The 144,179-nt window shown below is 44.0% G+C and overlaps 1 protein-coding gene across 1 annotated transcript; it reads left to right on the plus strand.

Moving 5' to 3' along the window:
* The first annotated feature begins 10,725 nt into the window (after nt 1–10,725).
* Nucleotides 10,726–111,907, plus strand: ELL (elongation factor for RNA polymerase II). The gene is made up of 12 exons (XM_040417637.1): nt 10,726–10,907; nt 48,697–48,744; nt 52,450–52,571; nt 63,948–64,111; nt 71,047–71,300; nt 90,011–90,135; nt 92,899–92,995; nt 102,355–102,817; nt 105,781–105,847; nt 105,937–106,108; nt 106,450–106,494; nt 111,381–111,907. The coding sequence occupies exons 1-12, from the start codon at nt 10,779–10,781 to the stop codon at nt 111,495–111,497; spliced, it is 1,803 nt and encodes a 600-aa protein (XP_040273571.1). The 5' UTR covers nt 10,726–10,778; the 3' UTR covers nt 111,498–111,907.
* The last annotated feature ends 32,272 nt before the right edge of the window (nt 111,908–144,179 follow it).

Consider the following 144,179-nt stretch of genomic DNA (forward strand, 5'->3'; position numbering starts at 1 on the left):
AAAAAAAACGACATCCATATATAAATTTTTCTCTAAATTTATTGTTCTACATGTCTTTGATTAAAAAAAAATGTTTGGGTAAAAAAAAAAATTGGTTTGGGTAAAAGTTATAGCGTTTACAAACTATGGTACAAAAATGTGAATTTCCGCTTTTTGAAGCAGCACTGACTATCTGAGCACCTGTCATGTTTCCTGAGGTTCTACAATGGCCAGACAGTACAAACACCCCACAAATGACCCCATTTCGGAAAGTAGACACCCTAAGGTATTCGCTAATGGGCATAGTGAGTTCATAGAACTTTTAATTTTTTTTTTCAGTCACAAGTTAGCGGAAATTGATATATATATTTTTTTCTTTCAAAGTCTCATATTCCACTAACTTGTGACAAAAAATGAAATCACTATGCCCATCACAAAATACCTTGGGGTGTCTTCTTTCCAAAATGGGGTCACTTGTGGGGTAGTTATACTGCCCTGGCATTCTAGGGGCCCTAATGTGTGGTAAGTAGTTTGAAATCAAAATGTGTGTAAAAAATGACCTGTGAAATCCTAAAGGTGCTCTTTGGAATTTGGGCCCCTTTGCCCACCTAGGCTGCAAAAAAGTGTCACACATCTGGTATCGCCGTACTCAGGAGAAGTTGGGAAATGTGTTTTGGGGTGTCATTTTACATATACCCATGCTGGTTGAGAGAAATATCTCGGTCAAATGCCAACTTTGTATTAAAAAATGTGAAAAGTTGCCGAGATATTTATCTCACCCAGCATGGGTATATGTAAAATGACACCCCAAAACACATTGCCCAACTTCTTGCCCAACTTCTCCTGAGTACGGCGATACCGGATGTGTGACACTTTTTTGCAGCCTAGATGTGCAAAGGGGCCCAAATTCCTTTTATGAGGGCATTTTTAGACATTTGGATCCCAGACTTCTTCTCACGCTTTAGGGCCCCTAAAATGCCAGGGCAGTATAAATACCCCACATGTGACCCCATTTTGGAAAGAAGACACCCCAAGGTATTCAATGAGGGGCATGGCGAGTTCATAGAATTTATTTTTTTTTGGCACAAGTTAGCGGAAATTGATTTTCTTTTGTTTTTTCTCACAAAGTCTCCCTTTCCGCTAACTTGGGACAAAAATGTCAATCTTTCATGGACTCAATATGCCCCTCAGCGAATACCTTGGGGTGTCTACTTTCCGAAATGGGGTCACATGTGGGGTATTTATACTGCCCTGGCTTTTTAGGGGTGTTAAAGCAGCCCTAAATTAGGGCATTTTAGATACACTCTGGTGTTCCAGATCATTGTACCCCCCAGGGGTTAATATCCACGCGTGGCTGAGAGACTGAACACTGACACAGAAGTTGGTCAAAGCAATCTCTAACTTTTATTACATGGGGTAAGCGTATATACATCTTCAGAAGAGGGCAGTCCTCTCTGAGGCTTAAACATTGTTTCATTGGTCAAAAAGGAAAAAGAGATAAGAGAGAGGAGATAATACACCTGCATCTGCGCAGTAGGTACCACTTTGGAATGTGAACTAATGTAAACATCTCATTACCATCGCCATTTTGTAATGGCTTCTATTCTAACAATAATACTGCATACGTCATATGTGACACTTCAAAGAGGTGCTTCTCTATAGGCAGTGAATAATATATCATCAAGTCATATGATTGGTCTATGCATCTCCACCACACTCTATGGGACACCTGTATAAAGATGAGAAATCAGACACTTCTTACAGCACAGCACTTTGCCCCCCTCTCTCTCCTCTCCAGCCTTGAAACAAAGAGAGGGGTGGGGGGGGAGGCACTTGGAAAAGAAAAAGTTAACTCATTACAGTCCTAGATATACAAAATATAGAATAAAATTCACACATCTTTAACAGTCCCCCCTTGAATTTCATTCTCTCCCTAAACCTAAACATCTGTCCCAATGCTCCGCCTCCTCTTCACCAGCTTCCACGACAAGCCATACCTAGCGAACAGCCTCCCGTGACACTGGACTTGAGCACGGGGAAGTCAGATGATCTTTCCCTAACTGGCGTTTACATGATATGGGGGGACTGGAGGTCATCAATGCTTCTGATTTTCTGGATCGATGTTTTCATACAATTTTTCCATATTCTTTTGAGTCATGATCAACAGTCACACAAGGGAAAACCAGTCTCAACACTTCCTTGAAATCAATCCAATTTTCCTTTTCTTTGAGCTTCACTGTGCTTGTGGTCAACAACTGTCACGACCGCTATCCCAGCAGCAGTCGTGTCGCACCAGACGGAGGGGAAGGGGGACCCTTATCTACGGATGGGAAATAGAATGGCCACCCCTGACTAACCCTAAGCTGGCACCTGTCTGCCCTGATACCCTAGACGGGGTGTGAACCCGTGCGGCGAGCAGGATGCCTAAACCCTCAGTCGCCCTAACAAGACTGGACTGGGGAAAGGCCGATGGGAGCGCTAGTCACCATCACTCACGTCTAGGAAAACAACAGGGGAAGACAGCAACAAACAAACAATCAACAGCAGAGATAGACTTATCCAGTCACGAGCAGAGAAGGCGATCCCAAACACGACAGTCCACGCCGGACAAGAGCTTCACAGCAACACCATCAAACGATCTCCTTCCAAGGTCAGAGTAGCACTGGAAGTAAGGACTATATCTGGCAATGACTGCAAGTGAAAGTGAAACTAATATAGTAGCTGGGAGTGGCAGACAGGACTCACCTGAGGAGGATGCCTACAAACTCCCAGTCAGGACAAAAAGGTTCACAAGGCAAAACCCAGATGACATACCCTGAACCACGGAGCAAACTCACAAGCTATCGCGAGTAGCAAGTCGCTGCGACCTTCTCCTCCCAGACCTGTCTGGATCAGTCACAGTCATGACAACAACACTCGGAATGGACCATCAAACCAGGGTTTTAGGACTTTCCTAACGTGTCTTTTATTACCACCCAATCTCCAGACACAAGTGGGTGGGTTCCTGGTACTTTATCAAAACCTGGAAGTGAGCAAAAACTCGAAAATGTACTTTAGTCAAATGCTTGTACAAACTGATCACATAATCTGTCAGACAACCATGTTGCATCTGGAGCTGCTGTGGGAAATAAAATCCTATCCTAGGGCCTGACCCAAAAAGGACCTTATAGGGACAAAGGCCTGTCTCACGGTTAGGCGTATACCTTACTAAAAGAGGGCTACCAGCAGGTACTCTAAGGCTTTTGAATCTTTAACTTAGTGTCCCGTTCAGTTCCTTTCCCCTACTCTACTGCTGCTTTGTGGATGGTACGAAGCATGTAAGGCCTGTCCTACACCCAAAACCTTCATCATCTCCTGCATCACTTCACCTGTGAAGTGAACACCTGTGTCACTTTCAATGATCTAAGGTACCCCATACCTGCACACAACTTCGGCCATAATCTTCATTACTTCTTTGGGTACGGTTTTGGCCATCCTGAAAACAAGTCACATATCAATACATACTCATACATGCCCACCTTGTGTATTTGAAGGTAGTCTGCAAACGTTGAAACAGATACAAAAAGCAAGACGTGTTTCTTGGGTACCTTAACCACCTTGCCCACGTTGTTGTGGGCACAACCGTTTATCCTTGAGTATGTCTGACTGTTACAGTGCTGAACCCTGGGGCGTACCATATGCTACGTACTAAATCACACATAGCAGTTTTTGTCTGGTGCATCACTCCATGGGTTGCCTGTGCCATCGTGGAGTAGAGGGACCTGGGAAGGCAAAGTTTCCCTTCTTATTTGTAGTCCCCCCTTTTCCATCCACCAGTCCCTTTCCTCCTTCCCCATCTGGTTCTGTAAGGTCTTAAGAACTTTCGGGAGACAGGAGGAGTTATTTCAGGGACCTGAACTGTGGCCACTTAAGACAGGGGTCTGCTTAGGTAATTTGGCAGCCATTTTTGCCGCCTGATCTGCCGTGGCTTTCCCCTTTGCCTCCTCTGCATCTGTTTACAGTGGCCTTTCGTTGCTATCATCACCTCTCATGTTAGTGACAAGAGGGCTTCCATCAGAGACCTCACTGCTTCCCCATTTTCGATGGGTTTACCTGAAGCGATCAAGGAGTCTCTGGCTTTCCATGTGGGCCCATAGTCATGGGCTATCCCAAAAGCACACCTGGAATCAGTGTAAATGTTGGCTGTTTTTCCATCTGCAAGCCATCTTCAGAGTCTTTTAGCTCCACTTCTTGAGCAGACATGTGTGGTAGTTCACGTTTAATCACCACTGCCCAACCTGTGTAGTACCTGCCATCCTGGCCATACCTCGATCCATCCACAAAGAGCACATGATCTAGATTACCTAATGGCTGATTTACCAAATCCCACTACCTCTTGTGACATCATCTGCAAACAGTCAGGAGCCTCTTCCTTTGAATCTGGAAGAAAAGTTTAAAGTGCGGTGCCCTAACTCTTCCCTCCCCCCTTGGTCCAGAGGCAACAGGGTGGCTGGGTCCAAAGTATTACACCTTTGGAGAGCAACATTGTCAGGCAACAAAATGGAACACTGCATTCTCAAATAACGGGCAACAAAACAATCATTTGGATTGTACGTTCATGAGGATAGATGTAATATCACCATCACTTTGTGGTTCAGAACTATCTCAGAGCTTTCATCAAGCATAGCTAGTACAACTACTACAGCTCTGATGCAGAAAGGGGCACCTCTGGCCACGGATGAAGTCTGACTGAATAATATGCTACGGGGCGTTATAGCTGGCCATGCAGTTGGGTGAGGACAGCTGAGTCATGGCCACTCACTTCATAACAATACAATCTAAATGTAATAATCTGATAGGCCCAGTGTGGGGGAACACAAAATTGCCAGTTCTAGGCATAAAAAGCATCTACCACCTCATCTGTGAGGCGGTAGGGACTAAAGGACAAATCAATCACAGTGGAGTGAGCAGGGGTAATGGGAACCTGAGCCAACAAGGTGTGTGTATTGGGCACGATGTGGGTGTTAGAAACTGTGGCCTCATTAACGGCATGTAGGTCATGTACCATCCAATGGTGAGTGGTTTTGCTTTTCTCAGCTTCTGGGAGTACTGATACAAACATGGACCAGGGAATTTTATCACTAATGGCCAACAAACAAAGTTCCTGGTCGTTGAGGGCACCTGTAAGCTTCACAGTGCCGTCCTCCTGATGTGAGATACCAGAATGTACTTTTGCAAGCAAATCTGCACCCAGGAGGCAACAAGGGGCGTTACCACTGACCAGCAAACGGGCAAGCGCATCTTGGTTAGGGGCAAATCTCATATGGATGGTTTCTGTTGAAAAGGGAGCGTACTACTTTCCCATCCACTTCTACCCAAAGACTGGTGTGCTTGGAGAGTAAATCAGGGGAGGCCATGTTTGCTGTGCACAACTGTCTTGGCTGCTCCAGTATCAATCAAAAACGGGACTACTTCTTTATCACCCAGAGTAAGGGATATCATTGGGCCAGACTGAATCTGCTAAAAATGTTTAAAAGTAGAGCCGATACTGGATTTCCTGTTTCCTAATCTTGATCTAACTCCCCACCCTCCCTGTCTTTGTGTTCTCCTTATGACAACAAAACATGGGTTTCTGTGGGGACGGACAGTGATCCGGGCATGGTCAACATAGAATACAATCCTTTCGTGTGGTGTGGACGAGGAGTACCACACACAGCACAACATTCTCTCTTCTGGGATCTGGGTCCCACAGACTCTGCAGGCCCATCACAGGGTGGCAGACTTACTTTTTCCTCACTTCAATGAGGCGTTTGACATCAGGGCTGTAGCAATGCCAAAGGAACACTACCTATGGTTGGCACCACTGAACCACCCAATGCCGCTTGATGTTACTCTGCATTTTGGCTTACAGAAGTATCCAACTATCGCGGAATTAATAGACTGGAAAACAAAACAGGACTTCTCATCTTCCATGGGAGTGTCTTATAACTAGGGGATGGGCACAAGGGCTGTCGTTGTCTGTAACGTCCACCCCTATCCTCCTCCCTCCGCTCTGAGTCATCTAAGTCCACCCCTTTTAGTCGGCCGCTGTGGTCCTCCTTCTGTCCGTCAGTAGTGTCCCAGCTGTCCATAAGAACAGAGCTCTGATGTTTAGCACAACACTTAACATGTAACACGTAACTTCAAACATTGACACAAACAGATCTGACAATACAGACATGAACACACAAAGGGCCCATAAAGAACTTTTCATTGACTTCGATATAAAAAAATGTACAGCTTGATCAATGCTGTTGGCACCAATAAAAACCCCAAAAACTTCCAAGAAAAAAATAAAATAAAATCCTCAATGCGCATATTATTTAAAAAACAAATACCGTACTCCATAGGCATTCGTATACATTTTCATTAACAGCTCATAATCAGTCTTCACACATATTCGCCTCAATTACAACTCAAAGCCACACCCATTCACATTCCACTGAATCATTTATGTCTTCCAACCCACAATGTTTCATCCCAAAACTTGCAGCACAGACAAACACAGCTTTCCTGGAAACAGACAGCCACACCACACCCAGAATTGCTGATGGTCTGTCGCTGTAAGACAATATACATGTTATAATCATACAGTCATTTTGTTAAAAGCCGGATTCCCACAGTACACTGCTTGGGAAAGAAGAAAGAAGATTATTGAACAATTCTTTGTCTTCTATAATAATATTACACATATAACATCACTTACTCTGCACGATTCCCTGCCCCCATTTTTCCCTCCCCTCATTTTCCTGCTCTTCTTATCTCAGGAATGTTTCTGTGTGAAGGCGGGAGGAAAGTGAATCTCTCTATTTCACAGTTCCATTAACTGACCATCTTTTTGTCCCTCCAGTTGCCGTAAATCGACTTGCCACTCGGTGCCATGCCTGTGCTGCACCTAATAATCATTCAGCTTTCCCCGACACTGCTCTGTTTTCTCACTCGTTAAAACTCCCCCTTTAACATCACCAGAGTTCTGATGCCCTCAATCTGTAAGCTCTAACTTCACAGTTTCTTACAGATTTTCATCCCTGTTGCCAGCCGGGCGACCTTCTGTCCGGGGCCACCCTTTCTCTAACATTCTTTGTCACATTTTAACTTTCAATTCTCCATATCACATCCTATAATCTCCCTTAACTTCTTATCATTCTTCACATGTTGACTTCCTTCTTCTCTCGCTACAATCTGAGGAGCAGTATATTCTCTGGACTGCCCTCTTAACAACAGTATTTCAAACTGACACACACACAAAACAGAGGAGTGATCAGCACCTTTAGCCCTTTCTTCCGCAGACAAAGGATTCACCCTCCCCACTGGTTTGCTCAAATCTGACTATCACGTCTGACTAGTCAGCTGGGACTCCCCGCACATCTTCAGGCGGCTCCGTCGCGTCTTCCTGGGATCAGGTCAGGTGGAGAATATCTCCGCAGTCTTCCCTTTCGGGTCATACGGCTCCACGCGTCTCCCTGAGGTCAGGTCAGGTGGAGAATATCTCTGCAGTCTTCCCTTAAGTCAAGGGTCATACAGCTCCACGCGTCTCCCTGCCAGGTCAGCCGGAGTTTACTTGGTCCCACACCTCGGCGCTACAGCGCCCCCTTCCAAACCAGGAGGTTACTGTCCCCTCCCTTTGTCTGTGGTTTTACCGTCTGTGCTCAACTCACTCCTCACATAAATCAGACACACACAAAACATATACACACCAGAGTGATCTATGATTTCAGACTATGGTTCTATGGACCCCAGGCTTTCAGCATTACAGCCGACTACTATACTTACATGGGTACCACCTCACAGCAGACTAAGCCAACATGAAGTGACGAACTAAATGGCAGAAAGGCAGGTAAGAGTATTCTTACCGTTCTATGAAAGCCGGCCATCTCCTCTCTGCCGTTCGTCAAGTCCTGGGGCCTCTTGTGTGTCGGCTGTCGATGCTACCTTCGCCTTGGGGCCCCACGTTGGGGGCCATTTGTTAAAGCAGCCCTAAATTAGGGCATTTTAGATACACTCTGGTGTTCCAGATCATTGTACCCCCCCAGGGGTTAATATCCACGCGTGGCTGAGAGACTGAACACTGACACAGAAGTTGGTCAAAGCAATCTCTAACTTTTATTACATGGGGTAAGCGTATATACATCTTCAGAAGAGGGCAGTCCTCTCTGAGGCTTAAACATTGTTTCATTGGTCAAAAAGGAAAAAGAGATGAGAGAGGAGATAATACACCTGCATCTGCGCAGTAGGTACCACTTTGGAATGTGAACTAATGTAAACATCTCGTTACCATCGCCATTTTGTAATGGCTTCTATTCTAACAATAATACTGCATACGTCATATGTGACACTTCAAAGAGGTGCTTCTCTATAGGCAGTGAATAATATATCAAGTCATATGATTGGTCTATGCATCTCCACCATCTATGGGACACCTGTATAAAGATGAGAAATCAGACACTTCTTACAGCACAGCACTTTGCCCCCCTCTCTCTCCTCTCCAGCCTTGAAACAAAGAGAGGGGTGGGGGGGAGGCACTTGGAAAAGAAAAAGTTAACTTATTACAGTCCTAGATATACAAAATATAGAATAAAATTCACACATCTTTAACAGGGGCCCTAAAGCGTATGAAGAAGTCTGGAATATAAATGTCTAAAAATTTTTACGCATTTGGATTCCGTGAGGGGTATGGTGAGTTCATGTGAGATTTTATTTTTTGACACAAGTTAGTAGAATATGAGACTTTGTAATAAAAAAAAAAACAAAAAACAAAAAAAACAATTTCCGCTAACTTGGGCCAAAAAAATGTCTGAATGGAGCCTTACAGGGGGGTGATCAATGACAGGGGGGTGATCAGGGAGTCTATATGGGGTGATCACCCCCCTGTCATTGATCACCCCCCTGTAAGGCTCCATTCAGACGTCCATATGTGTTTTGCGGATCCGATCCATGTATCCGTGGATCTGATCCATGTATCCGTGGATCTGTAAAAAACATACGGACGTCTGAATGGAGCCTTACAGGGGGGTGATCAGGGAGTCTATATGGGGTGATCACCCCCCTGTAAGGCTCCAGTCAGACGTCTGTATGTGTTTTGCGTATCCGATCCATGGATCCGTAAAAAACATACGGACGTCTGAATGGAGCCTTACAGGGGGGTGATCAATGACAGGGGGGTGATCAATGACAGGGGGGTGATCAATGACAGGGGGGTGATCAGGGAGTGTATATGGGGTGATCACCCCCGTCATTGATCACCCCCCTGTAAGGCTCCATTCAGACGTCCGTATGTGTTTTGCGGATCCGATCCATGTATCCGTGGATCCGTAAAAAACATACGGACGTCTGAATGGAGCCTTACAAGGGGGTGATCAATGACAGGGGGGTGATCAGGGGTAATCAGGGGGTTAATAAGTGACAGGGGGGGTGTAGTGTAGTGGTGTTTGGTGCTACTTATTACTGAGCTGCCTGTGTCCTCTGGTGGTCGATCCAAGCAAAAGGGACCACCAGAGGACCAGGTATATTAGACGCTGTTATCAAAACAGCGTCTAATATACCTGTTGGGGGTTAAAAAAATCGTATCTCCAGCCTGCCAGCGAACGATCGCCTCTGGCAGGCTGGAGATCCACTCGCTTACCTTCCGATCCTGTGAACGCGCGAGCCTGTGTGCGCGCGTTCACAGGAAATCTCGCGTCTCGCGAGAGGACGCGTATATGCGTCCAGGAGGAATGAATCGACCGCCTCCAGGACGCGTCCCTGCGTTCGGCGGTCCGGAAGCGGTTACGGCAGGCATCCTCAAACTGCGGCCCTCCAGCTATTGTAAAACTACAACTCCAACAATGCCCTTCTGTAGGCTGATACCTGTAGGCTGTTCGGGCATGCTGGGAGTTGTAGTTTTCAAACAGTTGGAGGGCCGCAGTTTGAGGATGCCTGCCTTAAGGGCAGGCATCCTCACATGGGCGGATCCCGTACGGGTAATCCGCAGCGTGAAAGAGAACGGGGCTTGGCACTCTTTCACGCAACCGATTACCCGCACGGCATTTGCCCGTGTGAAAGAGCCCTAAGGGTACTTTCACACTAGCGTTTTTCTTTTCCGGTATTGAGTTCCGTCCTAGGGGCTCAACACCGGAAAAAACTGATCAGTTTTATCCTAATGTATTCTGAATGGAGAGCAATCCGTTCAGGATGCATCAGTTCAGTCCCTCTTACGTTTTTTGGCTGGAGAAAATACCACAGCATGCTGTAGTTCTCTCTCCGGCCAAAAATCCTGAACTCTTGCCGGAAAGCTGGATCTGGCATTAGTTTCCATTGAAATGTATTAATGCCGGATCCGGTACTAAGTGTTCTGGCAAAACGGATTCGGTTTTGCATGCGCAGACCTTTAAAAAAAATGAGAGAAAAAATAAATACTGGATCCGTTTTTCTGGGTGAGAACCGGAAAGACGGATCCGGTATTGCAATGCATTTGCGAGACGGATCCGCATCCGTTTCCGGCGACGGAACTGCCTGCTGCAAGTGTGAAAGTACCCTAAGGGTGGACATATGGGAATATAGAACATATTAGAAGCTACACTACTGACGTCCTGTTCAAGCTCATGAAACTCATTCTATACGCCTCTACAATTGCAGGCCTGAGAGAAGCAGCACCATCAGCACCACCTTTATCCTCAATGTACGCCATTTGAATCTCGGCTTCCCCCCGTCGTGGTCATGTGATCGCGGCCACGTGACTCGTGACGTCAGGTCCTTCTAGGGGATGGGAGCGAGCCGCTACCGTGGGGAATGGTGTTGTTAAGATGGCGGCGCTGCAGGAGGAACGGAGTTACGGGCTGTCCTGCGGGAGGGTCGGAGGAAGGGTGTCCGTCTTCCACGTGAAGCTCACCGACAGCGCCCTACGGGCCTTTGAAAGCTACCAGAAGAGCCAGGTACACGGGCAGGACTGGGGTGACCTCTTGTTGGGGTGCCTGTGACACTCTGCTCATGTTTGGGACGGTTGGGGGTGACTGACATGTGCCCAGGGTTCACCCGGCTCAACTTCAGGCAGAGAGCTGGTTGGTGAGTCCCTGGCAAGTGCCTGCAGGAGTTGGGTGACCTCCTTATAAGGAGGCGCCGTCATCTCCCCTTCCAGCCTCCCTCAGAGGGATGCACCCCAATGTGGTGGCCACTTTCCCCTCACTTCAACTTTTCATCAGCTCAGGTAGGTTGTCACGTGCCCTTGCCCCCCTATATAGTGGCAGTGCCAGCCAGGTGCTGCTATGGTGTGCCCCAGACCTGGCCAACTTGTTTGTCACTTTTGTGGTGCAGGGCCATAGTGCGGGCTGGCTCTGTAGTTGGCCCTCGTTAACCCCTTGTGCTGATTGTTGGCTTTTAGTCCGGCTTTTTCTTCTTGTGGCTTTGTAGAGGGCTGAGAGATGAGGGTGGCCTGTGACTCATTAGCTAGTGGCAGATACGGGGTGTGATATGGGCCCGTGGCTTTTGTTTTTCACTTGGGCCTGCTACGTCCTTCCTGTATTGAGGTGTAGGAGACCACCCTGTACCATCATAGGCTTAGGGGTTAATTCCTGCTCCTGGCATTGTGTAGTAGTGGGTCATAATAACACTTTATGCAATTTACCTTTTTAGTTTTTGAAGTTCTTTCCAGGTGACTAAGAGCAGCAGGCAGCGTCTCTAATAATTTGGCGTCGTGCTTATTAATAGGCCGAAAACGTCTGTTGTTGGGGAAAAGGCGGAAAAGCAATAAAACAAGAAGCATTACTTATAAATCACCCGCCGCTACTCCTGACTGTAGTGATGATGTGACGGATTGGCCGCAGCTGCCACCTTGGCATTCGGACATGCCGTTGCTGCAGCCACATAAGGACCGGTAGGGAGCAGTGGCGCTGGATTTAACAGGCAAGTAACGCAGCTCTTGATTTCTTGGGTTTCCTCCCTTTGCTGCATTTTTTTTCTGAACTTGGAAAAGCCCTTTAACTAGGACCTGTCACCTCTCCTGACAGGTCTTTTTGGTAACTACTGGCACTCTTATTTCACACCGGGAAATAATTCCTGTACATCACTTTTCACTGAAGTAATGCAGTCCAGGAGGGTAATAGACCCGCTGCATTACATATAGTCTGGACTAAATCCTAATCCTGCTGGCACGTCTGTGCCGTTATCTGCTGGAGAAGGAATCGGGGCACGGCTCTTATATTTGAACCAAGCACAGGTGCGTTTGTTTGCAGTCCTACCTAGCCTTAAACAGCAGAGCAGCTTGTAGTGAATAAAGGCTGGAGGCCCTGTTGAGAGTGGAGTCTGTGTTGTCTTCCAATCTCAAGGACTATTGGTATGTGAAGTAACTCACACCCCATCAGGGCAACCCAACATATAGCATCGACACAGGGTTGAGTATTATTGTAGACGCTCACTGGTCCATTCTTCAGTCCGATCCAGATATCGGGTCATCTATATCTGACCGTCCATCTGTCACGTATCGATGTGCTTCTAATCTACGTGATCGATTGGTGCACAGCCTCTACACACGTCCCACATCTGGTACATGGTTAAAAAATGCAGCTAAAGGTATATTATATGCAAGCACATCATGAAAGGAGATTTCTTCTCCAGTTTTTCGACTGGTGATAGATATAATATCCGTTCCTTCATTAGATGTACCTCAGTGGGCTTGGTCTACCTGATTCCCTGTAAGTGCGGCCTACAGTATGTAGGCAAGACCAAACGTGAGCTCAGGAGGAGAATAGGCGAACATCTATCTGATATCCGCAATCCACAGGACCCAACTGTGTCACGTCATGTACGTGAGGTACATGACGGCGATCCCGATGTTCTGCGGATACAAGGGATTGTTCTGATTAACAGATCCATACGCGGCGGAGACATTGACACACTGTTACTCCATAAAGAAGCAATGTGGATCTTTAAGTTGCAAACTATTCGTCCAAGAGGCTTGAATGAAGCTATTTCATATGCTTGCTTCATCTAATCCAACTGAGTGCAAAACATAAGTGAGATGTCTTCCACTACTACTAAGTGCATGTACATACAGTAATATGATGTCCTCCCCGATGTCTCCACCACCTCTCTGTGAGTGGCATCTGATCGCAGAGAGCAGGCATGGAGTTTGATATGCAGTGAGGCCTGGTGACACATTGTTTTAGGTCTAGTCTGGTTTCTTTTCAACTTATGGTTCGAGATGTGATGCAGATGCATTCTGAATTGTTACCTTTAAGGGTTTCCCATTATACCCACATAGGTACGAGGCGAATTGAAGACATATTCGCCGCAGTGTTCGGTTCCCCCAATACAGTAGTGCACTCTGCGCAATCGTGAGGCGGTGGATGCATTCACCAGGGTACTGGGCGGGTCAAGGGGTGGATGTCATATGACGCGCCAAGCTCTGATTCGCGGTAGTACCGGCACACACCTCCCCCTAGGCGGGGCTTGTCTGATATCCTTTCGGCGCTTATGCGCCCGCGTACGGCCGTCATAGCGCCGGAGCCTTGACACGCAAAAGTGTGGGGCACTTTTCCTCTACAGGCTTACCTCTATTTTGAGACTTTCGCTCCTGATGACACGGGGCAGATGATGTCACGTAGAAACGCGTTGAGCCAGTGATCTCTATCCAGGACACGGCTCTGTAGGCAGGGTGCATACTAAATGTCAGGCAGCGCACCAGCTGACCTGGTAGTGTGAATGCGGTCCGATACCTAGGGGTCGGCGATATGGCCTAAAATCTATATTGCGATATGATTTTAAGCATGTGCAATATATCACGATATATTGTTTTCTATATTTGGGGGGGGGGGGGGGGGGGTGTTTAAACTTTTTTTTTTTTTTTTTTTACTTTTTATTTAACCACTTCCCATCTGGGCCCTTTGCCCCCTTCCTGACCAGGCCAAATTTTGCAAAACTGACATATCTCACTTTATGTGGTAATAACTTTGGAACACCTTTATTTATCCAAGTCATTCAGAGATTGTTTTCTCGTGACACATTGTACTTCATGATAGTCATAAATTTGAGTCAAAATATTTCACCTTTATTTATGAAAAAATCACAAATTTACCCAAAAATTTGAAAAATTCGCAATTTTCTAAATTTCAATTTCTCTGCTTTTAAAACAGAAAGTGATACCTCATAAAATATTTATTATTTAACATTCCCCATATGTCTACTTTATGTTGGCATCATTTTGGAAATGTCATTTTATTTTTTTAGGACGTTAGAAGGCTTAGAAGTTTAGAAGCAATTCTTCAAATTTTTAAGAAAATTGCCAAAACCCACTTTATAAGGACCAGTTCAGGTATGAAGTCACTTTGTGGGGCCTACATAGTGGATACCCCCATAAATGACCCCATTGTAGAAACTACACCCCTCAAGGTATTCAAAACCGATTTTACAAACTTTGTTAACCCTTTAGGCGTTCCACAAGAATTAAAGGAAAATGGAGATCAAATTTTTAAATTTCACTTTTTTGGCAGATTTTCCATTTTAATCAATTTTTTTCTTTAACACATCGATGGTTAACAGCCAAACAAAACTCAATATTTATTACCCAGATTCTGCGGTTTACAGAAACACCCCACATGTGGTCGTAAACTGCTGTATGGGCACACGGCAGGGCACAGAAGAAAAGGAACTCCACATGGTTTTTAGATGCCATGTCCCATTTGAAGCCCCCTGATGCACCCTTACAGTAGAAACTCCCAAGAAGTGACCCCATTTTGGAAACTAGGGGATAAGGTGCCAGTTTTATTAGTACTATTTTTGGGTACATATGATTTTTTTGATCATTCATTATAACACTTTATGGGGCAAGGTGACCAAAAAATTGGTTGTTTTAGCACAGTTTCTATTTATTTATTTTTACAGCGTTCACCTGAGGGGTTCAGTCAAGTGACATTTTTATAGAGCAGATTGTTACGGACGTGGCGATACCTAATATGTATACTTTTTCTCATTTATGAAAGTTTTACACAATAATAGCATTTTTGAAACCAAAAAATTATGTTTTAATGTGTCCATGTTCTGAGAGCTATAGTTTTTTTATTTTTTGAGAGATTTTCTTATGTAGGGGCTCATTTTTTGCGGGATGAGGTGACGGTTTTATTGGTACTATTTTGTGGGACATACGCGTTTTTGATCACTTGGTGTTGCACCTTTTGTGATGCAAGGTGACAAAAATTGCTTGTTTTGACTTTTTTTTTTTTTTTTTTTTTTTTTTACGGTGTTCACCCGAGGGGTTAGGTCATGTGATATTTTTATAGAGCTGGTTTTTACGGACGCGGCAATACTAAATATGTCTTTTATTTTATTTTTTCTATTTTTAATTTTTTTTATTCCTTACTTGGGATTTTTTATTTTTTTTTTACATGTGAAACTTTTTTTTATTTTCTTTTTTCAACCCTTTTTTTTATTTTTATTTTATTTTACACTTTTCGTCCCCCATAAGGTCATACAAGACCTCTGGGGGACATTTACTTCACTTTTTATTTTTTTTTACACTGTTGATTTCTCCTGTAACTGGGGCTGACATAGTAGCCCCAGTTACAGGACAAATGCACCCCTAGAGAGGCTGTACAGCAGCAATCCAGCGCTGTACAGCCTCAGAGCAGGGCTGATCGAGGTCTCTGAGAGACCTCACACAGCCCCTGCACTCTCCGGTCCCGGCGGTCACATGACCGCCGGGCCGAAACAGGAAGCCCACAGCGCTTCCTGCTCTGCAGACACAGCGCTGTGTCTGCAGCGATCGTGAAGGCAGGGACACCTGGGCACTGTCCCTGCCTTGTCTTAGGGTTGCCCTGCTGTCACTGACAGCGGGCAACCCGATCAGCAGCTGCACGATTAGCGTGCAGCTGCTATTTCTGACAGGACGTTTTAAAACGTGCTGTCAGAAATAGACGTCCACCCATATGACGTTTATATCCTATGGGCGGACGTGAGGCGGTTAATAACTATTAGCCTCCTTAAGGGCTAGAACCCTTGTCATATTCACCCTAACAGAGCTCTATTAGGGTGAATAGGACTTTACACTCTCCCTGCTGCCCTGTGCTTTGTGGACCCAACAGCAGGGAGCTGACCATGGCAGCCAGCCTCTGATCCGCCCCCCCCCAGCTTCTCCCTCTTATCAGCCCCCTCTGGTAACTCAAACCCACCCCCCCTCCCTCCCCAGTATTAATCATTGGTGGCAGTGGCCACAGGGTCCCCCCCCCCCCCCCCCCCCATCATTGGTGGCAGTGGGCAGTTCCGATCGGAGCCCCAGCATTACACTGCTGGGACTCCGATCGGAACTGCCCACTGCCACCCATGATGGGGGGGGGGGAGGAGGGGGACCCTGTGGGTTATGGCCGGCTCATTCATTGGTTGCGCAGTGGCCACAGTCCCTCCCCTTCTCCTCCTACTCTGTTCTTATTGGTGGTTAGCGGCAGCCGCACACAGTGGGGAGGGAGGGACTCCCTCCTTCTCCACTGTGCAAGCTCAGGAGAACATGGTGCGCGCCGAGAGCACGATCATATCGCGGTCTGGTGATATGCACAAATTTATATTGCATATCGCCTATATCGCCCATCCCTACCTAGACCCAGTGTGTTTCCGCATGAATGGGTAGGCAGAATAGGCAGCTAAGTGAGTGTCTACAACAACACTCAACCCTGTGTCGATGCTATATGTTGGGTTGCCCTGATAGGGTGTGTGAGTTACTTCACATACCAATAGTCCTTGAGATTGGAAGACAACACAGACTCCACTCTCAACAGGGCCTCCAGCCTTTATTCACTACAAGCTGCTCTGCTGTTTAAGGCTAGGTAGGACTGCAAACAAACGCACTTGTGCTTGGTTCAAAAATAAGAGCCGTGCCCCGATTCCTTCTCCAGCAGATAACGGCACAGACGTGCCAGCAGGATTAGGATTTAGTCCAGACTATATGTAATGCAGCGGGTCTATTACCCTCCTGGACTGCATTACTTCAGTGAAAAGTGATGTACAGGAATTTCCCGTTTTTTAATGAGACATTAATAAATTATTGTTTTCTTTTTAAATATGTTCTTCAGGCGGTGTGAAATAAGAATAGGTAGTGAACGTACTATTTAGTATCCTGACCGTGTGAGATACTACTGGCACTCCCCAAGTTAAACTAGTTCTAGAGCATCTATTCTAATGACTGCATGTTGTGTCCCTCCACAGTCGGACATTATCCAATCAGAACTGCTAATGTTACTGCGCCCCCCCTTCCCAAACTGGTAACACCCATCTAGATCTTTTTTGCAAACTTCTGGTAATTCATTCAGATCCTCATACTAGGGCTGGGTGCTCATGGGGAAAAAAATTATCTTCATGGACGATTATCAGTTATAATGTCAAATTTTTTGTTTCTTAATAAATTAACTAAATTTAGTCCATGTCCCACGGGGTCTTTAGAAGCTGGATCGTGTTCTCCCAGGTTTCGGTTTCTATTCTGGATTGGGTACATTAGGTTTACACAGGAGTCGGATATCCTGACATGGCTGGGCAGGTGCCACTAACTTTCCATTCTAGGTGTTATGGAGTTCACCAGAATCTCAGAGGTTAACAGCCATAGTTTAGGGAGAGCTGTCACCCCCCATTTCAGTAGAGCAGCCGCTCAACACTCATCCCTCCACAGCCCCAACCATTAAATTGTAATCGGCAAAGTCAGGCCCCATAAGCTGCACATAGAACGAGGGGTGGCATTGGGTTAGGGGACATCTCTGCTGGGTAACCCCATAGGCCCTCCAATAACTTAAGGGTATGGTCGTCCTGCCAGTAGTAGTGGGGGGGGGGAGGAGTCTGGGCCGGTGGCTGTGAAGTGTTAGGACAGCAGAGAATAGGAGAAAATACAAGGTAGTGATTGGCACTGCCAGTGTGTTAGTCACCAGACTGCCATTGTAAATACCCAGCTGCATTACAGGGATGTCAGTGGACCCAGTGACACACTACAACACATTCAGCTGATGACCAGGACTGATGCAAGGCACCTCTGCCCACAGATCAAGCCTTGGTATGGCTGGCATTACTTATAGCACACTTCACGTCTCCTCCTGATCCCCTGTGGGCAGGGGTAAGGGAGAAGCTGTCCCCTACTTCTCAGAAGAGGAAGTGCCCGGGGCAGGTCATCTGACTGTGCCCACCATCTATGCATCACCCTCACTTGTCAGCAGCACTGGGGTACACTGATACCAGGGGAAGCAGCAGCAAGACACACTGGGAGCTTCCTCCAACCCCTAGGCGCCCCATGCTTCTTCCCAGAGGTCGCACTACATTTTTCCAGAAGAGAAAAAATACTCCTCTGACCATTTTTGAGGAGCATTTTTACCCGTGGAGGAGTATGAAATTTGCAGTAATTCAGATACATAAAAAATAGGCCTATACTTGTTCACATCTGCGTTGGAGGCTGCGTTTGGAGCCTCTGTTGAAGATTCTGTAAAAAAAGGCCAGACAAAAAACCTTGTATGAAGGACTTTTTTTGTCTGGTAAAAATAGAACGGAAACTGAACGGACTCCATCATAGTCGGCAGAGTCTGTTCAGTTAGGCCAGGTTCACATCACGTTTTTGTCATACATTTAATGTACACACAAAACTTATATATGTTACCATGGTGGATCTTCCCTGTACTTAACCACTTGGCTATAATAGCCTGCCCACGTACATCACACGCTGCGCTACGTACATCACATGCCTGTGATGTATGTAGCGCCGCGTGTGATGTATACATGCCTGTGATGTATGTAGCGCCGCGTGTGATGTATACACGCCTGTGATGTATGTAGCGCCGCGTGTGATGTATACACGCCTGTGATGTATGTAGCGCTGCGTGTGATGTATACACGCCTGTGATGTATGTAGCGCCGCGTGTGATGTATACACGCCTGTGATGTATGTAGCGCCGCGTGTGATGTATACACACTGCATTACATACATTACACCCTGCACTGTCACCTTCTTCTGCAGGTCCATCTTGATGTTTGGGCTGTAGGCTTCAGCTCCTCCGCTGCCATTCTTCTCGGGTCCTTGCGCGCGCGGCGCTCCTTGCTTCAGCCACCTCCAGGAGCTGGCCCTTCTCCTTCCAGCTTCCCCTGCTGTAGGGCGCTGTATCGCTCCGGTGCCCACCCAAACTAACAAATGGCAAAGCTCCTTGCTGTCCGGAGCTTAGCTATTGGTTATTACAGGCAGCATCGCTGCGCTGCCTGTGCCGTTCACAGCGCGCCCTGCACTGATGAAAAGCAGGGAAAAGTCTAAGGCATATTGGTACGCCTTAGACTTTTTCCAGGGAGTAAAATGGCCTGAACAGACGTCTGACGCTTATTAGGGATCGACCGATTATCGGTTTTACCGATATTATCGGCCGATATTCAGTATTTTGACCGTTATCAGTATCGGCATCTATTTTGCCGATATACCGATAACATATGGGGAACAAGGATCGCGCTGCTGTCAGCGTTCTCCGTGTTCCCTCAGCAGCACAGGGGAGAAGGAAGCAGTGTCTCCCTCCCTCTGTGCTGCTGCTGCCGCCAATGAGAGGAGGGAGGACAAGAGAAGGGGCGGGGCTGTGGCCACTGCGCCACCAATGAAGATGCCTCTCTCATTCATTCATATACAGGAGGCGGGAGCTGGCTGCAGAATCACATAGCCGGCTCCCGACCTCTGAGCAATATGCGATCTGCGGTAGTTAACCCCTCAGGTGCCGCGGATCGCAGCTACCGCTCATAGAGGTCGGGAGCCGGCTATGTGATTCTGCAGCCAGCTCCCGCCTCCTGTATATGAATGAATGAGAGAATTCTCTTCATTGGTGGCGCAGTGCGCCCCCCACCCCAGTATTAAAAACATTGGTGGTGCAGTGCGCCCCCCCAGTTTTAATTATTGGTGGCAGTGGCCACAGGATCCCCTCTCCCCTGCTCCTCCGATCGGAGCCCCAGCAGTGTAAGCCTGGAGCTCCGATCGGTTACCATGGCAGCCAGGATGCTATTGAAGCTCTGGCTGCCATGATAAGCTCCCTGCTGCTGTGTGCACAAAGCACAGAGCAGCAGGGACAGTGTGAGCTCCTATTCACCCTGATAGAGATCTATCAGGGTGAATAGGACAAGGGTTCTAGTCCCTAAGGGGGCTAAAAGTTAGTAAAAAAAAAAAAAAAAAAAACACCAAAATATTAAGTATAAATGAAAAATAAAGATTTACAAAAAAATACACGTTGAAAATAAACATTATTTTTTCCCCTCCCCCACGACAGCACCTTAGAGAGATGGCTCCGCCCCAGGACAGGAAACCTGCAGCATAAAAAGGTGGAGCCGCTCTCCCACCTCAGTGAGGTTTCCTGTCCTGGTACGGGAGCCTGCAGTTGTCGTCCTGACCTGGAAGTCCCGGTAGATGCCGGAGGGTTGGAGGCGGCTTGTTTACCTGTCCGATCATCCCCACAGGCGTCGGGGGCAGGATACCGGTGAGAAGATCCCGGGTCACAAGGGCAGAAGGTGCTGGTCCCTCAGACGAGGAGGACCGCACCAACGGATCTAGGGTGGCCAGAAGGCCCCAGTATTGCTGCAAACCAGCCAGGACGCCACCGGATGTAGACGCTGGTGGGTGGCGTCTGGACAGGAAGTGCCATGCGTTCCACGGCCGTGCGCTTCCGGTCAGGTGACCGGAAGTTCGGCTGCCCGGCAGTTTTAAAACCAACTACATACAGGTATGAGGGTGCTGGAGTTATTGGACGCCGTTGTCTGTTTTCGGTGTGCCTGAAGTGGACCAAGTTCCTGGGCTATCTTGGCGTGGAGAGGTTTGCAGTAACTATGTATCTCTCAGGTGAGAGGAATTCTTGGTGGCAGTAGATAACCTGGGCAATATTTTTGCAGGTTACCTTTTCATTATAGATGAAGAAGGGAGATCTGAATGTGCAGATATTGAAATCTTGCCGCCGGTATTGTGAGTCCTATTCTCGCTCCTTTCAGGGTCTAGGCTGTTACTTAGATTGGGTATATTCCATTTTTCTTAGACGGTGCCTAAGAAGGTGGCGACAAAGAAAAAGAACAAGGAATGCCCTATCTGCAAGTGCTCGCTGTCTTCTACTTATGCTAAGAAGCTCTGTCAGCAGTGCATTGAGAAGACAGTGGCCGAGGAGACTCCGAGTCTTCTAAAAGACATTAAGTCTATTATGTCCGAAGTCAAAAATTCCTTGAAAGCCGGTAGGAAGAGAAGAAGAGAAGTGAGACAGGAGTCCGACGTGGAATCGGAAGATAGTGGCTCTCTCTCCGGGGATGAGGACTCTAATGATTCCTTCTCTTCGGAGGATGACACCAAAGAAGGAAAGTTCCTTTTTCCGGCAGAAGATACGGACAAATTGTTAAAGGTTATCCGATCTACCCTGGAATTGGAAGATACCAGAGAAAATAGATCTGTAGAGGATGTTGTCTTTGGGGGACTTAGGGAAAAGAAGCGTAGGTGTTTCCCTGTCCATAAATCGGTCTCAGCTGTGATAGAAAAAGAATGGAAAAAACCGGATAAAAAAACGTTTATTTCTAAAAACTTTAAGCGGAAGTACCCCTTTGAGGAAGAGGCATCTACATCTTGGGACAGGGCCCCGAAGCTGGATGTAGCTATTTCCAAGATTTCTAAAAAATCCTCTCTGCCCTTTGAGGACATGGGTTTCTTGAGGGATCCCTTAGATAAAAGAATAGATTCTGCCCTTAAGAATTCATGGGAATCTTCTGCGGCGGCTTTCAGGCCTAGTATAGCCGCCACAGTGGTTGTGAGATCTATGTCACTGTGGTTGGATAGGCTACAGGGGCAGATTAGGGATAAATGCCCTAGAGAGCAATTGTTGGCATCTATGCCCACTTTCCAGAAGGCCGCGGACTTTATTGCAGATGCCGCAGTGGACTCGGTGAGGCTGGAAGCGAGAGCCGCATCCCTTTCCAATTCCGCGCGACGTGCTTTGTGGCTTAAGAATTGGAAAGGGGGGGATATGCCGTCCAAGCTGAGATTGTGTAGCATTCCCTGTGATGGCCAGTTCCTTTTTGGGTCTGAACTTGACTCCTTACTCGAAAAAGCGGCAGATAGAAAGAAAAAGTTTCCCCAAGAATCTTTCACTCAATTTAAGCAATATAGACGGCCCTTTCGGAACCCGAGTGGATTTCAGAATAAAAAGCAGACGGGGGACAGAGAGCAGGGAGCAAGGCCTAGATCAGGAAGTAAGGGCTTTTTGTTTAGATCAGCCGCAGCTCGTGGGGGAAAACAAGGAAAGCAATGACGCCATGATCCCAGTAGGAGGAAGATTAAGATTCTTTCTTCCTGCTTGGGAAAAGATGGCGGGCAGATGGTTGATAGGTCTTCTGCGGGAAGGTCTAAGGTTAGAATTTTTGAGATACCCCGCGGAAAAATTTGTGATTTCAAAGTTTTCTATCATTATGCTGCAAGAAATAAAAAAACTAATAAACAAAAAAGTGTTACTTCCTGTCCCAGAGTCAGAGATAGGGAGAGGTTTTTATTCCACCCTGTTTCTAGTGAAGAAACCAGATGGGTCATACCGGACTATAATAAACCTCAAATACCTGAACAAATTCCTGAAAGCCAGGAAATTCAAGATGGAAACCATCAGGTCAGCAATATTTCTTTTATCTCCGGGTTGTCATATGGCGGTTCTGGATTTAAAAGATGCGTACCATCATATTCCGATTCATCCAGATCACCAGAGATTCCTCCGGGTGGCTGTAAGAACCGAGACTGGGCTTCTTCATTACCAGTTCCAGGCACTCCCCTTTGGCCTTTCCATGGCACCTCGAATCTTTACGAAGGTAGTGGCGCAGATGGCCTCCTTCATCAGGAAGGAGAACATCACATTTCTGCCTTACTTGGACGACTTTCTGGTGGTGGCCCAAACTCAAGCGGAGTGTGTCAGGGCTCTGAATCGGGTGATGGAGGTACTTCAGTCCCTGGGGTGGCTTTTGAATACCCAGAAGTCCAGGATGGAGCCATCATCAAGCCAGGTTTTCTTGGGTCTGGTTTTAAATTCCAGGCTGGAGAAAACTTTCCTCACAGAGGAGAAGGTAGCCAGGATTCAGGGAGTAGTTCGGCGGGTTCAGTCAGGAGGAACCCTGTCTATAAGGAAAGCTATGTCCCTGTTAGGAGTCTTAACATCCTGCATGCCAGCAGTCCAGTGGGCGCAGCGACACTCTCGCCAGTTACAGGGAGAGATTTTGGCTGCCGCAAGGCGAGCAGGGACGTCTCTGGAGTCAGTTATAAGTTTGTCCGACGTAACTCTTTCATCCCTAAATTGGTGGAAAGAAGAAGAGAATCTGACTCAGGGACTTCCCTGGTCCTTTCCGGAACCGGTAGTTGTGACTATGGACGCCAGCCCCTGGGGATGGGGGGCTCACGTGGAGGATCAGATCTTTCAGGGAGAGTGGTCCCAGGGTCAGAAGCTGTTCTCGTCAAATCGAAAGGAGCTGAGAGCTGTTTTGTTGGCCTTGAGGGCAGTTCTTCCTATGATACAGAACAGACATGTGAGGGTGATGTCCGACAATCGGACAGTGGTCTCATATCTCAATCGTCAGGGAGGAACCAGGTCAGATTCCTTACAGAAGGAGACAAGATGGATTTTCGAGGAAATAGAGGAGAAAGTGCTTCATCTCTCGGCCATTCATATTCGAGGGGTCGAGAATTTTCAGGCAGACTTCCTGAGTCGCCACAGGCTACGTCAGGGGGAGTGGTCACTAAGTCCAAAGATATTCTCCCAGATAGTAGATTTATGGGGTCTGCCTTCGGTAGACATGTTTGCCACAAGGGAGAACAGAAAGGTGCCGGAGTTCTTCTCCCTCAGTCCAAAAGAGTGCCCATCTGGGGTGGACGCCTTCCTCCAGAGATGGGACTTCCCGCTAGGTTATGCCTTTCCCCCGCTACAAATGATTCCGTTAGTGATAAGGAAGATCAGATACGAAAGGGCGAGAGTGATTCTGATAGCTCCCTTCTGGCCGAAAAGGGCGTGGTTTTCCCTGTTGAGGGCCATGTCGGTTTCGGATCCATGGATCCTGCCGGGAATTCCGGACCTATTGTCACAGGGTCCAGTATTCCACCCGGAGGTAGAGTCTCTGCATCTTTCGGCGTGGAATTTGAGAGGTCATTTTTAGCCAGTCAGGGATTCTCTAGGGAGGTCATTTCCACTCTGATGAAAAGTAGAAAGGAGGTGACGAATATTATTTATGCACGGGTATGGAGGAAGTTCCTATCCTTTATAGGCACAGAAAGTGTTTCCTGGCCATTAGAGTTTTCAGTGGTTCAGGTGTTGGATTTTCTACAGAGGGGATTGTCCCTAGGGTTGGCAAAAAGTACATTAAAAGTGCAGGTGTCAGCTTTGTCGGTCTTAGGGAGAAGGAGTTTAGCCATGGACCCTTGGATTGTTAGGTTTTTTAAGGCAGTAGATAGGATTACGCCAGTAGCAGGCCCTAGATTTCCTCCTTGGGACCTTAACTTGGTGTTAAATGCCCTAACTAAACATCCCTTTGAACCTCTAGTCTCTTGCTCAATTAAAGTGCTTTCCCTTAAACTAGTTTTGCTGGTAGCCTTAACGTCAGCCAGAAGGGTTGGGGAGATTCAGGCCCTCTCCATTAACCCCCCTTTCATGTCCATCAGAGAAGACAGGGTAGTTCTCAGACCAGATCCCGCCTTTATGCCGAAGGTTCCTTCTAGGACTAATAGGGCTCAGGAGGTAGCTCTTCCAGCTTTCTTTTCAGAACCAAAAGATGACAGAGAGAAGGAGATGCATTCCCTCGATGTCAGGAGGTGTATTTTGCAGTACCTGGAGGTGACTAAGGACTGGAGGAAGTCTTCTGCCTTATTTGTTCTGTTCGGCGGGGCTAGGAAAGGTAATACTGCCTCTAAGGCCTTATTCACACGTCCGTTGTTTCTTTCCTGATCTGTTCCGTTTTTTGCTGAACAGATCTGGACCAGATCTGGACCCATTCATTTTCAATGGCTCCTGAAAAAAAACGGACAGCTCAATGTCTGATTTTTTTTCAGGACCCATTGAAAATGAATGGGTCCAGATCTGGTCCAGATCTGTTCAGCAAAAAACGGAACAGATCAGGAAAGAAACAACGGACGTGTGAATGGACCCTCAGGCATCTATTGCCCGCTGGATCAGAGAAGCTATATCCTTGGCGTATTCAGTATCCGGTGTGTCTCCCCCTATTTCTGTGAGGGCTCACTCCACGAGGGCGGTGTCCACTGCTTGGGCTGAGAGGGCCAGCGTATCCATTGAACAGATCTGTCGGGCTGCCACCTGGTCTTCTCCGTCCACTTTCTATAAACACTATAGGCTTCAACTTGACTCTATTTCTGACCTTCTCTTTGGTACAAAAGTCTTGAGTACGGTTTCCCACCCTGAGGCTGATCTCTGAAATCTCTCTCTAAGGTGCTGTCGTGGGGGAGGGGAAAAATGATGATTACACTTACCGGTAATCGGATTTTCCTGACCCCACGACAGCACCTCTTTATTCCCTCCCTGTTGGTGTAAGTCTGTGTGTTCACGGGTGTTGAAAAAAAAAAAAAAAAAAAAAAAAAGAATGTTAAACTGAACTAACGTAAGGGGGAGTCCCTCTCATGCTCTGGAAACTCACTGAGGTGGGAGAGCGGCTCCACCTTTTTATGCTGCAGGTTTCCTGTCCTGGGGCGGAGCCATCTCTCTAAGGTGCTGTCGTGGGGTCAGGAAAATCCGATTACCGGTAAGTGTAATCATCATTTTCAGCAGATTTGTGTAGGAATTTTTATTTTTTTTTTAAAAATGAAAATTCCCAGAATATCGGTATAAATTATCGGCTATCGGCCTGAAAATTCACAAATTATCGGTATCGGCCCTAAAAAATCTATCGGTCGATCCCTAACGCTTATACAGGTGTTATTGCGACCTCTGCCGCATCCCAGCTCCTTATGACTGCAGCCACCGCTCGGGTCATCACACCTTGGACACTAGGAACTTGGCTCTCACCCGCTTTGTGCCAGGTCAATTCAGTCTGTGCCATTAATCCTGAACGGCATGGACTTTATACAGGTTGCGCTGATACTGCGCGGAAGAAGAAAAAAAATTGCTCTGACTTTATATGGGAAAATTAATCAAATTTAATTTGATTTATTGCCCATCCCTCCTCCTAGCAGGAATAAGAGGAATGGCACAATATAGTCATAAGAATAGATGCTCCAGAGTTATTACATACCCACATATGCATTTTAGTAACTTATCTTTATTTGAAATGTCACTAATTTCCCTCTCTTCTGGCATCGTTTTCATGAGGCCAGATGTCCAGTAGTTCTGTCGCTCTAGTGATAGACAAAAAGTAATTCTAATGCGGCGGACTGAAGGGGGAGTGGCTTAGACACTAACTGGACCTGAGCCAACCCTTATGTTCACCTAATTAGATGACCTCTTGAAAAGAGGGAAAGCAATATATTTCAAATTAAGGTATATTACATAAAATGTACCGTATGTGGGTAAAGGGATGCATTTGGCTTTTTTTTTTTTTTTTTTTTTTTTTGTCACTGGAATAACCCTTTAAAAAAACAAAGCCATACTGACCACAATGATCCCTCACCACTCCCATTCCGATGCTGCTATATCCAGCAGCGGCCGGGGGTCAGTGAAAGCTTTTTCTTTTCTTTTTAACCCAGTGTGAGCCATATAGAAAAATAACTTCTGCAGGACAATCCCTTTAAGTGTACCTGCACAAAGATGCAGGCTTGGAAAAAGAAATTCCACATGGATTCTAGTGCGGATTTCTGTGTGTTTCCGCACAAAATGCACACTAAAATCCTTACGTTGCAAAGGTTACAGTCTGCATGAAAGATGCCACGTCCAATTGACAGGCTGCAGATTAAATCGACACGGCAAATAAGAAAAAAACCAGGGTGTGCGTGCGATTTGTGTAATCTCCTTCACTTTGTTGGGACTGTATTACACTGCAGTTTTTCCATTCCCATTCACTTCAGTGGGGCCGCAAAAGATGCGGACAGCATCTCCGTGTGCTGTCCGCATCCATTGCTCTGTTCCGTGGTCCGCAAAAAAAATATAACCTGTCCTATTCTTGTTCGTTTTGTGGACAAGAATAGGCAGTTATATCTATGGCTGTCTATGCCCTTCCGCAAATTGCGGAATGCACACGGACGCCATCTGTGTTTTGCGGACTGCAAAACACACAACAGGTGTGTGCATGAAGCCTAAGGGTCTTGCAGTGCAGAATTTTAAATCCAAAATATGGCAATTTATGCTGGTAGGTTTCCATCACAGATTTCACCCTTTGCTATGCATAAGGTGAAATCTGAAGCAAAATTATTGGCAGCAGAAAACGCAACACGTGTTGCTGTGCCCATAAGAGCCCCTGTCAGCTGTTCTAGTACATAATTGTGTTCCTCATAATATAATGGTTTTGTTGTGCGGTTTCTGTTATTCCTCCTAGAAATTTATTTATATAATAACAACTAGGTTTTACCAGTCGAAGGTTTGCCACTGTACTCTCACATTGTCCAGTCAGGACTGACAGCATCAGAACGTATAGAGACACACTCCTTTGACAAAGCGTAACACCCATTCACTAAAGTCTGTTTTAGCCATATTCCTTGTTTCAGCAGCACAGATATATGCATTTCTCACAGAAGCAGGGGGTGTCTCCCTTCTGCCAGCACTGTATGCAGCGACCTCTCTTCCCTTACTTCCCACTATGTTTGTTTTTATTCCAGGGAGCTCAGAAAGCTGATAAGAGGGATAAATCACACTACAGGAAGGCAGGAGGCTCCTATAATCTTCAAAAGCTGTGTAGAAGCAGTTCTCAGCTACCTTTGTTGACACCACACACACACACACACACACACACACACACACACACACACTTCCTTTCAGCCATCTTCTGAGTCTCTGTTATCAGGGATGGATCTTGCCTGACAACAAGCAGCGAGACCCTAGTGGCCATAACATAAAAAAAAAAAATCATATTTAACCCTTTCCTGACCTAATAGTATATCACATGCTGGGTATTTAACCCCTTAAGGACCCATGTACGTCATATCTGGCCGGGACTTGTACATCATGCTGATCGGGCAGGTGCAGGAGCTGCGCCCCCGTAATCAGCTGCAGGGTACCGGCAGTCACTGATAGCCGGACCCCTGCTGTATGCACCAGCATCAGTGAAAACACAGATGCCGGCGCATTAACCCTTGATGCGCTGACCGCGGCACGTGCGAAGTCTGTAGAGGGAGGGAGCTGCCATCAAATCCCCGCGCTGCTGTGACGAGGACCCGATGGCAGGGAAGGCAGCCTGATGCTTTCCTTAGGCATTGTGGCTGCCTTCTGGATCTCACAGGCAGGAAGCTGTAAGTTGAAGTCCAGGAGCGGGACTAAAAAAAAAAAAAATTGTCCTTTTTCCCAAAATAAAGTAAAAAAAAAAATATTAGGTATCGACCGGCTCTATAAAAATATCACAACCTAACCCCTCAGGTGAACACCGTCAAAAAAATACAAACTGCAAAATAAACTTTTTTTTTGTCACCTTACATCACTAAAAGTGCAACACCAAGCGATCAAAAAGGCATATGCCCCCCAAAATAGTACCAATCTAAACGACACCTCATCCCGCAAAAATGAGCCCCTACATAGGACATCACCCAAAAAATAAAAAATAAACTATGGCTCTCAGACTATGGAGACACTAAAACATGATTTATTTATTTTTGTTTCAAAAAATGCTTTTATTGTGTTAAATGTAAAAAAAAAATAAAAAAAAAAAATTGACATATTGGGTATCACTGCGTCCGTCCGTAACAACCTCCTCTATAAAAATATCACATGAACTAACCCCTCAGGTGAGAACCCTAAATTTTTTTATAAAGTGTCAAAAAAGCCATATTTTGTCACCTTAATCACATAAAGTGATCAAAAAGTCATATGCACCCCAAAATAGTACCAATCAAACCGTCATCTGGCTTTCAGAATATGGAGACACAAAATCTTTATTTATTTTTTTAAATTCTTTATTATGTAAAACTGAAACAAACAACCAAAAAAAGTATACATATTTGATATTGTCGCATCCATAACAACCTGCTCTGTGAAAATACCACATGATCTAACCTGTCAGATGAACGTTGTAATTAAAAAAAAATAAACTGTGCCAAAACCAGCAATTTTTTGCCTCACAAAAAGTGTAATATAGAGCAACCAAAAATCATATGTACCCTAAAATATTACCAAAAAAATTGCCACCTTATCCCGTAGTTTCCAAAATGGGGTCCTTTTTTTTTTAAGTTTCTACTCTAGGGGTGCATCAGGGGGTTTTCAAATGTGACATGGCAACTTAAAATGGCGTTCCTTTCCTTCTGCACCCTGCCGTGTGCCCATACAGTAGTTTACGACCACATATGGGGTGTTTCTGTAAACTACAGAATCGGGGTAGTAAATATTGAGTTTTGTTTGGCTGTTAACCTTTTGCTTTGTTACTAGAAAAAATTGATTAAACTGCAAAATCTGCCAAAAAAATGGAGGGTTTATGGGTGGTTTCTATTATGTAAGGGTACTTTCACACTACCATTTTTCTTTTTCGGTATTGAGTTCCGTCCTAGGGGCTCAATACCGGAAAAAACTGATCAGTTTTAGCCTAATGCCTAATGTAGAGCAATCCATTCAGGATGCATCAGTTCAGTCCCTCTTACGTTTTTTGGACGGAGAAAATACCACAGCATGCTGCAGTTTTCTCTCCGGCCAAAAATTCTGAACACTTGCTGGAATGCCGACCCCGGCATTAATTTCCCTATTAACGAATCCGTTCTTCCGCTCCGCGCATATGGTTTTTTATAAGGCAGATTTTGCTGGACTGGTATTTTGACACCATGTCCCATTTGAAGCCCCCTGATGCACCCCTAGAGTAGAAACTCCAAAAAACTGACCCCATTTTAGAAACCACACCCCTCAAGGTATACAAAACCTATTTTACAAACTTTAACCGTTTTTATTTTATTTATGTAAGTTTTACACAATTTTTAATTCATTTTTGAAAAAAAAATCATCATATTTTAGTGTCTCCATAGTCTGAGAGCCATAGTTTTTTCAGTTTTTGGGCGATAATCTTGGGTAGGGTATGATTTTTGCGGGATGAGATGACTGTTTGGCACTATTTTGGGGTGCGTATGACTTTTTGATTGCTTGCTATTACACTTTTTTTTTTTTTTTTTACGGTATTCATCTGAGGGGTTAGGTAATGTGAGATTTTTATAGAGCAGATTATTACGGACGCGGCGATACCTAATATGTGTAGTGCATTTTATTTTTTAATTAGTGATAAATGTATTTATTTTTACTTAGACCCACTTGGTTCTTGAAGATCCAGTGCGTCTGATGTCTGTATAATACAGTACACTCTATAGTGTACTGTATTTTCACTTTACACTTAGTCTGATCAGACTTCTGCCTTTAGCAGAGCAGCGGGTGATGGGGAGGGAGGGGGGCCACCTCCCTCTTTGATCCTGTCAAGAATCGGGGGCTGAAATGGTTCAGCAGCCCCCGATGGGAGAGGGAGGGAGCTCCCTCTGTTTTAACCTCTGCCATACAGCGGTCCCTACGGACCGCGGCATGGAAGGGGTTAAACGGCTGGCATCTGTGAGCAGATGTCAGCCGTTTCAAGCAGTGTGTCAGCAATGTGCTGACACTCTGCTAACCGCTCGGCCATCCTAAGAGAGGGGGATGGCGGATGATCATGTCATGTGTCCCCAAGAGGTTAAACCTGTGAAAAAAATAAATACCGGATCTGTTTTTCCGGATGACACTGGAGAGACTGATCCGGTATTTTAATGCATTTGTCTGACAGATGCCATCCGTTTGCCTGCCGGAATCCTCTACCGCAAGTGTGAAAGTACCCTAAGCCCCTCAAAGTGACTTCAGACCTGAACTGGTCATTAAAAAGGTGGGTTTTGGAAATTTTCAGAAAAATGTCAAAATTTGCTTCTAAACTTCTAAGGCCCCTTTAAGACGAGCGAGTTTTCCGCGCGGGTGCAATGCGTGATGCGAACGCATAGCACCTGCACTGAATCTGGACCTGATCATTTCAATAGGTCTGTGTACATGAGCGTTGTTTTTCACGCATCACTTCATGCAGCTCTGGCGCTATAGGAGTGAATAGGGCTGCGTGAAAAATGCGGATATGATTTGTTTTTCATGGATGGTTGCTAAGGCTACTTTCACACTAGCGTTCAGAGCGGATCCGTCTGGTGAGAGGAGCGGAGGCTGAACGCTACCAGACTGATGCATTCTGAGCGGATCCGCATCCACTCAGAATGCATTAGGGCTGTACGGATGCGTTCGGGGCCGCTTGTGAGAGCCTTCAAACGGAGCTCACCAGCGGAGCCCCGAACGCTAGTGTGAAAGTAGCCTACCTACAAGATGTTGTTTGTATACCTTCAGTTTTTTTATCACACGCGTGCAAAACGGATTAAATCGCATTGCACCTGCGCAATAAAAACTGAATGCGATTGCAGACAAAACTGAATAAACTTGCTTGTGAAATAGCGCATTTTTCACTGAACGCATCCGGACCTAATCCGCTCATGCTCGTCTGCAAGGGACCTAAACCTTCTAACGTCCCAAAAAAGAAAATGTAATTCACAAAATGAGCCAAACATGAAGTAGACATATGGGGAATGTAAAGTAATAACTATTATATGAGGCATCACTATCTGTTTTAGAAGCAGAGAAATAGAAATTTAGGAGATTGCGAATTTTTAAAAAAATTTTGGTAAATTTGGTAGTTTTTTTATAAATAAAAATGAAATATTTTGACTCAAATTTACCAGTGTCATGAAATACAATATGTGACGAGAAATCTGTCTCAGAATGGCCTGGATAAGTAAAGTTATCACCACATAAAGTGACACATGTCAGATTAGCAAAAAATGGCAGGGTCCTTAAGGTGAATAATGGCAGGGTCCTTAAGGGGTTAAATGGGTAATCTGATAGTTTGTGCATTCACAAAAATTGTCGTTTGCCAACAGCAGATTGTGCTGTGTAATCATGATCTGCTGCCGACAAAGACGAGTCAGTATGGGGACGAGCGATGGCATTAGTGGTCGCTACTCACCATACTCTGGAGGAGATCGCTGCATGTAATAGCAGCTCTCTCCTCCACCAGTGATCAGAAGATTGACAGGAAGGAACGCTTCCTTCCCGATAATCTGCTGCTCTGTCGTCCTGTGTAAAAGGTCCTTAAAGGGTTGTCTCATCTCAGACAATGGGGCATATCGTTTTTTCGCTGACCGCTGGAAGCATGCACTGCTGCAGACCAAACATGCCTGTAGAGGTATAGCTGTCCGTTAAAAAAACCACAGCATCCATTTCTGGCCTGTGTTTCATTGATCCCTTGCTTAGGATAATGTTTCTTGGTTTTTTTTAAGTTGCTGTTTTGACGTTTTTTGCTGACCTAAAAAATGGATCAACCGTGAACGGTGAAAAGACACATAGATGCATCCTGCGTGACCCTTAGTGGATGCAGAACTGTGATGGAAAACGGTGCAAGTAGTTGCGTCTGCAAATCGGACACGAAAGTGTGAAATAAGCCTTTACCCAAGTACTGTGTGAGATCTATCATGGTGTGAACAGGGCCTTTCCAGTGTTCTTTATCAATCCATACACGTGCCTGACGCAGTGCAGTATATTGCTACATGTAGATCTCATGTATGCAGTGTAGGGCTGATGGCTGACTGTGCTCCTAGAAATGTTAGAATAAATGCTGCTGTCTTTTTCGTTTGGTTTTCTTCGCAGGTATCAGAGCTGAGCCAGAGTATTCTGGATTTTACACGTGTCTTTATATAGATTTGTTGTATGGCTGCATTTAAAAGGGTTTTCCTAGATTTTAATACTGATGGCCTATCCTCAGGACAGGTCATCAATATCCGATCTGCAGGGGTACCATCAGGGTGGATAAAAATCAATGATTTTTTTGAAATAAAACAAAAAAAATCAGATTTTTTTTTTTATTTAAATCGGATTTTTTTTTAATATAAAATGCTTTTTGAGGAAAATATATTACCATCCAAAGGTTATTCCATCATGAAATAAAGATTAGTGTTTTAATTATGTAGAATAAAGCTGTACGTGGACTCCCATATTGTTGAATGGATTAGGCAGTGGCTGAGGACAGGCAACAGAGGGTTGTAGTCAATGGAGTATATTCAGACCATGGTCTTGTTACCAGTGGGGTACCTCAGGGATCTGTTCTGGGACCCATATTGTTTAATATCTTTATCAGTGAAATTGCAGAAGGCCTCCATGGTAAGGTGTGTCTTTTTGCTGAGGACACAAAGATTTGTAAGGCTGGGTTCACACGAGCGTGTCCGGATTAGTTCCGGATGCGTCCCGGTGTGTTGCAGCAAACCCGCGCGAGTAGGAATGCAATTGCAGTCAGTTTTGACTGCGATTGCGTTCCGATGTTCAGTTTTTATCGTGCGTGTGCAATGTGTTTTGCACGCGCGTGATAAAAAAACCGACTGTGGTACCCAGACCCGAACTTCTTCACAGAAGTTCAGGTTTGGGTTCGGTGTTGTGTAGATGTTATTATTTTCCCTTATAACATGGTTATAAGAACAAACGGAGAAGGTGAGTTAATTTTTTTTATTTTTTTTATCCCTCAACTGATCACTTACTATGCATTCTGTTCTCAGAATGCTATTATTTTCCCTTATAACCATGTTATAAGGGAAAACAATACAGTGAATAGACTGTCACCTAGCAACCATGCGTGAAAATCGCACAGCATCCGCACTTGCTTGCGGATGCTTGCGATTTTCACGCAACCCCATTCACTTCTATGGGGCCTGCGTTGCGTGAAAAACGCAGAATATAGAGCATGCTGCGATTTTCACGCAACGCACAAGTGACGCGTGAAAATCACCGCTCATCTGAACAGCCCCATAGAAATGAATAGGTCAGGATTCAGTGCGGGTGCAATGCGTTCACCTACCGCATTGCACCTGCGCGGAATACTCGCCCATGTGAACGCAGCCTAACAGGGTTGATGTTCCTGGAGGAATACACCAAATGGAAAAGGATTTAGGAAAACTAGAGGAATGGTCAAAAATCTCTGGCAACTAAAATTTAATGTTGATAAGTGCAAGATAATGCACCTGGGGCGTAAAAACCCAAGAGCAGAATATAAAATCGGTGATACAGTCCTAACCTCAGTATCTGAAGAAAGGGATTTAGGGGTCATAATTTCAGAAGACTTAAAGGTAGGCAGACAATGTCATAGAGCAGCAGGAAATGCTAGCAGAATGCTTGGGTGTATAGGGAGAGGCATTAACAGTAGAGTAAGACCTCATTTGGAGTATTGTGCTCAGTACTGGAGACCATATCTCCAGAAGGATATTGATACTTTGGAGAGAGTTCAGAGAAGAGCTACTAAACTAGTAAATGGATTGCAGGATAAAACTTACCAGGAAAGATTAAAGGACCTTAACATGTATAGCTTGGAAGAAAGACGAGACAGAGGGGATATGTATACTTTTAAATACATAAAGGGAATCAACAAGGTAAAAGAGGAGAGAATATTTAAAAGAAAAACTGCTACAAGAGGACATGGTTTTAAATTAGAGGGGCAAAGGTTTAAAAGTAATATCGGGAAGTATTACTTTACTGAGAGAGTAGGGGATGCATGGAATAGCCTTCCTGCAGAAGTGGTAGCTGCAAATACAGTGAAGGAGTTTAAGCATGCATGGGATAGGCATAAGGCCATCCTTCATATAAGATAGGGCCAGGGGCTATTCATAGTATTCAGTATATTGGGCAGACTAGATGGGCTGAATGGTTCTTATCTGCCGGCATATTCTATGTTTCTATATGTGTAATTTTTTTTGGTAAATAAATTCCATGAATCCATTCACAATGTCATGCTCCTCCAGAGGTTTTTGTAAGATTATTGGGCAGTTTCTCTGCCTACAAGATATTATCACAGATGCTTGGTTTACTTTTGCAGTTCTCAAAACTGAATTTGACTCAGCAGAGATCACATGCCTCTTCTTCACAGCAAAAATGTTATAACATGAACAGAGTTGAGAAAAATACCTTAATCCTAACTTCTACAAACCTATGAATACAGAATCAACCTAATCAAACGAATATGAAAAGTTGTTTAAATCTTCATCTACTTGCATATTATAAGTTAAACCAGCAAGAATTAGTCTTTATGTAGAAAACTATGATTTAAATCAAGCCTTACTGACTAGTGATTTAAATCATTTTGATTTAAATCAAATCCACCCTGGGTGCCATACTTGGAACCTCGTTGATCCGCTGTTTAAGTAGGCACTGGAGCTCCTGTGAGCACCGCTGCCTTCTCGCATCTTACCAAGCACAGCGCCGTACCTTGTAAATGTTGTTTTTGACAGGAATTTTTTGTTTCCAATTTTCAATGCAAGATTTGGTAAATTAGATAATGTCAATAAAAAATACAACATTGTCCCACAAAAAACAAGCCATCGTACATCTATGTGAATGAAAAAGTGCGAAGTCCTGGCTCTTGGAAGGCAGGGAGGAAAAACAATGGCGGCCCCCATATGTAAACTACATGAATGATGGGGTACTGCAGTGAGTCACATTAGTGCTGCATTTACATGCAGTGATCGAGCGCACAGTTGTCGTGAAGAAGGCAGTCCATCCTGACAACTGCTCGCTAGTGGAGGTGACCCCTACATTTTACATGTAAGAGGACGAGTCATGGCTGCTGCTATCCATGTTGTAAGGCGCAGTTCCCCAGCCAGATGGCACAATACACATATTGCAGTGAATTGATCAAATGATCCAAAGTAGCCGAAAGAGGGCTTAAAAAAAAAAAAAAAAGCATTTAACTTACTCTTCAGACATTTAACCCCCTATTTCACCTTAAGGACTTGGCCATTTTTTGCAAATCTGACCAGTGTCACTTTAAGTGCTGATCACTTTAAAACGCTTTTACTTACCCAGGCCATTCTGAGATTGTTTTTTCGTCACATATTGTACTTCATGACACTGCTAAAATTGGGTCAAAAAAGTAAATTTTTTTCCATAAAAAAATACAAAATTTACCAAAAATTTGGAAACATTTGCAAATTTCTAAGTTTCAGTTTCTCTACTTCTGTAATACATAGTAATACCCCCAAAAATTGTGATGACTTTACATTCCCCATATGTCTACTTCATGTTTGTATCATTTTGGGAATGATATTTTATTTTTTGGGGATGTTACATAGCTTAGAAGTTTAGAAGCAAATTTTGGAATTTTTCAGAAATTTTCCAAATCCCTCTTTTTATGGACCAGTACAGGTTTGAAGTCACTTTGTGAGGCTTACATAATAGAAACCATCCAAAAATGACCCCATTTTAGAAACTACACCCCTCCAAGGTATTCAAAACTGATTTTACGAACTTTGTTAACCTTTTAGGTCTTCCACAAGCGTTCATGGCAAATGGACATAAAATGTAAGAATTTAATTTTTTGGGAAAATTTTCTAATATAATTTTTTTCCAGGAACAAAGCAAGGGTTAACTGCCAAACAAATCTCAATATGGGTTGCCCTGATTCTGTAGTTTGCAGAAACACCCCATATGTGGTCCTAAACTACTGTTTGGCCAAACGGGAGCACATAGAAGGAGGGAACGCCATATGGGTTTTGGAAGGCTGGTTTTGTTTATACCATGTCCCATTTCAAGCCCCCCGTTGCAACCCTAGAATAGAAATTCCAAAAAAGTGACTCCGTCTAAGAAAGTACACCCCTCAAGGTATTCAAAACTGGGTTAATGGAGAAACCATTTTGGAATTTCTATTTTTTGGAAAATTTTCCATTTTAACCCTTACTTTATTACTGGATAAAATGGGTTAACAGCCAAACAAAACTCAATATGGGTTGCCCTGATTCTGTAGTTTGCAGAAACACCCTATATGTGGTCGTAAACTACTATTTGGCTAAACGACAGGACATAGAAGAAGGGGAACGCCATATGGTTTTTGGAAGGCAGATTTTGCTGGACTGGTTTATTTATACCATGTACCCTTTCAAGCCCCCTGATGCACCCCTAGAGTAGAAACTCCATAAAAGTGACCCCATCTAGGAAACTACAGGATAAGGTGGTTGTTGTTTTGGGACTATTTTAGGGTAAATATGATTTTTGGTTGCTCTATATTACACTTTTTTGAGGCAAGGTAACAAAAAATTTAAATTCTAAAATTGTTTCTACATTCTCTATTTAGTTTTGTGGAACACCTAAAGGGTTAACAAAGTTTGTAAAGTAACTTTTGAATACCTTGAGGGGTGTAGTTTCTTAGATGGGGTCATTTTTTTGGAGTTTCTAGTCTAGGCTACATCAGGAGGGGCTTCTAATGGGACATGGTGTAAATAAACCGGTCCATCAAAATCTGCCGTCCAGAAACCATATGGAGTTCCCTTCGTTCTATGCCCTGCCGCGTGGCTATATAGCCATTTTAGGACCACATGTGTGGTGTTTCTGCAAACTACAAAATCAGGGCAATAAATATTTAGTTTTGTTTGGCTGTTAACCCTTGCTTTATTACCGGAAAAAAATGATTCAAATGGAAATTTTGCCAAAAAATTGGTGTTTTGGCACCGTTTTTATTTTATATTTTTGACGCTGTTCATCCAAGGGGTTTGGTCAAATGTTATTTTTATAGGGCAGATTCTTACGGACGCGGCGATACCTAATATGTCTACATTTTAAAATTTTGATTTTACACTTATCATTTTAGGAACCAAAAAAAATGATTTTAGTATGGCCATAGCCTGGGAGCTACAGGTTTTTTTTTTTTTTTTGTTGGGCGACTATCTAATGTAGGGGCTCATTTTTTGCGGGATGAGATGGCGGTTTTATTGCCACTAATTGGGGGTGCATATGACATTTTGATCGCTCGCTATTACACTTTGTGATGTTAGGTGATTTTTTTTTTTTTTTAAACGCTGTTCATCCAGGGGGGTGGGTTACATGTTATTTTTATAGAGAAGATTTTTACGGACGCGGCGATGCCCAATATGTATGGCTCTCAGACTTTGGAGACACTAAGCAGGCATCCTCAAACTGCGGCCCTCCAGATGTTGTAAAACTACAATTCCCACCATGTAATAAGAGAAAATAATACTGTGAATAGACTTTCATCTTAGCAACCATGCGTGAAAATCGCACCGCATCCGCACTTGCTTGCGGATGCTTGCGATTTTCACGCAGCCCCATTCACTTCTATGGGGCCTGCTTTGCGTGAAAACACACAATATAGAGCATGCTGCGATTTTCGCGCAATGCACAAGTGATGAGCGGTGATTTTCACGCATGTGCACAGCCCCATAGAAATGAATGGGTCCGGATTCAGTGCAGGTGCAATGCGTTCACCTCACGCATTGCACCCGCGCAGAAATCTCGCCCGTGTTAACCCAGCCTTAAAGGGATTTTATCACTTCAGTGAATGGCATTTATCATGTAGAGAAAGTTAATACAAGGCACTTAGTAATATATTGTTATCCATATTGCTTCTTTTGCTGTTTGTTTCCATGGTTACGACCACCCTGCAATGCATTAATGGTGGTCGTGCTTGCACACTATAGGGAAAAGCATCAGCCTCTCTGCTGTGGGAGCACACATAGGCTGGTGCTATTTCCTATAGTGTGCAAGATCGGCCACTGCTGATGGATTGCAGGGTGGTCGTAGCTGTGGAAACGAGCCGGTCTTTGAACTTGCCGATGAAAAATGGCTGTAGCGGGATGCTAGGACTGAGACTGGGAAATGATTCCATCTAGGCAAAATAAATCCTGTAGTTTCCCATGATGCCCCATGTGCTCAGTCTACATGCTGCTGCTGGAGGGTATGGTGGGTCATGGAAAGTTTAGTTGGGTAACAGACTAGAAATATACTTCACAGGGGTGTTTGTCATCTTCCTTGTCATTGTGCACTTTTCCTGCATCCTCAGTAAAAAAAAAGAATATTTTTTTATTTAACACATTTTTCATTCTGTCAGTCTAGGAATTGAGCCAAAACCCCAAGCTCTGTTAGATTATGGCATGACTCAGACATGTTATTGTAAATCCAATTGCTGGAAATTGGGGGATGGGCTTTCCAACCTATGTCTGTCTCTGTAAAGTTCCGTCTACCATCTCTGTATGTTGAGATTTTCTTCGTACCATTTTCTTAAGAAGCTACTTAAAGGGAGTCCATTCTAGCCATTAGTGTACGGCCACACGTGGCAAATAAGTAGCAGCAAATTAGATGAAAAAATAAAAAATCCAGAGTAAATTGACATGCAGTGCAGATCTTCAAGGGTTTTCCAGTGTAGATGTTAACATGTACAGAAGTGTAATTCTTAAGTTTAACGTGTTATGTGGGCTGTATCTGGAGATAGGAACTTTGTTCACATGACTCTGTCCAGAGGTCGCAATAACGCCTGTACAAGCGTCTAATACTTGTTCAGGCGATTTTACTCTCTGGAAAAAGTCTAAGGCGTACCTATACGCCTTAGACTTTTCTCCCACATTAATCAGCGCAGTGAGCGCTGTCAACGGCACAAGCAGTGCAGCGATGCTGCCTGTGCCTGAAATGACTAATAACAAAGCTCCTTACAGCAAGGAGTATTGTTATGGTTGGGTATTGTGTCGCCAGAGCGATTATAGGTCGGGTCAGGCAGGGGAAGCTGGCGGAGGGGCCGGCTCCCAGGGGTGGCTGTAGTAAGGAGAGCAGGGCGCACTGCCCAAAGACCCTGGCAAACATGACAGGGCTGCTGGAAAGCTAAGGAGCTGTGGACTCATGTGACTGGTCTGAGAGGAGAGCTGCCCCTGTGACCCAGAAGGCAGTGTTGTGGCAGTGAAAAGCCCTCCCTGTCAGTCTTCAAGTAAGTGATTTCCCCCTCCCCCAATCATGGTTCCGTCCAGTTTCTCAGTTCTCTGTCACCCCACGGGGAAGAAGCTGAACAGACAATGCTGACTATGATGGTATCTGTTCAGTTTCCGTTCGGGATTCTGTCTTTTTACCAGACAAAAAAGTGCTGCATATAAGGCTTTTTTGCCAACAGAATTTGCAACAGAGGCTCCAAACGCAGCCTCCAACACCGATGTGAGCACGTGTAGGCCTATGTATTATGTATTTTAATTACCATAACTTTTGTACTCGTCCTCGGGTAAAAGTACTCCTCAAAAATAGTCAGGAGTATTTTTACTCTTCTGTAAAAAATGTAGTGCAACCTCTGACTCCGTCCATTGAAGAAGATGAAGCGGGTGCCAACGTCATGTCCACTTCTCTTCTCCTTTCTTCCAGTCCAGAGGGTGTCACCACTGTAGGTGGTCAGTAGGGGTATGGCACATGTGCTCTTTACATAGGGTTCATAGCCATGACTGGCAGAAGAATTCTGGCATCACCTACTGACCACCCATGGTGGTAACACACCCTGGGGCAGAAGAGAGAAGGGGAAGTCACATTGGTGGAAGCCTTGTCTTGTTTACTGGATCTCCAAACACAGACCACACAGGTAAGTAGAGTATATGAGAAATGACACTTCTATACATATTAAAATTATTAACCTATTCTTATATTAGACTGGAAAATCCATCTGCAGCATGTTGTTATCCGCAGTACAATCGGCGTCGTGTAGCCGTACCCCAACTTCCACACTACAGCTTAGAAAACACAACAAAATGCTGCTCATGGGTGCTACATTGTGGATGATCACATTCCTCCTAGTGCCTTGAGGTGGACATGGCTCCTATTAGATTACACTCTTCCTTTAGTTTAGTGAGGACTCTGCATGGACGTAATGACCCCCTCTATGGCCGGTCTTAGCTGGTGGGCTCTGATTAGAAATCTGCTCTTGTGTGACTGCTCAATGTATTTTTCCCATAGTTTTACATAGGATTTATTTAGCTGTCGCTCTGGTGAGAACCTGCAGACTGGAATTTAGCTTCCTGTCGTGTGGTGTAGACAGTCCGTCTTAGGCCATGTCTCAGACAATGACAGCATTTTCTAGACAACCAAAGCTTCCATTAGACGATTTTGCGGCAGCATTTTAGATGGGCTTTATTTTTTATTTCCGCTGGACTGCATATTCTCTATCTGATACTTATGACTCTTTGACATTTGACGTCGCTGCAGACAACATGAGCCTAAGGTTTCCACATTTGCAGGTGGATAAAGTTTGGCATCTGCAAGTGTGAGGCTAGTAATGAGACAGGCATGTATTGGGCATCTCTTGTGGGTTATGGGTTTTATTTTGTCTTGTATACAGTGTTCCCTCTAAGCCTTTGCAGTTTGAGTGGAGCAGTTAGGTAGCTGGGCGATACGTTGTGAACGGTGGGCAATCTGTTTGAGGGTGCCTTCACATGTGGCAATCATCATTTAAAGGGCTATTCGCATCTCTCACTTTTCTATGGATATGCTATAAAAGTCCAATACATTTGGGCTCTACCTCGAGAACAGAGCTTATTGCAGTTTATGGAGCGCTGGCTTCACTTGCATGGCTCTCTCCAAGTAAACTTCTATGGGACCGTAGGACCTGCATCTACTGGACTCCTGTAAATATGCTATAAATGTTTTACCACAGATAAGTCTTAACTCTCTTAGTACAGATAATGTAGTAGATGTCACCTGCAGTCCTATGTAACACCGCCGATAACACAGTAAGACCTCTGAGTGCAGATATTGGAATAGATGATCATACAAAAAAGCCGAAGGAGAGATATTTATTAACACTAAGCCATATCTCTAAAGCCTGTATTAGACAGGCCATTGTCAGGGAGGGGAGTGTTCCTTCCCGGCAATTGTCTGCTCGTCAGCGAAAGAGACCTCTCCAATTACATGCAGCAATCTCCTTCTCAGTATAGGGAGGAGTGATCCTTATGCCAGCGCTCGTCCCCATACTGAATAATTTTTTGCCAACAGCAGACCGCGATTAGTCACTAGGATCTGCCGCCGGCAAATAATTATTTTTCAATCCATTGAAAGATTGGGATTGCCCAATGAATAAGCATTTGCTTGTTTATTGCGTAATCAGTGGCATAATTACACTGCCAGATCATCGCTCGTTGGTGATGATCTGGCAGACTATCTGCCGCCCAGTCTAATACACCCTTAAAGGGGTTGGCTACTTTTTTGTTAATGTTCACCAATTTATTTGTGAGATTACTACCGTATTTTTTGCCCTATAAGACGCACCGGCCCATAAGACACACCTAGGTTTTTGAGGAGGAAAATAAGAAGAAGAATTTTTTTTTTTTTTAACCAAAAGGTGTGCTTTTGGTGGGTTTTGAACGAATGGTGGTCTGTGCGTGACACTACTATGGGGGATCTGTGGGTGGCACTGTTATGGGGGGTGGGGATCTGTGGGTGGCACTGTTATGCGGGGTGGGGATCTGTGGGGGGCACTGTTATGCGGGGTGGGGATCTGTGGGGGGCACTGTTATGCGGGGTGGGGATTTGTGGGGGGCACTGTTATGGCGGGGGGGTGATTTGTGGATGGCACTGTTATAGCGGGGGGGTGATTTGTGGATGGCACTGTTATGGGGGGGGGTGATTTGTGGATGGCACTGTTATGGGAGGGGGTGATTTGTGGATGGCACCGTTATGGGGGGGGGGGTGATTTGTGGATGGCACCGTTATGGGGGGGGGGGGTGATTTGTGGATGGCACCGTTATGGGGGGGGGGGGGGTTTGTGGATGGCACCGTTATGGGGGGGGGGGGTGATTTGTGGATGGCACCGTTATGGGGGGGGGGTGATTTGTGGATGGCACCGTTATGGGGGGGGGGGGTGATTTGTGGATGGCACTGTTATGGGGGGGGGGGGTGATTTGTGGATGGCACTGCTATATATGTCACCCACAGATTCCCCCCCCCCCCCCAACCCCATAACAGTGGCATCCACAGATGCCCTAATATATGGGAGCTAAACCTGTGGGAGGGGCCGGTGCGGTCACTGTACTCCGGCCCCACCGCTCACTCACTGCTTTATTGCCTAAAAATGTTATAATAGCTTTCATTGAAGTTCCGCTCTGCCTGCTACAGGACATTTAGTAAGTAGTACAGATGGGGCTGGGGATCGGAACTTCATCGCAGACTGTTATGTAAAATGGCAGCATTCGCCCCATAAGACGCAGGGGCATTTTTCCCCCACTTTTTTGGGGGGAGGGGGGGTGCGTCTTATGGGGCGAAAAATACGATATATGGCACTTACTAATGTTGCCTTTGTTGACATTCTTCACCATTTTCTGTATCTCATAAGATATGCCTCCTTGTTTACAAAGTATTTTCTGCTGTCCACACAAAGGTCCTGTCCATAAAATGGCCACTGATGGAGGGTCATGTGACCAGGTAAATCACCTCCATGTGTGACTCCTCCATTCAAACACATTACACCTACACTAAACTTCCAACAAAACTTCAAATGGCAGGTGCAGTCTTTTTTTTGTATGTAGGAGATATCACATGGAGGTGATTTGCCTGGTCACATGACCTTCCATCAGCAGCCGTTTAATAGACATGACGGGACAATGAAGGGACATCATCATGTCTGCTGCGCTGAGCACAGGGATTGGGAAATCCTCATCATTCCCCAGCCGTGGTGCCCTGAAGGCATGATTAGAGTGCCAACAGTTGACGCTATGAACACTAGTCCGAGGTTGGCGGTGAGGGGGGGCATTGTAGAAGCTGTACAGCCAAGCGGCTCAGAGGGAGCACTGCTTGTAGGCCTGGCTTCCAGAAGCAGTTCCTGATACCTCTTCCTTTCTTCTAATGTCCATGATTTTATATATGTTCAGTGAGCAGATGGTCTACCGGCCAGTAATAAAGTATTCATGATGAGTATTTTTAGCACTGAACTATGTAGATGATTACTGCAAGCTTCTTTGCAGTTTATTCCTATTGTTTCAGGATCTGATGTTGTACTTTGGCAGAGGTGAAGACCATACTTGGGTCGCCATACAGGGCCCATTTTGCATCCCTCTAGGATAGGTGATAAGGACCGAAGTCCCTGTGGCAAAAAAAAAAAGATAATGTGGTGTTCTGCTGGGAATCCAGCATCAAGTGTTCAATTAACCTATAGTGCCACCTCATTTCTCTATAGTACATCTCCATGCCTACTTTTATTAAAAATTCCCAGCTGCACAAGATTTCTGCTCTTGTCCTTGATCCTGATCTGGCATGCACTTGGCGGCATCACTGACATATAAACGATGAGTAATTCTTTACAACCAGCAGAGCAAAATAACGAGCCTGATGGGAGTCCTCCTTCTGATGTCAGACACTTACATCACTAGACTGGAAGGTGAGGAATGCAGGAAGGGTTTCTGTCAATCTGTCACCATACAGTTCCATTGTAGAAAAAAAAAAAAAAGTATACATGAATGTGTTTTGTTTTTTTTTACCGGTCACTGCAGGATACAAAAATGTGTATCCCTTTTTATTGCAATATATCTCTTAAAGTGGCTCTGTCTCCAGGAGAAACCCTAATGAACCAGATCTACTTCCCGTTAGGGCTCATCATGCTGATTAAAACAATACCTTTCTTTTGTCTGTATGCTAAATAACTGCAGAGAGAGCTGCATTTTAATTCATATGCAAATAAGAAGTTCAAGCACGAGAAGGTGGGGCTGAGTCATTTGAGCACTGCTTTATAACACCCCCTGTACTCTGCACACACCCCCTCCCCTTGATTGACAGGGCAAGACATGATGAGGGCAGAGCTGTGTGCTAGCATGTACTTATCATATACACTATAGCTTCACTACACTGAGATCTACTCAGAAAGCTAATATACGTATTACTGCTTTATTCACAGGCATAATATATGATTGGAACAATACCAGTAATATGTGTTGGCTTATAAGCATAGAAAAAAAATGCAATGGTAAATGTATGGTTTTGCATGTAGAGATCCCAGGTTTGAATCCTGGGATAGGTTTCCAGGTTTTTTCTTCAGATATATTGTTTTCTTCCACATTTAACCCATAATAAGTCTATTAGGGTAATTTATAAAGCTGAAATAAGCCTATGTTAGGAGTATTTCAGGCGCAACGCCAGGCTTAAAGTGGACGGGGAAGGGGACGGCCCAATAGGCCCATCTCATTTACTATTTTCTGTGCCTGTTTCAGGCGTAGAAAAAGGTCTAAATGTAAGATTTCTAGGAAGGACCGTCTACGCCTCTTCATAACTTTGGCAATCCACCGCTAGCTTAGGGCTTTATTAAGACTGGCAAAACTATACACTTATCACCACTTTATAGCATTACTACACAGAGATGCCCTTTTTTTTTTCTATGCTTATAAGCTAACACATATTACTGGTGTCTTTATAACCATATGTTGTGAATAAAGCAGTAATATGTATATTAGCTTTCTGAGCATATCTCAATGAGGTGAAGCTATAGTACATAGTGTATATGATATGTAGATGCTAGGACACGGCTCTGCCCTCAGCATGCTGATGTCTAGCCCTGTCAATCAAGGGGAGGGGGGAGTGTGCAGAGCACAGGGAATGTTACATAGCAGTGCTCAAAGGATTCAGCCCTTCCTCCTGTTGCTCCAACTTATCATTTGCATATTAATAAAAATGCTGAAGTCTCTGCAGCTTTTTAGCATACAGACAAAAGAAAGGTATAGTTTTAATCAGCATGATGAGCCCTACCAGGCTGTATGTCTGGTTTATTCCTACTGACAGAGCCCTTAGTTTTAATGCACTTGTAAGGCAAAGTTGTGCAGACTTTCTTTTAACACGTTTGAGAAACGTCTCTGGATTTTATTGGGAGCAGCGCTGGAACAAAATTGTCTTTTTAAGTGCTTGCAGAAATCCATATGATTACCACCAAAATTACCATATGACAGTCCTAGCATGTTAGTTTACCCCAATGGTAACTGCACGCTGGTGAGATTTTACCACTGCAAATCTAGAGTATTTTACTGCAATAATGTGGATTTCATCCCTTTTACATTGAAAAGTGCGAAATCCATGAAGGTCACATTTTTTTAAATCTCCTCTATGTGCCTGGTTCTGTATATGGTTCTGTGAATGTAAAGTTGGGGATCCACAAAACACTGATACCGGCAGCTAGTGTTCCTCGATTGCAGGCAAGAATAGGACCTGCTGTATATTTATGCGGGACCGCGTAATGGAACTACGGATGCGGACAGCACACTGTGTGCTGTCCGCATCCATTGCCGCCCATAGAAATTAATGGGTGTGAATGGACCCTTATGGTGTGGATTTTCTGTGCCCATAATTTGAAGTGTGCATTTACCCTAAGGCCCCTTTCACACGAGCGAGTGCAATGCATAACGTGAACGCATAGCACCCACACTGAATTCTGAACCATTCATTTCAGTGGGTCTGTGTACATAAGTGAATTTAATTTTATTTTTAAAAAATTTCACACATCAGTTCTGCATTGCGTGAAAATTGCAGCATGTTCTATATTCAGTGTTTTTCACGCAGCTCTGGCCCCATAAAAGTGAATGGGGCTTCAGTGAAAAACGCAAGCATCCGCAAGCAAGTGTGAATGCAATGCGTTTTTCACTGATGGTTGGTAGGGGATGTTTGTAAACCTTCAGTTTTTTTATCACTAGCGTGAAAAACGCATCAAAACGCATTGCACCCGGCAGAAACAAGTGAACAACTGAACGGAATCGCAGACAAAACTGACTGAACTTGCTTCCAAAATGGTGCGAATTTCACTGAACGCATCCGGAGCCAATCCGTCACGCTCGTGTGAAAGAGGCTTAAACGTTCCATATCCTAGGTAGTTGTGGTTTAACGTGTGAGTTTCAGACAAATCTTTACCACTAGTGAGCAGAATTATCTTGGTTTGCCCCTTTTAGGCTTCCTTCACACTCGCGTTTTGTGCGGATCCATCGTGAATGGATCCGTTCAGATAATACAACAGTCTGCATCCGCTCAGAACGGATCCGTTTGTATTATCTTTAACATAGCCAAGACGGATCCGTCTTGAACACCATTGAAAGTCAAAGGAGGTCCGATCAGTTTCCTATTGTGTCGGTGAAAACGGATCAGTCCCCTTTGACTTACATTATGTGTCAGGACGGATCCGTTTAGCTCAGTTTCATCAGACGGACGCCAAAACGCGTCTCCAGAGCGGAACAGAGACTGAACTGATGCATTCTGAGCGGATCCTTTTCCATTCAGAATGCATTAGAATGCAAACTGGTCTATTTTGGACCGCTTGTGAGAGCCCTGAACGGATCTCGCAAACGGAAAGCCAAAACGTCAGTGTGAAAGTAGCCTTAGTTTGTGTGATGGAGATCCAAATGCCTCCATTCCAGTTTGAGTTGTACGTTCTCATTTCATTCATGAGGTTTATCACGCCTCAACTTGGCACTTACACAGGAGCCACGGTGTGTCATGTTTCTCTCTAGAATGTTTTTCACTTCCTCAAACATGCAATTCTGATGCCGATTACCTCCCACCTCTCAGGGTTTTCGCTAAATCTTTCTAGGGCTTTACTGGGGAAATCTCAACAGGTGGCTTTTGAAGCAGATGGCTCTTGCAGTGCTCTCTGGGGAACCCTCAATATTGTCCGCCAGCTTATACTAATATGGAGGTCAGGCACTATGGGAAAATTAGATGTATCATACTTGCATTTTGTCTCCTTTTTTTTCCCCTCTAAGCTTATAATGTTTGTGCAGTGCCTTCATCTTCTGTAGATAGTCCTGATAAGGGTACTTTCACACTAGCGGTTTTCTTTTATGGTATAGAGTTCCATCCTAGGGGCTCTATACCGGAAAAGAACTGATCAGGCATATCCCCATGCATTCTGAATGGAGAGCATTCCGTTCAGGATGCATCAGGGTGTCTTCAGTTCAATCTTTTTGACTGTTCAGGACGAAGATAATGCCGCAGCATGCTATGGTTTTATCTCCGGCCAAAAATCCGGAACACTTGCAGGAATGTATTAGTGCTGGATCGGCATTCAAAATACCACAATGCCGGATTCGTCCTTTCAGTCTGCGCATGCGCAGCCCGGTACAAATGTGAAAAAAATAATCCGTTTTTCCAGATGACACCGGAAAGACAGATCCGTCTTATAAATGCATTGAAATGCCGCATCAGGATCCCCATCAGTCTTACAAATGCCATCACTGGGCTCGGCTCATGCCCAGTGACACTTTTGAGGCTGTTGCCCTCAGGAGCTTTATGATCGCGCAGGCAGTTGGCGGTACTGCGCCTGTGTGAGATTTCCATCAGCCAAAAGGAAGAAGCCTAGGGGAGTAGCTGGAATGTATTAGATGATGTAACAGAGGGGGGCGGCGCTGTTCACCTCGGCTGTGGGAGGATATTTCTGGATGAGGAGGTGTGCTTGGGGTGGAAATTAAGGTGGGAAGGACCGCCCCTCTGTCTTCTGTTTACATTAAGTTGGGAGACAGATGAGCCCTAGCAACGGTCTTTTAAGGGAGCAGTGGAAAGGGACAGGGGACATCAATGAAAGCTGTTATAAGGTAATTCTAGATCTTTTGGCAATCATTGACAGTTTAACTCAGGTATACATGCCTAGCTCTAATAAACTGTCAAAAAAAAAAATATGACAGTTATCCTTTAAGTGCAGCTTTGGCCAGACAAAAAGCCATGCATGCAGCACCGTTCCTCTGCCAGATCAGGTAAATGCGGATGTGAATCAGCCCTAACATGTACTTCATTGGTTGGTTTCCTGTAATAACTCTTTACCTTTCCCTTTCAGGACTCCAAAAGTTTAAAGCCATCTATTCGATTTCAAGGTAGCAAAGGGGTAAGAGTCATTTCTTTTTTCCGTGATAACCCTTTAGTGTAAATTATATTATGGATAACATTGGGTTATGAATATATATAAGCTGATTGTCTTGTGAATCCGTTGTGAGACCATTTGTCCTCTACTGATATGTCAGGTTTTCATGGACACCTTCCAGCCCCAAATTGGCTCTATCTGAACCATTTGAGGAGCAGGCCTGGATGTGGATCCACCCAAGGTCTCCATGACCACACAGAGCCTGATAATATTTTTAGCAGTAGTGCAGCTCCAGATTTTGAGTCGGTTATCACCAAAGTCTTGGTAACTTCGGCCATCGATTGACAGTAGTGTGGGTGTGAATAATAATTCTAGGATTGTATATAGATATTTTTAAGTTTACTCTAGTGATCATAACCATCTTCCAGTACTTATAGTTGATGCTTTCAAAGGAATTTGATTTGCATAACTAAAAAGAACGAAACCAGCAAGTGGTCCTCTTGATTTTAATCATGCTGCTGCTGGTGTTTCCCTTTTCATATTATGTGAATCATACGCAGTACCAGTCCTCTACTACTGTTCAGGTAGATAAGGTGTTTTAGTGCCATAACAAGATATTAAATTATAGTAAATGGGCTTTTAAATCTTTATGTTCACATTATAGCGGATATCTTGGGCCTAGCAGGCCCCACAAGCACACCTTATTACACACAACGAGAGAGTTTCACACGAGAGAGTCCATTGCTGGAATCGCGCTTAGTCTGTGAGCGAGATCCTCCATTCTGGACTTGCTGACCGGCAGTATCATGATTTATAATGCTGTGTGCCTCTGCTCGACTTTTACAGAATCATACTGTCAGCTTTGTCAGTATTATTCTGTAGAAGGAAGGTCAAGCCGGTTCTCACATGGTGTGGTTCCTGCAATGGACTCGCTCTTGTAAAACAGCCCTAAGAGAGAGTTTATAATATACTTGCCTTCAGTGTGGCCAGTCATGTGACGCTACTCTTCTTCTGCAAATCTTTATTTACCAGGTTTCTGGCCTGGATTATGGATGTGACATCGCTACCTCTGTGGACAGGGCCCAGGCATGTTCCCCTCCCTGGCACTTGCACAAGTGAGGTGGATTCAGGAGAACTGCATGTGCACCAAGGAGAGGAATAGCTTTCTCTGTCCAGGGTAAAAGTGATGTCCTCTCCATAACCCAGGCCGGAAACCTTGTGAAGGACGGGATATCTGTGGAAGCAGAATTTTCATAAGGGGAGCATCATGTGAATGAATTCCTGAGCAGCCAATCCATGGAACTTGGGGACAGTAAGTATTTTACAATATTTCTTGTATTGGTGAGTTATGATGGCTTGTTTTGTCCAGTGAGCAATCATTAGGAGAAATTAAATGGCCGCCATCCTATTAGTGCACACAAAACCTGTACTAATCACACAGGAGCACACTTTACTTCACATCACTGAGCTAAAGAGCTGCCTCATCCTCCTCTCCTACTTATCAGGGATTATGATATGGAATACAGCTGATAAGATCTTCAACTGAATCTCTGGGAATGGAGTTCATGGGGAGACATGAAGTACAGAGAGGACGGACAAGACAGACTGTGGTAATGGAGACTGCGTACAAGTGCTGCTGCTCATTAGCCTCCTCCCACTCTTTTCTCTGTATTTCATGTCTCCTCATGAACTCCTTCAGCTGAATCTCTGTAGGAATGTCATATTAAACTGTATTTAGATTCATAATCCCTGAGAAGAAGAGAGGAGTCCCGACTGCAGTCATTTTATGGGAGATTCATTGTATTCCTTCGGAGCCCTGCCACCTTCAGGCCTCCAAAGGAAGCATTGCTGCGTCAGCCTGGGCTTCTTTATCGGGACCCAGCTTACCAGATTCAAGGGAATGGCTTTCCCAATAGCTGTGCAGTGAAGCCATTCAGGCCCCAGGAGTGCCGTGCTCCTGGAGGAAAGACTCCTCAGATCACATGGTCTCAACTGATCTAGGCATCTGAGGTTTGAAATGGCAGAAACCCAGCGGCTATGGCACTCGCAGGCACGTGCCATTTTCAAAGAACGACGGTGATCTTGAAGGGGTTAAACGAAAAAGAATAACACTGAATGCCTTAGCAAGTTTTAGTTAAGCCTTTGCCTTCAATAGGGATAACCCACAGTATGCAAAATTGCAGCTTGTAGACAATATTAGAAGGGGACTGTGGATGACTTGACATGAGTGTGTAATACATGGTCTCCCACTCATTTCTTTGGGCACCGGTTTATCATTTTATTGGTATGTTTGTTTTATATTTTATAAAAATGGTGCATTGGGAAAGCTGGGAATAATCTTGATACAAATGAATCTACAGGGTGAGTCAAAAGTCTCAGAACACCTGTTCATTTCAGAAACGAAAGCGAAAATGAAATATCTGAATACCCCAGCAAGTAATGGGTGATGGGGCCTATCTTTTAGGCTGTTTCTGGAAAATGGCTGCCATCTTGAAAACCGCCTTATGGGGTCAAGGGAAAAATTGTAGCATATCAAAGCAGACCAGAATTTTCTATTAAATCGATTGCCACAATCAGATTTGCAATATTTGCAACTCTTGTGGTATAAAAGTTATCAACAAAGAAAGTTGAAATCTTCAACGTTCTGTGTTCGGCACCAAGGACAACACATTGAACACATCAAATAGCTGTGTTGTTGTTTAACACCTTCTGTGTTGATGAAAAAATGAATCCAGCCAGCAAAGGAGGCAATATGGACAATAACAATACATTAGTCAGTACCTTATATTAGCTTTCTCTACATGATAAATTCCATTTGCTGAAGTGAGACAACCCTTTTAACAGAAGGCAGCATCAGACACGTGTATTACAAATGGCTCATGGTTCTAGCAAGTAAAGGAGGGCAGACATTGTACTAGTTTGAAACTGATGCCATTGATGCAAAAGAAAGGGGCTATCCCATGTAAACTATTACTATGCAGTAAAAAGAGCATTTCAAATGAAGTATTATTGTGTCCTGGCAGGATGTTTACATGCAGAACTTCCTGTTTTCCTCAGCTTCCTGTTGGGTTGAGCATGCTTTGCTCTATAATGTTTCACAGGGCTTTTTCCATCGGCCTTTTCTCTCTACAGTAATCGTGCTCCCCTCTCCATGTTAGCCATGCGGAGCAAGCGCTCTGAAACATTAAAAAGCAAAGCATGCTGGGTTTGGTTAGAAAACCAAGCAGTAAGCTGATGAAAACAGGAAGTTGCCTGTAAATCCTGGTAGGCCACAGAGATGCTGAGAAAAGGGGATGGAATGTGCTGTCATGACTAATCATTATAAGGGGTAACTATGTCATTTTGGGGTAAAGACATTTTTTTTCATGAAACTGGACAGTTCCTTTAAAGGGGTTGTTTAAAATGGCCACCATCAACTTGTCTTATGAATGTGAGCAGGACTAGTTGCCTCCACTACACACGCTCTGGCACTTAAATATACTACACATTGGTGAGTGTTCTTGTCGGCTCCTCAGCCATGATGGCAGATCATAGGCAGGATCACATCATTACCATCTATTGTAGAGCAGTGTAGTGAGGTCCCACCTCCACACCTACCCTACACAGCTCTGCAAGTGCAGGCGACTAGTCCAACTTACAATTATAGGACAGGTTGCTGGCAGTCATTTTAAATCCTTCCTGGATCACCCCTTTTAATGTCAAATTCTGAAACATTTGCTTCCTTCACAGCAAATTGCCATCCCGCGACCAGACTGCCCTACGGAAGTGCGAACTTTCACGTTCTATCTATCAAACGTTGGCAGGGATAGTCCTCAAGGGAGCTTTGATTGCATCCAACAGTATGTTCAGAGGTGAGCTTTTCCCACTCTGTAACAATTTTAATGGCATATTTGTGTGTTGTCATCATCATTGGCCATCTTCTCTAAGGCAGCTCCGATAACAGGAAATACCTCATTATCTTCTTTTTTCAATATCTTAGATTGTTCTGGTTTATAATATACATAAAAAGCCAGAAGAGGACTGAGTAGTCATCAATAGTTCAATATAAACCTAAAAAGTCGTTACACAAACAACAATTGAATGCCCAGTATGTAAAAGTATATTTTATTTCATAATAGTAAGTAATACATAATAATAAAAATATAACAAATAACAAAAGAAATAATGAATTATAGAGAGTCAGTGGAAAAACTCCGGATGCCGCAGTCCCCCGGGCCTGTGTCTCTATAGCCCACGAAGCTGAGGCGAAACGCGCGTCGGGGTCCTTTGCCTGTCCTGTGCCTGCTGTCTCTGCCCTCCACCATGTCTCAGGGTATGTTGTGATCTGTGTTTTTTCATCTTACACTTCAGGTTGAGTCCCTCTGCTTACAGCTTTTTAGTTGATCCTATTCATGGGGTCTCTTTTACTTGCAGTACCCTACATGGGCAATTTATGATATATTTATATATTTTTTGCCCATGTCTACATTTGTGACATATTAGGATCCATACGTCTCAGGCCACACATTTTGGTGATGGTTACAGACTAGATGACCGTACTGGATGTATATTTCTATTCCCTACTTTTCTGTCCCATCACCACATTGTGTATCCAATACATGCCCTACATGTGATCCATCTTGTGGTGGGCTATAGAGACACAGGCCCGGGGGACTGCGGCATCCGGAGTTTTTCCACTGACTCTCTATAATTCATTATTTCTTTTGTTATTTGTTATATTTTTATTATTATGTATTACTTACTATTATGAAATAAAATATACTTTTACATACTGGGCATTCAATTGTTGTTTGTGTAACGACTTTTTAGGTTTATATAGTTGGTTTTTTGTTTGCCCTTGACTATGTACATATAGATGAGGCCTTCTTCTTGTTTGGTTCTATATCAATAGTTCAATGTCTAATCCATGGCACATGTGAGGTTAGTATTTAAAGGTGGTTGATTTTATTCATATTCTGGTATAGATAGTATGATAATGCTCAGATTTGTATGGCATATTAATAAAAAATATCTGTAAAAGATACCGTATGTTTTGGTCCACAAAGCCCTTTCATAGCAGGTGTGCCAACCTGGAGTTATCCAGAATGGCTCCACATAATTTACACACATTACACATTTTCTGCTGAACGTCCTTTTGGACTGAAAGATTTGGTATCTGTTACATTTTTCTTTCATATTATGCCATACTATACAGGCCTTATCTGGATAGTATCTATATATAAATCTTGCCACCTCTGAATACTAACCTCGTGTGTGCCGTGGATTCTAGCTACTGAGCTATGTAAAACAAAACAAATATAAATGCATTAAAGGAATGCTGTGGGCAAACGTTATGGCCTGTTACATCAATGCTGCAGACTTGGCGCTGTGAATTTACCAATCTGCAGCATTTTACACTACCAGCCAAGTGGGATTTTAAAGGGATGCTTCAGTCAGTAGACTCATTGGGGGAGACTTATCATTTAGTTAGAAAAGTTGTGTTAAAAAGTTGCAAACTGCATGTTCGTAACTTTTTTAAATGTCACTTTAAAAAAAAAAAAGCCACAAGTGAAGGTATTTACGATGCCCTCGCCACTTTTCCAAAAAGGGGAGTGGAAAGGGTGGTAAGGAGCATGGCAAGCAGCCGCAACAATTTATCTTCATTTACACCAGTTTTCTGGAGCAAACGAAGGCAGAAATCTACAGCAGCTCAGAGCTTCCAGAGATGTCTGTTTAGGCACATGGACTGCTGGAGGAAGCGTCTAATTTATGACAAGACCTTCACCAGCAGCGAAGGGGGTATCAAGAACGGCTCAGAAAGCGCGGGGCTTGATAAATCTTCTCAGCTGTTTTTAGTCTCTGCAGTACTAAGCCATTGAAAATGAAATACAATCTGTAGCAGTCAGCAAAAAGATTATTAAACTCTTATAGAGCTAGGTATCCCATTTACTGCTGCTGTGAGGGAAAGATTTAGGTGGTCATTTATCAAATTGATGTAAAGGAAAACTGGTTATTTGCCCATCCTAACCAATCAGTTTCCACCTTTTAATTTTTCAGGGCTCCTTTGGAAAATGAAAGGTGGTTACTGATTGGTTGCACTGGGCAACTAAGCCAGTTTTCCTTTACACCGGTTTGATAAATTTCCCCGGTTATCTCCTAGCATAATTGTAGATTAAATTGGGATGACCATATGGCAGCTGTATTGTTCCTCTGATAGGCCTACATAAAGATGCCTACAAGGAGCATTGCATTTTATCAGTGTAATGTGAGTCTGTAAATGAGTTGCTCATCCCCTTCCCTCTCTGCTCACCCATGAAATGGTCTGAGAAGGTCAAACGAGGGTGTTTGTTGTGCTAAAGTCCAAATAAACGATTTTAAAATTATTGAATTGCATTTTTGGTCACCTGTCTCTCACCAAAAATTAAATAAAAAGCAATCAAAAAGTCATACATACCCCAAAAATGGTACCAATGAAATCTGTCTTAATAAAGTTATGGGTGTCAGAATATGGAGAATTATTATTATTTTATTTTTTAAGTAGCAAAACCTTGTAAGGACTATATAAATTTGGTATCGCTGTAAAAGGGCTGCCCCACAGAATAAGGTCATCATGTCATTTTTAGTACATAATGAACACCATAAAAACAAAACATGTCGAAATTTTAGTTTTTTAGTTTCTCCCCACTAAGATTTTATTTTTTCCCCCTGTTTTTTCAATGCAAGATATGGTAAATAAAAGCATTCCATTAAAAGCATACAATTTACAACATTCAAAGTACTACAAAAATAAGTGGTCTATGTGAATGGAAAAGTAAACACACCAGGCAGCATTTACCCAGGAATGTTGCAGGAACTTACTGGGGTGTGGGGGACAAGTAAGAACCAAACTAGTGCCATCCAGGAAGAATTAAAAGTTGACCATTAGTATTTAAACTGTACATTGATATATAACTTAATATTAAAGGGGTTATCCAGGCTCCTTTGGATAAGTCATCAGAAACTTCGACTTTTTAAGTCATTTTTACGCTGCCCTTGTCAAGCTGGAAAAGGGTCGGGGTTTGGGCAAGGGCAACAGCGCCACACGTTCATCATTATTTATGCCGGGAACTGGCGTAAATAATGACTGAAATGTATGCCAACTACAAGCTGGCGCACAGACTGCGGAAGAAGTCATTTAATTTATGACACTGTCTGCACCTCATCGTAAATTACCGTATTTTTCGCCCTATCAGACGAACCTACGTAAGACATTAGAGTAAAGAGTAGAGTAAGACATTAGGAAAAAAAATTAATTTCATTACACCTCAGGTCAGACCACCAATCAGATCCCCAATGTTAATCAGACCTCAGCTGACAGCCCTAGTTAGAACCCCAATGTTTATAAGACCCCAATAAGACCTCAGATCAGAGCGCTCAGCCATATGTGTGATCAGCCTCAGATAACAAAATAAATAAACCACTTTTCTCGCACATATTCATTGGGGGACACAGAGACCATGGGTATAGCTATGTCCTCTAGGAGGCGTTGACACTAGTAAAATCTGTTAACTCCTCCCCTGGCAGCTATACCCCCTCCAGCCTGGAGAGAGAGCTTCAGTTTTTTCTAGTGTCAATAGGAGGCAAGACCTCCCTGCTCTGCAGGGATCTCCTGAAGATTTTTATTTTAGTTTATTTTTTTCCTTCTTTTCAGATGGGAAACAGTGGACACCTCGCCTCCCTGTTCTCCCGGGGTCGAATTGCGCCAGTGCCGGTCACCCGCACTGCTGCCTCCCCCACAGAAGACAAGGTGGACCAGGGCAGCCTCGCTCCCCTGCATCCTGCCAGCCAAGGGGTCACCCATCCAAGCCCCCCTTTCCAGCGTCCTGCCACTACGGTGCCAGTAGCTGAAGGGGCGACCCTGCTGGACCAGAGGAGGGGTGAAGATGGCGGCAGGAAAGAAGAGAGGTGAGTACACGGGACTAGGTGAGTATTTAACCCTCTGGGTTGGTCCCCCCTCTCTCTTGGTGTCATAGTCCGCGACCAGAAAGGGCTTCGGCATAGCCCAGCACCCCTGAAACATTCCCCTCCGGCATGGCCGTTTGGTTGATTGAGAGGGACATAGGGGGTTAATAGGTGCGGTATGCGTACTGGTGCCAAAATTTGGTGGACTTGTATCTCCCTAGTATGTATTCATTGCTTACTCACAGGGAGCGGAGCAAGGAGCGGCACATATTCCGCTCATCTACATGGAGGCATTTATCTTTCTCCACCCCTTCGGGAGCCCGCCGCTCCTGAGGGGGTTAACCACATGCGTTCGGCCGGCACCGCTTCGGTGCTCCGGCCGCGATTTTTTTGCCGCCATGCTCAGAGAATATGGCGGCCAGCAGGGGGGCCGTTCACACATGCGGAGGAGCCCCCCCCCCCCCCCCCCCTTCCTTCCCACATTTACTCCCTTTGGAGCGGACGCTGTCGCGCCGCTCCGGGAAGGGGTTAACCGCCTCAAAAAATACTGCCTCTTGTCACTGAGGCCGGTTTCCTAGTTTTATTTAAAAAATAAATAATAATAAAGGATATGTCCGTCCATACGGGTCCCCCTCCTCAGCCACACTCGCATAGTTCCTCATACCGGCTCCAGGCCGTTTGGTTGATGATTCTCCGCCTGGGCAATCCAGTGACTGTACGCTGCAGGCTCCCAACCCGTTCTCCGGGGCTCTTTTGGTTGATGATTCTTCACCTGCACAATCCAGTGACGGACCGCGGCAGGATCCCAATCTGTCCTACGGGGCCGTTTGGTTGATAAATTCTCCACCTGCGCCATACAGTGACGGACCAATCCGTCCAAACGTCCTCCGGGGCCGTCTTTGGTTGATGATCTCCACTTGCACTATCCATTGCGGGATTACTGCAAGATCCCAATCCGTCCTCCGGGGCCATTTGGTTGATGGTTCTCCACCTGCACAATCCAGTGACGGACGACCGCAGGATCCAAATCTGCCCTCCGGGGCCGTTGGTTGATTATTCTTTACCTGCACAACTCAGTGAAGGTTCTCTGCAGGATTCCAATCTGTCCTACGGGGCTGTTTGGTTGATCATTCTCCACCTGCGCAACTCAGTGAAGGAGCCACTGCAGGATCCCAATCTGTCCTACGGGGCCGTTTGGTTGGTAAATTCTCCCAACTGCGCCATACAGTGGAGGGACTCTGGGCTTCCCAATCCACCCTCTTGGTTGTTGGTTAATAATTCTCCACCTGCGCAATCCAGTGGAGTCCGCTAGAATCTCCCACCCACCCTCCGGGGTTCTTTGGTTGATAATGCACCGCCTTCGCAACCCGGTGGAGAGACTTCTGGGAGTTTCTGTTCCACTCTCAGGTGGTTTGGTTGATAAGTCCCTGCCTGCACAGTCCACAACTGCCAGGGACGAGATTCTGAAGGGTAGGTCTACGCGCAGGCGAACCGCAGCAGGACTATTTTTCCCCTCGAATATTTCCGCTCTCCTACTCTTTCTCCCTAAAAATCATGCTCAGACACACCCTCCCTCACTGGGGTGGGGTCGTCCAGAAAGAGAGGAGAATCTCTGACTCGGATCCTGATATGAGTCTGAAGCAATCTCATTGATTGCGTCTAGGTTGCCAGCAGTACTGTCGTATGCATTACCCACTTCCTTTGGTGGTGTAACCGCACCACTACAAGATACAGTGCCTGCCTTATACATTGTCCCCTGCCATAGGTGGACTAAGTACAATGACTTGGGGTTCGGGACCCGCCATATGCAGATCCATCGGTGGCGTGATGACATTGTCGCTGGTTACATTCTGTGCTGTATGCATTTCCCCCTTAGGTGCACTATCGCACTACACGGGGTACAGGACTCGCCATATCCGCTAGTTCGCTGTGGGCATTCGCCCCCCTACTTAGGTGGGGTATTCTCCCTACCACTGACCAGTATTTGCCGTATGCTCATAGGTAGCCGATTACTCTACCATTGAATACGGTTCCGACTGTCTGCTATCCTTCCATAGGAGGAGTGTTGCACATCACCGTGCTGCTGTCGCATTTCCCCCTACCGCTAGTGATCCACTAGCGGGGAGTAGCTAGACATCTTCTGCGGAACTACGGCTCTAGGTGCCTTCGCTTATTTCCAAGAGGGCGTGGCTACAGTTTGTTCTCGCAGGCCCCGGACACTCTTGCCCTAGTGTTTTATATGGGTGCCACCAGTGGATACGGTGACTATTCATCGTTGCATCCTTTTGGTGCTGGTTTCGCACCACTCTGTCTTCCAGGGGGTTCCTAGCATCACTTGTGGGTCTTACAGACCCCCATCTCCATGGGCCTCTGTTGCTCCGGTCGGTCCTGATATTGTCCGCGTCATACGTAGTACATACTCCGTTGTACTTACCGAGTGAGTACATTCCAGCGGGTCGGCTCTTTTCGCTGACTCCGTATGCTCTATCCACAACTCCCCATTCTCGGGGGAAGTGGTTATGCTGGCGACTTGGATTTAGCTCCTACAGCCTGTTTTCCTCCACAGGGCGGTTTGTCGCTAATGTTCGAGTTCTTGGTCGCTGCAGTGGGACACCCCCCTCTGGTAGGTGTCCTGCCCTGGAGCTAGCTTGGGTAGGGTTCTTTAGGGTTAGCTCCACGTAACTGGGGCAGTGTGGCACGTGGTTTCTACGGATAGTATCGGGCCTCTCCCTCAGTTTTTGCGTTGCGGGTGCAAGCGCTGGCTACCACTGTGGTAGCGGTATTATTTTCCCTACATGCTTGGGTTCTTACTGCACAGCCCCTCGCTAGGCGGTGGACTCTTTAGCACCGGATCGGTGGCTTCTACGGGTGTTCCCTCCTCTGCTGGGATTTGGGACTGGCATTGCAGTGTGACTTCCCTTGCCTGGCTTCCTCCTCGGGCGGAGTTTTTTTGGCACGGCCGCTTGATCTTTGGCTACTTCTGTATAGCGTCAGTCTCTTACAGGGTAGGGGCTTAGACCTAGCCTATTGCTTCTCCTGTCTTCCCCCTAGGGCTCATGGTTTATTGTCACCCCGTATGCCTTGGTAGTTCCTATGTTGCTACCTTCCCTCACCTGCGTTGCATGGGGTATTCGTTTGGTGCCTTTCCATTCCAGACATGATCTGGTCCCAACTGGTGGGCTGTGCCGCCCTCCACATTTTTCCTTCTACAGGGACTCTTCCATTGGTCCGGGTGTGCTAACGGTATCTGCACAAGGACTTCTGCCTTCTCTCCAGAGCCAGAGTCCCGGAAGCATCCGCCATGGAGGTCCTGGTTCTCCTTGGCAGGAGTTTTTTTCCCCTCCTTCTCAGGGTTCTACGGAAGGTCCGGATGGAGGACATTCAGTCATATCCTAGTCACTCCGAAACTGACTCGTCGTGCGTGATACGCTGACCTCGTTCTCCTGGAGACGTCCCTGGTCACGGCCAATCAGAGACGTCCTATGTGACCTTTTCATTGATGGCGTGGCTATTGAGACCACCGTTCTAACGTGGAGTTTTTTTTTCCGACAGATATCTTCCTCACTATGATTCAGGACAGGAGTTCTGCATCACCAGTGTCTATTCTGGGACCTGCAGGTCCTTCTGAGGCTTCTCTGAAGCCAAGACGTCCCCCTCACTTTGGGGTCTTTTCTCCTTCCTTTCTACTTTAAGGGTTGGACCTTTGTTTAGCCCTTGTTTCCTTGACGGGTCAGGTGTTGGCGCTTCAGTCTTGGGCAGACTTCCAGGTTCCCTGGTGCCGTGGGAATCTTCCTTCAAGGAGCGGCACATGTGACTCCTCTGTCTCGTCTTTACAGCCTTGGGATCTGAATATGGTTTCCTTTCCTTCGCGCCCTACGGAAGGGAGTCACATTATAGACGTTGTCAGTGCTTTACTCATTATTAGCAGCCTCCAGTCCCTTTCGGTGTACGGACCACCTTTTTTCCGTCCGGAGGGTCATCGCTGGGGATTGCCCGTTGGATTTGGTCTGGCAGTGTTACAGCTTACCGCGCTCGGAGCAGGGTTCCACCCTTAGGTGTCACGGCTCACACCCCAAAAGTGATGGGCGTTTTTCTCGGGCTAGGAGAAATTGCGCTTGGGCTGCAGACTAATTTAAGGTGGATCCAGTCCTCCTTGCACATGTTCGCAAGCGGTTGCCAGATGCATACTTATGCATCGATGGTCGCTGCGTGCGCCGCGGGTCTGCAGGCGACAGTTCTTAGTTGACTGCACGGCCTTGCTTCAGGGGTCTGTGGTTTTTCCCTCTCTGTTGGACTGCTCTCGGACGTCCCATGGTCTCTGTGTCCCCCAATGAATATGTGTGAGAAAACAAGATTTTTGTATAACTTACCAGTAAAATTTTTCTCCCTCTTCATTGGGGGACACAGCACCCACCTAGTATTGTTGTTCGGCCACAGTTGTGGCTGTTGCTGGTTAGAACCTGGATCGGTTCTTGGCATTGTTGCTGTTCCACATTGTTTCGTTGGTTTACTTGCTTCTCCTACTGCTTCTCACAAACTGAAGCTCTCCCTCCAGGCTGGAGGGGGTATAGCTGCCAGGGGAGGAGCTAACAGCTTTTACTAGTGTCAACGCCACCTAGAGGACATAGCTATACCCATGGTCTCTGTGTCCCCCAATGAAGAGCGAGAAAGAGATTTTACTGGTAAGTTATACAAAAATCTCGTTATCTCTCCTGCTCCTGGATGCCGCCGCTCATCTCCTCCAGCGCGATCCTCTTCCTCATGCTGTCGGCTGTGCTGTGAACTGGTGCGCACAGCATGAGGTCACAGAGTGCCCTCACGCTGTGCGGAACCACTGCACAGCTGACGAGCGGTGAGTACAGAGCCTTCACCGCTTCCTGGTCCTCCAGTACGGTTTTCGCCCCATAAGTGCGTCTTATGGGGCAAAAAATACGATAGATGCCTCCTCAGACTGGGCAGACTGTAGCACACGCTGGTCTTGTTAATCAGGGCCGAAGAGTCCAGATTGCTACTTTTTATGTTAAAATAAAAGTGATCAAAAAGTCACCCTCCAAAATGATATCAATAAAAACTACAGATCGTCTCAAAAAAATCTCACACACAGCTCTGTAGACAGAACTATAAATAATTATGGTGGTCAGAATATGGCAATGCAAAAAAAAGTCATTTTTTTTTTCATTATTAAAACACAAGAAAAACTGATTGTGGTATCGCTGTAATGGTATTGACCTAGAGAATATAAGAGTAGCAGGTCAATTTTACTACACAGGCAACGCAGGAAAAGCAAAGCCAATAAAACTGTGGCAGAATTGCATTTGTCTTCCAGCTTCCCACTGCATCTTATGCAACAGTAAATTGTGCCATTAGAGCATTAAATACAAATTGTTCTGCAAAAACAAATGGAAAAATAAAGCTATTACTCCGGGAATGCAGTGGATTAAAAACGGAAAAACCTCAACGTCCTGAAGGGGTTAAATAATTCGTCATTTGTGAGGTTTCAACTGGTGCGTACACTTGCAGAGGACCACTATCACATCCTGTTCACTCTGCGGAAGTGCTGCTGCTCTAAAGAGATAATTGTAGAATTGCATCTGGAAATGTGCTCTCGGCCTGGGATTTTTTTAATTACTCCCTCTAAGACTAATTTCCCATGAGACCAAATACTGGTCCTCTGACTTGAACTCACAGCCTCATTATGATTTATGATGCTGTGAGTTCCTGACTGTGGATCTGCTGTACTGTGCTTGCATAATGTCCTGATTACATTACAGGAGACCGGCTGTCGAGCAGGAACTCTCAGCATCATAAATTATGATGCTTTGATTTTGGTCCAGTAAACGCCAGCATTACACGGAGCATGTTTCCCAGACTGAACATACTCATGTAAATTGGCCTTAAAGGGGTTTTCTAAAAATAATTAACTGAAGGCCTGTAGCCTGCATCCCCTTCTGGGAGATTCATAGGTACCTGCTCCCTTCCATGCAGGTTCTGACCACTGGGTCCTGTTCCTCCATCTTCGTCCTAGGTATGTACATGGTCTTCTGTGCAGCTATTGCCTAAGCCACATGTCATCACTAAAGTAGTCATTTGCTCCAGCAGCTCAGGTGACCAGAAGAAGACAAGCTGGGGATCAGAAGATGGAGGAACGGGAGCCAGTTAGAAGGACCATAGTGGTAGTTAAGTATGAATCCGTTAGTAGGTGATGCTGGTTTGTGTGACTTCACCACTGCAGCCAGGTAAACCAATCCCAACTGGGAGAACTGGAATATTGTTGCAGGATCTGCTAAGTAAGTAAAGATCATTTCTTCATTGCAAGTGGACTCTGTATTGTAAGTTTTCCTCCTGAAACCAGATAACCATTTAAATGGCAAATGTGATGTCCTAAATGACTGTCGCTTAGAGATTCAGTAGGGGAACGCACTATATATTGTCCACAGTTCTTTCATGCTCACTTTTTTTGGAAGCTCAGTGTGGGTAGGTATAGTAATGGTGACTAGTCTGCTCCTGGAGTTGGTTTACATTGACATTGGGCTCTGAGAACTGAGCAGCATTTGGGGGCTGGAAAACCTTGGTTACAGTTTCAACAAAGGGAATGTAAACTTTTTTTTTTAATTGGCAGCACTCACTGGGTTAAGTGAGGTCAGGTCCTCTTAGTATTGTTGCAGCTCCATTTGGTGGGCCTTATGGCATGCTCTGTGCCCCTTGCGTGGATTCATGGAAGGTCCCACAGTGCTCATTGATGTTGCTAACAACTTGTTTACCTGGATCTGCACTTGGGAGTCTTCTAACCCCCCGTGTCTTACAGAAATAACTTTCTCTTCAGTTTAAGCTGTAAGCACGCATCAGATGGGAAATATGTGGCCCACCGCATTGATACTCCCAAGTCGCTCATTTGCTTTTGTGATCTGAGTATTTTCAGTGAACAGTTAAGCTTTGTCAGCAGAAAGCCCTTTTTATAACCTATTTCACAGTTTTTAAAATTAACGTCATGTTTGTACTGCTCCGTTGCTGCGGTAGAATGAATAGGCAGGTTTAAGAAACAATTATCCTCATTTTTGTCCAATATTCCAGTAAGGCAACATCATGTAGACTTCAATATTTCAAACGTCCTCCTAGTTTATTCAACACCACGTGTCCAAATGTCATTTCATCTCTATACTGGGACTTTCTCAAGGAAGAAAGGTTTTTGCATGCCATTAATGTGGTGCTGGTACAGATGTACTTGACCTGATGCCTCAGATGCTGCTTGACGTTTAAACTGAGCCTCAGACCTTATTTTTTTTTATTTATTTTTTTACTCCCTTTAGCAATGGAAATGTAAAGCTTGACTGTCTGGGCAGCATCCAGGATAAAATCACAGTGTGCGCTACAGACGATTCCTATCAGAAGGCACGACAGAGCATGGCCCAAGCCGAGGAGGAGAACAAAAGTAGAAGTGCCATAGTCATAAAAATGGGTGGTCGGTATGGAGGTATGGCGGTTGTTACCACTTTGTTTCTTACTTGCCTAATTGTATGGTCTCTTAAAGAGGATTTCCCATTTTAGAAAGTTATGGGAGATTGCTAGGGTATGCCTTTACTTTGTGATCAGTGGGGGTTTGACTACAGGTGTCTCGCCTATCCTGGCCAATCAAATGCTTCTACAACAAAATTCAAGGGCAAGTGCTCTGTAACCTGCTTCTATTTTACAGAAAAAGACCTTCCCCACATGTTGCCTTGAGGTTTGGAAATCGCATGGTACAATATATTTTGTAGAATTAAGATTTTCTTTCAGTGGAACTATGTGCCGAGTTCACACTATGCAAAACAGTAACTTCTCTACTATACGTTGCTTTGTCCAATGCAGATTTGGACAGGAAGCATAATCCAGGCATCCATGACACCCAGATGGGGAAGCCAGATTTATTTTTCTGGAGAACATATTCAGTGGTTTTATTGTACAGTGGAAGTGTTCTTTACACACTGCAGCCAATACCTGGCATAGTGCCTTCAGACTCGGCTAAAAGTAGACTTTGCTGAAGGCATTTCTCTCCATCCATAGTTATAAACCTCCTTATGTGAAGAATAAATGTTAATGTGATCTTGTCACAATCCCTAAACTTGTGTTATACACATGGCTAGATGAGCTCACCACCTCTGTCATGTTTATGGGACTGAGTATTCAACTGGCCTAGATTCTAGTAGTGTGACCTCACCCCACAAGTATCTGAGCAAGCTCTGCACATGCCAGATGACATCACTGAACTGTGCTGCTTGGCTCTTTGCCTACATTTGTGCTGTGCATAGTACTCAACTATGCTACATTTCTTGGCCCCAGGGAACTGGATGGTTACCAAGCTGCTTGTCCGGGAGTGAACATGTAGTAATTACACAGTAGTTGTATTACATGAAGTCCTTCTTTTTGCTTATATTAAAGAGGTTATCCCATCTTAGAACATGGGGGCATATCGCTAGGATATGCCCCCATTGTCTGATAGGTGCAGGTCCCACCTCTGGGACCCGCACCTACAAGGAGAGCGGAGAAAGTTGAGGAGGGCGCACTGCTCATGCGCGGCCGCCCTCCAATCATTTTTATGGAGCTGCCGAAAATAGCCGAGCGCTGGCTCGGCTATTTCCGTCGGCCCCATAGAAATGAATGGGAGCGGTGGCCGCACATGCGCGCTGCGCTTCCATTCACTTCAATGGGAGAGGCGGGGAGCTGCGCCTGGTGGTGGACGGACCCCGGGAAACCCAGCCACAACTCTCCCCGGCTCCGTTCTCCTTGTAGGTGCGAGTCCCACCTCTGAGACTCGCACCTATCAGACAATGGGGGCATATCCTAGTGATATGCCCCCATTGTCTAAGATGGGATAACCACTTTAAGTGTACTCTGTAAATCAAGGCATTGTTTTTTGGCCTTAGAAGGGTTTTTCAAGATTTTAATACTGATGACCTATGCTCTGGATTGGTCATCAGTATCTGATCAGTGAGGGTCCGACCAGGGCTGTGGAGTCTGAGTCGAGGAGTCGGAGGCAATTTTGGGTACCTGGAGTTGGAGTCGGCAAAAATACCCCGACTCCTACAAAATTTTTATTGAAATAAAAAAAAAGCAAGTTTAAATGTTCTAATTCACAAAAAGTTATAATTAATTACTTCTTTACTTTAAGAATAAAGGCCAATGCATGGAGTGCATCACGTTACCGCGAAACAAACACGTTAAGTGACCGTGAAGAAGCATGCTTTTCATATGCTCACTATATGGCACGCAACGCAAAGTTAAGGAGCGGCAATACTTATATTTTCCATTGTGTTGTGTTCCGCTGTTACTGGGAACGCAACGCCCATGGTTAACCTAGCCTCTCACTGATAACTGATGAAGTAAATATGTTTTTTTGCAGGACTAGAGACCAGGGCTGTGGAGTCTGAGTCAGAGGCAATTTTGGGTACCTGGAGTCGGCAAAAATGAACCGACTCCTACTAAATTTAAATTGGAATAAAAAAAAAAATGCAAGTTTAAATGTCCCAATTCACAAAAAGTTATAATTAAAGGGAATTTGTCACCAGCTTTTAGCATTTTAAGCTTTCAACATTGCCATGTTCAATAAAGTACCTTATTTCCTGCAGTGGTCTTCTTAATTTATTTCGTTTTTTGTCATTTTGATAAAAAAAACTCTTTTTCTGATATGCTAATGACGCTCCAAGGTGTCCAGAGGGGCGTTTTTTTTTTTTTTCCCTCTCTGGAGCCCAGTGCCCAGCCCGCCTTAATTTGAAGCCCAAGAACGCCTCCTGAACCTGAAATAACCTCCCACAGCCCCGGCAAATGGTTCCGCCCACTCGCCACGTCATCTTCTACCTTCAAGAAATGCCCCGTTCTTCCTGTCGGCCACCAGAAATCTCGCGCAGGCGCAGTACCGCCTGCACGATCTTCAAGCTCCTGAGGAAACAGCTCTCAGATTACGTCACTGGGCTCGGCGCATGCCCAGTGAGACTTTTGAGGTGCACCTGCGCGAGATTTCTGGCGACTGACAGGAAGAAGAACAGGGCATTTCTTGAAGGTAGAAGATGACGTGGAGAGGGGGCGGAACCGTTTGCCGGGGCTGTGGGAGGTTATTTCAGGATCAGGAGGCGTTCTTGGGCTTCAAATTAAGGCGGGTTGGGCACTGCAGGGGGGCGTAACTGGGCTCCAGAGAGGAAAAAAAACGCCCCTCTGGGCACCTTGGAGCTTCATTAGCATATCAGAAAAAGATTTTTTTTTTATCAAAATGACAACGAAATAAAGTAAGAAGTCCACTGCAGGTAATAAGGTACTTTATTGAACATGGCAATGTTGAAAGCTTAAAATGCTAAAAGCAGGTGACATATTCCCTTTAATTACTTCTCTACTGTAAGAATAAAGGCCAATGCATGCAGTGCGTCACGTTACCGCAAAACGAACACGTTAAGTGACCATGAAGAAGCATGCTTTTCATATGCTTCACTATATGGCACCCAACGCACAGTTAAGGAGCGGCAATACTTATACTTTCCATTGTGTTGTGTTCCGCTGTTACAGGGAACGCAACGCCCATGGTTAACCTAGCCTCTCACTGATAACTGATTAAATGTTTTTTGCAGGACTAGACACTTGTATAAGTGAAGGGAATGGATAGTCAATAGTTCAAGACTGAAGCTGTAAACCATTTGAAAAACTGCTGTCATTCAGCTAAGGCTATAAAAACTTGTAAACTCAGATTGTTAGCTTAAACTTTAAACATGACTATGGGATTCTACTAGGGAAATCATGTTTTAAAATAAATGCCCCTTCCTGGATCCTCCCACTGCCCTATCTTCAGCAGAAGATCAGCACACAAAGGAGAAGGCAGCACCATTTTTGAACTGGTAAAGTTCCTGTTCCTGATGTTTATGCCTGCTGCTACTATCCAGCCACTTGATAAAAAAATAAAAAAACTTTGTTTTCATTGTGTTTGTCTTTTGCTTAGGCTGGGTTCACACGGGCGCGACAGATCTGTTCAGGATGCGTCCCGGGTGTATTGCGGCAAACCCGCACGAGTAGGTACCCAATTGCAGTCAGTTTTGACTGCGTGGGTGCAATGCGTTTTGCACGCGCGTGATAAAAAACGGACTGTGGTACCCAGACCTGAACTTCTTCACAGAAGTTCAGGTTTGGGTTCGGTGTTGTGTAGATGTAATTATTTTCCCTTATAACATGGTTATAAGGGAAAATAATAGCATTCTTTAATACAGAATGCTTAGTAGGTGGTCAATTGAGGGTTAAAAAAATAATTAACTCTCCTCCTCCTCTTGATCGCGTAGTTGCCGATCTCCTTCTTTAATCATGAGCTGCCGGCTAAAGGTCCTGTGGTGACGTCACATCACATGGTCCAATCATATGGCCCATCACCACGGTGATGGGCCATGTGATTGGACCATGTGATGTCACCACGGGTCCTTTAGCCGGCAGCTCATGATTAAAGAAGTAAAGAGACCGGCAACTACGCGATCAAGAGGAGGTGGTGAGTTAATTTTAATTTTTTTTTTTTTTTTTTTAACCCTCAATTGACCACCTACTAAGCATTCTATATTAAAGAATGCTATTATTTTCCCTTATAACCATGTTATAAGGGAAAATAATACAGTGAATAGACTGTCATCTTAGCAACCATGCGTGAAAATCGCACCGCATCCGCACTTGATTGCGGATGCTTGTGATTTTCACTCAGCCCCATTCACTTCTATGGCCTGCGTTGCGTGATAAACGCACAATATAGAGCATGCTGCGATTTTCACGCAACGCATAAGTGATGCGTGAAAATCACCGCTCATGTGCACAGCCCCATAGAAATGAATGGGTGCGGGTGCAATGCGTTCACCTCACGCATTGCATCCGCACGGAAATCTCGCCCGTGTGAACTTAGCCTTAAACTGTTCAATACAGTAGACTGTTGGCTTCCTAGCCAGTAGTTCTGTGGTAATGACATGTATGTTGCCTTTCTTTCCTTCAAGGAATGTATAAAATACATTTGCATATTTAAATACAGAGGAGTCTGAGTCGGGGAGTCGCAAGTACCAAAAACTGAGAAGTCGGAGCATTTATCTACCGACTCCACAGCCCTGGCTCCGACACCCATACCCCTGCCGATAAACTGTTTGAGAAGGCCTGTGAGCGCCGCCGCCTTCTCTGTGCTTGCAAATTAAAACATTGTATAGCGGCTGTGCTATCGCAGCTCAGCATCATTCACTTCAATGGGTCTGAGCTGCGCCCTAGACCATGTGACCGATGAACGTGTCGTCACTCGGCCTAGGGAAACTAGTGAGAAGGCCATGGCACTACTGAAAGTATCTCTGAAAAATCTCTGAAAACCCCTTTAATCACAATTATCTGATCCTAGGTCTTTCATATCAGGCTTGACACTAAAGAATTTCTAGACTGTATTCTGACAATGGCAGGAATTCATCTTCTCTAAAGAAGAATAAACCCATATGTTGATGTGCTCTTTTTAACTTCAGGTGTGTTCCGGTGTCTCCTTATGGCATATGTTACAACTTCAGGATTCAAGGGCAGTTCTAAAAACTAGTGCAACTGCAATGCAGTGTGAACCCACTATGTCACTGAATGCATTAAGCTTAAGGTTACTTCTAAGGGCGTTATCCAAGTGACCTCCCTGGAATTTCACCCTTTCGTCGCTATGACAGGAGCGGGTCTCTGCTGCGGTGGAACAACCAGGTTGCTACCAATAGGAGTCTCCATTCAGTGACAGCTGACCCAGGCGGGTCAGAAGACGCTATTTGGTGGCACCAAAGGGGACAGGCAGAGTGGTCGTCAGTGGACAAGGCAATATCTTGGCTGGCAGCGTACCTTCAGTTCGGTAGGCAGACAGCACAGGGTTAGTACAGTTATATATGCATGATAGCCTTCTGTGCCCCCATAGTTAAGCCATGGGAGATCCATCGCCCCATCCATTTTCAGATATTCTCAATGGTGGAGAGATCTGATCTGATGAGTTGGCCAAGGGAACTCCTGAAGACCACTGTGTGTAGTGCAGGCAGGTTGGGTTTTGTGCGGCTGTTATCCTGTTGCAACACCACGTCTCCTAACAGTGAAAAAAGCAGTAGGACTGGTTCCACAATGTTCTGGACATACTGAAGGCTGATCAGTGTTCCCTTCATGAATGCTGGATGTGAACAGAAGTGGTAGCTGGTGCCACACACTATAACACCTGGTGTTAGACCTGTGTGTCTCCACACTATGTATGATGGCAGTAGGCACACTCCTGCCACTTGCAGACTCTGATGCAGCAGTCATTGGTAACACAGCAGAACCTGCTTTCATCACTGAACATTAACGTTGGTGGTCGCATCAGGTCTGGAGAGCACCTACTGCCATCATGCATAGTGTAGAGACACAGGACCAGCACTAGGTGTGATGGTGTGGGGCACGATTAGCCATCATTGCGGTTTTGTCTGATATTCGTTGAGGGAACACTGACCAACCTTCAGAATATCCAGGATGTTCTTTAACTAATGCCTTTTTTGACCTGGGAGATATGGCGTTCCAACAAGTTAATGCCCACACTACACAAAGTATTCTTTTAGGTTCTCCAGCAGCTCCCCTGGCCAGCTCGATCACCAGATCTCTCCCCCATGTGGAATGTCTGCCACTGGATGAGGCAACGGATCTCCCATGCACAGCGGCCAACAACCACCCTAGATAAACTAAGAGTCCAAGTTGAAAGAGCTTGGAATGACATACCACATGAGAATATCCGGCATCTAAACATTGCTGCAGAGCGGGTACACACCTTTATGACAATGGCATTCTATAATGGCAGTGGCATCTTTCAGCAGGATAATTTGTTCTGCCACATTGGAAACATTATTTAGGCATGGTTTAAGGAACGTGACCACAAACGTTCAAGGTCTTAACTTGGCCTCCATATGCATCATATTTTAATCCAATTGAGCACCTGTGGGATGTTTTATAAAAAGAAAAATAATCAATGGGGACCAAACCTTACAATTTTACAGGATCTGCTGATAGTGTTTGTACCAGATACCACATGGCACGTTCAGACTTTTGTGAAATCCATGCCTCATCTGGTCAGAGCTGTTTTGGCAGCTCAACGGGGACCTTTGCAATATTGAGTAGGTGGGTTTAATGTTATGGCTGACTAGTAGATGTGCATTAGGAGTTGTCTGGTAAGCTCTAAAGAAAGAAATACATTTGTCACTCGAACTCTGTTTTCAATTTTGGCTGTCACACCCCCTTCTCTTGGACAGTCATGTGACCTGTAAGAGTCTACAATTACCTCCAAATGTCCCATTTGCCAATCATGTGATCTTCATGGCCCACCCCATCCCTATTGAGATGTTGTCCACACTTCCATGGGTTTTATTTGAATGTTTTTGTTTTGTTTTTTTATCCTTACAGGCAAAAAGGTTCAAGTCCGAAAACCTGCCCCAGGGGTTCCAGATGCTTTCTTATCTCGAAAGAAGCCAACACCAGTCAACATGGCCAGCGCAATAAAGAAAAGCACCAACGTTGTAACTCAGCGACCCTTCAAAGATAGGGTCATGCACTTATTGGCTCTCAAACCATACAAGAAGCCCGAACTTATTCTGCGCCTGCAGAAGGATGGTCTGTCTGTGCAGGATAAGGATTCCCTGGATAGCATCCTGCAACAGGTCAGTGTATACCAACTTAACCCTTTACATTCTTGCAGGGTGGCACTTCAGTAGTCCGGGACATTACTCATATGTCCTTGCTACCGATAACTGGGTCTCGGGCTGTGTAGTGGCTAAGATATATTATCCAGAGCTTGTTTTAAAGCTGATGATTTAAGCTTTGAAGCAGGATGAGGATCACATCTATCGTGTTACTACCATTTGAAATGGATCTCGATGAGAGCTGCATGTACTTGCTCTCACTCCACACCTGATTTTTAAACGCTGTATCTTTTTCTGTATTGTCTTTTTAGGGCTGCAGCTATCGACTATTTTTGTAATCGAGTATTCTATCGATTAATCCAACGATTAATAGAGTCCTCTAATAACAAAAGAGTAATTAAAAGAACGTTTTTCAGTGCTACCAGCTTGCCCCCCCAGTGCCACCATCTCCCACTCCTAGCCATGTCTCCAGCCCCAGTGAAATAAAATACTTCTCCTGTAGGGGTGCTGCTCCACAACTTTTCCATCTTCATGCGCTGCACTGACGTCGCACAGCGTCAGATCATATTGTGCACTATGTCCTGACTAGGGCTGCAGTAAACGATTATTTAAGTAATCGAGTATTCTATTGATTATTTCTTACGATTAATCGAGTAATCTAATAAGAAAAACCTTCTTAAAATAATGTATTACTTTATAAAAATGTCCCCCTTTCCCAGTGCCATCAGTTCAGCAGCCCCTCCATGCCATGTCCCCTAGTGCCCCCATGATGGCACTGCCATCAGCCCCTCCATCCAGATTGCCTTAATGTCCCCCTTTCCCAGTGCCTCCATGCCACCCACCATGTCCCCCACTCCCCCAGATCAACCCTCCGAGTGCCTAATCACAGGTGCCCCCATTAACCCCTCTTCTCCCCCCCCCAATACTTTTTATACATGGAAAATTATAGGTTCTCCCATTAACCCCTCTAACGTTATACATGCCAAATCACAGGTGCCCCCCGCCAATAACTTTATACATGGCAAACCACAGCTGCCCCCATTTCCCCTGCCAAATCACAGGTGCCCCCGTTTTCCCCAGCCCATGCCAAATCACAGGTGCCGCCATTTACCGCCCGCCGCCTCTGCTAACTTTATACTTATCTTTCAGTGCAGAGTGCGCCGACAAACGGAGTCCGCAGGAGACGCGTCTTCATCTCAGCATGCACTGGGGACCTGACGTCACACACAGCGTCAGCCACTGTGCTGACGATGTGTGAACGCAAGGTCCTGCAGCGCGGTGCCGACGGGAGGCTGTGGAGCGGTGAGTGAGAAGCTTCATTTCACTCCCGCTCCGTGGTCATGTGATTTAAACGAATCCTCGATGCAGAAAAACTGCGAGGATTTTTTTGCCTCGATTACATCGATTAAATCGATGAATCATTTCAGCCCTAGTCCTGACGATGTGTCAGGAGGAAAGTGCAGTGTGGGCCGGCGGGTGATCACGGAGCGGTGATTAATAGCAAGCGCTTTACTTGCGCTCCGTGGACATATGACACAAACGCATCATTATTTGGTCGTATTACTCGATTCAATCGGGTAATCGTTTCAGCCCTAGTCCTGAATATTAGATTGATACCTCTAGCTGCTGCACGACGTGAGATATTCCAGATTGCATGCAAAAGTTGGTTGGCCCTTTCCTGCACTTTTGGTATTCCTTTAGCACAGGTAGCAGTGAGTGTAGATGTGTGGTATGTCACATCTTGCATTTTTTTTGAAGACCTAGATTTTATTTTTATAAGGACTCTACTAAAGTATGCATTTTTGTTGGTAATTTGAATTTTCATCCAATTTTTGCTTAGTCACGGTGGTTATGTGTATGAATTATAATTTTATACATTGTATGCTGTGAACTCAGAAAAGGTATAATTAGGTAATATGACGTGTATTTGCCATGTACAGTATACCTTTTTTTTTAATGAATTTGTGGATAATGGCAGTATGGTCTTTGTTTCAGTGTTTTTAAAAACAGACTGTTGTATACACTAGTGGACTGTAACCACAATTGTAAAAAGTAATGTTTAGCTAATAGAAAAAGCTGTAGGGAAGAGGTGAGGAAGATGCTGCATTTTCTGAGCTGCCCCATCACCAGTGCGGGAGGTCGGGGGAACCCGAAGACCCATATCTGTTATCTAGCAGACTTGGGTCCAGAAAACTCATATTCTTTCACAATCTCATAGACCAGGGATCAGCAACCTCCAGCACTCCAGCTGTTGGGAAACTACAACTCCCAGAATCCTCCTGTCTCTTCTGTGGGAGTTACAAGAACAGTCGAGTGAGGTTTGCATGCTGGGAGTTGTAGTTTCACAGCAGCTGGAGTGCCAAAGGTTGCTGATCCCTGCCATAGACCATGGTCTTATCACACTTTGGGCATCTAGAAAGTCTTTCTGTTCTAGCAGCTGAGGAACATCAAATGCATAAATTGCCCTATGCATAATACGATATTGTACATCCCTCCAAAACTCGCACGTGAATTGCCTCCAGACTAGTTTCCATCCTTTCAAGATTTTGGAACCCACATCATCTATTCCCAATTGAACAGCCCACCCTTTGGAAAAGGATGTGGAATTATGGGCAAATTATTTTCTAAGAATAGAATATATCCCAAAGACTGAGACGTTAGCAGAGTGTAACGCTAGTAATAAGTCCTTGTCATTATAAACTACCTCTCAACTAACGTCAAGCAGATCTGATCTGTAGGAGCTGAAGCTAGTTAGTGTGACTTAACTTGTATATCAGTCAGTTCATCTGTAGTATACCACCTATGCAACTGTGGATGCATAAGATGATGAGCCACCTGGACTCTCTCCATTGAGCAAATGGAGCACTGTGCATGCCTTGCCAAAATTCTGGATGACTCCTAAGAGGCAAATAGATTATACGTTAGGGTTTCCAAATACGTTTCTTTCGGATGACCTACCAGGTAAGAATGGTGTCTCTCAAAAGTAAGAGTGGAAGTATCCTGGGAGAGAGAGTAAATAAGGGAACACAAAGGTCCCAGGGGATAGATCGGACTCCAGGTCATAAAAGGAAGAACAACTCTATCTCTTGACCCAATCAATTGCATGTCTGAACAAACAGGTCAGATTATAAGTGTGTACAGTAGGGAGGTTCAAACCCCCTTCCCTAACAGGGGCCAACCGTTTTAGCAGTGATATTCAAGGTCTTTTGCCTTGCCAAATAAAAGATGTTGTTGCCTTTTTCAGTTTTATAACATCTGAGTGATGCAGTAGCAGAGGGATAGTCTGGAGGGGGTATAATAGTTTGGATATACACATCATTTCAGGTTCAGATCTTAAAGAATTTTAGAGATAATGGGGAGGAAGTTTAGCCTATATAATTGATCATGTGTACGAGCAATCCTAATACCCAAATAGAGAATGTGATAAGTAGCCACTGGAATCCGCATGTATGGGAAGTCTTGACTCAGTCCATGGCTTTTTGGGTCTAAGTATAAGATAGCGCACTTAGGCATGTTAATTTTGAAGCCTGAGAGAGTGCCAAAATCAGACCGTGCCTGAAGCGTCTTCCCGAGGTCCCCTTGCACATCTGACATGAACAATCTGATATCATCAGCAAATAAGGTGGTGGACAGGGATTTATTTTTCAGTCTAATACCTTTTATGTTGCTCAAGAAAACGAGCCAGGAGCCCTATTTCCAAGTTGAAAAGAGGCGATAATGGACACCCCTGCCTTTGTACCTCTATGCAGCAGAAAAGATGAAGACCAAAATCCTAAAGTATAAACCTATGCTTGTGGGCTGGCAAATAACACCTTTAAGAATGAGCGGAAGGCCCCAGGAAATATATAGGTTTTGAGGGTGCACTTTCTTTTATAGCTTATATCTTTTTTTAAAACTTCTGATTTTTAATCTCTTCCATTCTGGTGACTTTATAAAGATATGTGCATGTAAATTTAGGCCTAAATGGTATGTGTGAACTCTACACACGTTGAACCTTTATTTTTAGGAAGTGTGGTTCATATAACTTTCTGCTTGGGTCACACTTTTACCCTCAACTTTTATACAGTTTTTATTAAAAATTACATTTTGACATAAAGTTGCATGGAGGTAGCATTTTGACAATGTGCTAGTATGATTTTTATTTCACAGTTTAGGCTTTATTTGTACATGTCAAATGTACATGTATGGAAATTGCCCTGGCTACCAGATGTGCAAAATGTCCAAATACCCCTGGCAGTGAAAGGTTAATAAAGTTATGCAGAGCCACATTTGTCATACAGATATGCCAGTTTTCTGGTATGGAAAAAGACTGAAATCTACACCAGCCAGGGAAATGAGGTACAGGTCAAAAGCACACGTGGCCTTACACTGCAATGTAGCTTCATAGTTTAACCCCTTAGATACTCGGCCCATTTTTGGTTTTGCATTAAAAAAAAATTCCTCCCCACATTCCAATGGCATAACTATTTTTTACATTTCCTTTCATATAGCCATGTGAGGGCTTATTTTTTTTAAGGACACCATTTAAAGTGTAATTGCCGTTTTATTTGAATTTGTCATGTATAGGGGCAGTGATGCTGACTATTTTTGTAATATACTTTAATTACTGAAATTGTACATTTTTATTAGACAATTAGCTCTGAAGTGGCCCATTTTGAGCCTTGGCAACGCTCCTCTGTCTTCTGTTTACATAACTGTGGAGACTTGCTCAACACTGACTGTTATATGTAAGCAGGAGACAGGAACGTTGCTAAGGCTCAAAATGGGCCACTTTACAGCTAATTGTCTTACTTTAATTACTGAAATCATACATTTCTATATGTTACAAAAATGGTCAGTAGCACTGACCCTATACATTACACAAATAAATATAAAACGGTTGGTACACTTCAATTTACAATGTCTTTTATTGGAAAATGGGGGGGGGGGGGGGGATTTTGGGGAACCCCTACAATTCCACCAAGGTTTTTGGGGTTTAGTCGTCATGGTATTCACTGTGCACTAAAAAAATGATATGATGTCCTTATTTTGCAGCTCAATATTAATACATCTTAAATCCTTTGAAAAAAATCAAGGTTCTTTGCATTGCCATTTTATGACAGCCATAGTTCAAACATTTTTGGTTGCAGCGATTTTTATTTATTGTATGTGTATTTTTATATGTAACATTAGGAAAGGGATGATTTTAAACATTTTTATTATTATTATTATTATTATTATTATTTCTCCATCTCCCTTAGGGGGCTAGAACCTGGGATCTTTTGAGCAGGGAGCTTACCATGACAGGCTTGGGAAGCTTCAGAAGCATCCAGGCTTCCATGGTAACCGATCTGAGCCCTTTTTTGATTTCACTGCAATTGGAAGGCAGAGACAACCGCATACCTCACCTTACCTGCCTTACCTCACAGATGCTGTGATCATTGTTGAACGAGGCATCTGAGAGCTTAAATGACAGGGCTCAGCGGGATCGCCATTCCCCTACATTGCAGCCCGTTTATTATACAGCCAGCACCAGCTCGTATGGAGCAGGCTCACTGCAGCAGCCAGCTCCATATGCTACCTCAGCCATCGTGACATACCGTTATGTAATGGTGGCTGAAGGGGTTAAATCAGTCTGCAGACATAAAGTAATGCCGCACAGTTTGCCGAAGAATCTGTTTATACCATCTCCAATTCAGGGCACAAACTACACTGCGTGCAGAATTATTAGGCAAATGAGTATTTTGACCACATCATCCTCTTTATGCATGTTGTCTTACTCCAAGCTGTATAGGCTCGAAAGCCTACTACCAATTAAACATATTAGGTGATGTGCATCTCTGTAATGAGAAGGGGTGTGGTCTAATGACATCAACACCCTATATTAGGTGTGCATAATTATTAGGCAACTTCCTTTCCTTTGGCAAAATGGGTCAAAAGAAGGACTTGACAGGCTCAGAAAAGTCAAAAATAGTGAGATATCTTGCAGAGGGATGCAGCACTCTTAAAATTGCAAAGCTTCTGAAGCGTGATCATCGAACAATCAAGCGTTTCATTCAAAATAGTCAACAGGGTCGCAAGAAGCGTGTGGAAAAACCAAGGCACAAAATAACTGCCCATGAACTGAGAAAAGTCAAGCGTGCAGCTGCCAAGATGCCACTTGCCACCAGTTTGGCCATATTTCAGAGCTGCAACATCACTGGAGTGCCCAAAAGCACAAGGTGTGCAATACTCAGAGACATGGCCAAGGTAAGTAAGAAAGGCTGAAAGATGACCACCACTGAACAAGACACACAAGCTGAAACGTCAAGACTGGGCCAAGAAATATCTCAAGACTGATTTTTCTAAGGTTTTATGGACTGATGAAATGAGAGTGAGTCTTGATGGGCCAGATGGATGGGCCCGTGGCTGGATTGGTAAAGGGCAGAGAGCTCCAGTCCGACTCAGACGCCAGCAAGGTGGAGGTGGAGTACTGATTTGGGCTGGTATCATCAAAGATGAGCTTGTGGGGCCTTTTCGGGTTGAGGATGGAGTCAAGCTCAACTCCCAGTCCTACTGCCAGTTTCTGGAAGACACCTTCTTCAAGCAGTGGTACAGGAAGAAGTCTGCATCCTTCAAGAAAAACATGATTTTTATGCAGGACAATGCTCAATCACACGCGTCCAAGTACTCCACAGCGTGACTGGCAAGAAAGGGTATAAAAGAAGAAAATCTAATGACATGGCCTCCTTGTTCACCTGATCTGAACATCTGAAGATTTACAAGGAGGGAAAACAGTACACCTCTCTGAACAGTGTCTGGGAGGCTGTGGTTGCTGCTGCACGCAATGTTGATGGTGAACAGATCAAAACACTGACAGAATCCATGGATGGCAGGCTTTTGAGTGTCCTTGCAAAGAAAGGTGGCTATATTGGTCACTGATTTGTTTTTGTTTTGTTTTTGAATGTCAGAAATGTATATTTGTGAATGTTGAGATGTTATATTGGTTTCACTGGTAAAAATAAATAATTGAAATGGGTATATATTTGTTTTTTGTTAAGTTGCCTAATAATTATGCACAGTAATAGTCACCTGCACACACAGATATCCCCCTAAAATAGCTAAAACTAAAAACAAACTAAAAACTACTTCCAAAAATATTCAGCTTTGATATTGAGTTTTTTGGGTTCATTGAGAACATGGTTGTTCAATAATAAAATTAATCCTCAAAAATACAACTTGCCTAATAATTCTGCACTCCCTTTATAACAACGATCTTTTGCCTATGGTTACCCTGCTATAGGCTGCCAACTGATTCTTCCAGGTGGAACTTTGTGTGAGCAGGGTGTTTATCATGCCTTCAGGGTGCCTTCACACATGGCTGAAGAGTCCACCAGAAATTATGCAGGTGTGGGTTTTTACGAAGGGGCGGATTTTTACTCTGCGGATTAGGTTGTGATTTTTGATGCGGCTTTCTGTGCGGATCACATCCCCCATTGAAATGAATAGAGACATTCTGCTTTGGAAAAGCCGCAGCATCATTATTAACGCTGTATCTTTTTATTTTTTTTTGGGCGTATTTTCTGGCAAATTTTTCCACTGCATGTGAAGGCAACCTTTATAGTAGAGTTACATTGCTTTGGGCTACTATGTAGCAGTACTTGGAGCAGTCACGAGATGGAATAGACAGTTTGCCACACTGAAAAATGTAGAATTCTGTACTTAGATTGCAGATTTAGGGCTCATTCAGACGGCCGTATGCTGTCCGCAAAAATGCGGATCCGTTTTTTTGCGGATTAGATGGTGCCCAATTCACTTCTATGGGGCCCTTTTCTTCCATTCCATGGCTCAGCAACACAAATGAAACATGTCCTATAGTTGTCAGTGAAAATCAGGACATGGGCCCCATTGAAGACTATGGGTCAGTAAAAAAAAAAAAAACTGAATGGAAACACCAGTTTTTCATAAATGACCCTGACTGAGTGCAGCTCTGCAGTGCAGAGTTCTAGGACATTCCGCAGGTAAGGGTCAATTCATAATGCGTTTGTATTTTCAATCTGCGATATACTTTAGGAACATTTCTTGACATATACAGGGTATGCCACTTTAGTGCCGTGCATTACCCATGGGCTGTAAAAAAAACTCTATACTATGCAGTATGTTTTTTTTTTTTTCTCCTTAGGATGCCTCTGTATGGAATCGTACAGTGGACTGCACGATTCTATACAGTTGCAAAATGCTAAGAATATACCAGCCTGAATAAGGCCAGATGGCACACTTTTCACCCCATTCCAGTGAATGGGGTGTAAGGATATGTTTGACATATATATCAGGAATGTTCCCAATGCAAATAAACGCTGCAGACGAAATAGGAATTTTGCGCAAGTCGGGTGGGTGAACTCTTATGAGGTCTAGGATGTGACTGTTTAGCTTAGGGGGGTGAATGCTTGTATTTTTACACTGCCAAGATGTACTCTATTCTATCGCATATGATGCCATTTGCTGACTTGAGCATTCCCTGATAGAGAATTATTTTTGTCCCTCAACATAAGTACAATATACACTGCTCAAAAAAATAAAGGGAACACTTAAACAACACAATGTAACTCCAAGTCAATCACACTTCTGTGAAATCAAACTGTCCACTTAGGAAGCGACACTGAGTGACAATCAATTTCACATGCTGTTGTGCAAATGGGATAGACAACAGGTGGAAATTATATACAATTAGCAAGACACCCCCAATAAAGGAGTGGTTCTGCAGGTGGTGACCACAGATTACTTCTCAGTTCCTATGCTTCCTGGCTGATGCTTTGGTCACTTTTGAATGCTGGCGGTGCTTTCACTCTAGTGGTAGCATGAGACGGAGTCTACAACCCACACAAAGTGGCTCAGGTAGTGCAGCTTATCCAGGATGGCACATCAATGCGAGCTGTGGCAAGAAGGTTTGCTGTGTCTGTCAGCGTAGTGTCCAGAGCATGGAGGCGCTACCAGGAGACAGGCCAGTACATCAGGAAACGTGGAGGAGGCCGTAGGAGGGCAACAACCCAGCAGCAGGACCGCTACCTCTGCCTTTGTGCAAGGAGGAACAGGAGGAGCACTGCCAGAGCCCTGCAAAATGACCTCCAGCAGGCCACAAATGTGCATGTGTCTGCTCAAACGGTCAGAAACAGACTCCATGAGGGTGATATGAGGGCCCGACGTCCACAGGTGGGGGTTGTGTTTATAGCCCAACACCGTGCAGGACGTTTGGCATTTGCCAGAGAACACCAAGATTGGCAAATTCGCCACTGGCGCCCTGTGCTCTTCACAGATGAAAGCAGGTTCACACTGAGCACATGTGACAGAGTCTGGAGACGCCGTGGAGAACGTTCTGCTGCCTGCAACATCCTCCAGCATGACCGGTTTGGCATTGCGTCAGTAATGGTGTGGGGTGGCATTTCTTTGGAGGGCTGCACAGCGCTCCATGTGCTCGCCAGAGGTAGCCTGACTGCCATTAGGTACTGAGATGAGATCCTCAGACCCCTTGTGAGACCATATGCTGGTGCGGTTGGCCCTGGGTTCCTCCTAATGCAAGACAATGCTAGACCTCATGTGGCTGTAGTGTGTCAGCAGTTCCTGCAAGATGAAGGCATTGATGCTATGGACTGGTCCACCCGTTCCCCAGACGTGAATCCAATTGAGCACATCTGGGACATCATGTCTCGCTCTATCCACCAACGTCACGTTGCGCCACAGACTGTCCAGGAGTTGGAATATGCTTTAGCCCAGGTCTGGGAGGAGATCCCTCAGGAGACCGTCCGCCACCTCATCAGGAGCATGCACAGGCGTTGTAGGGAGGTCATACAGGCACGTGGAGGCCACATACACTACTGAGCCTTATTTTGACTTGTTTTAAGGACATTACATCAAGTTGGATCAGCCTGTAGTGTGTTTTTCCACTTTAATTTTGAGTGTGACTCCAAATCCAGACCTCCATGGGTTGAAAAATTTGATTTCCATTTTTTTATTTTTGTGTGATTTTGTTGTCTGCACATTCAACTATGTAAAGAACAAAGTATTTCAGAAGAACATTTAATTAACTCAGATCTAGGATGTGTTATTTTTGTGTTCCCTTTATTTTTTTGAGCAGTGTATTACTTCCACGTACATTGATGAAAATGTCAGTATTCTAGTCTGCAGGCCAAGGAAATGTCTGTCATTGAACAATGCTGTTGGTAAAGTGGCTGATTATTTGAAGTGTAGACTGTAATGGGGAATTTATGAAATCCAGGTTGTCTTTATTGATCAGTATATTATTGGAAGTTAAGCACTTTAAATTCGTTGGCTGTAAACCAGTCTTCCAGTCTCTGGCAGTTCTTTGGCCCTCAGGATACCAATTTTAGTCTAGCAAGGCAAGGGAATTTCCATTTACTGATTGGGCATGCAAATAATAATTGGTTCTGTCCCTTTTTCATCATGGCTGGTCATTCGGATCTCTTATCCACTACAGGTGGTGAGGCATCTGATGTGATCAGTGGAGCTCTCTTGGATAAATGTCCATTTAGAGTTGTCACGATACCAACATTTTGATTGATCTAAAAAAGTATTGCGATATTCGATACCATGTGAAAAAAATAAAACTCCAAAAAAGCCGCGTGCATTCAGCATTTTATGGAACGTCCGGGCCATAATCGAACAGTCCTATCCTATTTTTTGGGGGGACATGGTGACAATAAAATGGCGAATTGCGCAGTATTTATTTTTCCTGTTACGGCGTTCACCTCTTTGGAGATATTTTTTTATATTTTAATAGTTTGGACTCTTTGGATGTGGCGATATGTAATATGTTTGTTTATTCATTGCTTATATATTTTATATGTAAAATTGGGAAAGGGGGAGATTTATACTTAACATTTTGGGGTGTTTTTTTTACTTTTTATTTAAAAAGGACCTTTCATCAGAAAATAGTGTGTTAAATTCTTATATGACTAACCGCGCCCACCAGAACTTAGAGAGCGCCTACTATAACTTTGTCGCCTCATTTGCATATAAGGCGACAAAACTAACGGAGATCGTAGTGGCCGAACGGGGGGTCCATTTGGAAAAAAAAGTGTCCAGACATCAGTGAGAGCAGCCACATAAGGTCGTATAAGAATTTAACACTATTTTCTGATGAAAGGTCCTCTTCAATAACTATTTTCCCCCTTAGGGGCTAGAACGCTTGTCCTATTCACCCTAATGGAGCTCTATCAGGGTGAATAGGATCTTACACTCTCCCTGCTGCCCTGTGCTTTGTGCGGCACCTGAGGGGTTAACTGCCGCTGATCGCAGTTCCCTGTCATAGAGGCCGGGTGCCAGCTATGTGATTCTGCAGCCGGCACCCGCCTCCTTTATCCGTATTAATGGGTGCCTTATTGCTGGCAGCAGCGGGGAGGGAGAGAGAGAGAGAGAGAGAGAGACACTGTTCCCCTGTGCTGCTGAGGGGACATGGCACGCGCTGAGAGCAGCACGCTCCATGTTCTCTGATACTAGGCTGCGCAGCCTAGTATTGGTAAGAGGCAAATCCCAGTATCAAATCAATACCGGTACAAAAGTATCGATTGGTTATTGATAATTCGATACCCAGTGCAACCTTATGTCAATTATGGGACGGCCTCTTTAAGGTGACCTAAAAGCAGCTCCATTACCGGGCATGTCATTTTTCTCAAAGTTGCTGTCTTCCAACTCTACTGCCGCTCATATTTTTGGTGGAGGGTTGGGGCATCTGAAGGAATTTTTGATTGGTCATCCTTACCAGGAACGAACTAGTGATGTTTTCTGCGTTTGGCCATTGATATTGAGTTGTAGGAAAATACACGGTCAGGTTTATACAGGGTGGGCCATGAAAAACAAAACCCTGTTTCCCTTGTGTGGATTGTACAGAATAATAGAAGCGTGATATCGTTGCCCATTACAGGAGATGCTGCAAGTGGTTTCCACCAGCAGCTCTACAAAGTTGTGCCATGTTCAGTAACTCCACTTTCACACCGTGCATTCTTCTTAGAAGTCTGCACAGGGACACGTGCCATGTAGGGCAAATTACATTATCATGCTGAAAGAAACTGTACTGGCACTCGTGGTCAGTTAACTGTGGATACCATTGCTAGCATGTGGCCATGTACATGGCTCTGCTCACATATTAGGGCCACTATCCACGCACCCATTGCTGCTCACCAATTGCAGACTTTCAGATCATGAAGTGGCCTATTCTGTAAATTAGTTCACTTGGTTAAATTGAACCACGCTTCATCAGATATAATGTATTGCAATGGGTCCAAAGGTCTGTCTATATGCATTTGCAGTACGCCCCTCTCTTCTGATTATCCCCCTCTCCTGGATGTCTGTAACAATGATAGGCATCCAAAAACATGATTGTCTGTCTTCTTCTTTTTTTTTTTTGTGAGCATCAGTCCCTAATCCAATAAGGTCACTTCTGCACCAAGCCATGTATACTGCTCTTTGGTGGCGCAGGAAGTTCCACAAATTGACCAGCAAGCCATCCTGTGTTGCTTTGAATGGGCTTGCTAGTACAAAGGCCTCCACAATTGTAACACTTGGTTATCTCGAATATTACATGTTGGATACACGCACAACACTACTGCCCTCTTAAAAAATAAAAATACTTGTGAGGAATATGGATTCATATTCACTGTCAGCCATGTCCTCACACCCACCATTTGCTGAAAGATGGCAGAGGAAATCAAGCTCCACAGAGGGGGCCCTGCTTCAAAGCCGAAGCCAGTTAGTAGAAAACTCCTAGCAGGCCACCTATTGTTACATTTCACACCTCCAGTCAGACAGCCCGACCCCTGCAGGAGAAACCCCCAGCAGTAGGTATCAGCCCTTGCCAGGATCAATGCTACCTCCCAGACATGTTGGCACCTACATTTCATAAGGAATTATGAATCGCCCGGCCATCGCAGGTGCAAACCGGATACATATTTATGTCCCAGTGGCCACGAGGAACGTGTACATGTTCTTGGTTTGCTAGTGGGATGCCAGGGAAGGGAGATATACAGTCGGATCCATAAATATTGGGACATCAACACAATTCTAAAATTTTTGGCTCTATACACCACCACAATGGATTTGAAATGAAACGAGCTATATGTGCTTTAACTGCAGACTGTCAACTTTAATTTAAGGGTATTTATATCCAAATCAGTTGAACGGTGTCGGAATTACAACAGTTTGCATATGTGCCTCCCACTTGTTAAGGGACAAAAAGTAATGGGACAGAATAATAATCCTAAATCAAACTTTCACTTTTTAATACTTTGTTGCAAATCCTTTGCAGTCAATTACAGCCTGAAGTCTGAAACGCATAGACATAACCAGACGCTGGGTTTCCTCCCTGGTGATGCTCTGCCAGGCCTCTACTGCAACTGTCTTCAGTTCCTGCTTGTTCTTGGGGCATTTTCCCTTCAGTTTTGTCTTCAGCAAGTGAAATGCATGCTCAATCGGATTCAGGTCAAGTGATTGACTTGGCCATTGCATAACTTTCCACTTATTTCCCTTAAACTCTTTGGTTGCTTTTGCAGTATGCTTTGGGTCATTGTCCATCTGCAATGTGAAGCGCCGTCCAATAAGTTCTGAAGCATTTAGCTGAATATGAGCAGATAATATTGCCCGAAACTCTTCAGAATTCATCCTGCTGCTTTTGTCAGCAGTCACATCATCAATAAATACAAGAGAACCAGTTCCATTGGCAGCCATACATGCCCACGCCATGACACTACCACCACCATGCTTCACTGATGAGGTGGTATGCTTAGGATCATGAGCAGTTCCTTTCCTTCTCCATACTCTTCTCTTCCTATCACTCTGGAACAAGTTGATCTTGGTCTCATCTGTCCATAGGATGTTGTTCCAGAACTGTGAAGGCTTTTTAGATGTAGTTTGGCAAACTCTAATCTGGCCTCCCTGTTTTTGAGGCTCACCAATGGTTAAGATCTTGTGGTGAACCCTCTGTATTCACTCTGGTGAAGTCTTCTCTTGATAACTTTGACACACATACACCTACCTCCTGGAGAGTGTTCTTGATCTGGCCAACTGTTGTGAAGGGTGTTTTCTTCACCAGGGAAAGAATTCTTCGGTCATCCACCAGTTGTTTTCGGTGGTCTTCCGAGTCTTTTGGTGTTGCTGAGCTCACCGGTGCGTTCATTCTTTTTAAGAATGTTCCAAACAGTTGTTTTGGCAACGCCTAATGTTTTCTGCTATCTCTGATGGGTTTTTGGTATTTTTCAGCCTAATGATGGCTTGCTTCACTGATAGTGACAGCTCTTTGGATCTCATCTTGAGAGTTGACAGCAACAGATTCCAAATACAAATAGCACACTTGAAATGAACTCTGGACCTTTTATCTGGTCATTGTAATTGGGATAATGAGGGAATAACACACACCTGGCCATGGAACAGCTGAGAAGCCAATTGTCCCATTACTTCTGGTCCCTTAACAAGTGGGAGGCACATATGCAAACTGTTGTAATTCCTACACAGTTCATCTGATTTGATGTAAATACCCACAAATTAAAGCTGACAGTCTGCAGTTAAAGCACATCTTGTTCATTTCATTTCAAATTCATTGTGGTGGTGTATAGAGCTCAAAATGTTAGAATTGTGTTGATGTCCCAATATTTATGGACCTGACTGTACATATCTCCCCACAGAAACCAACTAACAGTACCATATTTGGACTCTACTTGTAGCCTGAACCCAGGCGGATCCGTTGGTCCCAGAACCATCTCCCTGTGACCTTCTGGACTGGAGCTATGAACCTTAAAGGGTTTTGTGGGTCATTTGCAGCCAGCCCAGCAGAGATCGGGAGGGGAGGTGCCGACTACAGGTTAAAAGGCTTGTGCCAGGAAGCGGGCGTGTCTTTTCTCTGAAGAAGGGTCACATCGTGTAATGTGTTTAGGGGGACCTAGGAGCTAGCTGAGATCACTGCCCTTCATATGACTACAGCAAAGAACACACCACAACCCAAAGGAACTTTCATCTTACCCAGTAACTGACTTTTACTCTGCTTAACCCTGTTGTACCCATATAACCTGTATCTTTAAACTCAGACCACTGTATATATTCTGTGTATATTGTTTATATCTAGTGTGCCCTTAAGGCGATTAAATATATAATTTAATCTTGTATCTCGATCACGAATCCCCAAGTCCGTGTTTCGGCCTAGTTATAAGCTACCCCGGGTTGGTTTCTCACCCTATATAATCCCGTTAGCGAACCGGGCTTACATCAAACGAGAAGCTGGTGGCAGATACCCGGGCTGAGACAGCGCTGTTTTCACTGCGGCAGTGAAAAGGTTCTCTCACCTTGTTGCCTCTCTGTGCCCGCGTGGACAGGAGGTGTGTGTGTAAACTGTACCAAGCAGGCCTTACCTGCTCCTTTTGGAGGGTGTAAAGTCACGTTTTTGGTAACCCGTGACCATACCGCGTCTCGTGAGCGCGACTTCAAGCGGTAACGAGGTGTGGTATTTGTCACAATACTCTTCGACTGGCATTGAAGGATATGGTGGGCATTATTCATTTCTTAAACTTTTCTGGTAAAAAAACATCTGTACTATTAAAATCTAAAAATATTTATATCGTGAACAGCGTATTGGAGAATATAGTCAAAATGGCCCCTTCACCTTTTTTTCATTGCTTCACTTCTTAAAAAAAATTTAATAAAAAAAATTATCAAAAAGTCTTGCATACCCCAAAATGGAATCAGTAAAAGCTACAGATTGTCCGAATCTGGTTGGACAGCGCTACAGCCAGGGAGAAGGAACGCCCAGGGAGAAACGGGGCAGACTCCTCCCAGTATAAGTAGTGGTGACTGGAATAATAGTAAGTGCAGTGAGATCCCGGGGCGCCGCTCTACACAGTCTGATAGTTATCTTACAATGTTTGGACTGATGAAAGGTCCACTTTAAACAAGAATCAGTAAGTCCTATATACCCCAAAATGGTACAAATGAAATAAAAATACATTTTCATCCTGTTGACACAAGCCCGCATAAGTCTACAAGTATGGAAAATAGAACGAGTTATAGCTCTTACAATGCTGCAATGTAAACAATATATATATTTTTTAAAGGGATGTGATATTATTGTGAAAAAGTAGTAAAAAAAAACAAATCACTACATATTTGCTCTTGCCATAATCGTACTGACCCATGGTATAAGGGCTTTTTCACATGAGTGCATGCTGTGCGTGACATCCGCTGCGTGAATGAGAGCCAAGACCTCCTGTGGACAGCAGAAGCACAGAGCATTAACATGATTGATAATGCTCTTTGCCTCTCTGACCCTGACCTTTTTACTACAAAATCAGTGACCACTTTATCGCATTGTGATTTTGTAGTAAAAAGATCACAGAGAGGCAATCATGTTAATTCTCCATGCTTCTGCTGTCCGCAGCAGGTCTTGGCTCTCATTCACGCAGCGGATGCCACGCACGGCATCCACTCGTGTGAAACAGCCCTAAGAATTTTTTGCTGGTTTCACCACGCAGTAAATGCCATAAGGGAAGGAGCTCCATATGGCTTTTGGAGGCCAGATTTTGCTTGAATGTTTTTAGGGTGTCATTTTGTGTTTTGAAGAGATCCTGAGGTACCCAAACACTGGAAACCCTTAAGAAATGTTTTAGAAACTCCACCCCTCGAGGAATTTATTGATGGGGTAGCGAACATTTTTAACTCGCTGGTGTTTCCCAAAAAATAAATGTGTAGTTGCTGGTGAAAAATGAAAATTACAAATTTCTGCCATTTTAATGCCCGATATGTTGTGCCCAATTTGTGCCACTGTGGAAAGTCAGCTCTTAATATAATACTGTATTTACCGATCATAGAAACACCCCACATGTCGCCTTAATCTGTTGTCTGGATATATGGTAGGGTCCTGAAGTGAAAGTGCAACATCCACACTTGAGGCCTAATTTGGTGATTTTATATAACATTGACTGACTGATAATTGCTGAAACTCCAATTTGAAATAGAAAAAATAGCCCCTCCAAGAAGTGACCCATTTTGGAAAATTACTCACCTCAAGGAAATGTTTGCAGGGTGTAGTGGGTGTTTTGACCCCAAAGGCTTTTCATCAAAACTTTTGTGAAAATTAGCTATAGAACCAAATATTTCATTTTCACAAGGGGTCACAGATTTTTTTAACATACACTTTTACCCATTTTTTTTTCCTGAACACCCCATATGTAGTAGAAAAGATTTACAGATGTAGTAGAGTTAACAGTCACACTTGGTGAGTTATTCACATCTACCGAAGTTAACGTTTTGTGATTGTTAATTCACATTTGAACAGACCCTGGTGTTCCCCTACAGTGGAAACACCTCAGAAGTGATCGGTCTTGGAGACTATACCTTTCAAGAAATTTCTAGAGTTGTGCAGTGAGCATTCTGACTCCATAGTTGTTTTCCAGAAGTGAATACGTAGTGGATGGTGAAAAGTGAATATGTAAGATGAGTGTACTATAGCAGAGAGAAATAAGATAAAATTACAGGACGTGTGAAGGATAAAAAATGAATAATCCATGGGTGAGTGGTACATTTTGAAGCAATCCTTTCTGCACAGGCCAGGTTTTTCAGGGCAGATTTCACAGTTATAGTGTCTTTTTGTATCCCCACATTCTGGACATATTTTGGATCTTTCCCTTGCTTGCTGTGGCTCCACTAGGTAAGGCTACTTTCACACTAGCGTTCGGGGCTCCGTTTGAAGCTCTCACAAGAGGCCCCGAACGCATCCGTACTGCCCCAATGCATTCTGAGTGGATCCGCTTAGAATGCATCAGTCTGGCAGCGTTCAGCCTCCGCTCCGCTCAGCAAGCGGACACCCGAACGCTGCTTGCAGCGTTCGGGTGTCCGCCTGGCTGTGCGGAGGCAAACTGATCCGTCCAGACTTACAATGTAAGTCAATGGGGACGGATCCGTTTGAAGTTGACACAATATGGCTCAATTTTCAAACGGATCCGTCCCCAATTGACTTTACATTGAAAGTCTGGACGGATCCGTCTGAAGCTACTTTCACAGTTAGAATTTTTTCTAAACTATAATGCAGACGGATCCGTTCTGAACGGATCCAAACGTCTGCATTATAGGAGCGGATCCGTCTGTGCAGACAGCAGACGGATCTGCTCTGAACGCAAGTGTGAAAGTAGCCTAAATGTTGCTCTGGTACAAAACACTAAGCACAAAAACAATCAGTGATGTACCTCACTAATCAGTGCTCAGCGTAAGCAGGATGCACTGGTACAGAAATTTTACTACAGTAAAAATCTGCACTAAAACTAGCTGCAATTTATATAGAGATTTATAATAGAAACATGTTATATATTCGTACAGAAAACTAAATTTCTGCACTAAAACTACCTGAAATTTACATAACTATATAGATCAATTAAGGTGTGTCTATATAAGTGTGTGTGTATGTGTGTGTATATGTGTGTATATATACATACATACATACATACATACATACATACATACATACATACATACATACATCTTATTTTTTTTAACCCCACAAACTTTGCACCAAAACTGATACGGTCAGATGAAAAAAAAAAACACAGGTATAAAAATTTACTACAGTAAAAATCTGCACTAAAATTTGCTGAAATTTACATTGATTAAATCCTTTTAAGAGAGTTATTTATTATATATACACAGAAAAGTTGGTGCACAGCTAAAAAAAAAATACCTGCTTTTCTTAATCTTGTGGTTCTTTTTGTTTTTTTTTCTATTAGGTAGCGATTCTGAGTGCCAAAGACTGCACTTGCACCTTGAAAGACTGTCTGTATAAGGAGGTGCAGAAGGACTGGCCTGGTTACTCTGAAGGAGACCAGCAGCTGCTGAAAAGGATTCTTGTCCGGTAAATTCTATATTTTTAGATCCAGCACTCGCGTATTATCTGTTTCAAGCCTCATTCACGCGTCTGTGTTCAAATCCGTGAAAAGGTGGTCAGTAATGCCTCCGTGAAGGGTCTGCACACATACGTGGAACACTAAGGTGTGAATGAGGCTTTATATGTAGTTTTGTTTTTTATTCGCTTCGATTTAAAGGGAATCTGTCACCTCCCCCAAGCCCTCCGAAGTACTCAAATATGTGTAGACCACCTGCCACAGACTAAAGATCAGTCATTTTATGTAGATTCTTACATCCTTTTCACCTCTATGTGCCTAAAAAGCAGAGGACTTCTCCAGGAGTCCTCTGAATGCATTCCATGGCTGGTTTGTGGGCACACAGCAGGAGAACGGAGGTGCATGTCAGCAGCAGGTGTCCTTTATAGTATGCACTCTCCCTATGGAAATTCGCGTAAATATACATTTTTATGGCATTTTCGTTTGGGAAAGATGGCTGCACTGTAAGGGCCCATTCACACGTCCGCTAGTGTTTTGCGGTCTGCAAATTGCAGATCTGCAAAACATGGACACCAGCCATGTGATAGAAATGCCTATTCTTGTCCATGGCTGCGGACAAGAATAGGACATGCTCTATCTTTTTTGCGGGACTGCGGATCAGAACTGCGGATAGCACACTGTGCTGTCTGCATCTTTTGCTGCTCCATTGAAATGAATGGGTCCGCAACCGTTCCGCAAGATTGTGAAACAGATGCCGACCCATTCATAAGGACGTGTGAATGGACATTGTCATTTCAGAAAAATGTTTGACATGTTAGGGCTCTTTCACACTTGCGTTGTCCGGATCCGTCGTGTACTCCATTTGCCGGAATTACACGCCGGATCCAGAAAAACGCGTAAGAACGCATAGTTTTTTCTTTCCGATGCGTCTTTCTGGCTTTTTTGGTAAGATACTGATCCGGAAATCCTGAAGCCAACATCAAGTGCTGTTTCGATGGATCCGTCGTACGGATCCATCGAAACAGCGGATCCGTCGTGTACTGATGAGCGTATCCGGTATGTAAATGATTTCTTATCCGAAAATTTCTAGTTCGTTTTACAAAATAAAATATGCAATGGACAAACACACACAATACTCACCTCCAGGAGCTTCTTTCACGCCCTGTCTTCTCACGCGCGGGCTGTCTAGTGGAAGTTTTCGCGCCAGCCAAGCCCTTCCTACTTCCTGGCACAGGCGCAACTTCCGGATCCGTCGCTGCGTCGTAACAGCTGAAGATGTTAGGACGGATCCGGACTAATACATTTCAATGGGCTATTATTCCGGATCCGTTGATGCGGAAAGTGTTCAGGATTTTTGACCGGAGCAAAAAGCGCAGCATGCTGCGGTATTTTCTCCGGCCAAAAAACATTCCGGTCCTGAACTGAAGACATCCTAAGGCATCCTGAACGGATTTCTCTCCATTCAGAATGCATGGGGATAATCCTGATCAGGATTTTTCCGGCATAGAGCCCCGACGACGGAACTCTATGCCGGAAAAGAAAAGCGCAAGTGTGAAAGGGCCCTTATGGAGACGTTTTGATGTTTTGGTCTTTGAGGGTCTCTGTGCTCCATCAATTACTGAAATGAGGGGTCTCTGCAGCCAGACCCAGCACACCACACTATAACTTGGCAAACTTTCTAAACTCTTCAAGTTGTATGCATTGTATTGACATTTTGACTGACCATACAAGTGCTGAGTGGTAGTTTTCTAGCCTTTCCAAACAGGACGCGTTCTGCTAATTCTCCCTTTTGGTAATTTAAGGTCTCTTTCTGAACAGGTGTTCGATTTATAGAATTTAGTTGTAATTTACGGTTGCTCACTTTTCCCGTGAGCCAAAATCCAGTCACATTTATTTCACGTGACAGAGACTAAAGCAGAATGGAAGACTGAACACTCTCTTGTACGGAGCCAGAGCTCTCCAGGGGTACACAATCCTGAATATTCTTCCAGCTATTATTAAGATTTAGGTCTGCTTAGTAGATGGGAGTTTCTTTGCAGTCACTAGTAGTGTATTAAGAAGAGTGCACTGAAATTCCAGAATTTATTTTGCAGTTTATTTTCTATGCTATATGTTTAGAAAATTCTTCATTAGACTGAAATTAAAGGGATTGTCCAGACTTGGAGCTGACACCCCTATTATCTGGACCTGTGCCCCTGAACATAAAAAAAGCAGGCTCACCTGCCCATGGTCCCACCACTGCTCCATTACTAGCTGCTTCCGCTCCCCTTGGGACCAAGCAGCGCCTGGGTCCCTTGGCTGCTGCAGCTAATCACAGGCCTCGGTAATCACATCAGCTTGAACATTGTCACAGCTGGCAAGTTCCATTAAAGCCTAGGTGACCACTGAGGCCTATGATTGGCCACAGCAGTCATAGGACCCTGCTGGGGGCGTGAACAGAGCAGCAGCAGAACTGCAGCCAGGTTAGCCTGCTTGTTTATGTTCCTGGAGCACGGATCTAGATAGTGGATTATGTTCCCTGTAGCTGGAGAGCTGCTGTCGTTGTAGGCACTGACCATTGCATAGCTTTTCTTCCAGTCTGAAGCATGAATCAGACATGTTAGAAAACTGATAGCTGCAATGATTGGCCCGTTTATAGTACTGCTTCAAGATATGTGTTCCCACAATCAAGTGTTCACATCTGATTGGGGCGCATCTTCCAGTCTGTGCCTAACATTTTATACCGTGTAGCAGTCTTGCTGTGTCCCAACACTTAATTGTGTTTGTTTCCTTAGGAAGCTCTGCCAACCACCGAATCCTGGATCAGGTGGAGACAGTGCGCCTCTGAGTCCCCCCAAAGACAATGTGAATTCCGCTACTCCCTTTCCTCAGGTAAGAGTTAACTTTTTCATGTTGTGTCCATGTAGGTGAACACTATTCAGGAATTACGGTAAATATTGATCAGGACAGGTCTGTCTTTGGCAGCAAAATTGACTGAATCTGTGGCTGATTCTCCTAACTGTGTCTCCAACACAGATGTGAACCGAGCATTGGGATGTGTTCACATCTGCGTCAGAGGCTCAATTACAGATTCTGTGAGGTTTTTATAACAATTCTGCAAGTTTGTTTGCGGTTCATTTATCTGCAAGTTCTGCCTGTCAAAGGTGATGTATAAGGGAGGAGCTAACCTAGCTGAGGACATGCTACATACATAGCCTTGGAGGAAAGCAGGGAATGAAGGGGGGTATTTATCAAAAGTGGTGTAAAGGAAAACTGACTTAGTTGCCAATAGCAGCCAGTCAGTTAGTTAGCAGCCAGTCAGGTTCCATCTTTTTTTTTTTTTTTTTTTTGGAAAATAAACAGTGGGGTTTTCCTTTTTAACGGAGGGAGGGAGGAGGGGGGGCCCACTGCCACCAATGATGGGGGGACGACCCTGTGGCCTCAATGATTAATACTGGGGAGGGAGGGAGGAGGGGGGCACTGCCCACATTCCCGGCACCCGACCTCTGAGAGGACGCTGTGATCACCTGAGGGGTTAATTGCGCGGATCACAGCGTCCTCTCAGAGGTCGGGTGCAGGAAATGCGAGTGACAGAATTCCTTCCCTCCCCCACGCCGGCCGAACTGCTAAGAGCGCCGCCGCAAGCGGCCAGCAGGTATCGGGGACATTTGCACGAGTAGAAGTACTCTGCAAATGTCCCGTATCGGTTCATGCTGGGGCGGGCGGCCGCAGATTTAGAAGCGGTCAGCGTACATGACCGCTCCTATGACGTCACGAAATACCGCGGTATTTACAAAACGGCGATATCGCCATATCGCCGTTTTTTTAATACCGCGGTATATCGTGATACCGGTATATCGCTCAACCCTAGATCAGACACTGTTTTTTGAGGAGGCAGTGTTGATGTGACCAGAGCCTTAGGCTACTTTCACACTTGCGTTCGGTACGGATCCGTCTGGTATCTGCAAAGACGGATCCGCACCTATAATGCCAACGCTTGCATCCGTTCAGAACGGATCCGTCTGCATAACTGCTTTTTCAGATCTGAGTTTTCACATCGTGAAAACTCAAATCCGACAGTATATTCTAACACAGAGGCGTTCCCATGGTGATGGGGACGCTTCAAGTTAGAATATACTAAAATAACTGTGTACATAACTGCCCCCTGCTGCCTGGCAGCACACGATCTCTTACAGGGGGCTGTGATCCGCACAATTAACCCCTCAGGTGCCGCACCTGAGGGGTTAATTGTGCGTATCATAGCCCCCTGTAAGAGATCAGGTGCTGCCAGGTAGCAGGGGCCAGACCCCTGTCCCTCTCCAGTTTTAAATTCATTGGTGGCCAGTATGGCCCCCCCCCCTCCCTCCCCAGTATTATATTCATTGGTGGCCAGTATGGCGCCCCCCCCCCTCCCTCCCCAGTATTATATTCATTGGTGGCCAGTGCGGCCCCCCCTCCCTCCCCAGTATTATATTCATTGGTGGCCAGTGCGGCCCCCCTCCCTCCCCAGTATTATATTCATTGGTGGCCAGTGCTGCAAGCTGCGTTTTGGTGTCCGCCTCCAGAGCGGAATGGAGGCGGAACGGAGCCAAACTGATGCATTCTGAACGGATCCTTATCCATTCAGAATGCATTGGGGATGAACCGATCAGTTCGGGGCCGCTTGTGAGAGCCCTCAAACGGATCTCACAAGCGGAACCCCAAACGCAAGTGTGAAAGTAGCCTTAAACTGAATGCAATCTGAAGGGCTTCCTTATTATCAGTGGCAAACTTACCATAGAAGGCAGATACCCCAATGCTATGCAGCCCGTGGTGGGGGTGACACTTCTTCTGCTCCCCGATATAAGACTGCTTTTTCCTGCAGCCACCACTAGGGAGAGCTCATTGCATAGAGGTATTTTCCACTTCCATTGGTTTGAATTTAACTTTATACATTTCTATGCATTAGACTCCCCCTAGCGTGGTTGCAGGCAGACAGTTTTATCATGTATTATGTAAAGGGCAGCAGGAGACATAGAACTGCATGAGAGATTGTCAATATATTTATGCCAGTTGTCTGGTGTAAATGCATTGAGAAATATGGTGTTCAGAATCCTCGTCCTGTTTATACAGCACCTATTCTGCTTTTTCCAACATATGTATGGGTTAAAGTGGTTGACCTTTTTATTACATTCAAAGCACCTCTGGACAAGCTACATTGAGGGTCACAGACCGGGTAAGCTCTGTCTTCCCTTCCTACAAGGTTTAACCTACCCCCTCATCCTCCTACCTGTCACTACAGGGTACACACTACGTCCGACCCCAGGCCCCAAAGCAGGTGGCGACTTCTGTGCGCCATTTTGCCTGTGCTGCTTTTAACACAAAATTTTCCTCTGGTCTGTTAGATCCCCTCTGCTCTTTGCGCTCTGCTTCACTGCCAAGTGGCTCTGCCCCTGACCCCTGCTGCCCAGCCCATGGTAGAACTGGAGTGGGAACGCTCCCTGTCAAAGATGGTACAGGACTTCTCCCATACCAAAAAAGCCATTGTAGAATTACTGGGGCGTTTGTCCGCAAGGCCATCCTCTGACCAGTCCGACTCTGGGGATCCTGGGGCTTATTCCCATCATGGCCGTCCCGCTACACGGGCCAGGCCACCCTCTCCCAGGAGGGTGTCTGTGACCCCTGTTTTCTCTGCCTCTCCGCCACCTCCCAGTGAGTCTCACTCAGACTTGTCCTCATTGGAAGAAGCATGTTCCGAGGAAAGGTTGTCAGATGCGGACTTTCTCTCCTGTGGACCAGTCTTCCAAACTGTCCACCGTGGAGGACAATCTCATTACAGCGGTTATAGAAACCTTACAGGTGGAGGACCCCGCACCCTCATCGGCCGGTTTGAGTTTTTCCTTCAGGCGGTCCCGTCGCTCACCAAAATGTTCCCCCAACCACCCAGATTTTGATTCCTCTTTCCAAGGAGTGGAAATTTCATGATTTTTGCTTTACCAAAATGCTTAGACGTCCTTTATCCATTTCTGCAGGATCACATTTTGTCCTGTTGCAGCCTTGTGCTTCAATCAAAAAAATTCTAGTTTTCCCCTGTCAATCTGCACTCGGTAACCCATAATGTGAAAACAGAAATTTTAGAAATGTTTGCTAATTTATAAAAAAAAAAAAAAATAGCTCAACTTCTAAAAGTATTTCACGAACTACATATTGTATGATTATGTCTTTAACATCAAATGCATAGTTAATTTGTGATGCTACTTACGATGTTTGGAAACTTAATAAAAACTGTTAAAAAAGCAAACAAAAAAACTTTGCATAGACAAGTATTCAGACCCTTTTGACGCTTGAAATTTACCTCTGGGGGCCTCCCATTTCACGTGATAATCTTTGAGATGTTTCTATACCTTGATTGGTGTGGTAAATTTATTTGATTAGATATGATTTGGACAGACACACCCCTGACTGTATAAAGGCCTTACAGCTGATAATGTTCATCTCAAGTTATCTGCATCATTGAAAGGAAATAACTGCCTGTAGAGCTCAGAGACAGGGTTGTGTGGAGGCACAGATCTGGAGAAGGGTACAAATAAGTTCTTCTGAACTGAAAGTTACCAAGAGCACAGTGGCCTCCATAACTCTTAGGCCTCAAGCACACAGCCGTGTTCCGCGACCGAGAGCGGTCTGTGGTAACCCGGCCGGGATTCCTTCTGACAGCAGCAGCGCACGGCGTCATTGGTTGCTATGTGGCAGTGCGCTTCATGCCGCCGCTGCTGTACAGTGATACACTCGTATAGATCATACCAGTGTATCACTGTACAGCAGCGGCGGCATGAAGCGCACGGCGTCATAGCAACCAATGACTCCGTGCGCTCCTGCTGTCAGAAGGAATCCCGGCCGGGTTACCACGGACCGCTCTCGGCCGCGGAACACGGCCGTGTGCATGAGGCCTTAAATAGAGGAAGTTTAGTACAACCAGCCCAAGAACCCAATGGTCACTCGAGCCGGCTACAAAGATCCTGTGTGCAGAAGGGATAAACTTCCAAAAGGTCACCCATCATTGCAGCACTCCACCAATCTGGGATTTTTTGACAGAGTGGCCAGAAAGAAGGATCTCCTCAAAAGGTCACATAAAAGCTTGTCTGGAGTTTGCAAAAAAGCACCTAATGGAATATCACTCTGTGAGAAACAAGATTCTTAGGTCTCATGAAACAATGATTGAACTATATGGCCTCAATTCTAAGCGTCATGTGTCGAGCAAACCATGCACTAGTCATCACCATCCCAATGCCATCCCATGAAGCATGATGCTGTGGAGGTGTTTTTCAGCAGCTGGGACAGGGAGACTGGTCAGGGTTGAGGGAAAGTTGAATGAAGCAAAGTACAGAGAGCTTTTTAATGAAAATATGATCCAGTGTGCTCTGGACCTCAGAGCCGAAGGTTCACCTTCCAGCACGACAATGACCCTAAGCACACAGCCAATACAACACGGTTGTGGCTTAGGGACAACTCTGTTAATGTCCTTGAGTGGCCCTGACTTCAAATTGGAGAGACCTGAAGATGGCTGTCCACCGACGGAATGGCCTAATATCCCCAAATCCAGGTGTGCATCATACCAAAGACTCCATACTCCAAGACTGGAGACTGTAATCACTGCCAAAGTGCTTCAGCTAAGTACTGAGTTTAAAGGTCTGAATACTTTAATGTATTTTTCGCTCCAAAAGACTAGAATTTAGAGGAAGGAAATAAGAAAAAAGTTATTTTTCATCAGACCTAAGATTATCCCTCCCCCCCCCCCCCCCCCCCCCATTTCTCATTAGACCTCAGAACAGCTCCCCATCAAACCTCCATTCATTATTAAACCTCATAACAGGCCCCAAATCAGATTCTCATTTATTATTAGACCTCAGACCCTCATTCGTCATTAGATCTCAGATCAGACCTAAATAAATGAACTTGCCTCTCCTACTCTGGACCACGCCACCACTCTGCAGATCAAGTGGCTCTTCCTGCACTCGCCACTCCTTTGGTCTTTATTGGGCGCCTGTGACCTGACATTGCTCACACTACGTCCTGACGCTGTATGCATTCAGGACAGTGCAGCACGGCTCCCGGAGTAGACCAGGGAGCACTATATTCACTGCTCCCCAGTCCAACTGTGTACTGGTGAGCTCTTCCATAATGCAAGCGCTCACTAGTATTCACTTCGTAAGACACCCTGCCATTTCTCCCCCCCACACACTTTTTTGGGGTGGAAAACGGTGTCTTATGGAGCAAAAAATATTGTATGTCTATGCAAGATTTTCCTTTTCAATAAATTAGTAACGATTTTGAATATTCTGTTTTCACTTTCTCAATATGGGGTACTGAATGATGGGGGGAAAAAACGTTACAAAACTGTAAACCGTTAAACGGCTTCTGTAATGTCACACTAGCGTTTTTGCTGGATCCGTCAGGGTTCAGCAAAAAACGCTTCCGTTACTGATAATACAGCCATCTGCATCCTTTACGAACGGATCTGGTTGTATTTAACATACCCAGGACGGATCCGTCATGAACTCCATTGAAAGTCAATGGGGGACGAATCAGTTTTCTATTGTCAGAGAAAACGGATCTTTCCCCATTGACTTGCATTGTGAGTCATGATGGATCAGTCTTGCTCTGCATCCCATGACGGAAAGAAAACTGCAGCATGCTGCGGTTTGCTCTCTGGTATGAGAACAGAACAGAATGCATTTTGGAGCGTTCTGTTCAGTTCCGTTTTGTCCCCATTCATTTTCATTTCATTGTCATTGTGAAGTGTTTTTCTCCGGTATTGAGATCCTACGATAGATCTCGATACCGGAAACACTAGTGGAAAAGTATCCTTACAGGTACAGATCTGTGCTTCTGGACTTCAATGCTCCGTCAGAATCACAGGATACAGCACCAAGTAGCTTTTTATTTAGGACTTGGTAGCTTTTGTTGCTGGGGTGAGCCCTAGTATTTTAATAGGTGTGCTAGTAGCTGTTAGCAGGATATGAATCATCCTAGGATTGCAGAGCTTTGCTGCAGTCTGATTCAGCTTCCTGTTGAGCCTGGCTTATTTCAAGTTATCTGCATCTGTTGTCGGATATGATGGTTCTTGTTTGTTTTTAGTTGGAAAGCCCCACGTCCAATTACATCCTTTTTAATGGGACACAAACCCTATTATTTCTAACAAACTTGCAACGTTCAAATCTGTGAAATTATCAGAGCCTCCAGCCTAACTTTGCTGATTTGCTCCCAGCCTTTAAAAGCTGAGGAGAGACAGGCTAGAGAAAACTTCTTACATTTCTCCAATCCTGTACCATTCACACACATAAATGTGTTGCTGGGACTCTCTAATGTGTATGTAGAGGAAGATAAGAATTGGTCATGTTGGATTTCAACACTTTTTTGATCCTTTTATTAATGTGAGATAAGCCACCTTGAGGTGTCTGGCAGCAGTTTCTTCCAATTTCTCCAGAACACGTGCATGCTTGCATCTATGACCCGGGAGCGATAGCTATTGGCCCAACGCTCATTCAGATGGCAGCTTTATAAAATGTATAGCCAGCTTTAGTGTATCTTTTTATAAGCTGCCCGTTTTTTGGCTCCCTTGATGGGCTATTGTACATGAATTTTTTAATTTTTATTTTTTTGCTAAGTAGGTTTTCAATTTCACCAACCCTCCCCAAATCCCTTGCTGTGAAGCACTTTACATAGTTGCTTTTATGAGTTTGCCATCATAGTTTGCCATATTCCTTTTAATGGCTACTAGCTGAATACGATCTCTAGGTCACATGGAGCATACACGTGTATAAAGTGCATGGTTTTTTTTCAGCAGGGAGAAAAGCCATTGCCAGACAACTGCAATGAGAACAAAGGGTAGTTTGTGCTGAAATCCAACAGCCCAATCATTCCTAGCCCTATATCTGTAACACAGGGGAGTTACCCCCCCCAATCGTACACAGAATAAGTAGCTGGCAAGTTCCACAAAAATAAGATATTCAACTCTGTATATGAAGACTTTAAAGGGGTTGTGTCAGTTCAGCAAGTGTCATTTATCATGTAGAGAAAGTTAATACAAGGCACTTACTAATGTATTGTTATTATCCATATTGTCTCCTTTGCTGGCTTTATTCATTTTTCCATCACATTATGCACTGCACATATCCGGGGGTTATGACCATCTTTGCAGCACAGACACGAGGAAGCCTATATGGGAGCTGCTGTGCTTCAGTGCCTATGTGGGCTCCCACAGTCCTGACCACCAAAGAGGCTGGCTTTTGCAAGCACGGCCACCTCATATCTGAGCTGCAGCAGTGGTCGTAACCCCCGGGTTACGGATGGAAAAATGAATCAAGCCAGCAAAGGAAGCAGTATGGACAGTTGTAATAAATTAGTAAGTGCCTTCTACAGGTGAAACTCGAAAAATTTGAATATCGTGCAAAAGTCCATTTATTTCAGTAATGCAAATTAAAAGGAATTGCATTAATGCAGCTTAAAATTAGAATTTTGAGAAAAGGTTCAATATTCTAGGCTCAAAGTGTCAGACTCTAGTCAGCTAATTAATCCATATCCCCTGAGAAAAGGGTACCTCAAAATTGTGACTTTGGGGTTTCATCAGCTGTAAGCCATAATCATCCAAATTATAACAAATAAAGGCTTGAAATAAATGTAATGAGTCTATCTCATATATTAGTCTCACCTTTTAAGTTAGATTACTGAAATAAATGAACTTTGCACGATATTCAAATTTTTGGAGTTTCATCTGTATTAACATTCTCTACTTGATAAATGACACTTACTGAAGTGACACAACCCCTTTAATTTTGGATGGACATAATGTCCTATGACTTTTGCTCAGAATATACTGAGGGTATGTTAATAAGGTTGGCAGCCACATGACAAGAATGCACGTGCACAGGGCTAACTTGACACTGGCATGGAAACGCCAGAGCAGACACTGTACTTAGAGGACTTTTCACCGATTATTACACTGTGAACTAACTATACAGACATGGAGAGCGGCGCCTGGGGATCTCCCTGCACTTACTATTATCCCCGGGCGCCGCTCCGTTCTCCCGTGATGCCCTCCGGTATCTCCGCTCACTAAGTTATAGTAGGTGGAGATTCCGTTCACTAAGTTATGGTAGGCGGAGTCTGCCCTTGTTCTGATCTAGCGCTGGCCAATCGCAGCGCAGAGCTCACAGCCTGGGAGGTTCTTTTCTCCCAGGCTGTGAGCTCTGCAATGCGATTGGCCAGCGCTACAGCAGAATAAGGGTAGATTCCGCATACCATAACTTAGTGAACGAAGATACCGGAGGGCATAGTGGGAGAACGGAGTGGCACCCGGGGATAATAGTAAGTGCAGTGAGATCCCCGGGCGCCGCTCTCCATGTCTGTATACTTAGTTCATAGTGTAATAATCGGTGAAAGGTCCTCTTTAAATCTCCAACAGAGATTATAAAACCTGGTGAACATTAGATTTCCATTTTCAAATATTGATATGTGCAGAGTTTACAGTTCAACAGAAACTTTCATTTCTACCTTCATCTAAATATGTATGACAGTGACCGTGCAAGCACAGTGGTTAGGAGCAAGAAGGGGTTTAAGGCAGTCAGTTGTGTACTCGCTCCTCTATGTGGAAGACTGGAGAAATCCATATAATCCTACAAAGGCATGCTGTGTATAGACATTTCAGGTGCCTTCGATGGCTGTTGGGGTATACTTCCACATTGACATTACAGTACATTATAGTTTTAGGAATAATTCAGAAAAGTAATATATAAAAAAAAATGTAAGCTATATTTTGCAAAATGCAGATGAAATAATATTTCAGAGGCCTGCTTGTGAGCCCAATGTTATTACTTGATGTTTCTTCCATTACAATTATAGTGCCTGCAGTAGTTCTGTCTACCATAGTGCAACCTGCACTGCTCAACATGTCTTTTCAGATGTCCTCCTATATCTGTCCACAAGAAAACATTTGTTGCTTTTCGCCCCGCTGTGATGGGGCTTGTGCAATGCCATGTCATTTTTTCTTAGGCAGTGCCCTCTAGTGGCAGTCTGCATGCTGTAAACGCTTCCCTTTTTGTTTTTCAGACCCTGGAAGCTGTTGGTGTACAATAATCTTCCTTTTAGATAGAATGACTTGCTGCTGATTAATATACTGGTGTATATCGAATATACAGTTACATTATATCCATAATTTTGTCATCAGTGAATGGCTGGCTGAATACTGTTTTGTTTATTTTTTGTTTTGCCCTCAGAAACGACCTCAACAAAATCCAGAATTCATCGACCCTTTAGCCAACAAGAAGCCACGTATTTCCCACTTTGCACACAAATCACAGGCTACCTTCAATGGAAAGCTAAATTCTTCCAATGGAAAGGATTCACCAGCTCCCCCAGTGTTGCCTCCAAGTGTGGATCCCGTCAGTTCAAGTTCCCACTTACCGCCACCCCATGAACCTCTGTCAGATTCCAGCACTGACACACAACAGAAAGACTGTGAGGGTCAAGAAGTCTCTGAGAGGCTAGGACACCCTCTAAAGACAGACTGCCCCAGCAAGGCCAAACAGAACTGTAACCCAGCACGTACAAAGCCCAAAAAGAAATCGCGAAAGCACAAGGAGCGAGATCGAACCAAGGAGAAGGGCACTGATGAAAAACAAAACTGTCGCTTGGGCAAAAGCTCCAGCTTACTCACTGGCTCTCCTGAAGTGGTGCTTGGTAAGTACGATTGACAGTACACGCATAAACGATAGGTGAGCAGAGCCAAATTAAGGTAAAAACCGAACACCATTTTTATGGAAGGGGTATACTCTCCTTGCAAATATTGCAAGCTAAACCCACTTCTATTTTAGGCGAGAGTGGTGTAAGAAATTAAATTTTTGCAAGCCTAGCAACTTTTATGCTTTTTTTTTTTTTTTTTTTTTTATTATTATTATTTTTGCCAAAATTTAGTTTTGCGACTTTATGCCAAAGAACTGTAGGAAAGTTGGTGATAAATTCAACCGCCCATATATTAATGGATTGGGGGTGTAATTTTATGTTTTCAAGTTCATCTATCAAAACATATCTTATGAATGGAAAGACCTCCAAAACCGACCTTGTGGAAAATAAAATGGTTCCAAATATGTAGGAAAACCTACTTCAACAGGCAGCTGTTTGAGAGAGTCAATATATGCTATTGGCTATTGTTTGTGACAGACTGATGCCAACAATGGAATTCTTACCATATATTGCCTATATAGATGTTTAGACTTCAAAGTGATCGACCACTTATTTCTCCCTAGTGTACAAATGTTTCCTAAACCCCCTTTAAGGAGCTGAAATAGCTCATGTCCTAAAGGGAATGTGTCATAAACTTTATGCTGCCCATACTAAAGGCAGAATAAAGTAGAGACAGGTGAGATGATTTCAGCAGTCTGTCATTTATAAGTTAAAAGTAAGTGGTTGCTGAGAACCAACATCACAACCATTGCAGACTGAGCCTGGAAAGGAGTCATGGTCACCTGAGAAGAGTCCTGGTTATTCATGAATTTCAGCTCTCCCGCCCGCCTGCTGATGACTGACAGGCTTCTACCTAGTTTTCTCCCTTTCTTTCTAGGAAAGAACTGCCAACCATCAGCAGAGGGGCGAGAGAGCAGGAGATTAGGAATAACCAGGACTCTTCTCAGGGAGATGTGACTCTTCTCAAGGCCTGGGCTGTAATGATTATGATGCTGGTTCTCAGCAACCACTGACTTTTAGTTCATGAGTGACACACCGCTGAATGAAGGGTTTCTGTCACTACTTTATACTGCCCTCAGTGAGGTCAGCATAGAGTTGATGACAGGTTCCCTTTAAGGATTTCACAGAGAATATATTGATTTAGTGCAGTATTAAGGAGATCCTCAATACATGACCTGTTGCTGCTCCTTGAGGGCTGGAAACACTGCTTTGGATTGTGTATCATTTTATAAATCTAAATGTGTGACCAGGACTGTGAGGACTATGAAGCATTTTAGGGCTTTTATCACTTTTGTGAGTGCGTTTATGAATATGATCATTTGGAAATGTGGATTTAGCTTTAGTATTCTAGACGTGCATTTGCCATAATGCAGTCATTATTTAATGGCAGTCTTGAAATACCCTAATAAAGCAGAGTCTCGAGTCTCTCCTGTTTGGCTGACGTCCGGTGAACTGCAGGTTTTCATAATCGCCTATCATATCCCTCCTGGTAGCCTTCAGGTCCCTCTCCTTTAAATCTATCTCCACTTTGCTTGTTCCTCCGTATATCCCATGTTATATAGTGGTGGTGAAGATATAATTTCTGCCCAAAGAGATGAGAAGGGTACTCGTATAGCGAGGCCATACAACGTTCTGCAGTTATAAAACTTCCCTGACTCACACTGTCTATATTATATGTGTGCAGAATCTGCAGTGTATCCTATGTGATGCAGCTTCCCATGGATATCGCTGCCATGTGCTTAAACCAATCGCAAGCAGGAGAGACTGACTTAAGCTGCATACATAGGAATACACTGAAAACAACACATAAATGCCACTTCAACTTAAATCGGGTATACACATGGCATACACAAGAGCCTATGCTGCACCATATACTAAATGTCTGTTCCTGGTAACCGCTCATGCTCCCATTGCCAGCTTGTACAATTGAAGTCACATCACTTAGAGTTGCAGAGAAAGCTGGAACTAAGGGCTCTTTCACACTTGCGTTGTCCGGATCCGTCGTGCACTCCATTTGCCGGAGGTGCCCGCCGGATCCGTAACAACGCAAGTGAACTGAAAGCATTTGAAGACGGTTCGTCTTCAAAATGCGTTCAGTGTTACTATGGCACCCAGGACGCTATTAAAGTCCTGGGTGCCATAGTAGTAGTGGGGAGCGGGGGAGCAGTATACTTACCGTCCGTGCGGCTCCCGGGGCGCTCAAGAATGACGTCAGAGCGCCCCATGCGCATGGATCACATGATCCATGCGTGTGGGGCGCCCTGACATCATTCTGGAGCGCCCCGGGAGCCGCACGGACGGTAAGTATACTGCTCCCCCGCTCCCCACTACTACTATGGCACCCAGGACTTTAATAGCGTCCTGGGTGCCATAGTAACCATTCAGAAAAAGCTAAACGTCGGATCCGGCAATGCGCCGAAACGACGTTTAGCTTAAGGCCGGATCCGGATCAATGCCTTTCAATGGCCATTAATTCCGGATCCGGCCTTGCGGCAAGTGTTCCGGATTTTTGACCGGAGCAAAAAGCGCAGCATGCTGCGGTATTTTCTCCGCCCAAAAAACGTTCCGTTCCGGAACTGAAGACATCCTGATGCATCCTGAACGGATTTCACTCCATTCAGAATGCATTGGGGATAATCCTGATCAGGATTCTTCCGGCATAGAGCCCCGACGACTGAACTCTATGCCGGAAGAAAAGAACGCAAGTGTGAAAGGGCCCTAAGATGCCATTAGTTAGACATCCAGTGGAGAGAGCATAGATCTTGTGAATGTCACCACGGTGCCCCTTTTTGATGTTACAGCTCACATAAGCAAGGTGTTTTATTTGGATGCATCTTGGACACCCTTTGTTCTGTACAGTCTTGTTTTGAGTTGTGGCCTTGTCTTGCAAGATCATGCATTTGAACATTATTTGGCTAATGAGGAAACTTTTTTTTTTTTTTTTTTTATCCTATTTCTAGATTTAAATGGGGCATGCAGTAATTCCAGTATTCCAACATCTACATCTGAGATGCCAGATTATATCCTGTGAGTATATTAACTATCACTGCCATAATTGTATCGTTTCAAGTCACGCTATTCAGTCCTGATGTCTCGTTCTATCTGTAATGTCTCAGGAAATATGCAGCGATCTCATCGCTGGAACAGCGGCAGATTTACAAAAATGACTTCAACGAAGAATATAATGAATACAGAGACTTACATGCAAGGATAGAGAGGATAACCAGCAGATTTACACAGCTCGACGCCCAGCTGAAACAGCTGAGTCCGGGTACTGAGGAGTACAAGGTAATATCGCTGGCTTATATGTCAAGATTTCCAGCAAGAGAAGCCTTTGTATGGTGATCTATGGCAAGGACGAGAGCGAATTGTCGCATGTCTTAGAAAACCTGTATCTAACACGTACATATCAGTGAACCCATGTGTGTATTAGGCAATTGCTGTAAACACTTGCTTAATACATTTCTAATGCTCGAAAGATGGCATGCTGATGTGATGCATTTTTTATTTATTTTTTTGCTAGTAAAAAAGAATGTGACCACTAGGGGTCAGCACACAGCTTGCAATGTGTAGTCACTTCTTTACTGCTCCATAGTATTTTTTGTCATTTTGTTTTGTTTTTTGTTTAGACCATCCACGATCAAATCTTACAAGAGTACCGTAAAATTAAAAAAGTAAGTAGTTTTCCAAATCAAAAAGATGTACACAGAATTTTTAAGCCTGTAAATTATGCACTAGATTGCAGTCAGCTGACAGTTATAGCTCACAAATCCTTCATATGTATATATGTACACTTGGCTCAGCCAAGTATGCATGTCCTGAACAGAGAGAGCCACTGCCGCACACCTTTGCCACTGGTTTATCTCCCAAGAAGCAAAAGGATTGGGCAGTTGAAATCCATAATCTACCATTGTGGTTAAGTGTTGAGGTTCCCATACACATTATATGGTTGGCTAGTCCAGCCTATCCCAGCTGGTTCCACTAACATTTATCTAATCTTTGCAGCCAGCTTTAGTTTAAGTGTCAAGGTGAAAAGACTGAAATCTATTTATATGTAGTAAATTTCTTTTATTCTACCCATTATCAGTAATTCTGGATTATTGGAGCATACTAGAAAAGTTTTGTAGAATTTACTTGTAATAATGAGGATTCTTGAGGAAGACTAACGTGCTACAGCCTCTATTTGGTGCTGTCTGCTCAATGGTATGGTGAAATTTAGGATTTACATAGTTTATTTGGATTGACACTAGAGCTGGATTAGCAAAAAAAAATATTAAAGGATTTTCTCTGTATATCAGTTTCCGTCTATATGTACATATCTGTCATCACGATACTATCCTGTTCAGCAGGCTGGCAGTCACACTGCTTAAAGGGAATCTGTCACTTGGATAATCAATATTAAACCAAAGGTATGTCCTTGCAGCTCTTCATACCTTCTTTCTATAGATCTTCTTTTCCCTTGGAGCTCGCTTTATATCTCGAAAAAATCAACTTTTATCGTTTTGCTAATGAGGCAGTAAGGTGCCCATAGGGGCGTTATTTTTATTCAGAAGTTACCCGGGAACGTCCTTCATGGAGTGCCCAGCCCCCCTTCCCTACAGAGCCCAAACACGGTACCCCCCCAGCATTGCCATCACGCCCCCCAGTACTGAACAGTGCCAGCGCCTGCGCTCTTCCTGTTTAACTGAGGGCATCAGCCTCAACTGTTTCACTGGGCTTGGTGCATGCCCAGTATAACAGTTGAGGCTGATGCTCCGTTAAACTTGAAGAGCGCAGGTCTGGCCCTGTGCCTGCTGGCGAAGCTGAAGGGAAAGTCTGGGCGGGTTTATCGGCAACGCTGGGGGGCGTACTGAATGAGAGAAGAGAGGGGCGTTCTTTGGCTCTGTAGGGGGGGGGGGGGGGGGGCGCGTTCCTGCGCTCCTTTTGTATGAAAATAACGCCCCTCTGGGCACCTTACTGCCTCATTAGCATAAGGATAAAAGTGGATTTTTATGAAGATATAAAGCGACCTCCAAGGGAAGACCTATGGAAAGAAGGTATGAAGAGCTGTAAGGACATACCTTTGGTTTAGTATTGATTATACAGGTGACAGTTTCCCATTTAATGGTTCTGCGCATCCTGCTGCATGACGCACAGAATGGTAGTGAATTGCTGCCCATGTTAAAATATGTTGCATCTGAACTTTTGAGCCTTTTTCGTAGCTCCAAAATAAAATGCAAGTAAATCTGTAACATTATACATGCAGTCCTGTTTGTAGGCAGCTGGATATAAAGCAGGAGGAGCTGAGCAGGTTGATGTATAGTTTGTGGATAAATATTCAGTGTAACTTGTAATTTATACATTTTCTAGACATTATGCCCGTTAAAATAACGGGCGCTAGAATTGGCCGGCGTGCACACCACGTTCCGGCCGATCAACGCTGTCCACACAGACAGCGGCGAAGGCGCACTGGTTGGACGGCGGCGGGGGAGCTGTGGCCTGCCTATAGGGTGACACACTGCAGGCAAACTTTTGTGTGTAGCGTTGTCAGTGTGGAGAGCTGTGTCCTGATTGGACGCCACTCAAAACTGGTGACACGGACACGGCACACTCACACAGGGATTTTATTATTATAGATTTATTTGCGCTGTCTTTGCAATGGTCAGTCCGACTTGGTGATTGACAGCCTTCTTTATGTACTTGCTAGCAAAGATAACGGTCAATCACTGAGTAGGGACACCCTATGGACTCCTAATCCCAGAATGAGTAGTAGAGGATTAAAGGGGGTTTCTGGGTTCGTGCATGATCTGTCCAATATGCTGTCTGTATCAGCAGCCTCCATCTGAGTTGATGAGCATACCTGTATTTACTTGCTCTGATGCTCCCTCTGGTCACACTGTAAACTCGCAGCTCAGGCCTTTTTTTTTTTTTTTTTCATTCAGTTGGTGACATGCTGGGCTTTTCATCACTCTACTCAGCCGAGACTCTCGCCTAGCACTGAGCCTGGTGACATCACTGGCATAGCTCAAAGTGCTCATAAGGTCGTTTCACATAAGGGGATGACTAGAGGGAGGACTTGGGGGCGAGATATTACTCTGCAGACTCGCGCTCCCTTGTGGGACCCATAAAGCAGAGCGACAGGAAATGACAGAAGGAGGACACAGCGATGTAAGCAAGCCCAGTGGCAGGGACCCGCTAGTGTCCCAGAGGACAGCGAAAATGCTTGGACTTCCTTCAGGGGAACTGTACATCAATAAGGATAGGTCAGTGATGGTGAACCTTTTAGATGTCGAGTGCCCAAACTGCCACCCAAAACCCACTTATTTATAGCAAAGTGCCAGCACGGCAATTTACCCTCAATACTACAGTCCAGTGTAGTATATCCTCTATGTACTTTATCATTTAGCTATAATAGCCTGCCTACATTCAGTGTGCTGCCTGTGCTGTTCATAGTGCGCCCTGCGCTGATGAATGGCAGGAAAAGTCTAAGGCATATTGGTAGACCATAGACTTTTTTCCAGAGTGCGGGTGCCCACAGAGAGGGCTCTGAGTGCCGCCTCTGGCACCCGTGCCATAGGTTCGCCATCACTGGGATAGGTGATTGACTAGGTAAATAAATAAAAATTTATATTAACCCAGAAAACCCCCTTTAAATTAATAAGGTACAGGTTATACTGAGTCTTAACCACAAAACTACATATCAATCTGCTCACATGCAGAGCAGCATCATATTCAAAAGGGAATCCTTCACCAGGATCTTGAATTTTTGTGAGGTATACATAAGTATTACTGCAGATAAAGAGTCCAGATTTTTTTTTTTCACATGCCCTCGTTCCCAGCTGTTAGAGCTGAAAGCTGCTGTGAAATACCGTATTTTCTGCTTTATAAGATGCACCTAGGTTTTTGAGGCGGAAATAAAGAAAAAATTAGAATAAAAGAATAAGAAAAAAAATATTTTGAACCAAAAGGTGTGCTTTTGGTGGGTTTTGAACTAATTTTGGTCTGTAAATGACACTGTTATGGGGTGGATCTGTGGGTGACGCACTGTTATGGGGTGGATCTGTGGGTGACGCACTGTTATGGGGGCATCTGTGGGTGACGCACTGTTATGGGGGCATCTTATTCTCCCCCCCCCCCTTCCCAAATAAGTGTGTCCCTGTGTAAATAGTGACCCCCAATACACCAGGCCTCGCGCACAGCTGTCTTCATATGTAAAGTGTAGTCATTTAATCCTTAACCAGTGGGTTAGCTTTGTTAAAGTAGCGCAATCCTCTGTAGTAGTAGTACTCACTATAAAACTACCATAGGACGCCGTCCGGAACCGTAACGTCACTCACTCTGTCACGCGCCTGCTCCTCCCACTTTATTAATGAAGCAGGCGCGTGACGGAGTAAGTGCTGTGCAGCATAACAGCCGGCGATGTATCAGTGTCGGCACACTTCGCTTTATAAGACGCACTGCCATTCCCCCCCCCCGCGTGATGGAAAAAGTGCCATTCCCCCCGCGTGACGGAAAAAGTGCGTCTTATAAAGTGAAAAATACGGTACATCGGTCTGGACTGTGTATTTCAGCACAGCTTTGGGTGTCTGCAGTAGTAAATGAAAAAAATAGTGATCAGCAGTACTATGTGTGCATTACTGCAGATAATCGTCCAGAAGTTTTAGATAGATGGGGCTTGTCAAACTGGGAGTTGATTTTATATATTTTATTTTTACTTCCACATTGTCAGAATGTTTCCTACGTCTCCAAGTGGTATAATCTGGGTGGCCCTCCTCTATCTGCTTACCATTCTGTTGAGTTACAGCTTACTACCTGAAGGCTTCATTGTTTGCCGTGCACATTATTTTTGAGCTGTGCCTATTTTAGAACAGTATTTGTCGTGAAAATGATTCTGCTAGGAATGTTACATGTATTTACATGGTGCAATAATTTCTGGCAGATTATTGGGAAGGATGTTCCTGTAAATGCTCCTTCCCGACAATCTGCACGTCTAAAGGTGAAGCCGATCATCCAGTGAGCAAGCAAAACACTCGTTCATCAGGGGCAGCTAAATTACTGGTATCATTTCTGGGCAGCAGATCGTGCTGTCTAAACAGCGATCTGCTGCCAGAAACAATGTAGCTGTAGTGACTTCATACTGTGGAGGTGATCACTGCATGTAAATGCAGAGCTTCTCCTCCACTTAACATGCAGCCGACTTTGGGGACGGAACGCATCCTTGGTAGGTGTAAATGCACCTTTAAGGTGGATTTAGATTTGCAGACGAGCAGCAGATTCACCTCTGCACCTTTAGACGGGCAGATTGTCAGGAAGGAGCGTTTGCAGGAATGTTTCTCCCAATTATCTGGGCGTGTTAATCCATCTTTAGTCTACATCTCCAGTCTCCTACCTGCAAGCAGGTGGCCAGGGAATATTAAGAGTTGTAGTTTTGCACAGCTGCGTGAATCTCATAATGGCAGTCTGAACTTTGGCATGTAGAAAGCAACCCACAAGTCCATAAGGCATCAATAGTCATTGTCTTACAAAAGGTTATTGTAGCTTCTTACTGATTTTGGATTTTTTTTTCCTCTTCTTCTTACAGTCAAATCCAAAATACAGTGAAGAGAAGAACAGATGTGAATATCTCCATAATAAACTGGCTCACATAAAGAAACTGATTGCACAGTATGACCAACAGCAGTTTCAGTCTTGGCATTAATGCCCACATCCAGGTAGCAGCATCTTTGCACCTGGGTATGTGACTATTTTTTTGTTCATTTTTTCCCCTCTGTTCTGATACCTTTTCTCCTGCCAGCACCAGTGAAAGTATTTGCCGTAAGGAGCATTCAGACTTTTGGTTAAATTTATGGAAGTCTTTCTTCTGCCAAACCAAGTAGTGGAATCTGCACTTGGTGTGGGCATTTTCTCCATAAATGCGTTTTAAGTACAATTTTAATATATATTTTTATTTTTTTTGTCCCATGCCCCTTTCTTTTTCTTCATCCCTTTTAACATTTTTGTTGGACTAATGAGAAATATACAAATGCCAAAAGAAGATATGCTATTTTTATTTCCTGAATTATTGCTGGAATCCAATAATAAACCAATTAATACTGTTGAATGTATGCTGCGATTTCCAAGTGTGGTTCATATACAAGGGCTATACCCCCAATCCTTCATGTAAGTAATTCTGACATGTGTAGGGATTTGTGCATATCTTGTAAACCCACCCCACGGTTCGAGTGTTTATATGGTTGAGATTTTCCCTCTTTGCACGTAATGTAGTCCTTTTACTACTCTATTGGTGTCAGCAGTAAAAAAACTTTTAAATCCAAGTGACTGAAGACTGACTATACCATAAAGCCCCGCATCAGGCCTCTTGCCCACGGCCATATGCCCTCCGAGATATACGGTCCGTGAGCGGGCCATATTTCCCGCAGCGGCATTGATCGTGCGCTCGGGAGTGCACAGCATCATAGATTACAGTGATGCTGTGCACGTCGGGCCGCCTGCGGGACCATACTGTTCAGTTGACTGTGAAAATAGCATGAAATTCTGTGAACTAAAAAAAATTACAGCCCATATTATGCAATTGGGAATATGCCTTATCTGGAGCACTCGGCACAGGGCGGGGGGTGCCCTCCATTCAGGAGCTTCTGTGGGCTTGTTTGTGTGAAGCAGTACATAGACTGTGTGACTTTGCATTCACTGGGGCTGAGCTAGAATATGAGGCTCGTGGATGGGAGTGGTGCTGTGTGGTGTGGGAAAAAAAACAGGTCCTTTTTTTTCTAATCTCCTACAACGCCTTTAAGGCATCTGTGTTGAAGACATTTTGTCCTAGCTTCTGTACTTTCAAATCACTTTCCCTGAGACGTGTATGGAGGCTTCTGTGCCAGTTAGGGAGCTTTGCACCTTTGCCTCCTTTTTCCCCATTTACAAGAGACAATTTGTGTGTGTTATAGACTGAAAAATAAAGACCATGACTTGTTGAATGGATCTGGGATACCGGACAATGCCTTCAACAAGCTTGAGAACCTACTGAAATGTTTTGGCAATGTGTGCCTGTTTGTAATATGCCCTTCCTTCTTATGTAGTCATTTAGACCCTGCTAGCTTTCAGTCTGATAAATTTGCATCTCCACACCAGTTTTATTATACAAAGCGGAGAACATTTTATATATATATATATATATATATATATATATATATATATATATATATATATATATATATATATATATATATATTGATGGTCAAATAATTGCTGAATGAAATATTGTTATACCGAGGCAGCCATCCATGTTCAGTGACCCAGGACCTGGACTTTGAGAAATGAAAATTTGTGTAACAGCCGACTGCACCGTACACAAAGACTAGTAACGATCAGAAAAACATTTTGACCACGACCAACCTGTTTCCAGATGATAAGTCTGTCATGGGTCATCTAAAATGATTTTTCATTGCTAAATTTCACTTACATTTTTGCTAAAATGGTCTACTGTGATCAACTTTAATGTGTGTGGCCACTCTAAAGGAATCAGTATTGTTTTAGTCAGCTATCTGAAGCTTTTGTCTGATAGGCAAGAGAAAGATCTTTGTAGACGAAAGATCTTTTTTTGAAAGAACATTCTCAGGAATATTGTTCGTCATTTGCCCAGTGTATTTGAACATGTAAGGACTAAAATGTTTATGGCCGTGAAGCAGTCATTCACCACATAATTAGATCAATCTTGAACCGATTTCTATTTGTGTAAAAACCCCTTTACTGGTCGAGCAAGTGTTCGTATGAAGGCTCGTTAGCAATTATCTGCCAGTGTAAAAGTGCCGCCTATTACCTGATGAACGAGCAAAACTCTCATTCATCAGTTGATAAGATTGTTTGTGCGTTCACCTGAATCATTGTTTGCCGGCAGCAGATTGTGCCGTCTAAACCCACTCTGTTGCCGGCATACAATGACTCTGTATTTGGACGAGCGATGGCATTAGTGATCTCTCCTCCCCATACTGTGGAGGAGATCGTTGCATGTAATAGCAGCGGTCTTTCCAGCTGACAAGCATGATGCTTGCTTCACGACAATCGTCTGCTAAACCTAGCAGTGTAAAGGGGCCTTATGTCTACCATAGCGCACTACAACTCCTAATCCATTGATGTCCAAAAATAGTCAACACCAATGTAATCTCATTGCTTCCTTTTTCATGAGACTGGTTAGAAGGGAAATAAATCCTTCCATGTAACATAACCTACTTGGGACCTTAGTAATAGGCTGACTGACCTCTGTCTGATTGCATCTCGCCTTCTTTTCAACAGGATAACAATACCTTTGGTATCATGTTATGGTTTTTAGGCAATAGTTTAGAACTACATTACTACGCTAGGACTTGTAAAAGAAGTGTGCATGTGGCTATCAACCTATATGATCTCTTTTTGGCGCTAAAGAGATTAGGTCCTTTGGTCTTAATCCGGGATATATGGTTTATTAAAGCTTAGTCTCTTGTGTCCTAAATTTGTGACATGACAGGTGCATGTCATACAGCACTCTATACTGGTTTCTTTATTCCGTTTCTTCTTAAATGTATTTTTTACTAAAATGGATAGAAACAAGCAAAAGTGTAAAGTACAGTTACGAAAAATGAAGGCTGTATTTAATGCTGCTTTTTACCGCAGTTTTTCTGTGTTTAGATAAACCAGTAGTCAATAGAAAATTGTCTGTGTGCCTATAGGAAAATATAATAATGTTCTTATGTATATAGCAGCTCCATACTGGATTACAATATTTCCCGGGATGCACTTTGTTATTGCCATTACCGATTCATTTAGAAATAATCACCCATCTGCAGTGGCAACTTCTCATCTCTCTAACACCAAAATGTGTACATTTGTCAGTTAATACCCTTTGTTGTGCTCTCTGTCTCTGAGGTTATGGTGGTGGCATAAGGGCTCTTTCAGAAGAGGACCTCATATGAATGGGCGTCCATGTGCAGTCCATTTTTCTTGCAGACCCTTAACTTAAAGACTGAAGGTCCTTTTACATGAACCGATGAGCATTTGTATAAATCTTTGTTCCTATGTAAAACGTGCTGGCAATCAGACGATGAACGAGCAAAAGCTTGTTTGTCGGGTGATCATATTGTACTGCTGGCACCAAAAATCATTGTTCCTGTGCAGCAGATCTGCTGTCCGAGAACTCGTATTCTCTATGGGGGACAAGTGATCGTTGATAGTATTGCTTGTCCTCATACTTGACTATAATGGTTCCAGGTAGTCCTTGGAGCAGGGGTACTGTGAAGTCTGGACATTTGCCTATTTCCCCTATGCAAAGTTATAAACTTCTTACTTTCACTTGAAAAGGTTAGCTTGCACTGTTTAATACTGTGTAACTACATTTTATATGTTGTGATGTATATCCTGTTCATTTGCACTGTATTTGCGAGACTCTGTGAAAAGGGTTAATGAATACTGAGAGACTTTTGGGACTTTGAAAGAGAAGCTTATAATTTTCCACAGCTACCATAGGGTTTAACCACTACAGGACCGCCGTACGCAGGATTGCGTTCTGGCAGCGGCCCTGTTATTCCTCCTGGACGCGCCGGCACGTCCTCTCGCGAGAGGCGAGATTTCCTGTGAATGCGCGCGCGTTCACAGGAACCGAAGGTAAACGAGTGGATCTGCAGCCTGCCAGCGGCGATCGTTCACTGGCAGGCTGTAGATGCGATTTTTTTATTTTATTTTTTTTATTTTTTTTTATTTTTTTTAAACCCCTGAAGGGTATATTAGACGCTGTTTTGATAACAACAGCGTCCAATATACCTGCTACCTGGTACTCTGGTGGTCCCTTTTGCTTGGATCGACCACCAGAGGACACAGGCAGCTCTGTAAAGTAGCACCAAACACCACCACACTACACCGCCCCCCCCCCCTGTCACTTATTAACCCCTGATCACCCAATATAGACTCCCTGATCACCCCCCTGTAAGGCTCCATTCAGACGTCCGTAAGTGTTTTGCGGATCCGTAGATCCACGGATCCGCAAAACACATATGGACGTCTGAATGGAACCTTACAGGGGGGTGATAACCCCCCTGTCATTGATCACCCCCCTGTAAGGCTACATTCAGATGTCCGTATGTGTTTTGCGGACCCGCAAAACGCGGACTCCGCAGACCCGCAAAACGCGGACCCCAGCAATGCCAGAACTATATAGAAAATGCCTTTTCTTGTCCGCAATTGCGGACAAGAATAGGACATGTTCTATAGGCTCTACAAAAAACGCAGTGTTCGCCCGATCAGGCCTGATCTTGTGCGCACACTTGCGTTCAGTCCGCCCCACCGCAGTGGCAGAATTTTTTTTTTTCTTATCACTGCAAAAACACTGTAAAATCGCGGCGGCGCTATAAAAAGATCACTTTTGAGGGGCATGGTGAGTTCATAGAAGTTTTTTTTTTTGTCAAAAGTTAACTGAAATTGTAAGAAAAAACCAAAAAAAAAAACAAAGTCTCTCATTCCACTAACTTGTGACAAAAAATAAAATCTCACATGAACTCACCATACCCCTCACGGAATCCAAATGCGTAAAATTTTTTAGACATTTATATTCCAGACTTCTTCTCACACTTTAGGGCCCCTAAAATGCCAGGGCAGTATAACTACCCCACATGTGACCCCATTTTGGAAAGTAGATACCCCAAGGTATTCGTTGAGGGGCATATTGAGTCCGTGGGAGATTTTATTTTTTGTCACAAGTTAGCGGAAAGGGAGACTTTGTGAGAAAAAAACAAAAAAAATCAATTTCCGCTAACTTGTGCCAAAAAAAAAATCTTCTATGAACTCGCCATGCCCCTCACGGAATACCTTGGGGTGTGTTCTTTCCAAAATGGGGTCACATGTGGGGTATTTATACTGCCCTGGCATTTTAGGGGCCCTAAAGCGTGAGAAGAAGTCTGGAATCCAAATGTCTAAAAATGCCCTCCTAAACGGAATTTGGGCCCCTTTGCGCACCTAGGCTGCAAAAAAGTGGCACACATGTGGTATCGCCGTACTCAGGAGAAGTAGGGCAATGTGTTTTGGGGTGTCTTATTACATATACCCATGCTGGGTGAGAGAAATATCTCTGTCAAATGACAACTTTGTATAAAACAAATTGGGAAAAGTTGCCTTTTAGAGATATTTCTCTCACCCAGCATGGGTATATGTAAAAATACACCCCAAAACACATTGCCCTACTTCTTCTGAGTACGACGATACCACATGTGTGACACTTTTTTTCAACCTAGGTGGGCAAAGGGGCCCAAATTCTAAAGAGCACCTTTAGGATTTCACAGGGCATTTTTAACACATTTGGATTTCAAACTACTTCTCACGCATTAGGGCCCGTAAAATGCCAGGGCAGTATAACTACCCCACAAGTGACCCCATTTTGGAAAGAAGACACCCCAAGGTATTTCGTGATGGGCATAGTGAGTTCATGGAAGTTTTTTTTTTTTTTTTCACAAGTTAGTGGAATATGAGACTTTGTAAGGAAAAAATAAAAATAAAAAATCATCATTTTCCGCTAACTTGTGCCAAAAAAAAAAAATTCTAGGAACTCTCCATGCCCTTCACGGAATACCTTGGGGTGTCTTCTTTCCAAAATGGGGTCACTTGTGGGGTATTTATACTGCCCTGGCATTTTAGGGGCCCTAATGCGTGAGAAGTACAGGGTGGGCCATTTATATGGATACACCTTAATAAAATGGGAATGGTTGGTGATATTCCTGTTTGTGGCACATTAGTATATGTGAGGGGGGGAAACTTTTCAAGATGGGTGGTGACCATGGCGGCCATTTTGAAGTCGGCCATTTTGAATCCAACTTTTGTTTTTTCAATAGGAAGAGGGTCATGTGACACATCAAACTTATTGGGAATTTCACAAGAAAAACAAAGGTGTGCTTGGTTTTAACGTAACTTTATTCTTTCGTGAGTTATTTACAAGTTTCTGACCACTTATAAAATGTGTTCAATGTGCTGCCCATTGTGTTGGATTGTCAATGCAACCCTCTTCTCCCACTCTTCACACACTGATAGCAACACTGCAGGAGAAATGCTAGCACAGGCTTCCAGTATCCGTAGTTTCAGGTGCTGCACATCTCGTATCTTCACAGCATAGACAATTGCCTTCAGATGACCCCAAAGATAAGTCTAAGGGCTGTTTCACACGAGCGAATGCCGTGCGTGACATCTGCTCCGTGAATGACAGCCAAGACCCGATGCAGACTGCAGAAGCACGGAGCATTAATAATGCTCCGTGCCTCTCTGTGATCTCTTTACTACGAAATCACAGTGACAACTTTATCTCACTGTGATTTCGTAGTAAAGAGATCACAGAGAGGCACGGAGCATTATCAATCATGTTAATGCTCCGTGCTTCTGCAGTCTGCATCGGGTCTTGGCTGTCATTCACGGAGCGGATGTCACGCACGGCATCCGCTCGTGTGAAACAGCCCTAAGGGGGTCAGATCGGGAGACCTTGGGGGCTATTCAACTGGCCCACGACGACCACTCCACTTTCCAGGAAACTGTTCATCTAGGAATGCTCGGACCTGACGCCCATAATGTGGTGGTGCACCATCTTGCTGGAAAAACTCAGGGAACGTGCCAGCTTCAGTGCATAAAGAGGGAAACACATCATCATGTAGCAATTTCGCATATCCAGTGGCCTTGAGGTTTCCATTGGTGAAGAATGGCCCCACTATCTTTGTACCCCATATACCACACCATACCATCAATGGTGCAGCACCTTAAACTGCGGATACTGGAAGCCTGTGCTAGCATTTCACCTGCGGTGTTGCTATCAGTGTGTGAAGAGTGGGAGAAGAGGGTTGCATTGACAATCCAACACAATGGGCAGCACATTGAACACATTTTATAAGTGGTCAGAAACTTGTAAATAACTCATGAAAGAATAAAGTTACGTTAAAACCAAGCACACCATTGTTTTTCGTGTGAAATTCCCAATAAGTTTGTGTCACATGACCCTCTTCCTATTGAAAAAACGTTGGATTCAAAATGGCCGACTTCAAAATGGCCGCCATGGTCACCACCCATCTTGAAAAGTTTCCCCCCTCACATATACTAATGTGCCACAAACAGGAAGTTAATATCACCAACCATTCCCATTTTATTAAGGTGTATCCATATAAATGGCCCACCCTGTAGTTTGAAATCCAAATGTGTTAAAAATGCCCTGTGAAATCCTAAAGGTGCTCTTTAGAATTTGGGCCCCTTTGCCCACCTAGGCTGCAAAAAAGTGTAACACATGTGGTATCGCCGTACTCAGGAGAAGTAGGGCAATGTGTTTTGGGGTGGCTTTTTACATATACCCATGCTGGGTGAGAGAAATATCTCTGTCAAATGACAGCTTTGTATAAAAAAATGGGAAAAGTTGCCTTTTAGAGAGATTTCTCTCACCCAGCATGGGTATATGTAAAAAGACACCCCAAAACACATTGCCCAACTTCTCCTGAGTATGGCGATACCACGTGTGACACTTTTTTGCAACCTAGGTGGGCAAAGGGGCCCAAATTCTAAAGAGCACCTTTAGGATTTCACAGGGCATTTTTTACACATTTAGAATTCAAACTACTTCTCACGCATTAGGGCCCCTAAGATGCCAGGGCAGTATAACTACCCCACAAGTGACCCCATTTTGGAAAGAAGACACGCCAAGGTATTTCGTGATGGGCATAGTGAGTTCATGGAAGTTTTTATTTTTTGTCACAAGTTAGTGGAATATGAGACTTTAAGAAAAAATCATCATTTTCCGCTAACTTGTGACAAAAAATAAAAAGTTCTATGAACTCACTATGCCCATCAGTGAATACTTTAGGGTGTCTACTTTCCGAAATGGGGTCATTTGTGGGGTTTTTCTACTGTCTGGGCATTGTAGAACCTCAGGAAACATGACAGGTGCTCAGAAAGTCAGAGCTGCTTCAAAATGCGGAAATTCACATTTTTGTACCATAGTTTGTAGAACAATAAATTTAGAGAAAAATTTATATAGAAATTGTAGTTTTTAAAAATAAAAAATACAACTGAAAGTGAAAAATGTAATATTTTTTTGCAAAAACTTCGGTACATTTCGATTACGGTAATAACAAAAAAAAGTAAAAATGTCAGCAGCAATGAAATACCACCAAATGAAAGCTCTATTAGTGAGAAGAAAAGGAGGTAAAATTCATTTGGGTGGTAAGTTGCATGACCGAGTAATAAACGGTGAAAGTAGTGTAGTGCAGAAGTGTAAAAAGTGGTCTGGTCATTAAAGGGTTTCTATCACTTGGTATGACATAATTAGCTGTCAGACACTAGCGATCTGCTAGTGTCTGCTCTGGCCAACCATCCTACTATAATCACTTGTGGGGCAGCGGTTTTGCTAAAAAACTAACTTTTATAAATATGCTAATGAGCCTCTAGGTGCTATGTGGGCGTCATTAGCACCTAGAGGCTCCGTCTACCTTCATACACAGCCGCCGCCCAGCGCGTCCCTCCAGCCCGCCCATGTCCTCCTCCGTGTGACGCAGCGGACGAGTTCTCGCGCATGCGCCGTGCGCGGCTGTATTCGGCGCATTTGAGATCTCAGCTCGGAGCGGTCAGACATTCAATGCGCATGCGCCGAATACAGCCGCGCATGCGCATTGAATGTCTGACCGCTCCGAGCTGAGATCTCAAATGCGCCGAATACAGCCGCGCACGGCGCATGCGCGAGAACTCGTCCGCTGCGTCACACGGAGGAGGACATGGGCGGGCTGGAGGGACGCGCTGGGCGGCGGCTGTGTATGAAGGTAGACGGAGCCTCTAGGTGCTAATGACGCCCACATAGCACCTAGAGGCTCATTAGCATATTTATAAAAGTTAGTTTTTTAGCAAAACCGCTGCCCCACAAGTGATTATAGTAGGATGGTTGGCCAGAGCAGACACTAGCAGATCGCTAGTGTCTGACAGCTAATTATGTCATACCAAGTGATAGAAACCCTTTAAGGGGATTTGAGCTAGGGGGGCTGAGGTGGTTAAAAAAAGAGCATGTTTTGGAGGGAAAAAGACAGACTTTTTTACCACCAAAACCAAACAGTGACTTTTTGAATGTCTGGTTTTAGCTATGTTATGTCTGGTAACTTGTTTTTGTCTGGGAAAACTACTGTCATTGCCATTGAATATCATTGGAGATCTAATGTAAGCACATTGTAACTGCTTGTGCTGAGTTTCTCCACTCCACTCCACCCCTCCCACTACACTGCTTGGAGGTAGAGACTCATGTCAGTCTGCATGAGTGACCAGAAAATGACTCTCAGATGGGGTCACTGAGCCACAGACCATGGGTCATCAGACCTGTAACCTGGACTACTGAGCTACAGACCCTAGGCCTCCAGCCTTTGATCAGGGTACCAGCATTCTGAGAGAGGGAGAGCTAGCTGAGGCCTTTCTTCAGCATCAAACCCTTCTGCCAGGAAGGAGACTGGAGAAGCCTGCCCTATGCCTTGCCTATATTGTTTTGCCCCTGAATTCCTCCAGTAAAGAAGCACCCTGGTTTACTGCAAATGCTGACTCTCTGGACTTTTTCCCATTGGGGTGCACCACGCCTTCACATCCCTTTCGGGCCACTGCACCCACTCTACACCCGGACATAAGCATTACCCGTCTAAATGAGCCCTCTGCCCTCTTTCTCTTCTATGTGCATAATCATGTGTTTGTTTGTTTTTTTGTGGCACCACAAAAATTGCTGCAGACAGAGTGCACCAGTGCTAGGTCACGATTTGGGCAACAATCCCAATTCAGTTTACATTTTTAAGTGGTTTCTGGTTGATATGGGCCATAGCAGTGATGCCCATAAGCATGACATGGGAATGCCACAACTAATCACTAGCCACAGAGCTGATGTAATAAATTACAGTACCAGACTGTAGTAGCCGGTGATCTACTTGATTCAATGGTCATGTTTTAATGGCACGTCACACTTTTTTTTTTTTTTTTTCTAATGTCTAGGGGCACATGACCATTTATGTAATATACTTTCATTGGCAATGCTCCCTGTCTTCTGTTTACTTAACTGTGGATACATGCTCCACACTGACTGCTGATGCCCTCACTGCTTCACTCCATATAGACAGTGAGAGCAGCAGCAGTCGGTGTGGAACGAATCTCCATAGTTAACACTTAAAGGGGTTATGTCATCTGAGACAATGGGGACATATTACTAGGATATGCCACAATTATTGGGTGTGGGGTGGAGCCCCCTGGAACCCGCACCTATATCAAACGGAGCGGGCCAAAGTGGTGGCTGGAGGACTCTAGTCCAGCCACCGCCAAGCACTCTCCCGATGGAGATGAATGAGAGCGCACCGTGCATGACCAGCCACCATTCTGTTTACTTCTATACTACCGACAGAAATGGCCAAGCCAATGCTTGGCAATTTTCAGCTGCCCTATAGAAATGAATAGAGGGCGGCTGCGCATACGCAGTGCGCAGTTTATCACTTTCGTGGCTCAGTTCTCGATATAGGTGCTGTTTTTTTTTATACCCAGCCTTGCCAAAGCCATAACTTTAATTTTTCCATTCACATAAATGTATGAGGGCTTGTTTGTTGCGGGATAAGTTGTACTTTCTAATGGCACCATTTACTGTCCATATTCATTCCACAATTTTGCGGATCAGATATGGACCCATGCATCTGCACTTCAGTTCCACAGCCCCTCAAAAAAGAGAGAACACCTCCTATTCTAGAAATAGGCATTTCTATCATAGTGCAAGATGCTCAGATCTGCAAAATGTGGAACACGCGCGGCCAGCATCCATGTTTTGTGGATCTGCAAAAATGAATATGGTCGTGTGAATGAGCCCTCACACTAAGTTCCTATTGAGCCCTGCCACATGGAGGGGCTCCATGGGAACTAATGTGTGGCAACCTCATGTCATTCAGGAGGACCAAAGCTGCCACAAACTATATCCGACTCTCTCTCTCAGTCCTCGCTAGTGGGAGCCAAGAGCGCATGCTCCCGGTTTTTATCTTCACAGATGCTGTAGTCTTATTTGACCATGGCATCTGAGGGGTTAAACTTGTGCAATTGACATTATCGTCGGTTGCATACATTAGCCCCAAGTTTCTGTTAAAAACAGCAGGCACCAGACAGCTATGACGCCCGCTGCGCTCGTGAGCAGGCTACATATTTAAAGTCCCGGCCGCCAACATACAGTACAGACCAAAAGTTTGGACACACCTTCTCATTCAAAGAGTTTTCTTTATTTTCAGGACTATGAAAATTGTAGATTCACACTGAAGGCATCAAAACATGTGGAATTATATACATAACAAACAAGTGTAAACCAACTGAAAATATGTCATATTCTAGGTTCTTCAAAGTAGCCACCTTTTGCTTTGATTACTGCTTTGCACACTCTCTTGGCATTCTCTTGATGAGCTTCAAGAGGTAGTCCCCTAATATGGTTTTCACTTCACAGGTGTGCCCTGTCAGGTTTAATAAGTGGGATTTCTTGCCTTATAAATGGGGTTGGGACCATCAGTTGCGTTGAGGAGAAGTCAGGTGGATACACAACTGATAGTCCTACTGAATAGACTGTTAAAATTTGTATTATGGCAAGAAAAAAAGCAGCTAAGTAAAGAAAAATGAGTGGCCATCATTACTTTAAGAAATGAAGGTCAGTCAGTCAGCCGAAAAATTGGGAAAACTTTGAAAATAAGGGCTATTTGACCATGAAGGAGAGTGATGGGGTGCTGCGCCAGATGACCGGGCCTCCACAGTCACCGGACCTGAACCCAATCGAGATGGTTTGGGGTGAGCTGGACCGCAGAGTGAAGGCAAAAGGGCCAACAAGTGCTAAGCATCTCTGGGAACTCCTTCAAGACTGTTGGAAGACCATTTCAGGGGACTACCTCTTGAAGCTCATCAAGAGAATGCCAAGAGTGTGCAAAGCAGTAATCAAAGCAAAAGGTGGCTACTTTGAAGAACCTAGAATATGACATATTTTCAGTTGTTTCACACTTGTTTATGTATATAATTACACATGTGTTAATTCATAGTTTTGATGCCTTCATAGTCGTGAAAATAAAGAAAACTCTTTGAATGAGAAGGTGTGTCCAAACTTTTGGTCTGTACTGTGTATATATATATACACTGCTCAAAAAAATTAAGGGAACACTTAAACAACACAATGTAACTCCAAGTCAATCACACTTCTGTGAAATCAAACTGTCCACTTAGGAAGCAACACTGAGTGACAATCAATTTCACATGCTGTTGTGAAAATGGGATAGACAACAGGTGGAAATTATAGGCAATTAGCAAGACACCCCCAATAAAGAAGTGGTTCTGCAAGTGGTGATCACAGACCACTTCTCAGTTCCTATGCTTCCTGGCTGATGTTTTGGTCACTTTTGAATGCTGGCAGCGCTTTCAACTCTAGTGGTAGCATGAGACAGAGTCTACAACCTACACAAGTGGCTCAGGTAGTGCAGCTTATCCAGGATGTAAGAAAAGGAGAAAAAAAGGAGAAAAAAAACAGGAGGCAGCGCCTCGTGTGTAGAACCGTATGATGATATTAAAAACAATAATGCACTGATTGTGCTTACCGTATTGGGTTGTGATGAGTAACAACTCCTATGAATCGCTTGTGCTGGTAAAAGCCCGTCCAGCTTGCGGGGATGACTGCTGCTGCTGCCCAGGTTCTTACCCGTTTTCGTGGAGCACGATATCCGGGGTATGGAGAATAGTGGATAGGTATAAAAAATGAACCTTATAAAAAGCGGCGCTGCTGCAGAAGACAGGACTCAAATAGATAAAATAAAGTGGGTCTTTATTTATATAGGTCTACACGTTTCAGGGGCGGACTGCCCCCTTCATCAGGACAATGTCATTACATTGTGGGTGTGAACATTATGTTTTTATTCTGTTTGTTTGGGCGCGATAATTCCGGCCTCTGGGGGCGTGGGAGGGCGTGTGGGGGAGGGGGGGGCGGAGACATGAATGCACATGTTTCTCTTGTTGATATGCCGCCCACAAGAGGTCTGCTGCGTGCCTTCTATAGTGATCCAACACATCACTATAGAAGGCACGCAGCAGACCTCTTGTGGGCGGCATATCAACAAGAGAAACACGTGCATTCATGTCTCCGCCCCCCCCTCCCCCACACGCCCTCCCACGCCCCCAGAGGCCGGAATTATCGCGCCCAAACAAACAGAATAAAAAGTCATAATGTTCACACCCACAATGTAATGACATATTGTCCTGATGAAGGGGGCAGTCCGCCCCTGAAACGCGTAGACCTATATAAAGACCCACTTTATTTTATCTATTTGAGTCCTGTCTTCTGCAGCAGCGCCGCTTTTTATAAGGTTCATTTTTTATACCTATCCACAGCTTATCCAGGATGGCACATCAATGCAAGCTGTGGCAAGAAGGTTTGCTGTGTCTGTCAGCGTAGTGGCCAGAGCATGGAGGCGCTACCAGGAGACAGGCCAGTACATCAGGAGACGTGGAGGAGGCCGTAGGAGGGCAACAACCCAGCAGCAGGACCGCTACCTCCGCCTTTGTGCAAGGAGGAACAGGAGGAGCACTGCCAGAGCCCTGCAAAATGACCTCCAGCAGGCCACAAATGTGCATGTGTCTGCTCAAACGGTCAGAAACAGACTCCATGAGGGTGATATGAGGGCCCGACGTCCACAGGTGGGGGTTGTGTTTATAGCCCAACACCGTGCAGGACGTTTGGCATTTGCCAGAGAACACCAAGATTGGCAAATTCGCCACTGGCGCCCTGTGCTCTTCACAGATGAAAGCAGGTTCACACTGAGCACATGTGACAGAGTCTGGAGACGCCGTGGAGAACGTTCTGCTGCCTGCAACATCCTCCAGCATGACCGGTTTGGCATTGGGTCAGTAATGGTGTGGGGTGGCATTTCTTTGGAGGGCCGCACAGCCCTCCATGTGCTCGCCAGAGGTAGCCTGACTGCCATTAGGTACCGAGATGAGATCCTCAGACCCCTTGTGAGACCATATGCTGGTGCGGTTGGTCCTGGGTTCCTCCTAATGCAAGACAATGCTAGACCTCATGTGGCTGAAGTGTGTCAGCAGTTCCTGCAAGATGAAGGCATTGATGCTATGGACTGGCCCACCCGTTCCCCAGACCTGAATCCAATTGAGCACATCTGGGACATCATGTCTTGCTCTATCCACCAACGTCACGTTGCACCACAGACTGTCCAGGAGTTGGCAGATGCTTTAGTCCAGATCTGGGAGGAGATCCCTTAGGAGACCGTCCGCCACCTAATCAGGAGCATGCACAGGCCTTGTAGGGAGGTCATACAGGCAAGTGGAGGCCACACACACTACTGAGCCTCATTTTGACTTGTTTTAAGGACATTACATCAAAGTTGGATCAGCCTGTAGTGTGTTTTTCCACTTTAATTTTGAGTGTGACTCCAAATCTAGACCTCCATGGGTTGAAAAATTTGATTTCCATTTTAAATTTTTGTGTTATTTTGTTGTCAGCACATTCAACTATGTAAAGAACAAAGTATTTCAGAAGAATATTTAATTAATTCAGATCTAGGATGTGTTTTTTTTTGTGTTCCCTTTATTTTTTTGAGCAGTGTATTTGTAAGGCGATCAGGAAAAGGTTAAGTAAACAGAAGACAGGGAGCATTGCAAAGGCACAAAATGGGCCACTTTAGAGCTAATTTCTAATAGAAAAGCACAATTTCAGTAATTAAGGTATATTACAAAATGGTCAGTATCACTGCCTCTATACATTACAAAAAGAACAAACAATGACAGTTACACTTTAAAGGGTTTCTGTCACTAGAATTTTCTGTATTAAACTGGCTGACCTTAGCGATTGTGCTAATGTCAGCTGCACCTAACTATGCTATTCTTGTGATGATTTATGCCCCAGTTACAGCAGAATTCTTACTTTTTATAATATGCAAATTAGCCTCTAGGAGCAGGGGGGGCATTGCTCCTGCTCCTAGAGGCTTGGGTTCTCCCACCTCATTACACAAGCTCAAAGTCTTGATTGACAGGGTGCTGGCGCGGTGAGGAAGCTTGGCAGCTGGCGATCGTCCTTCCCTCACCGCTCCTACTGAACGGCGCAAGATTTCCCCAGCACACAGGGGCGGCAGGAGAATGCGAACGCTGCCTGGCGTTGTCAATCAAGACTTGGAGGGCGTGTAATGAGGTGGGAGACCCTGAGCCTCTAGGACAGGGATGCTCAACCTGCGGCCCTCCAGCTGTTGTAAAACTACAACTCCCACGATGCCCTTCTGTTGGATAATAGCTGTAGGCTGTCAGAGAATTATGGGAGTTGTAGTTTTGCAACAGCTGGAGGACCTCAGGTTGAGCATGCCTGCTCTAGGAGCAACGTCCCCCCCCCCTTCCCCCCCTGCTCCTAGAGGCTAATTTGCATATTATTAAAGTAAGAAATCTGCAGTAACTGGGGCATGAATAATCACAAGAATAGCATAGTTAGGTGCAGCTGACATTAACACATCGCTAATGTCAGCCAGTTTAGTACTGAAAATTCTAGTGATAGAAACCCCTTTAAATGACCGCAAACCCAGGTATGTGGTGGACTGTGACCTGCATCCTCCATCCTGCTTCTCATTAGCCATGCTGATAGCTTTTAGATTTCTCACCCCAGTTAAACAGTGTGTGCTTCTTTATTTATTTTTTTGCAGAGCCCAGGGGCATTAAATAATTTCTTGAAGCAAGCCTATACTCATGTGAATACAATATCTAAATGAATGTGAGGAATTTCAAGTCTGTAAATGGAAGCATTTTGGAGATTAGTGGTTTGTGTTCATCAATGCGGAATTAGAAATAAATATTGCAGTGTCAGCCTGCCGTCTGCATTTTGCAACCTGTGCATTGTACTATTAATACTAGCAGAGGATTCTTGAGAGGCAGTGGAAATTTCCTCTGTCTCATGAGACTTAGCTGCTAGTCCTGGAAATTTCCACTGTCGAATGAGACACCGCTACTAGTCCAGGAAATTTCCACTAGCATCCTCTATCTGACAGCTGCTAGATTCTTCACCCCTAACAACTGTATCACAATGCTCTGGAATGTAATTCATAAGCAGGCACCGTTCCGCCCAGAGCTTCTTATTAGCATCGTTTTACTTTGAGACTAAAAGAAGACAATTGTGGTTTTAGAATTGGATTCTGTGAGTATAAATGATTATGTAATAAATCATTCACTCACACGCTGCCACATGATGCTGATAATCTTTCTGACAATGTGCTACCCTTGATGAGGATTTATAGGATACTGAAACATTGCATGTGATGCTACACTATTATGTTCTGGATGTAAAAATAAACAACAACAAAAACCATACTTATTTATTTTCTATCAGTATGTAAAAATGAACACCATCCACCCACATATACTTGTAAAAAAAGAAAAAAATAGTTTTTTATTCTTTTGTTTTTTTGCATCATGTCCGAACTATGTGTGCTGTGGACTTTGATATACAGTGTATCTGGGCCTTTAACCCTTGGAGCACACTGATGATAGCAATTTTGGGGGAAAATATGATTACAAACTCACTTTAACATCTATCTTTGTATGAACTTTATCTGTCACTTTTACACATTGTGTGGTATTATACAGTGCACAGTTCATATCTCATCCTTATCACCATTCATTTTCTGAAAGTACCTACAGTATCTCACAAAAGTGAGGCCATCTTTATGTAGAGCAACAATTTTCTCTTTTTTCAGATCCTCAGATTGTTCTTTGCCATGAGGTGCAATGTTGAACTTCCAGTGACCAGTGTGAGAGCGATAACACCAAATGTAACAAACCTGCTCTTCGTTCACACCCAAGACCTTGTAACACTAATGAGTCAAATGACACCGGGGAGGGAAAATGGCTACTTGGGCACAATCTGGCCATTTTCACTTAGGGGTGTACTTGCTTTTTTTTTTTGCCAGCAGTTTTGACATTAATGGCTGTGTGTTTAGACATTAATTTACAATTTGTACACGGACTACTTTACATTGTATCAAAGTGTGATATCTTCAGTGTTGTCCTATGAATCTCCCATAGGCTGCAGTGTTAAATCAATGCAGTCTATGGGAGAAGCGATCAGGCGACCACATGTAAAAGTCCCCTAGGGGAAATTATGGAAACAGTCATTGGTATGCAGGAGGCAGGGAGCGTTAAAGAAAGCACTCCACTGGCTGTACTCACCCTCCCTGGTCTTCCGGGCCCCACTCAGCACTGTCCTGACTGCGCACAATGTTAAGACTACAGTGTTGGGTCACAGTGCAGTACGGACTTGGGAGCAGTGAGTCTTGGATCTGCAGTGTGGCAGCGGTGTCCACAGCAAGTGATGTAAGTGTTTTTTTGTTTGTTGTTTTGTTATGGGCCAAGACAACATTATAGAAGTGCCGGCTATTTCTTTTCTTTAGATAACATTTATCCCGTTCTCCCATATAGTGAATGCCAAAAGTGAAAGAAATCAAAATAGCCAATTTGCCGCCTTTTTGTTGCTTCACTTCCCAAAAAGTTTCAATTAAATTTCTATAAAAAAATTATACACACCCCAAAATGGTATCAATGAAAACTATACCTTGCCCTACAAAAAAAAAACTCACAGCTTTGCCAATGTAAATATAAAAAAATTAAGGGTGGCAGAATATGGTGATGCAAACAACAATTTCTCAGTTTTTATATTTTTTTTAGTAATTGAAACACTAGAAAAACCTCAAGATGTTGCTTGTTGAACACTTGGACCCAGATGCTTATGCCAACTCTGATGCAGACTGCTTCTCTGACTCGAACACAGCAAGTGCAGCACGGGATTCCGTGCAAGTATTCCGCTAGTTTCTGAAGCAAACTCTTTCCCAAGCCCTCTTTCCAGTTATGAAGGAACTGGGAGACGTTAAAAATAAGGTGAAGCACACTGGGAATGGAAGCTCTGGAAAACAATCTAGCCGCCATTATCTTTTTTAACACTGCTGGAAAAGAACTGCGCAGCTTAGACTCTCTCAACACTGCATTTTCATTAATAGAGGACCAGGAAAATCGCAGCCGCCAGAAAAATCTATACGGATTATTGGAATTCCAGAGTCAACAACTCAATCAAATACCTGCCACGGCTGCTGCCATATTTGCAGAGCTGAGCAGGCGGTTGCCATTGTGGTAGAACAAATCCACAGATCACTGAGGCCAGTACTGAAACGAAACGAGTCACCTAGGGATGTGGTCTGTGGCTTGCTTAGTTAACTTGAAATGACCGCACTCCTCAAATTCTCAAGCGAAAAGAGGGACGTGCAATTTGATTGGCAGGGTTCACTTTACCAGGACCCGGCTCCTACCTTCAATAAGCAAAGGCTTATACGTCCATTGACTGACCACCAAGTCTAGCAATATTGCTTTTAAGTGGAGCCAATCCCTGATCGGGTACCATGATGGCTACTATCACATGTACTACATTTAATGTGGGGGCATGAATATCCCGCAAAAGAGGTCGCATTTTATACGTCTCTTGAAGAATTCCAAAACAGATGTTTGCTTCTTTCAAGAAACCCATTTTAAAGCTGGTCATATACAATCACTGCCTAGTACATATTTTAAGTGGTGGATTCACAGTTCATACTTGGGTGCGCTTAAGGCTGTGAGTGTTGCAATCAGTAAGCATATGCCTTTGTTCATATTCTTACGCAGGCAGACTCAGAAGGGCGCTTTATATAGGTGAAGGGCAAGATGAGAGTATATATAGTCACGTTTGCAAGTCTATATGCCCCTAATAAAGGTCAACAACAATGACTCTAACGTACATTGGCATGTTTTCACCAATTTGCAGAAGATATTCAAATAGTGGGTGGAAATGTCAATGTGGCCCTGTCACCTCCTATTTTGGACGCATCCACAGGTATGTCTGCACATTCTAGGGAATATTAAAAGATGCCTGCTTACTGGATTCTTGATTGTGCAATCTATCCTCATGAGATGACACGTTTTTCTCCTGGATTAGGTCTTCATCTCTGAGAGACACATTGATTAGATCCAGGCAGTGAATATTGAACCGATTACAGTGTCAGATCATTCACCTGTTTCAGTCTCTTTCTGCTTTCTAAATTTGCCATCTAGGCAGTGGTTATGGTGCTTGAATAAAACACTCTTCAGGATTTGAAGTCTCTGCACCAAAAACTGACCCTATTTCTTTATAGAGAACTTGCCCTCAGATACCTCCCAAATAACTGTCTGGGTAACACATAAAGTGGTTATGAGGAGGGAGCTCAATTCGCTAGGTTATAGGATCAAAAAAAGACATACACCATTATTGACTTTCTCAGCATAGAAATGCTCCACATGAGGACAAAAACATTACAAGCCCTCCAGGAGTTGGTGCAATTGAGGCAACAGTTGAAAGATTCTCAATATAAGTTATGTTAAAACCTACCAGTACTCTACGTTAAGATTTTATGCACATGGGGACAACGGTAACAAACTCATGTCATTCCCAAGACAGGACACCACATACATATTCTCTATTAAACAGTCATCGGGGATAATATCAAAAACGAAAGATATTGCTTAAGCCAATTACAAGAGGAAGTGGCGGCAATCATTAACTATATGCCACTAGAAAATAGTCTTGCCTTATGGTTTCCCAGTGGGCTACTATAAAAAGTTCTTGCCCATATTGCTACCTCTGCTCACAGACTGGTGCAGGGTTCTCATGTCAGGCTCCTCTTTTATATAAACAAACTCTGGAGGCCATTGTCACCATACTCCCAAAAGAATGAAATGATTTGGAGCAATGTGGCAGTTATCGTCCCATTTCTCTTTTAAATGTCACCAAAAGATATGGGTGAAACTTCTAGCCAAAAGACTGAGGTGGTCATTTATAAAGACCTGCATTTTAGACGCCAGTTTTTATAACCCCTATATCTGGCAGTGGATCCGCTGAAGTTATGAAGAGGCGCCTGCCTCGACATAACTTCAGCGCATCAAGTGCCAGTCTAACCTGCTAATCTTCATAATCCTTCTCAAGCATTTCCCCATTTGTTTCACCTCCTCGAGAAATTTGGAACCCTTTCCAACTTCAAAATTAACTATTCTAAGTCAGAAGCACCTTAATATTTCGGCTCCCTGGTGACCACACTGAGGACATCGACCTCTTTAAAATGGCAATCCCCACACACATCATATTTGGGGGTCAAAATCCCTGTCTATATACCGTATATACTCGAGTATAAGCCGAGCCCCTAATTTTACCCCCAAAAAATGGGAAAAATTATTGACTCGAGTATAAGACTAGGGTGGGAAATGCAGCTATAATGCAGAGTGTATGTGTATATAATGCACACACTCTACATTATATACACACATCTGCAAGAGGGTGACTCCCTGTATTTAATGCAGAGTGTGCATTATATACACACACACTCTGCAATAAATACAGGGAGCCATCCACTGATCTCCCCCCTAAACAGTGCCATCCACAGATCTCCCCCCTAAACAGTGCCATCCACAGATCCCCCCCCTAAACAGTGCCATCCACAGATCCCCCCTCCCCTAAACAGTGCCATGATGGCACTGTTTAGGGGAGGGGGTATCTGTGGATGGCACTGTAGGGGGATCTGTGGATGGCACTGCCATCCACAGATCCCCCTACAGTGCCATCCACAGATCCCCCTACAGTGCCATCCACAGATCCCCCTACAGTGCCATCCACAGATCCTCCTACAGTGCCATCCACAGATCCCTCTACAGTGCCATCCACAGATCCCCCTACAGTGCCATCCACAGATCCCCCTACAGTGCCATCCACAGATCCCCCTACAGTGCCATCCACAGATCCCCCTACAGTGCCATCCACAGATCCCCCTCCCCGATGCTCACAGCAGTATATTTAAACGATATCTTAGTTTGTCTTTGCTCCGGTAATACAGGCAGTGCGGGGAGCGGCGCTCACTCACTGACGTCACGCGCCTTCTTCCACTAGGCGGCGCAGGCGCGTGACGTCAGTGAGTGAGCGCCGCCCCCCGCACTGCCTGTATTACCGGAGCTAAGACCTAGACTCGAGTATAAGACGAGGAGGCTTTTTGAGCACAAAAATATGTGCCAAAAAACTCGTCTTATACTCGAGTATATACGGTAGGTCAAACATATAGGGGGTCATTTATTAAGATCAGAGTTTTAGACGCCGGTCTTAATAACCCCTATATCTGGCAGTGGATCCGCTGAAGGTATGAAGAGCTTTCCTAGCTGTCTTACATTTAGACTATTTTCTATGCCTAATACAGGTGTAGAAATGATGAATGAGACTGGCCTGCTGGCCCTTCCCTGCCCATGCCATGCCCACTTTTTTTGACCTGGAGTGACCGGGGGAAAAGTCGCAGATTGCCGCCATCTGCACCAGAAATACGCCTAATATAGGTGTATTTCTGGATAATAAATGACCCCCATAATGTTAATTTTAGAGTCGGTCATTTACAATCACTCAGGGTTCAGTATATTTTGTGAAGTATATCTTTTTTTCTTTTTCATTATGTAATTGGGACTTCGATCTGATAGCCATCCCCCGTAATGCCGGCACCTCTGATTCCATTGTTTTTAAGACCAAACACAATACACCCATCAGCTATTTGGAGTAGATTTAAGAGACAAACTTTTTGAGTCTCTGTTGGCTGAGATGCAAGAATCAAAAGGGGAACCACACTTTAGCTCCTCTATCCCACCAGCAGGTAACTTTGTGGCAGCTATAGAATTTTTGTCCTTCAAAGTACTCCTAAAAAGAAAAGGGGAGATTAAGGAGAAAACCTAGTTTGAAAAACTCCTACACAAAGGACATCTGCCACCCAAATTCATCTATTGATTGCGTTATGCTACAGATGTGAAGCTGCAGCGTGCTCTGAGTCATCTCTTTTGATTCTGTCCTAAAATGAGGGAATTCTGGAGGGAGATGGAATCAAGTTGATCCGTTACTCCATGCTAATATTTGTTTGACCGTAGAATCGGTATTAGGCAAGTGTGCATATGCATTTCTGAGCTAATATTGAGCTTGTATTTTCATGTCTTAGTTTAAACTGCACTAGTGTAAGAATCAACAAATTTATTAAATTGCAAAGGCCCATTTTTCAGAAAAGAAGCAAGAGTGGTGGAATTTGGCCAAAAGTAGCATTTTTTTCACAAATAAAGCTTGTGCCAAAATTTGCACACTGGTTTACTGAAGTAAATGCAAGTTATCCCCAATGAGTGGTTAAACTGTTCGTGACTCTAGCCACACCTGTGTAGACCCACCCAATTTTAGATCCCATTGCCATATGTTTCAAGTAAAGATGAATAAATTAATGCTAAACTAATTGGATTCATTCAAACAAATCCAAACCTATTCTGCCCTTCTTTGGACAAAATATTATAAGGAGAAAATAGGAATTCTATTTAGGATATATTAAGGAGTTCAATCAGGGAAAGAGATTGAGGTAGTGAAAGATGATCTGTCACTATCAGGTGTATTGACTGGCAGGCTACTGTCGGCTCAACTTTTGGCAACTAGTTCAGTCTGATGATTACTGGATAGCCATGCTTTTAGCCCTTTACTCTCAAAGCAAATGGAGGAATGTTTTTTTCTTGCCGAAAGGGGTGCCAAATTACTGCCAGGAAACACCGTATGCAGCTTGCCGCATCTTTCATGCACAGCTGCCTGTATGTCTGACGCCTCTCTCCGCCTCCTGCAGTGTCACCCACCTCCCACTGTCTCTGCTACCACAAGCAACAGAAGCTGCAGCAGCCAGTTCATTATCAACAACATGATGGAATAACTGTTAACACCTATTTTTAATATTCCATCTGTTTTGTGTGGAATCACTGTAGCCAACACCAAACAAAATAAAGAGTACATCTTTATTTAAACATAATTGATAAAAGAATCACACTGATAGTATATTAAAATTCACAATCCAAAATGGAACCCACATGACATGGCCTTTAGTACCTAAATAATAGTCCGATGTCTCAAAGTTAAATTATATAGATTGGTTAATATGAGCCCCCACTGTTATTTTTAAAGGCTGCTACTGACCTGAGTTTCCATTATTACGCTCAATTGGCATCACACAAAGCATTGCAGGGAAAGTCATTTAACATCTTATATTGCCCATAACCACCATAAATGTAAGATAGTAATATTATACCAGACCAAAGGATCCAAAGAGCCACAGAATCGTCACCCCCGACGTGCATTTCGCTCAGACCTTTGTCCAGGGGGCGTATCTATCACCCGGTCTCCCTCTATTTTATATCTATATTGACCAATCACATGTCAATTCACTCATGTATTGCATAAATTACTAATTTATGTACCTGAATGTTCACAAATATGGCGCCATTGCGTGCATATACTCTGCGCCTCCCCATCCCACAGGGTCCCACCCAAGAGCGTGCACGTCACTACGCCCAGTGATATAATAGGCTAACAGTTCCCTTATGCCCCCTCTCCTCAGGCCTGACCTTTAGACAAAAAAATATTTCAGAAGAGGGGCATTCATGTTCTCTCTTGGCTCCCACAATCTTTCCTCCGGGCCAAATCCCTTCCAGTCTACCAAGTCCTAACTCTACTCCTCTTCATGCCCAGAATATCTTTATCTCGTAGATGTTCTCCTCACTGATAGGAGTATGCTTCTTGAAGAAGCGATTAAGGATGACCGGCTTAAACAGGGAGGCATGGAAAGAATTTGGTATCCAGAGAGGCAAGCAACTTTAACTTGCAGGACACAGCATTAATTCTTCTGATTATTTCAAATTGACCAAGGAACCGAGAACCAAATTTGTAGGAGGGTACTTTAAGCCTGATGTACGTGGACGAAAGCCACACCTTATCACTGGGGGGAAACTGAGAACTCCAGCATCTCTTATCGACAAACCCCTTCATCCATACAGATGCTTACTTCAGGAAGGTCTCGGTCTCATTCCAAATCTTAGAAATCTCTAATTTGCCACAGGAATGCCTGAAGTAGACGCCACTGGAACTGGGATATTAAGTTGCTGGCTGTAAACGACAAAGAACGGTGACTCCTTGGAAGCGTCACTGAAATGGTTATTATAAGAGAATTCTGCCCAAGGCAAAAGTTCGACCCAGTTGATGAAGATTAGTGAAGTGGCGCAAAATGTTGGTAAGAATTTGGTTGACACATTCCACTTGACCACTGGATTTTGGATGGTATGCTGAAGAGAAATCAAGGGATACATTTAACAACTTGCAGAGAGTTCTCCAGAACTTTGTTGCAGAGGAGTGAAATATGCTATTTTTGAGAACTGACCCACCACCACCCAAATAATGGTGCCACCAGAGGAAATGGGCAAGTCGTAATGAAGTCCATGGCTATCTGTTGCCAGGGAGCCACAGGAAGAGGAAGCAGAAGGCCAGCTGGACGTTGTTTGGAAGTCTTATTCTGTGCACATGAAGGGCAAGCATGGATGGCCACCAGTAACGTTGAGCGATGATTCTGAAAGTCTTTCTCTGGGGCATTTCCTTTAAAATGGCAGGTCATGTCGATCAGTGAAAGACCTGCTTCCTGACTGTTTCTGAAATTAAAGTCTTTCCTGACAGAATCTCGGATAGCTTGACAGGACAGGCGATAATTTTGGCGGGATCGATGATATGCCGAGGAGTCTTTTCTTCTCAGCTAGAGCATCTGCCTTAACGTCCTTGTCTGAAGCACGAAAATGGAGGACAAAATCAAAACGAGCAAAGAACAGAGATATTCTGGCTTGGCAAAGCGTTAAGTCTCTGTGCAGACTGCAGGTATGTGAGATTTTTGTGTTCGGTATAAATCCCCACTGGATAAGCCGCTCTTGCCATTCCTCGAGAGCCATTTTAATTGCCAATAACTCTGTCACCAACCGAGTAATTGCGCTCAGGAGCAGAGAAGGCTTTAGAGAAGAAGCCACAGGTTCTTGTTTTTTCCGGATGAAGATTTCTGAGAAAGCACTGCCCCAGTCTACTTCAAGATAGAATTGTTTACTGGCATCCAGACAATGAAGTAATGGAGCAGAGGAGAAGGCACATTTCAAGGAATGGAAGGCAGATTCTGCTTCATCAGTCCAATTCTTGTGATTTGCTCCTTGCAGGTCAAGGCAGAGATGGGAACTGTCTAAGAGAAGTGTGGTATGAATTGGCAGTAGTAATTTGCGAACCCTAGAAAACGTTGAATTGCCTTAAGACCAGAAGGACGAGGTGACTTTAGAATGGCAGACAGTTTCTCGGGATCCAATTGCAGGCCAGTATCCAAGGAAAAGAAGCAAGGATTAAAGATGCACTTATCTAATTTGGCGTACAGCCATAATCAACATTAAAAGAAATAAACGTTTGAAATAGATCACTGTGTGTAATGAATCTATAATGAGTTTCACTTTTTGAATTGAATTACTGAAATAAATAAACTTTTCGATGATATTCTAATTCATTGAGATGCACCTGTAGCAGTCCTATGGTTCAAGTGTAAATCGGATCACTGTCTGTCCCCCGATGTGAGGCAAAAAGGAAGTTTGCTATATGTCGCTAGCTCTATTACACCAGCCAAAATGCTAATCTTTTCTCTCTGACAAGACATAGTTTTTTGGGGGTTTTTTATGTTTACTTTTACTGTGAATGACACAAAGGGTTAATTCTGCCAGCATACTGTGACACCAGTGATTAATTGGCACAGAAGAAAACACCAAAAGTACACACAATCGCTCTACTGTCCCTGCACTGATAAGGTACAACCTCTCCTGTTATTACCCTACCAATTTCTGCACTTGAGTCATACATAGTGTGTCATTAGGAGTATAGAACATACATAAAAGTAAATGACATTAATTCTTATGAAAATATGTTGAAATCTGAATCTCACTTCCTGCTGGGATTCATATCCCCACCTATCCCTTGAATGAAATTGATTGGCTCATGTGTTTTTTTTCAACTGTATTAACTACGTAAAAAGCACTGTAAGTGCCATCTCAGCATTGAAGGTGCGGCATATAGGTTGGCAGCACCCCAAGCATACGAATTCCCTCTATTAACCTTCTCCTTACCAGATGAACTTCTAGGGGGTGTTTCGTTTATTTTAATACATATCCAATAAATACTGTTTTTAATTGTTTTCTTTTGAGCTACTTATATTATACCAAACTTGCATAAAACTGCGCTGAGATAACCCCAGTGGACAAGGTCTAACACCTTCTTCTCTGCGTCCAAAGACAGGAGCATCTACGTGTGCCATCCAGTGCCATCCTACCTGAGGGTGATGTACCAAAGAAGGTAAAATACTAGATGGGCGATTATCACTGATTTTTCAAATACAGTTTTAAGTCTATATTCAACAGAGATATGGGATGGAAGTTCCCCAGTTTGTCAGACTTCCTGGGTTTTGGTAATGTAATAGTTGTGCACAAGATCTCTTTTGGGTTGATGTCAGACTATTGTATTGCATTAAAGTGGTATTCCGGTTGTGACAAGTTGTCCCTTTTCCACAGGATAGGGCATAACTATTAGGTTGGTAGTGCTCCTACTGCTGGGCCCCACATCGATTACAAGAACAGTGCACCAGTACCTCCTGCAGCCAACTGAAAAGAATGGAGCAGCTGGTCACACATGCATATGGCCGCTCCTTTTATTTTTATGGGAGTTCTGGAGATGGTAGAGTACGTCTCCCGTAGAAATGAATGGAGTGGTCACACACATATGCAACTGGCCACTCCGTTCTTTTCAGGGGGGCTGCAGGGGGTACAGGCCCTTCTGATCGGTGGGGGTCCCATCAGTCTAATAGTTATAACTTGTAGCACAAGGGTTCTGCAGGGTCTTAAAAAAAAAATTCATTTTATTGATTAAAACCCTGGGATTTTCCATTTTTGTGTTTTCGTTTTTCAGTCCCCGCCTTCCCATAGTCCTAACTTTTATTTTTCCATTCACATAGCTTTATGAGGGATTATTTTTTTGCGGGACAAGTTGTACTTTCTAATGGCACCATTTACGGTTGCATACCGTGTAGTAGGAAGCGGGAAAAAATTCCAAATGGGGTAGAATTGGGAAAAAACGCAATTCTGATAAAGGTTTGTTTTTGTTTTTTATTTTTTACACTGTACACTATGCAGTAACATTGACCTGTTATCTTCATTCTCCAGGTCAGTACAAAATTAAAACCTTTGAAGAGGGGAAACATAATATTTTTTTTCATAACCATATTCTGACCCCTATAACTTTTTTGGAGTTGTGTATGGGGCTATGGGAGGGCTAATTTTTTGCGGGATGATCTGTTCTTTTCAGTGATACCAATTTTAAGTGTGCGTGACTTTTTGATCACTTTTTATAAAAAATTACATGGATCTGACATCACGACCATACGAGTGGGGCTTCTGACAGAGGGGTTCATGGGAGGCTTGGTCATTAGGTCAGTGGAAATCATAGAGGGTGCAGGCATGTGACCACTCTCTCAATCTCCGGAGTGAGAGAGAAGTTGCGGTAGTACATTAGTAAGCTGCCGGGCCTGGCAGGGGAAGAACAGGGAAAAGGAAACATTTATACCTGAAAAAAACACTTCAAATCAAGATAATAAATATAGGGATAAAAAGGTTCTCCAGGAATAAAAAAATAAATAATGAAAATACTTAAATATTACTTTATTATAAATATATTCCCAAATACCTTTCATTAGTTATAATGGCTTGTGTTGTCTGGGGAGCAATAATCAGGTGCAATAAAATGGTCACCGTTCTATTAGTACACACAAAACCTGCCCTAATCACAGAGCAGGACAAGTTACTTCACAACACTGAGGTAAAGAGCTGCCTCATCCTCCTCTCTGCCCTACTTGGATTATGTTCTTAATATGGTGTTCCTAAGGAGACATGAAGTACAGAAACGAGGGTGGGGGATGTGGCTAATAAGCAGCAGCACTTGTATGTAGTCTCCATTACCACAGTCTGTTTTGTCTGCTGAGATTCAGCTGAAGATCTTATCAACTACAATTAGGTTTATATATATTTGGACACTGACCCATTTAGTTTTTTATTAGCTGTTTACTAAAACATATTCAAGTTATAGTTATATAATGGACATGGCCATAAAGTCCAGACTATTAGCTTTCATTTGAGGGTATCCACATTAAAATCGGATGAGGGATTTAGGAGTTTCAGCTCCTTTACATGTTGCACCCTGTTTTTAAAGGGACCAAAAATAATTGGACAATTGACTCCAAGGCTGTTTCATGGGCAGGTGTGGGCAATTCCTTAATTTTTACATTCTCAATTAAGCTCATAAATGACCGGGAGTTGATTTGAGGTGTGGTGCATTTTGAAGATTTTGCTGTGAAATAAAAATGCGGTCAAAGGAGCTCTCCATGCAGGTGAACAAAACCATCCTTCATCTGCGAAAACAGAAAAAAAAACATCTGAGAAATTGCTACACTATTAGGAGTGGCAAAATCTATTGTTTGGTACATCCTGAGAAAGAAAGCACTGGTGACTTCAACAATGCAAAAAGACCTGGACGCCCACAGAACACAACAGTGGTGGATGATTGCAGAATAATTACCATGGTGAAGAGAAACCCCTTTACAACAGCCAACCAAGTGAACAACGCTCTCCAGGATATAGGCATATCAATATCCAAATCTACCATAAAGAGAAGATTGCATGAAAGTAAATACACTGCACGGTGCAAGCCACTCATAAGCCTCAAGAATAAGAAGGCTAGATTGGACTTTGCTAAAAAAAATCTTTAAAAAAACTGCACACCTCTGGAAGAACATTCTTTGGACAAATGAAAGCAAGATCAATCTCTACCAGAATGATGGAAATAAAAAAGTATGCTGAAGGCATGGTACAGCTCATGATCCAAAGCATACCACATCATCTGTAAAACATGGTGGAGGCAGTGTGATGGCTTGGGCATGCATGGCTGCCAGTGGCACTGGGTCCCTAGTGTTTATTGATGATGTGACACAGGACAGAAGCAGCCGGATGAATTCTGAGGTTTTCAGAGACATACTGTGTGCTCAAATCCAGGCAAATGCAGCCAAACTGATTGGTCGGCGTTTCATAATACAGATGGACAATGACCCAAAACATAAAGCCAAAGCAATCCAGGAGTTTATTAAAGCAAAGAAGTGGAATATTCTTGAATGGCCAAGTCACCGGATCTGAACCCAGTGGATCATGCATTTCATTTGTTAAAGACTAAACTTCAGACAGAAGGGCCCACAAACAAACAGCAACTGAAAACCGCTGCAGTAAAGGCCTGGCAGAGCATTAAAAAGGAGGAAAAACAGCGTCTAGTGATGTCCATGAGTTCAAGACTTCAGACAGTCATTGCCACAAAGTGTTTTCAAAGTATTAGAAATTAACATTTTATTTACAATTATTTAATTTGTCCAATTACTTTTGAGTCCCTGAAATGAAAGGAATGAGTTAAAAAAATTCTTTAGTTCCTCACATTTTTATGCAATTAAAGTTGAAAGTCTGAACTTCAACTGCATCTGAATTGTTTTGTTCAAAATCCATTGTGGTAATGTAGAGACCAAAAATTAGAAAAATGTTGTCTGTCCAAATATATATGGACCTAACTGTATGTTCAGGATCATAATCCCTGATAAGTAGGAGAGGAGGATGAGGCAGCTCTTCAGCTCAGTTTTCTGAAATAACTTGTCCTGCTGTGTGATTAGGACATGTTTTGTGTGTACTAATAGGTGCCCATTTTATTTCTCCTAATGACTGCTCCCTAGACAAAACAAGCCATTATAACTAATGAAAGGTATTTGGGAATATATTTATAATGAAGTAATATTTCGGTATTTTTATTTTCTTAATTGGTGAAACTCTTTAAAGGCTTTATGCAATTTTAATGACATAATATTTCAGTTAATGTGAAAGACAATTGTTTGGGTGTCACTTTACGTAAATTAACTGCATTAAAAATGGATAGGATATTAGAATCTTGATATTCGCTCATCCCTAGTCTTAACTCCTTAGTGACCAGCCTGTTTTGGGCCTTAGTGACCAAGCGTTTTTCTTCCTTTTTTCATAGTCACGTGCCAAGAGCTATAACTTTTTTATTTTTCCATCTATAAAGCTTTATGAGGGCTTGTTTTTTGTGGGACAAGTTAGTTTTTAACCCTTTCATGACCAAGGGTCATTGATGCCCCAGTGTCCAGGTCAAAATTTACAAATCTGACATGCGTCACTTTATGTGGTAATTGCTTTGGAACACTTTTATTTATCCAAGCCATTCTGAGATTGTTTTCTCGTGACACATTGTACTTCATGATAGTCATAAATTTGAGTCAATATATTTCACCTTTATTTATGAAAAAATCCCAAATTTATAAAAAAAAAATTGAAAAATTCACAATTTTCAAAATTTCAATTTCTCTGCTTCTAAAACAGAAAGTCATACCTAATGAAATATTTACTACTTAACATTTCCCATATGTCTACTTTATGTTGGCATAGTTTTGGAACCGTCATTTTATTTTTTTAGGACGTTAGAAGGCTTAGAAGTTTAGAAGCAATTCTTCAAATTTTTAAGAAAATTTCTAAAACCCACTTTCTAAGGACCAGGTTCAGGTCTGAAGTCACTTTGTGGGGCTTACATAGTGGAAACCCCCCATAAATGACCCCATTGTAGAAACTACACCCCTCAAGTTACTCAAGACTGATTTTACAAACTTTGTTAACCCTTTAGGTGTTCCACAAGAATTAAAGGAAAATGGAGATGAAATTTCAAAATTTTACTTTTTTGGCAGATTTTCAATTTTATAAAAAAAAATTCTTTAACACATTGAGGGTTAACAGCCAAACAAAACTCAACATTTATTAACCTGATTCTGCGGTTTACAGAAACACCCCACATGTGGTCGTAAACTGATGTAAGGGCGCATGGCAGGGCGCAGAAGGAAAGGAACGCCGTATGGTTTTTGGAAGGCAGATTTTGCTAAACTGGTTTTAGATGCCATGTCCCATTTAAAGCCCCCCTGATGCACCCATACAGTAGAAACTCCCAAAAAGTGACCCTATTTTGGAAACTAGGGGATAAGGTGCCAGTTTTATTGGTACTATTTTGGGGTACATATGATTTTTAATTGCTCTATATAAATTTTTTTGTGAGGCAAGGTAACTGAAAAATGGCTGTTTTGGCACAGTTTTTTTTGTTTTTTACAAGATTCATCTGACAGGGTAGATCATGTGCTATTTTTATAGAGCAGGTTGTTACGGACGCAATGATATCAAATATGTCTACTTTATTTGTTTGTTTCAGTTTTACATAATAAAGCAATTTTGAAAAAGAAATTGTTTTTGTGTGTCCATTTTCTGAACGCCATATGTTTTTTATTTTTCTGCCGATCGTTTTGTGCAGGGGCTCGTTTTTTGCAGAAAGAGTTGAGGTTTTTATTGGTACCATTTTTGGGTACATAGGATTTTTTGATCATTCATTATTACACTTTATGCGGCAAGGTGACCAAAAAATTTGCTGTTTTGGAACAGTTTTTATTTATTTTTACAGCGTTTATCTGAGGGGTTAGGTCATGTGACAGTTTTATAGAGCAGATAGTTACGGACGTGGAAATACCTAATATGTATACTTTTTCTTATTTATTTAAGTTTTACACAATAATAGCATTTCTGAAACCAAAAAAATTGTTTTAATGTCTCCATAGTCTGAGAGCCATAGATTTTTTTTATTTTTTGGGCGATTGTCTTAAATAGGGTATCATTTTTTGCGGGATGGGGTAACTGTTTGGTACTATTTTGGGGGTCATAAGCCTTTTTGATCGCTTGCTGTTGCACTTTTTGTGATGTAAGGTGACAAAAATGGCTTTTTTTACGCAGTTTTATTTATTTATTTATTTTTAACATTTTTTATGGTGTCTATCGGACGGGGTCTATCATGTGATATATTTATAGAGACGGTCGTTACGGATGCGGTGATACCTATTATGTGTATTTTTATAGGAAAAAGCTATTTCTTTTTTTAATTTTACATGTTTATTTATTTATTTTTACTTTTATTATTTTCACTTTTTTTTTTTTATCAAGTCCCTCTTGGATCTTGAAGATCCAGTGGGGCTGATGGCTGTACTATACTTTGCAATGCTCTTGCATTGCAAAGTATAATACAATCAGATGCCCTGTAGGTGGCAACAGCGGACGCTTTTGCAAAGCGTCCGGTTGCCATGGCAACGCAGCAGCCCCAATGGTGCAGAGAGGGAGCCCCCTCCCTCTATTAACCCCATGGATGCCGCTGCCGCGGCATCTATGGGGTTACAGCAGAGTGTCAGCATAGAGCGGACACTCTCTGATGATGGCGGCTCAGGAATGGAGCCGCCGCCATCACACACAGCAGGGGGACCACACGGCATGGGGGCAGCGC

Source organism: Bufo bufo, chromosome 2, assembly GCF_905171765.1.
Source record: "Bufo bufo chromosome 2, aBufBuf1.1, whole genome shotgun sequence".
Classification (NCBI taxonomy): Eukaryota; Metazoa; Chordata; class Amphibia; order Anura; family Bufonidae; genus Bufo; species Bufo bufo.

Excerpts from the sequence above, each read along its gene's own strand:
- ELL (XM_040417637.1), top strand. The coding sequence starts at position 10,779 with ATGGCGGCGCTGCAGGAGGAACGGAGTTACGGGCTGTCCTGCGGGAGG. Across the intron at positions 48,745-52,449 it reads GATTTCAAGGTAGCAAAGGG|CAAATTGCCATCCCGCGACC; the intron begins GTAAGAGTCATT and ends CTTCCTTCACAG. Across the intron at positions 71,301-90,010 it reads TGGATAGCATCCTGCAACAG|GTAGCGATTCTGAGTGCCAA; the intron begins GTCAGTGTATAC and ends TTTTTCTATTAG.